Source organism: Nomascus leucogenys, chromosome 17, assembly GCF_006542625.1.
Source record: "Nomascus leucogenys isolate Asia chromosome 17, Asia_NLE_v1, whole genome shotgun sequence".
Taxonomy (NCBI): Eukaryota; Metazoa; Chordata; class Mammalia; order Primates; family Hylobatidae; genus Nomascus; species Nomascus leucogenys.
Window position 1 is genome coordinate 46,512,776 of NC_044397.1, and position 121,896 is coordinate 46,634,671.

At 45.9% G+C, this 121,896-nt stretch overlaps 2 protein-coding genes and 1 pseudogene across 7 annotated transcripts; 1 reads left to right on the forward strand and 2 right to left on the reverse strand.

Annotated features, from left to right (window-relative positions):
- The first annotated feature begins 33,296 nt into the window (after positions 1 to 33,296).
- On the forward strand, positions 33,297 to 110,574 carry RABGEF1 (RAB guanine nucleotide exchange factor 1). 6 transcript variants are annotated; one of them, XM_012496396.2, is made up of 9 exons: positions 33,297 to 33,371; positions 66,846 to 67,034; positions 70,217 to 70,383; positions 78,609 to 78,778; positions 95,027 to 95,108; positions 96,877 to 97,009; positions 98,828 to 98,919; positions 104,243 to 104,499; positions 108,009 to 110,574. In XM_012496396.2, exons 2-9 carry the CDS (start codon positions 66,856 to 66,858, stop codon positions 108,405 to 108,407), a joined length of 1,479 nt encoding a protein of 492 aa, XP_012351850.2. In that variant the 5' UTR covers positions 33,297 to 33,371; positions 66,846 to 66,855; the 3' UTR covers positions 108,408 to 110,574. The 6 variants fall into 6 exon arrangements, with proteins under 6 accessions (XP_012351850.2, XP_012351852.2, XP_030651497.1 ...); XM_012496398.2 differs by having other exon boundaries at positions 78,612 to 78,778; XM_030795637.1 differs by having other exon boundaries at positions 66,849 to 67,034.
- LOC105737713 (40S ribosomal protein S4, X isoform-like) lies at positions 62,450 to 63,331 on the reverse strand. Its single transcript, XM_012496408.2, is given in 2 exon segments — positions 62,450 to 63,199; positions 63,201 to 63,331. Coding segments are annotated over 2 exon segments (735 nt in total). The 5' UTR covers positions 63,260 to 63,331; the 3' UTR covers positions 62,450 to 62,523.
- Positions 85,285 to 85,395, reverse strand: LOC115831080 (annotated as a pseudogene).
- Positions 110,575 to 121,896: the final 11,322 nt, after the last annotated feature.

Below are 121,896 nucleotides of genomic sequence, written 5' to 3' on the forward strand. Positions count from 1 at the left end.
GGTCAGGCTGGTCTTGATCTCGTGACCTTGTGATCCACCCACCTCGGCCTCCCAAAGTGCTGGGATTACAGGCGTGAGCCACCACGCCTGGCCTGAATCAATATTTATTCTTCTTGGAGCTCTTTGAGTTTCTTGGATCTTTGGGTTCATGGTTTTCATCAAATTTATAGTTTGAAAAAAAATCAGCAATTATTTCTTCTGCCTGGTACTCCAATTATATGTGTGTTGGTAGATTAATATTGTCCTACAGGTCACCAAGGCTCTGTTAAAATTTTTTTGGCTTGCTTTTTTCCCTCAGTGCTTTAGTTTAGATAGATTCAGGTTCATTGATCTTGTCTTTGTAGTGCCAAATCTGCTGTTAAGCTCGTCCCATATGTTTTTTATCTTAGACATTATGTTTTCAGCTCTAGAAGTTCCACTGGTTCTCTTTTAAATCTTCTATTTCTCTCCTCATTATATTTGTTTTCCCTTTAAAATCTTGAACATATTTCTATAGCCGATTTAAAGTCTTGGAAACTAATTTGATCATCTTTGTCACTTCTGGGTCTGTTTCGATTATTATTTTTTTAATTACAGGTCATATTTTCCCGCTTCCTTACATGTCTGTACATCCTTTTACAGCTTTATCGAGATACACTTTACCGTACAATTCACTAATTTAACATGTACACTTTAATGACTTTTAGTATATTCAGAGAATTGTACATCCATCATCATAATCAATTTTACAATATTTTCCTTATCCCTAAAAGAAGATTCACTCCACTTAGCCCCTGTCCCCCTGTCCCTCCATTCTGCCCCACCCTCAGCCCTAGGCAACCACCAATCTACTTTTTGTCTTTATAGATTTGTCTATTCATGTAAATGGAATAATACAATCTGTGATTCTTTATGACTTAGCATCATCTGTTCAGAGTCCATCCATGTTGTGGCATGTATCAGTTCTTGTTTCTTTTTATTACCAATAACATTGCATAGTATGGCTATAGTGAGTTTTGATTAGATCGTGAATATTGTGATGTTACGCTGTTTTTGTTCCATCCATGGCAATTTTATGAGGCAGATATGACTCCCCTGACTTTATGGATGAGGAAAGTGCAACTCGGATAGAAGGCCACACTGTGGGTGGAACTCCTAGGAAGCTGGTATGACAGAGAGGACATGGCCTTACCCTAAGGGGAGAAACATAGGCATGCTTTGCAAAAGGTCTGAGGGAAGACACAGGGAGCTCCCTCGAAAAGTAGGTCTGATGAGGGAGGTACAACCATGCTTTGGAAAGTCTAATCTGAGGGGGACGTGGACCCTTCCAGGTGAAGCCCCAATCAGAGGGTGAAGCTATGACCCTTTCTTGGGCACTGTGACCTGAGGAGAGATGTGGTCCCACTTAGAAAAGCCCCCATTCATCAGGCCTCCCTTGATCAGTGGAGGTCAGCAGGCATGGGCCTGGGTCCTAAGGCACCTTCAGCTCTCGGGAGGACGTGCCGGCACAGGGCACAAGGCCACATCTGTCTGCAGGAAGCTGTGACTCAGCGCCAGAAGGGATGCCAGGCACAGAGCCAGAATCCCAAAGCATCCAGCCTGGGCTTTGCCCACAGCTGGGACCCAGAGCCATCAAGTGACTACAATAGTGCCTAGTCAGTGGGTGCTTTTTCATATCTGCTGGGTGGTAGTGCCTCCAGCTCTGCAGTCCTCTCTTCCTGTAGCTGGGGCCTCTTGTTCTCTCACCTGTGGGTTCAGCTTCACTCCAGGCTCAAAGACCAGGAGGCCGCCCAGAGATTAGGAGGGATTTAAGCATTTTGTTCAAGAGGGACAAGGTCTTGCTCTGTTGTGCAGGCTGGAGCGCGGTGGTGCCATCATAGTTCACTGCAGCCTCCAACTCCTGGGTTCAAGCGGTCCTCCCACCTCAGCTTCCGAGTAGCTGAGACTACAGGTGTGCACCACCACTCCTGGCTAATTTTAAAATTTATTTATTTATTTATTTATTTATTTATTTATTTATTTATTTGAGACGGAGTCTGGCTCTGTCACCCAGGCTGGAGTGCAGTGGCGCAATCTTGGCTCCCTGCAAGCTCCGCCTCCCAGGTTCACGCCATTCTCCTGCCTCAGCCTCCTGAGTAGCTGGGACTACAGGCACCCGCCACTACGCTGGGCTAATTTTTTGTATTTTTAGTAGAGATGGGGTTTAACCGTGTTAGCCAGGATGGTCTTGATCTCCTGACCTCATGATCCGCCCACCTCAGCCTCTGAAAGTGCTGGGATTACAGGTGTGAGTCACCGTGCCTGGCCTTAAATTTATTAAAGAGATGGGGTCTTGCTATGTTGCCCAGGCTGGTCTGAAACTCCTATTGGGCTCAAGTAATCCCCCCACCTCAGCCTCCCAAAGTGCTGGGATTACAGGCATGAGCCACTGCACCCAGCCCAAAAAGCAGAGGTTTTGTTTTCAGGATAATGAAATGGTCTAAAATGGACTGGGAGGTCAGGTGCGGTGGCTCACGCTTGTAATCCCAACCCTTTGGGAGGCCGAGGTGGGCCGATCACTTGAGGTCAGGAGTGCAAGACCAGCCTGGCCAATATGGTGAAACCCTGTCTTTACTAAAAATACAAAAATTAGCTGGGTGTGGTGGCATGTGCCTATAGTCTCAGCTACCTGGGAGACTGAGGCAGGATAATCGCCAGAACCCAGGAAGCGGAGATTGCAGTGAGCTGAGATTGCGCCATTGCACTCCAGCCTGGGTGTCGCAGCAAGACTCCATCTCAAAAAATAATAAAATATAATATGGACTGTGGAAATGATTACACAACTCTGTGAATATACTAAAAACCACTGAATGGTACACTTTAAATGGGTGAATTGTATGGTGTGTGAATTTTATTACAATAAAGCTATTCTTTTAATAAAAGCAATACATGCAAAATTGTGTAAGGATATGGGGTTGGCTGTAGGATCGGGATCTTTGCTGACTAATGGAAGGTGGAGTGGACCTCAAAAATCCAGTTACTCAACTACCTGATTTGCCAGTGGAGCTGGCCCTGGTTCTTGCCCGTGGGACAGGGTGAGTCAGGGGATTGAATGGGGGGGTCTCTGGACTCTGGGCCTGGGGCTTCCTCCAATATCTTCCACGGCCTCCCTGGCCACCCCATCCCATGGCGTTGCCTTCCCTTTGAAAGTTTGTCCCATGGGTGACAAATTGGATTCATGACCTTTCAGCATTCCACCCCTACCCTGCCCTGCCTAGTCAGTTGGTCTGGACCCCCAGGGATCTTCCTCCTGCCAAGCCAGTGACCCTGGGTGGACCCAGCTTGGGTGGAGAGATGAGATGTTTGGTTCTCTGAGCAGGAAGGGTCAGGAAATTGAGTCTGACACCTGGCAAGGCCCACAGCCTGGGCAGCGAGTCGGGAAGGCCGGCCCATGCTTCTAGCCAGGCTTCTCCAGGCCATCCCCTTGCAGGGGTCCTGGCGGTGGCCAGAAGTGGGCACACCTGGGGAACCGTGAGTGGCAGGCTGCCCGTGGATAATGGAAAAGTCCAAGCATCGATCATGGAGGGCCTGACAGGTCTGTGTTCATGTTAACAATAGGAGAGGCATTTGCGAGCCAGAGGTGGTGGGATTCCCAGCGGCTGCCTTGGAACACACGCGTGGCTACCTCTGGAGCCTTTTGCCACCATGCTGCCAACAAGACCCCCAAACACCCTTGCCTCAGGCGTCTCCACCAACCTCATCCTCCCCTCTCCTGACAGCTCTCCACAGGCCAAACCACTAGACCCAATGTCCCTCTTCCACCTTTCCAGTGTAATTCTTTGCAGACCCTCTGCCCAGCCCTGCCTCCCCTCTTCACCCCCAGCGGCTCAGGGCTCCTTTTTGTCTACTCAGGAAGGCCCTTGCAATCCTTCCTGGCTGTGGCCAGGGCCTTGCTTTGTTTCTGAATTGGGAGGGCCTGTCCCCAAGGACTGGCTTGGAAACTCCTATCCCATCTGCTGCCTGGGTTCTGCCTCGTTCTTCACTCACATTAGCTAAGCTTTGGGGTGCCACTGGGTCCCCTTCCTGTCTATTGTCTTGTGGAGAGCCAGATGCTCTTCAGGGACCCTGACTGGTTGGGGGAGGCTGCTGGGACTGAAATGAAGGTATCCACCCTGTGGCTGGGTGAGCTTCGAGGTTCATGGAGGGACCTGCATCAAGAACTATTCTCAGGACTTTGCCTCTGCTTGTTCCTGTTCCCACCATTACCATGACCTTCGATTTCATGACCCACAATGGCATCCCCATTTCACCATTGCCATCACCAGTGTCTTCACCATTTTTACCATTTCTTCCACCATCACCTCCATCCTCATCTCCATCCCTCCATCCTTATCTCCACCTCCACCTCTATCCCCAACTTCATTTTCACCTCCATTCTCATCATCCTCACCTTGACTTTCAGCTCTGTCCTCACCTCCATCTTCATCTCCATCCTCACATCCACCCTCACCTCCATCTTCACCTCCATACTCACCTCCACCCTCACCGCCATCCTCACTTCCACCCTCATCTTCACCTCCATCCTCACCTCCACCTTCACTTCCATCCTCAAGACCACCTTCACCTACACCTACACCTCTATCCTCACCCCTGTTGCCCAGGCTGGAGTGCAGTGTTGCAATCATAGCTCACTGCAGCATCAACCTCCTGGGCTTAAGGGGTAGATGCTATGCAGATTACCGGAGCTCATTCACATATAGCACTTGGTTTCTTTTTCTTTTTGGTAGCAGGGTCTCACTGTGTCACCCAGGCTGGAGTGCAGTGGTACAGTCTCGGCTCACTGCAACGTCCGCCTCCCAGTTCAAGCAATTCTCCTGCCTCAGCCTCCCGAGTAGCTGGGATTACAGGCGTCCGCCACCACAGCTGGCTGATTTTTGTATCTTTGGTAGAGATGGGATTTCACCATGTTGGCCAGGCTGGCCTCGAACTCCTGACCTCAAGTGATCTTCCTGCTTAGCCTCCCAAAGTGCTGGGGTTACAGGTGTGAGCCACTGTGCCAGGCCCAGTACTTGGTTTCAATTCTCACTTGTGAGCAGGCAGGCAGGGGTGGTGTAGCCCCACTTTTCAGAGGGAGGCACAGAACTGGCAGGGGTGGGGTGGAGTCGGGGAGAATTGCCTGAGGTCATCCAGTCTGAAATTACAGTGCAGGGATTCGGGGCCAGGCTGCGGGCCTCTTGGTTCCTTTTTTAACCTCCTGCTGCTTTGGAACTGTGTGCCAGATTTCAAGGGGGCACACAGGGACACAGGCCCAGCCCCTGCCCTGGAGCCCATGGCTGGGCCAGGTAAGGGGGAGGTTAGGCTCATGGCAGCAGAGCGGGGCTGGGAGGGAGGGAGCAACTCCAGGCCTGGCAACAGGACTTGGCAGAATATCCTTGAAGAGTTCAAGGGCAAGAATGCTGGGAAGGGCTGGGCTGAGGTGGGTGTCGGGGAACCAGGAGGCCTTGGAAAACCAGAGAAGAGGAAGAAGGGGGTCGCAGGAGAGGCTATCTGATCAGGCAAGTGTTGGAGACCTGAGAAGGCACCATGTAGGGTGGAGGCTCTAAGAGCATGAACGCCTGGCTGGCAAATAAGTATCTTGGAGGCTGTGCATGATGGCTCACACCTGTAATCTCAGCAGTTTGGGAGGCCAGTGCAGGTGGATCACTTAAGCACTAGGAGTTGACACCAGCCTGGGCAACATGGTGAAACCCTGTCTCTCCAAAAAAAAAAAAAAAAAAATTTAGCTGAGTATGGTGGCACATGCCTGTAGTTCCTACTACTCAGGAGGCTGAGGTGAGCTATGATTGTGCCACTGCCCTCCAGCCTGGGCGACAAGAGAGCAAGACCTCGTCTAACATCAGGATTCTTGGCATCAGGTCTGCCAGGAGAGCACCCTCCTGTGCCACAGTCATGCCTACCTCACCTTCATCTAGAGCTGCCCCAGACACTTTATGTCATAGCAGAGAAACTGAGGCTCAGGTTTGGCAACTGCCCAAGGTGCACAGTGAAAGCAGAGCTGGGAGGAGTCAAGGTTCATCCAACGCCCCTGAGATGTGTACAGAAGCCCCCTGTCCCCATCCACTCCCCTCAGGGCCCATGGGGGAAGGCTGGACGATGATCTGGGGAGGAGATGGAAAACAAGATGAGCAGCTGCTCAGCCAGTCAGCCACCTGTGGGCCAGGGCTGCCTGCCACCCCCAGCCCAGCCTGCTTCTGCCAGGGCCTGGTGCCTGCTGTACCAAGGGTGGCCAGAACACCCGGCTCACCAGGCCACTGCCCTCTCTCCCCATGGTCCAGGCACAACTCCCACACCAGTGGGCCTGGGTGCCTGGAGCACCGTCCATAAGCGAGACCTGGGTCCATGCCAGCCGCAGCTGGCCACGGGGCTGAGCAGGCAGCTGGCGTCTGGACACGGAGCCTCACTGAGCAGGGGGTGCGAGGCCTCTGGGGCTGCCTCTGGGGCCAGGGTTGGGCTCAGGCCTGGCATCTGGGCTTGGCTCCCCTGCTGCCCACCGCCCACCAAGAGGTGAGAAGTAGATGAGATCTAAGGTAGGAGAGGGGAGCTGGGGGCTGCCAGTAAGTGGGTGTTTTAGGGGAGACTCCAGGTGAGAGGAGGCAAGTGGAGGCCCATATACCCAAGTATCTCCCACTAGGTGTCCCCAGTCACTCACCCTCTGCAAGCCTCCCCTGATCCTCTGGGTGTCTCATCTCAGCAGGTGAAACCAACAGTCTCCCCAGAGTCCAGGCAGCCCTCTATAACCACCCCCTTGACTTTCAGTTCCACTCCATCATGAAATTTGGTTCACAATTTTCCTGACAAGCTGCGGTCTTGTGCTCTCTCTCTCTCGCTTTGTCTCTTGCTGTCTCTCTCGCTGTCACTCTCGCTCTTGCTCTTGCTCTCACTCTGTAGCCACGTGACAGTGTTTAATCACAGACCTCTCCATCCCTTACTGGGATCATTGCACCAGTCTCTGCCAGAATTCCCTGCCCCCAGGCTCGCCCTGCTTCTCTAAACTTCTCGGCAGTCAGGGTGAGCTTGCAAAAGTGGCAAGTCCAACCGTATGACTGTGTCCCCTTAGCCTGACGCCCTTCCCCAGCTCCCTGTATACTGCAGAGAAAGTTCCAGCTCCTTAGCCGTGTAGTCAAGGTTCCTGGAGTCCTGGCCCCTAAGGCATTGGTGCTCTCTGGTTCCCTCTCCCCGTGCACCTCACCTGCTTTCCAGGTGAGGTGATTCCTGGAAGGTCTTGGCCGTTTGGCAGTGCCCCTGCAGCCCAGGCCTGAATAGCCTTCTCCCAAGATTTGGCCAAAACATCCCCATCTCCATGAAGTGTCCACACTGCCTCCCCACTTTCTCCCAGCCTGGGGGAGTTGACCACCCCCTCGAGGCTGCCCCACTTAGGCTGCCGTGCACCCATGTGACACCGGTGTGACATTGACTGTTACACTGGGGGCACCGATTTGGGTCTTAGCCTGTCTTCTCCACCAATATAAAACCTCCTGGCCGGGCGCGGTGGCTCACGCTTGTAATCCCAGCACTTTGGGAGGCCAAGGCGGGAGGATCACGAGGTCAGGAGATCGAGACCACGGTGAAACGCCGTCTCTAATAAAAATACACAAAATTAGCCGGGCGTGGTGGCGGGCACCTGTAGTCCCAGCTACTTGGAGAGGCTGAGGCAGGAGAATGGCGTGAACCCGGAAGGCGGAGCTTGCAGTGAGCGGAGATTGCGCCACTGCACTCCAGCCTGGGCGACAGAGCGAGACTCCGTCTCAAAAAAAAAAAAAAAAAACCTCCTAGGCCAGGCTCACTGGTTCACACCTGTAATCCTAGCACTTTGGGAGGCTGAAGTGGGCAGATCAGGAGGTCAGGAGTTCAAGACCAGCCTGGCCAACATGGTGAAACCCCATCTCTACTAAAAATACAAAAATTAGCTGGGCATTGTGGCGTGTTCCTGTAATCCCAGCTACTCGGGAGGCTGAGGCAGGAGAATTGCTTGAACCCGGGAGGTGGAGGTTGCAGTGAGCCAAGATCATGCCACTGCACTCTAGACAGGGCTACAGAGCGAGGCTCCATCTCAAACAAAATGAAACAAAACAAACCCTCCTAGGCCAGGTGCGCCTATAATCCCAGCACTTTGGGAGGCCGAGATGGGCAGATCATTTGAGGTCAGGAGTTCAAGACCAGCCTAGCCAACATGGTGAAACCCCGTCTCTACCAAAAATATAAAAAAATTAGCCAGGTGTGGTGGCACACCCTTGTAATCCCAGCTCCTCAGGAGGCTGAGGCAGGAGAATCACTTGAACCTTGGAGGTGGAGGTTGCAGTGAGCTGAGATTGTGCCATTGCACTCCAGCCTGGGCGACACAGCGAGACTCCGTCTCAAAAACAAAAAAACAAAAAAAACCTCCTAGAGGCAGTCATCAGCCTGGTTTCCTTTTTACTGTGGCCCCATTGTCCAACACTGGTCTAACGGGGCCCTGGGGACACATTCATTTCTCCACTCCATACTTTTGAGGTTTTTTTTTTTTTTTTTGAGGCGGAGTCTCTCATTCTTGTCACCCAGGCTGGAGTGCAATGGCGCGATCTCGGCTCACTGCAAGCTCCACCTCCCCGGTTCCCGCCGTTCTGCCTCAGCCTCCCGAGTAACTGGGACTACAGGCGCCCGCCACTGTGCCCAGCGAATTTTTTGTATTTTTAGTAGAAACGGGGTTTCACCGTGTTAGCCAGGATGGTCTCGATCTCCTGACCTCGTGATCCGCCCATCTCGGCCTCCCAAAGTGCTGGGATTATAGGCATGGGCCACCGCGCCCGGCCTAGGTATTTTTTGAAGATTAGACCCGTTGTCAGGCAGGACAGCCATGCCCCGAACCACAGAGTCCGGGGGCAGCTGATGGGACCTGGGAGGCAAGGAGAGGCACGGGTTATCGGTGTCTGATGGAGGCAACCCGGCTCCTGCCCCCAGGGAAGCCTGCTCTGGGGCAGCCTAGAGCATAGGATGGTGTGGGCTTGAATTTAAGCTCTACCACCTCCTAGCTGTGTATTCTGGGTAAGATGCTCACCCTCTTTGAGCCTCTGTTTCCTCGTCTATGAAGCTGGACACCATTCCCTGCCAGGGTAGTGTAAGCAACGATTTGGGCTGAGAAGGCACATAGTGGGTCACTCTCCATCGCATTCTTCTTCTAGAGCTTCTGGTTCAACGTGGAACACTTGGGGCCCATCCTCAAAAAAGCAGGGATTGGGGAACTTTCAGGCTGTAGAAGCCCCCCTGATGTGCCCCTGTGGGAATGCAAGGGCAGTAGGTGGTGCTGGCGGTCCCTGCCCTGAGAGAGGTGGCTGCCTGAGTTGGAGGAACAGGGGTTGCCCTCCTGCCCACAAGCTACCGTAGGCCCTTGCCCTCTGCCCTCGGTGGCAGCCCTGCAGGACCCAGAACCGGGCGCACCTAGCCCTGGCCCTGAAGCCACTGGCAGGGCCAACCCTGTCCTTGGTCCTGGCCCTGTACCTGGCATCCCTCTGGCGCTGCCCAGGCACCAGCTTCCCTCAGGTGGATGCAGGCTCGTGCCTGTGCCAGCCAGCACTCCAGGAGCTGAAGGTGCCTGGAGCCAGACCCACGCCTGCTGACCCTCCCAGGGAGGCCTGATGAGTGAGGCCTGAGGAGTGGGACCACATCTCTCCCCAGGCTGAGGGTCCCTGTCCCCAACTGCCATCTTTGACTAGGGCTTTTTAGGGAAGGGCCTTGTGTCCCACACCACCACCTCCCTGCTAGACTAGACTTTCCAGGTCAGAGCTGTGCGTCCTCACTCAGACCCCTTCCCAGAGCATGAGGGTGTCTTTCCCATTCTGACTTTTTTTTTTTTTTTTTTTTTTTGAGACGGAGTTTTGCACGTGTCGCCCAGGCTGGAGTGCAATGGTGCGATCTCAGCTCACTGCAACCTCTGCCTCCTGGGTTCAAGTGATTCTCATACCTCAGCCTCCCGAGTAGCTGGGATTACAGGCATGTGCCACCATGCCCAGCTAATTTTTGTATTTTTAATAGAGATGGGGTTTCACCATGTTGGCCAGGATGGTCTCAATCTCTTACCTCGTGATCCACCCTCCTTGGCCTCCCAAAGAGCTGGGATTACAGGTGTGAGCCACTGCACCCGGCCACTTTTTTTTTTTTTTTTAAAGACAGGATCTGGCTCTGTCTCCCAGTCTGGAGTGCAGTGGCGCAATCATAGCTCATTGCATCCAACTCCTGGGCTCAAGCAATTGTCCTGCCTCAGCCGCCTAAATAGCTGGCACTACAGGTACCCACCACCACCATGCCTGGCTAATTTTTAAAATATTTTTTGTAGAGACAGGGTCTTGCTTTGTTGCCCAGGCTGGTCTCAAATGCCTGGCCTGAAGCGATCCTCCCGCCTCAGTCTCCCAAAGTGCCGGGATTACAGGTGCACACCACCACACCTGAACAATTTTTTTCTCTTTTTTGTTTTTTTTTTTTTTTTTGTAGAGAGAGAGTGTTGCTATGTTGCCCAGACTTGACAGACTAACTTTTTGGGGCCAGTCCACGTCTCCTGCTCAGACTAGGGAAGGGAGTGCAAGAACATTCTGGAAAGAACTAGCATGAGAAGCTCCCAGTGGTGGGGGAAACATGGCGAATTCAAGGCCCCACCGGGTGCTCTATGGGTGGGAAGTCCAGGGGTGGAGGAGAGAAAATGACGGAGGAGGAGCTAGAGGCCAGGTGGGCCTATGATGACGGGAGACTGAGCCTTGGTCCTTAAGATTATAGAAGAGGAGGAAGGAGCAAGAAAGTAAAATTCCATACTTTTTTTTGTTTGTTTTTGAGACAGAGTCTTGCTTTGTCACCCGGGTTGGAATGCAGTGGCGCAATCTTGGCTCACTACAACCTCTGCCTCCCAGGTTCAAGCGATTCTCCTGCCTCAGCCTCCCGAGTAGCTGGGACTACAGGAGCATACCACTATGCCTGGCTAACTTTTGTATTTTTAGTAAAGACGGGTTTTCACTATGTCGGCCAGGCTGGTCTTGAACTCCTGACCTCAGGTGACCTGCCACCTCGGCCTCCCAAAGTGTTGGGATTATAGGCGTGAGCCACTGCACCTGGCCCAAATTCCATACTTTTGAGGCATTCCTTAAAGATTAAACACATTCTTAGGCAGGACAGCCATGTCCGAAACCACAGGGTCTGGGGGCAGCTGAGTGGACCTGGGAGGCAAAGAGAGGCGTGGGTTATTGGCGTCTGATGGGGGCAACCCAGTGTTTCCCACAGATTCTCCTGGCTGCAGTGGCTTGTGGGCAGGCCGGGGTCCTGTGAGGAGGCGACTGCTTTAAGGCCTGGACTGTGCGGGGTGCTGGACTGCTGGGGGAACAGGTGGGGAGGAAGAATTTCTCGGGTGCGGTAGAGGGCATGAGAATGTGGGAGTCAAGTTCAGCTCCCTGGCTTCTGGCCCAGGCAACCGAAGGGGTTCTTGGGAGGACATGTTGGTGGGAGAGATGATGGGGGCTATTCAGGGCCTGTATCTGCAAGGCAAGAAGTCCAGCGTGCTGGTGCGAGAGCAAGCGTGCACCAGGGGTAGAGGCCGAGAAGTCGGGGCAGTGCAGATAGCATTGCGTGTGTGAGGCCGCCTGGGGAGGGGGAACATTCTGAGACTTAGTCAGGGTGACCCAGAGCTGACATAAAGAGGAGAGCAGCTACTCCGGAGGCTGAGGTGGGAGAATCGCTTGAACCTGAGAGGCGGTGGTGGCAGTGTGCAGAGATCGCACCACAGCACTCCAGCCTGGGCGACAAGAGTGAGACTCTGTCTCAAAAACAAAAAAAAAAGTATGGAATTTTATTTTCTTGCTGCCCCCCAACCCTGTGGTTTGGGACATGGCTGTCCCATCTAAGAATGTGTCCCCAGGCCCAGAGGCATGCTCAGAAGGGTCTGCGGGCTCCCCCAGGCCCACCTGTCCTGGTCTGAGGCCCCACCTCTCTGCTTTCCAGGACTTCGACTCCACACAGAGCCCTCACACACCCCCGGAATTTTCCAGGTGGAAATTCTCCTCAAAGGCCCTCTCTGATTCTACATGTTCAAGGCATCTTGTCTCTGGGCCCACCACCTCCAACCCCCAGCAGGCCTGTGGGCTCCAAGATTGAGCCCCCCACCAGAACTCTGGGCCCTCCTCCCAGAGGGGGCAGTGGCCAGGGAAGGAGACAGGCTTCCCGGTGACCCCTGCCCACCTCTTCCTGCTCCCCACCAGTTCCAGACACATTTTCGATGTATCTTTCTGTGTTGTTTATTGTGCGGAGGCCTGGCCTCCCAGCCAACTCTGAGCTGGACAGGCCAGCTGTGGCCTGAGACGTCCATCCCAGCCAAGCCTGGTGGAGCCCCCGGTCTGCCATCCCTTTGGCCACCCCGAGCCAAGTGGGCCCTGAGCTCTATCCCGGCCACACGCTCTTTATGAAGCCCCACGGCTCGTGTCTTCTATTGTTTGCCTGTGTTTACAGCCTCATGATTTTTTTTCTGGGTGACGCCCCAGGCTGGAGGCGGCCTCCATGCGATCCTGCTGCGGCCTCTCTCCCTGCCCCGGGCTTTTCATCCATCATTTCATGGAGCCTTGCTGTGGCGGGGGTGGGAGGCCAGACACCTACAGAGGAGCGAGCGAGGGCTCAGTGGGTGAGCTGGCTGAGGAAACTGCACTCTTTCTGCTGCACGCTAAGGGAGTGAGTGCATGTGTGTATGCATGTGTGCATATGTGTATATGTGTGCATACCTGTATATGCATGTGTGCATGTGTATACATGTACGTCTGTATATGTCTATATGCATGTGTGTGTATGTGTGTGCATGTGTGTATATGTCTATATACATGTGCATGTGTGTGTGTACCTGTGCATATTAGGGTTTACAGGAGGCTCGTTCCACCCCAGAACCTGCCGATGAGACATTCCCAGGACAACTAAGGACACAGGTGGGAAGTGTTCTGCAGTTCTGTGCAGGAAGGGACTGAATTCTCAGGGTACCCCCAGCCCTCCTGAGAACTGCAGCCCATGCGGGACTTCCAGGCCAGCTCTCCCCTGCACAGGTGTATGCCCTGAGCCAAGTCCTCATCTCGCTGGGTCTCATTCCCCTGGGGTGAAAGGGAAGCTGCATTGAACCGGGCCTTACAACACAGCTTTGGATATGGAATGGCGGTGCCAGGCCCTGGCTGCAGTTCTAGGACCCGTCTGTCCCTCTTTCCTTCAGCTGTGGTTGCTGATCTTCAGGGTCTTCCCAGGAAAAACAACAACAACAACAAACGCACCTGTACAGTTACATGCAAAATCCAGTAATTTCCCTGAAGTCCCTCTGTGAATCTTCTAGTTAAAAACCTGCTTTATGGGACAGGTGCAGTGACTCACGCCTGTAGTCCCAGCACTTTGGGAGGTTGAGGCGGACAGATCACCTGAGCTCAGGAGTTCGAGACCAGCCTGGCCAACATAGTGAAACCCTGTCTCTACTAAAAATACAAAATTTAGCCGGCCGTAGTGGCACATGCCGGTAATCCCAGCTACTGGGGAGGCTGAGGCAGGAGAATCACTTGAACCCGGGAGGTGGAGGCTAGTGAGCCGAGATTGCACCGCTGCACTCCAGCGTAGGTGACAGAGCAAGACCCTGTGTCAAGAAAACAAAAATAAAACCCTGCTTTATGGAGCTGGACAGAAAAGTCCTCAGGAGGCCCAGAACTTTCTGTAGCAAATGCAGAGGGGGTGGTACTCACCCTGATGTTCCCAGAAACGATCAAGAGAGGCAGGGCTGCCCCTCAGGATCATCTCCAGGAAACAAAGTCAAAGGCAGTTCTCAGACAGCCTGAGGCCACGGAGGGGCTGGGTAGTCCTAGCCAGGGAGGGTGATACGAGGTCACACGTTGGCCCTGGATGGTTTGATGGAAAAGGAGGGTAGTCCTTCCCAGCTCTAGAAATTCGAGATTGGAATGGTCATGTTGCTGCTGAGTGGTCCTGGGCTGAGGCGCCCACACTCGTCCCCTGGTTGAGGTATAGACAAGAGACCACAGTTGGAGGGGATTCTAACTCTAGGGCCGAGGGGAGGGAGCACAGAGACTCTGTGCAGGAGGACGCCTCCACCCCCGCAGTGCGTGTGCAAGATGGCAGGGCTCTGCAGCGCTTCCTCATTCTTTATGGTGTGCTGACAGCCAGGCAGAGCTGCAGAACACTTTCTAAGCCCATCTCTGTCCCTTGGGACTGGAGTTCTAAAGGCTGGCCATGGCGGTCAGATGACTACTTCCCGGGCCTCCGGGCCAGAAGGTTTGCAAACTCCTGGAAGACATCGATTCACAGGGCCACTTGCCCAGGACTCCTCCCTGTGCAGGCGGGGGCTGAATTCCCGGGGTACCCCCAGCCCTGCTGAGAGCTGCAGCCTCTGTGCGCCTGTGGCCCCCCAGGGCGTCTCCCTTAGCCTGTCTTCCCCACTAATATAAAACCTCCTGGCCGGGCGCGGTGGCTCACGCTTGTAATCCCAGCACTTTGGGAGGCCAAAGTGTACCTGTGCATATTAGGGTTTACAGGAGGCTCGTTCCACCCCAGAACCTGCCGATGAGACATTCCCAGACATTCCCAGGACAACTAAGGACACAGGTGGGGAGTGTTCTGCAGTTCTGTGCAGGAAGGGGCTGAATTCTCAGGGTACCCCCAGCCCTCCTGAGAACTGCAGCCCATGCGGGACTTCCAGGCCAGCTCTCCCCTGCACAGATTCCAGGCCCTGGAATCTGCACACTGGAGAACAGCCTGGAGCCCTCTGGGGCTGGCTGAAGAAATGATAGGTGGGACAGTAATGGCTGAAAAGGGAGAATTGTTGCCCTAAGGACATGCCGCCCAGGATGTGGACATGGGGCACCCATTTCTGGGGCTTTCTGACCCTTTGTAACCCATTTCCACAGACCTGAACCGGTAGGGCGCTCCCCCGAGAGACCTTCAGAGCTTGTGGTGATCAGGCTGGATAATCCTCTCTCTCTGTTCCCCTCATCTGGCTGCTCCAGACCCTGAGAAACTTCCACCTGTCCCATACCAGCTGAGGGTGTCTGAGGAGCTGACATCAACCCCATGGATCTCCTGGACTGTGCTGTAAGGTAGAGACAGGCAGGGAGGCTTACCAATGGGTCAGGAGACCCTGACCCCACAAATCAACTGATCCTCAAGAGACAGGCTGGAGGGAGGGATGGTTCTAGAGAACCCTGCTCCTTGTTCCTCCCTGTAGCAAAATCTGGCGCCAGGAAGAGTTTGAGTGTGCAGGCGTGTGTGTGCAGGTGTGCGTGTGCAGGTGTGCCTGTGCAGGTGTGTATCTATAGACGTGTGTGCAGGCGTGTGTGTGCAGGTGTGCGTGTGCAAGTGTCTGTGTGCAGGCATGTGTGTGCAGGTGTGCATTTGCAGGCATGCATGTGCAGGTGTGTGTGTGCAGGCATGTGTATGCAGGCGTGTGTGTGCAGATTGTGCAGGTGTGCATTTGCAGTCGTGTGTGCAGGCATGCATGTGCAAGTGTGTGTGTGCAAGTGTGCATGTGCAGGCATGTGTGTGCACGCATGCATGTTCATATGTGTGTGCCTATCCAGGTGAGCATGTGCATAAACATGACTGTTAACTGGGTGCCCTTTCGTCTTGAAGCCCCGTGGATCTCAGTCCAGAGTCCACAGACTGCGTTAGAGCCTTGCCTGTCACTCAGAGGCAGGCCTTTCCTCAAGCTGCTGTGCCACGGGGTCAGGGGAGGTCCAGGCTGTGTGGCTACATCTGGGAGTCCCAAGTTCAGAGCCAAGGATAGGCATCCAGCCCGTGCTCCCCAGTACACACCCATGTCCAACATCGCTCTCAGATTGCCTGCCTTTCAGAGGAAGGAGGACCGGAGTTTGCAGGTCTTGGGAGAGTCCATAAAACACTGATACATACATTTGTGTTCTTCCAAATCTGTAACAAAGCACACGAAAGAGAGAGCCCGCATTTCATGCATCTTAAATTACAGCCATGGAGCCCGTGCAACTCATTCCCATTTATCATCCTTCCTGTGCGTGAAAACGTCTGCATCTCAACCAAACCCCCCACCCCATCCCGCCCCACAACCTGGCTTCAACCAGACGCTCGTAAATCTGTTTCTCTTGTTCCACACAAGCTGCCTGGGAAAAGGCCCCACTTGCTGCGTCTGCTCCTCCATCCAAATGCTCAATGTCTTCGAGATTTTTTGATTTCGGGTTGTTGACTTGGCCTCCTGGGTCCCCCGTGGTAGGCGGCTGTTTGAGAGAACGACTGGAGGCTTTGGGTGACCTCAGGTTCACCCCTTGCCTGGACAGCAGTGGGAAGATGGTGCAAAAGACCTGCAGCTGCTGAGAGGCCCCAGGGCCTCATGTGGCAGCTCTTTAGGGGGTCACAAACCCTGACCTGGGGCTGCCCCTCTGTGTCCCAACTCAGGCCCTGCACCCCACCCATCCTGAGCTTCTGGGCTCATTTTTCCCCAGCTTCCTGAATCTATATTACCAAAACCTCAGCTTCTGCTTCTTTTCCCAGCCTTAGCTCCTCCTCTCACTAAGAGCTCCCAAGGGAAACAGCCATGTGGTTGATGCAGGGCAAGGTGTGCCAAGGTGTCATGCCCAGGGTCGTTCACTCCACTGCCTGGCCCCAACCTCATCTGTGTCATGCCGCATGCTGCCACCAAGTGGCGTGGCTGGTTATTAGCTGGTATGGCCTGGAAGGGTGGTACAGGTGGTTAAATAACGTTGATTGACATTCAGAATGAAGGAACACCTGCTTTTGCCTGGAGGGAGCCCACAGTCAAGAGGCAAAAGCAGGCACGCAATACTAGAGCATTCTAAGTCCAGGGTTCAGGGGCATCGTGGCGCATGCCTGTAATCTCAGCTCTTTGGGCGGCCGAGGCAGGTGGATTGCCTGAGCTCAGGAGTTTGAGACCAGCCTGGGCAACATGGTGAGACCCCATCTCTACTCAAAATACAAAAAATTAGCTGGGCATCGTAGTGCTTGTCTATAGTCCCAGCTACTTGGGAGGCTGAGGCAGGAGAATCTCTTAAACCTAGGAGGCAGAGGTTGCAGTGAGCCGGGATCGTGCCACTGCACTCAAGCCTGGGCGACAGAGCAAGACTTTGCCTCCAAATTAAATAAATGAATAAATAAATAAATCCAGTGTTCAGTAGTGTTCTGCAGGATTTGGGGGCTTGGAGGAGTCATCGGCCCTATCCAAGGCTCCTGGGGTGGGATGAGGGGACACCTTCTAAGTTAACCCCTGAAGGACCTATAACACAACCCAAAAGGCTGTATGGTGGCCGTGGTGGCTCGCCTGTAGTAATCCCAGGACTTTGGGAGGCCGAGGCGGGCGGATCACTTGAGTCAGGAATTAGAGACCAGCCTGGCCAACATGATGAAACCTTGTCTCTACTAAAAATACAAAAAATAGCCGGGTGTGGTGTTGACTGCCTATAATCCCAGCTACACAGGAGGCTGAGACAGGAGGATCGCTTGAGCCCGGGAGGTGGATGTTGCAGTGAGCCGAGATATTGCACTGCTGTACTCCAGCCTGGATGACAGAGCGAGACGCTGTCTCCAAAAAAAAAAAAAAAAAAAAAAAAAGTTGTAGTGACAGAGGAGATGGATGATGAATGATGAGTGGTACTTCCAGACAGAACCAGCAGCATAAGCAAAGCCCACAGGCAAGAGAGAGACATTTGATATGTCTGGCAAATGGGTTTTGGTGTCCACAGAACAGGGAGATGAAAGCTGGAGACATGGACTTTGGCCAGTTGTCATCTACAAAGCTGGACTAGAGGGCCTCAGGTTTGCCTGGGGACAAAAGTGTAAGCAGGGGAGTAACATGATAAGATTCAAGTTGTAGGCTAGGCGTGGTGGCTCAGCCTGTAATCCCAGTACTTTGGGAGGCCAAAACGGGTGGATCACTTGAGGTCAGGAGTTTGAGACTAGCCTGTCCAACATGGTGAAACCCCATCTCTACTAAAAATACAAAAATTAGCCAGGCATGGTGGCTCATGCCTGTATCCCAGCTACTTGGGAGGCTGAGGCATGAGAATTGCTTGAACCCAGGATGTGGAGGTTTCAGTGAGCCGAGATCACACCACTGCACTCCAGCCTGGGCAACAGAGAGAGACTCTGTCTCAGGAAAAAAAAAAAAAAATTCGAGTCATAGCAAAACCATTCTTCAATGAGAAAAGCCGACTGGGGAAGAAGCTTTCCCCTACCACACACCATACACCAAAATTAATTCTAAATAGGTCACATAACTATTTGTAAAAGCTAAAATGATAAAAAAAATTTCTAGAGGAAAACTGAGGGGAAAAAGAATTTTAGTTACCTTGGGCTTGGTAAATTATTTGGAAATACAATACAAAAGCACAAAGAATACGAGAAAACAAATCAATAAATTGAACTTCACCCAAACGAAAAACTTTAGCTCTTCAAAGACACTATTAAGAAAATGATAAAGGCCAGGTGCTGTGACTCACACCTGGAATCCCAGCACTTTGGGAAGCCAAGGTGAGAGGTTCACTTGAGGCCAGGAGTTTCAGACCAGCCTGGGTAACTTAGTGAGACCCTGTCTCTAGAGAAAAAAAATTTTTAAATTAGCCAGGCACAGTGGCATGCGTCTGTAGTCCCAACTACTTGGGAGGCTGAGGCAGGAGGATACCTCGAGACCAGGAGTTCGAGGCTGTGGTGAGCTGTGATTGCATCACTGCACTCCATGCTAGGTGACAGAGTGAGACCCTGTTGAAAGAAAGAGAGAGAAAGAAAGAGAAAGAAAAAAAGGAAGGAAGGAAGAAAAGGAAGGAAGATTGAGGGAGGGAGTGAAGGAAGAAAAGGAAGGAAGATTGAGGGAGGGAGGAAGTAAGATTGAGGGAGGGAGGAAGGAAGGGAGTAACAAAGGAAGGAGGGAGGGAGGGAGTGAAGGAAGGAAGAAAAGGAAGAGGGAGGGAGGAAGGAAGGGAAGTACAAAGGAAGGAGGGAGGCAGGAGGGGAGGGAGCAAGGAAGGGAGGGAGGAAGGAAGGAAGGAAGGAAGGAAGGACGGAAGGAAGAAAAAAATGATAAAGATATGCACCACGGACTGAAATTTTTTTTTCAGTTGTATTTAGACAACTCAATGCTAGGAACACAAACAACCCAATTTAAAAATGGGCAAAACCTGGAACTCTGGCTCATGACTGGTGGGTGTGGGAAAAAACACAGCCACTTTTGAAAACATTTTGGCAGTTTCTTAAAATGCTAATACTACACCTACCATAAGACCCAGCCACTCCACCCGTACGTATTTCCCAAGCGACATGAAGACGTCTATGCACACATCATACTTGAATATTCATAGCAGCGTTATTTGCAAAAGCCAAAAACTAAAAACAACCCAAATATCCATCAATGGGTAAAAGGATAAACAAATCCAGCTATGAGCGTGTAATGAAATGCGACAGCAATAAAAAAAAGAATGAAACTATTGATACATGCCGCAACATGGATGCGTCTCAAAATCATCATGAATGAAAAACGCCAGGCAGTAAAAAAGTGTGTAAGATTCTGGAAATTGCAAGCTAGTCTATAGTGCCAGCAAAGCACATCAGGGGTCCTTTGGGGATAGGTGTGAAGGATTTGGGAGTTAGCAGCATCTCTTCTCGTGGTTCTCAACTTTGGCTGGAGATTATAATGAGAGCTGGAAAGGTTTTAAAAATAATGATGCCTGGGTCCTACCCCTAGACCAATAGAATGGCAAGGATTCTGCCTGGTGCTGGAATTTTTCCAAACCTCCCCAGGAGATTCCAGCCTGTAGCCCAATTGATACTGACCATAGCTGGCAATTGAAGAAAGGGAACAAGGTGAACTGCAGCCCAGAGAAGGGTGTGGGGAGTGAGAAGAGAGGAGAACCCAGGACTGAGCCTTGAAGAGCTCCAACTTTAAGGGCTGGAAAAGGGAGAGTAGCAAGACATGGGAGTAGCTGGGGAAGGAGTAGCCGAAAAAGAGGGGAGGAAAATCAGAATGCAGGTCACAGAGGAAAAGAGAAAATGGATTCATGAAGGGAGAAGTTAAAACTAGTGTGAATGTATGGTCAAGAGATCGAGACCAGCCTGGCCAACACGGTAAAACCCCGTCTTCACTAAAAATACAACAATTAGCTGGGCGTGCTGGCGGGTGCCTGTAATCCCAGCCACTCGGGAGGCTGAAGCAAGAGAATCACTTGAACTTGGGAGGTGGAGGTTGCAGTGAGCCAAGATCACGCCACTGCACTCCAGCCTGGCGACAGAGCAAAACTCCATCTCACACACAAAAAAATAAAACTAGTGTAAATGGCCGGGCATGGTGGCTTATGCCTGTAATCCTAGCACTTTGGGAGGCCATGGTGAGTGGATCACCTAAGGGCAGTAGTTCAAAACCAGCCTGGGCAACATGGTGAAACCCCATCTCTACTAAAACTACAAAAATTAGCCAGGTGTGGTGGCGCACACCTGTAGTCCCAGCTACTCGGGAGGCTGAGGTGGGAGAACCGCTTGAACCTGGGAGGTGGAGGTTGCAGTGAGCCAAGATTGTGCTATTGCACTCGAGCCTGGGCGACAGAGTGAGACTTCGTCTCAAAAAGAAAAAAAAAAAAAGCTAACATGAAATGCTGCAGCAATTTTGAGTAAAATAAGGAGTGAAAAGAGTTCATAAGATTGATCCACAGAAACATCATCGGTGAACTTGAATTGAGGAGTTTTGGTGGAATAGCAGTGACAGAAACCAGGTTGGAGGGCATGAAGGAGGAAAGTAGTAAGTGAAAAGTATAAACAGTGAACACAGGCAACTCTTAAAATTACTTTGGGCCGGGCGCAGTGACTCACGCCTGTAATCCCAGCACTTTGGGAGGCCAAGGTGGGCAGATTACTTGAGATCAGGAGTTCAAGACCAGCCTGGGCAATGTAGCAGGACCTCATCTCTACAAAAGTTTTTTTTTTTTTTTTAATTAGTCAGGGGTAGTGGAGTGCACCTGTAGTCCCAGCTACTCAGGAGGCTGAGGTAGGAGTATTAGCCTCAAACTCCTTTGATTGTGCCACTGCACTCCAGCCTGGGCAACAGAGTGAGATTCAAACAATCTCCTGCCTCAGCCTCCCTAGTAGCTGGAATTACAGGCACACACCACCATGCCCAGCTAATTTTGTATTTTTCGTAGAGACGGGGTTTTGCCATGTTGGGGAGGCTGGTCTCAAACTTCTGACCTCAGGTGATCCACCTGCCTCGGCCTCCTAAAGTGCTGGGATTACAGGCGTGAGCCACTGCACCTGGTCCCATTTTACTTATTTATTTTTAAAGACAGGGTCTTGCTCTGTCACCCAGGCTGGAGTACAGTGGTGCAAGCATAACTCACTGCAGCCTTGAACTCCTGGACTTAAGCAATCCTCCTGCCTCAGCCTACTGAGTAGCTGGGACCATACACCACCATGCCCAGCTAATTTTTTAATTTTTTTTGTAGAACTGGGGTCTGGCTATGTTGCCCAGGCTGATCTCGAACTCCTGGCCTCTAGCCATCCTCCCTCAGCCTCCCAAAGCATTGGGACTATAGCCATGATCCACCATGCCCAGCCCCACTATCCCATTTTAGACATGAGACTGAGAGAATGGCTGGGAGTCCCTCCAGCTGGCATCTTGCAACTTGAATTGCTGAGGTTTCAGGTGCAGGGGTGTCCCCAGATGGTTGTGGAGATGGAGACCAGGTTGGAGAAGACCCTCTGGGGAGGGGGGAATTGGCATAGGAAGTGAGGGCTGCTGTGGGCAGGGGTGAAAGCCCAGCAGGACCAGTGTGGGAGAATGTCACTTAGGAAGCTACCAGAAAGATATGCCAGCCTCGTACCACGCCTCGTTACTGCAGAGCCCCTGGCAAGAGAGGGACATTTATGGACCCTGGAGGCTTGTGTGGGATGGGCCTTAATCCCCACTGTCTTCCCTGGAAGATCACTCCTTTAAAGGCAGAGCAGTGGGCGCGGGTGCCATGGCTTGAAGCAGGCCTGTCTGAATCCTTAGCAGCGATCTCCAAGGGCACCATAACCTTGCAAGAGAAAGAATGCCAGGCCTGCATCAGATGCAGAAACCAGGGCCCAGAGAAGGTGAGTAGTCTGCTTAGAGCCACACAGCTGTGAGTAGCAGATCCAAGTGCAACCTGTCTGTCCCAGGAGCTTGCGGGCTAGCTAGACCTTTGCTGCCTAGAAGACCCTCTTGTGAGTCCCCTCCCTGGGCTCAGCAACCCAGGAGGGCATGACTTCTGGCTGGGTCCTAGGGCTGGAGCCTCGGTGTCCTCTTGTTTTCTTTCCTTGTGCAGCTTGGTTTTCCAGTCTGTGAAATGGGGTGGGTGCGTCCAACTCCAAGGCTGTCTCTGTCCTGGGTCCTGGAGCCTGGAGGAGGAATGAGGTCATGTTTGTCTAGGAGCTACAGCATCTTGGATGGAGAAACCTCAGCAAAGACAGAGGCCCATTGTCCCCCTTCCCCGGCCTTCTGCCAGCTCCCTCCCCAGTCACCAGAGGAGGCCAGCCCTGTCCATGGCCCCTAGAGGCTGCCACATGCCAATATGGGGTAACTCAGTGCCCCCTCCCTTCTGATGGGTTGACGATGCCTGGAATCCCACCATCAGAGCTTTGTAATGTTGCTATGGGATGGGTGGGGTGGGGAGGCAGCAAAAGACAAGAAGGAGGTGGGGGCCTCTGGCTTGTGGATTTCATAATCAGACCTTTATAGTGGGCTTGGGTGGGAGATCAGGCAATACTAAATAATAAAAACAACAAATTTCACAGTTGGTTTTCAGTAGCTTTGGCATGAAACCTTTATAAGCATTATCTCAATGAATGCTCACCACACCCCTAAGGGAACGTTGTTGAATACCCCATTCCACAGACCCAGAACACTCACATAACTAGTAGATATGGATGGCAGAGGCAGGGTTCAAACTGGAATCTATGTGGTTCTAAAGAGATCTGCAGGGCTAGGTATGGTGGCTCACACCTGTAACCCCAGCACTTTGGGAGACTGGGGCTGGAGGATCGCTGGAGGCCAGGAGTTGGAGACCAGCCTAGGCAACATAGCAAGACCCGTCTCTATAAAAATTTAAAACTTAGCTGGGCATGGTGGCATGTGCCTGTAATCCCAGCACTTTGGGAGGCTGAGGTGGGAGGACTGCTTGAGGCCAGTTCAAGTAGCCTGGGCAACATAGCAAGACCCCGTGTCTATAAAAATTTAATAGCCAGGCGTGGTTGTGTATGCCTGTGATCCCAGCTACTTAGGAGGCTGAGGTTGGAGGATGGCTTAAGCCCAGAAGTTCAAGGATGCAGGGAGCTGCGATCCCACCACTGCACTCCAGCCCGGGTGACAGAGACCCTGTCTCTAAAAAACTAATAAAGAGTTCTGCAGAGCGGATCCAGGGGGTGGGGGCTGAACTGAGGGGACAGGGAAAGGGGCAGGCCCAAGGCCCGGAGCTCACAGCACTCAAGGGATCCCAACAGAGACATGCACACCTTCCCACTGAGCCTGTGGACAAGGCTGAGGGTCCTTCATTGCTTCAGAATGAAGTGATTGGGGCTAGGCAAAGTGGCTCTCACCTGTAATCCCAGCACTTTGGGAGGCCGAGCCAGGCAGATCACCTGAGGTTGGGAGTTCGAGACCAGCCTGACCAACATGGAGAAACCCTGTCTCTAATAAAAATACAAAATTAGCCAGGTGTGGTGGTGGCGCATACCTGTAATTCCAGCTACTCAGGAGGCTGAGGCAGGAGAATCGCTTAAACCCGGGAGGCAGAAGTTGCGGTGAGCCAAGATCACATCACTGCACTCCAGCCTGAGCAACAAGAGCGAAACTGTCTCAAAAAAACAAAACAAAACAAAACCCCAAACAACAACAACAACAACAAACAATGAAGAGGTTGGGGCAAGTTATTCTTCTGCCGCTGGGAAGGTGGTGCTGGCCCCAAGAAGTGGGGCTAGAGGATGCTCAAATAATTTCAGTGCCTTGAAACACCTCATGGGGCCACACATGAGCAGGACCACAGGGGAACAGGGGCGACTTCTGTAACTCTGAGGCCCACGGAGCTCTGTCAGTCATTAGTCAGGCAGGACAAATAACAGCTCGAACATAATGCATCTAAAAGTCAACTCTTGGTTCCTTCCCCAGCCTGCCCCTCCTGTAACTTCCCCATCTCGGGAAATGGCACCATCATCATCTGCCTGGTGGCTCCAGCCAGAAAACTGGGAGGCATCTTTGGATCGTCCCATCCTCACCACCCACACCCCGGCCACGGCCAAGACTCATCAATTCTACCTCCAAAATAAATCCCAACCCCACTTCCCTCTGTTCTCACTGCCACCCCTGTGTCGAGCCACCACCAGCTCGGCCCTGGAGGCCAGCACAGCCTCCTCCCTGCCTCCCTGCCTCCTCTCTACCCACTCCAGCCAGAATAACCTGCAGAAAATGTAAATCAGGCCCCATCTCATTCTCCTGCTTAAACTGCCCCTTTCCCCAAGGGCTTCCTATTGCATTTGCACCAAAATCGACACCCTCCAAATGGCTCTGAGGTTCACCATGACCTGGTGCTGCCTCACCTCCCCCAATTTCACTGTCCCCCAATTCTTTTCCCCTGGAATTTGTGTGTTTGCATATGCTGTTCCCTCTGCCTAGATGCTCTTCCCTGCAATTCTTTCCCCACTGGTCCCTTCTCATACTTTAGGTCTCAGGTGGGAGCTTACTTACTTTTTTTTTTTTGAGACGGAGTCTTGCTCTGTCACTCAGGCTGGAGTGCAGTGGCACGACCTTGGCTCACTACAACCTCTGCCTCCCGGGTTCAAGCGATTCTCCTGCCTCAGCCTCCTGAGTAGCTGGGATTACAGTCGCCCGCCACTACATCAGGCTAATTTTTGTAGTTTTAGTAGAGACGGGGTTTCACCATGTTGGTCAGGCTGGTCTCGAACTCCTGACCTCAAGTGATCTGCCCGCCTCGGCCTCCTAAAGTGCTGGGATTATGGGCATGAGCCACCACACCTAGCCAGAGCTTACTTTCTTCAGCAACCCAAAGTAGGTTTCCCCCAGTCTTCTCCCTAACAGCCCCTTGTGTGTCTTCTTCATGGGAATTTACCTTAATTTATAATGTCATGTTCACCTTTTGTCTGCCATCAAATTTTAAGACCCATGAGGGCAGGAGCCTTATGCGTCTCACCACTGCTGTGCCCCCGGGAGGCACTCATATCTGCTGAATGAGTTTGCACCTGAAATAACAGCGTGAAAGCGTAATGATGTAATATAATAATAACAGCATTACACCCTGTCTCTAAATGAAAAACATTTTTTCAAGCAGCTAGCACCTATGTAGTGCTTCTCCTACTGGATCTAACTCAACCACCCTATGAGGCAGGGAGTATTGGTGCTTCCCAGTTTTCAGATGTGGAAACTGAGCCTCAGAAGTTGGGTTGGCTGGCCGGCTGTGGTGGCTCACACCTGTAATCCCAGCACTTTGGGAGGCCAAGGTGGGGGAGGGGGGATCACGTGAGGTCAGGAGTTCGAGACCAGCCTGGCCAACATGGTGAACCTTCATCTCTACTAAAAGTACAAAAATTAGCCTGGCGTAGTGGCACGCACCTGTAATTCCAGCTACTCAGGAGGCTGAGACAGGAGAATCTCTTGAACCCGGGAGGCAGAGATTGCGGTGAGTCGAGATCATGCCACTGCACTCCAGCGTGGGCCACAGAGTGAGACTCTGTCTCAAAAAAAAAAAAAAAAAAGCCTGGAGCGCATCTTCCCTTGCTGGGAAACATCATGTCCCTCCTTGTGGCTGGGACAGAGAGTGAGAAGTGGCAGGGCTGTCACTGGACAAACAGTGATGGTCCTTCCAGAGCCCACAAAGGAGCTGAGGCTCCATCCTGCAGGACAGGGGACTGTGAGGTCATCAGGCAGCAGAGTGACAGGGCTTCCTCTGTAAACTAGGGGGATGGAGTGAGGGTGACAAGGAGGCTGAGGGCAGCATGGATGCCTTTATTGTCTGGGCAGATGCTGTCAGTGATCCCCGGCCGCCCTTGGGCTGGACGGTCCAGGTGACCTGGGCCAGTTGTTTGCTCTTGGGTGCTCCCCTGGAGTGACCAAGCCCCCTGGAGAGAGGCCTGGGCCACTGATGGAGTGAGGGCTGCCTCCCCCACCCAGGCCTGGGAATGTCCAGGCTGACAGAGGGCCCGCTGGAGGCTGGTGAGAGGCCCACTTACCGTGACGAATAGGGGCCCCATCAGGCCACGCCAATTAGGCAAGATGGCGTGTCAGGGCGGGGCTATAAATATCTTGGCCAACGACCAGCCCAGGAATGTAAATGGGGTTGTTCAACAAGTAGGGAAACATGTTTGGTTCAGACAGGATGGGTTTTTTGTGTTTTAAAAAAATGTTCTGCCCTCTACGAAGACTTCGAGGTGGGCGGCAATGAGACCGGTGCCTGAGGGCTGGCTCCTTGTCCAGTCCTGGCTGGGGCAAGGGCCCGTGAAATCAGAGTCTTGCAGGGGAAGTCCCTGGAAGGGCCAGTGCATTTGAAGCCCAGAAAAGACCTGAACCTGGCTTGAAGCTTTGTCCCGGGTCACAGGGGACCCTGGGTGAAGGAGCAGGTTAGCGATCTGGTTTGGGGACACGCAGCCCAGTCGGGTATCAGAGGCACCAGCATCAGGTAGAATCATCTCCCAACACTGGCTGCTCTTCAGAGGTCTCTGCCCTGTTGTGGGTGTGCAGCTGGACAGGACGTCATGTGCAGGTGACAGGACGTCATGTGCAGGTTACAGGACAGGCAGAGAGAAGCAAGGGCCAACGGAGAAGGGCAGGCACTTGGCGTGGCTGCAGTGTGTGCCTCTACAGAGGGCATGGGAAACCTTGCAATTGATGCACCTTACAATCAATGACTTTCTTTTTTTTAATAGCTCTGTCGCCTAGACTGGAGTGCAGTGATGCAACCCCAGCTCACTGCAACCTCTGACCCCCAGGTTCAAGTGATTCTCCTGCCTCAGTCCCCCAAGTAGCTAGGACTACAGGCTTGTCCCACCATGCGTGGCTTATTTTTGTATTTTTTTTTAGTAGAGATGGGGTTTTGCTATGTTGGCCAGGCTGGTCTTGAATGCCTGACCTCAAGTGATCCGCCCATGTTGGCCTCCCAAAGTGCTGAGATTACAGGCGTGAACCACCATGCCTGGCTAATTTTCGTATTTTTTTTTTTTTTTTTAGTAGAGATGAGCCATGTTGGCCAGGCTGGTCTCGAACTCCTGACCTCAAGTGATCCATCCACCTTGGCCTCCCAAACTGCTGGGATTACAGGTGTGAGCCACTGTGCCTGGCCCCAAAGGAGCACTTTTGTGGGAGACCAATGGGTGCATGATATTGGTGTCATGTCTCAGTCTTCAAAAATGGCGGACACTGCTGGTCGCTGTGGCTTTCTCCTGTTCGGTTGGTCACTCCTGCACATGTCCGCAGTAGTGGTGCTCCTGCGGACCCCCTCGCCACCCCACAACACTGCTCACCACATGGCCAAACAGGTTCGTCTTTTTCCGTATGATTTCTTCTTTTGCTAGAACATTTATAAAACTCCTTAGGAAGTTTCAGGAATGTTAAGGAAGTTAAGGAAAATTTATGAATGCTTTTCCAGAGGCTAAAAAGAATTTATTTCCTACTAGCTAGTCTAGAATTTTATTACTTATTTATGTAAGTTTTAACTTTATAATCTGTCTGGAGGTCATTTTAGTGTTAGATATAAAGTGTTAGCTAATTTCCTTCCCCCTCAAATGCCTGCCCCGTTTCCCATTGTTGTGTAGTGCTTGTGTTATCGTGGATTGCATTTTTAGGTAGGATTGGTTCTTATACATAATCGCTCCTTTGTAGCCTATTCCAACCGTGTGTATCCCTGATCTCACTCCAGCATCACGCTATTAAATGATCTTCCCTTAGACTATGTTTTATGGAAGACTTTATAGCATAGTAGTTTAGATTATGGGCTTTGAAGTCAAACTGGCAGAGATCCACATAAGACCTTTGCCACTTAATAAATGTGTGACCTTGGGCAAGTTACCTCACAGTTCATCTGTAAAATGGACTTCTGGGAGATTGAAATGGTTTGGTTCTGTGCCCCCACCCAAATCTCATGTCAAATTGTAATCCCTAAAGTTGGAGGTGGGGCCTGGTGAGAGGTGACTGGATCATTGTTGGGGGGGACTTCTCCTTTGGTGCTGTTCTCGTGATGGTGAGTTATTGTGAGATATGGTGGTTTAAAATGTGTAGCACCTCCCTCTCTCTCTCTTCCCTTTGCTATGGTCATGTGAAGACGTGCCTGCTTTCCCTTCACCCTTCTGCCATGATTGTAAGTTTCCTGAGGCCTCTCCAGCCATGCTTCCTGTACAGCCTGCAGAAGCGTGAGCCAATTAAACCTCTTTTCTTTATAAATCACCCAGTCTCAGGCATTTCTTTATAGCAGTGCAAGAACAAATGAATACAGAGGCCTGTAGTATCTCCCTCACACATTCAGAAGAAATTGAGAACTAGATATAGACATCAGATGGCTGATAATAAGGCTGATAAAACATCAGCCTTATTATTGAGTAGAGGTGGTTGCTGTCCACTGTCACAACTTGTATTTAGCATTGCATTGGAGTTCCTAGCCAATGCAGTAAGACAGGGAAAGGAAATGAAAAGGATGATGATTGAAAAAAACAAGACAAAAAACAAAGCCTCAGTGGGCATCCTGACATTCACTGCTGCCTTAGATAGACTCAAGTCTCCTAGTCATAGGCAGTACCAGACCCCCTAGGTCTTCACCCATGCACACACTTTCTTAGATAAACCCTATGCCCAGAAAATTACTATGGAGCACAGCAGAAAATACCGAGAGAGGAGAAACAAGCATGGAAAACAAGGACAGGAATGTTCCTTTAGCAAAAGTCCTTTCACATATGAGGTAGAGGTGGTGATGGATGGTCTCAGTGCAGTGAACAACCTATACCACTATATGGGGCCATTTAACTTGCCCTATAGACAGAAGAAGAAGGGGAGTGGTAAGAGCATTTTGGGCAAAGAACACAATGTGAGCAAGAGCACTAAGATAGTAGATTCAGGAAGTGAAAGGACACTGAAGGCTTGAGCTCTAGAGCAGTGATAATGGAGTTGAGGTGGAGAGACCTGATGTAAGAGCTATCAGGGTTAGAATGGGTAGGACTTGGCAGGTGATGAGGGTGAGGCAGGTGGATCACTTGAGGCCAGGAGTTCGAGACCAGCTCACTACAACATGGTGAAACCCCATCTCTACTAAAAATACAAAAATTAGCCGGGTGTGGTGGCTCGCGCCTGTAATCCCAGCTACTCAGGAAGCTGAGGTAGGAGAATCGCTTGAACCCAGGAGGCAGAAGTTGCAGTGAGCTGAGTTTGCACCACTGCACTCCAGCCTGGGTGACAGAGCGAGATTCCGTCTCAAAAAACAAAACAAAACAAAATTTTATTTTTATTTATCTAATTATATACATATACACAGACACCTACGTATACAGACACACACATACACACACACAAATATATATGTACTCTGATGTACTGGGGCTTCCACTGCTCTTAATGTTACTATCATCATTTTATATATATATATATATATATATATAGAGAGAGAGAGAGAGAGAGAGAGAGAGAGAGAGAGAGAGAGAGAGAGAGATGGGATCTTGCTGTGTTGCCCAGACTGGTCTCAAGCTCCTGGCTTTAGGCAATCCTCCCACCTTGGCCTCCCAAAATGCTGGTATTACAGTATTTATTTTATTTTTAGGTTTTTTTTGTTTCTTGGGGGGCTGTTTTTTTGGAGATAGGGTCTTGCTCTATTGCCCAGGGTGCAATGCAGTGGCTGTTCTTCACCAGTGCCATCATAGCTCACTATATCCTTAATCTCCTGGCTCAAGCAGTCTTCTCCCCTCAGCCTCCTGAATAGATGAGACTACAGGCGTGCGCCACCACACCTAGCTATCCTACGCAATATGAGACCAGGAAGTTGTCAATTGTGTGCAGAGGAATAAGTGTAATCCCACGTGGCGGGGAAGTAGTCTAAAACAATATAGAGAGTACCTTTAGGTCCGGATTTTGGGGCTCAGCCTTGCCATGGGAAGGAGACATGGTGTGTAGCCGTGGTTACTAGACTTCTTTCAGTAGTTTAAAGCAATAAAAAAAGATGAAAGACTGATATAGTGTTGTTCTCCTTTAATTTTGCCAAGGAAAGTCTTTAACTGTTGTTCCTGTCACTTAACACTAAAATGTGGAAAAACACAATGTCAGCAACAGCAAAATGGCCAGGCGTGGTGGCACTTGCCTGTAGTCACAGCTACTTGTGAGGCTGAGGTGGGAGGATTGGTTGAGCCTAGGAGTTGGAGTCTGCAGTGAGCCATGATCCTACCACCGTGCTCCAGCCTGCTACTGCTAAACAGGTTAGCGGTGTCAGGAGGGTCTTCCCTCTTGCTGCTCGGTGCCTAGAACATTCTTGCCCAGATATTTGTATAGCAGCACAGCTGGCTCCCTCATCTTTTGTTCAGGTCACCTCATGAGGCCACTCCTGTCTATTTTAAAGCTGTGAGCTTCTTCGTTGTGGTTTTTTTTTTTTTTTTTTTTTTTTTTTTTGAGACAGGGTCTTGCTCTGTCACCCAGGCTGGAGTGCAGTGGCACGATCACTGCTCACTGCAGCCTCAACCTGCCAGGCTCATGTGATCCTACCACCTCGGCCTCCAGAGTAGCTGGGACTACAGGTACAGGCCACCACGCCTGGCTAATTTTTGTGTTTTTAGTAGAGGTGGCGTTTCACCATGTTGGCCAGGCTGGTCTCAAACTCCTGACCTCAGGTGATCAGCCTGCCTCGGCCTCCCAAAGTGTTGGGATTACAGGCGTGAGCCATCATGCCCGGCCAGTCCTCTCTATCTTAACCTTCACAAAGAAACTTTGAAATGATATTCAGTTTTTGTTACTGCTTTCCTCAGGCCTTTTCTGTCTTTAACACCAACCTCTTCTGCTCAGCCCATTGAACACTCATTCTGGGCCCATGGGCCTAGGCTCACGCCTGTAATCCCAGCACTTTGGGAGGCCAGGGTGGGCAGATTGCTTGAGTCCAGGAGTTCGATAGCAGCCAGGGCGACATGGCAAAACCTTGTCTCTACAAAAAACCCCCCAAAACTAGCTGGGTGTGGTGGCACACACCTATCATCCCAGCTACTAGGGAGGCAGAGGCGGAAGGACCACTTGAGCCAGGGAGTTGGAGGCTGGAGTGCGCTGAGACTGCACCACTGTGCTCCAGCCTGGGCAACAGTGTGAGACTCTATCTCAAAAAACAAACAAACAAACAAAAAAACACTCATTCTGTTTCACAAAATGGTTTATAGAATGGTGTGTTGCCTGATTCTGTAATCACAGAAATCAGTTAAGAGCTTTAAAGTAAATGTTATTCTGTCTTTTGGTAATAGCAATTACCACCATCTAATGTACTACTGTAAATAATTATTGTTTATTCCCTCCTCCACCTCCTGAGCACAGGTACTTTGTGTTTTTTTGTTTGTTTTGTTTTTGAGGCGGAGTTTCACTCTTGTTGCCCAAGCTGGAGTGCAATGGCACAATCTTGGCTCACTGCAACTTCCACTTCCCGGGTTCAAGTGATTCTCCTGCCTCAGCCTCCCAAGTTGCTGGGATTGCAGGCATGTGCCACTGTGCCTGGCTAATTTTGTATTTTTAGTAGAGACGGGGTTTCTCCATGTTGGTGAGGCTGGTCTTGAACTCCCGACCTCAGGTGATCTGCCCGCCTCGGCTTCCCAAAGTGCTAGGATTACAGGCGTGAGCCACTGCACCCGGCCTTACTTTTGTTTTATCCTCTGTTGTACCCTCAACGTAGCACACATTAGGCACTTAGGAAGAATCTGAGAAACGAATTAGTTAATCCTTACTTTACCAATAATGAATAAAGACTGAGAAATTCGGGCCTGGCACGGTGGCTCACACCTATAATCCTAGCACTTTGGGAGGCCAAGGTGGGCGGATCACTTGAGGTCAGGATTCAAAACCAGCCTGGCCAACATGGTGAAACCCTGTCTCGACTAAAAATACAAAAAAAAAATGAGCTGGAGGTGGTGGCAGGCGCCTGTAATTCCAGCTATTCAGGAGGCTGAGGTGGGAGAATCGCTTGAACCTAGGAGGCGGAGGTTGCAGTGAGCCGAGATCGCACGACTTAACTCCAGTGTGGGCGACAGAGTGAGACTCTCAAAAAAAAAAAAAAAAAAAGACTGAAAAGTTAGGCAACCTGTCCAAGAACACTACAGTGACAATTAGCAAAGCTGGGTTTTCAACCCAGGTCTATCTCACAGCCACAGCACAGTATTTTCTTTTTTTTCTTGCTGTGACTGCACGTTACGCCATAGATGGCATCCAGGACGCAGAGCAATTAGTATTTACTGTTTTTAACATTCCTTACATGGGAATCACGTAAAGAGGTAAACAGGATTCAATTTGTGATTCAACCATTAATACTTTGTGACACTGGCTAATTTATTTCACTTCTGAATGTCGGTTATGTTTTTTTTTGAGACAGGATCTCGATCTGCTGTCACCCGGCCTGGAGTTCAGTGGAGGGATCTCTGCACCCTCAACTTCCTGGGCTATCAAGCGATCCTCCCACCTCAGCCTCCTCGGTAGTTGGGACCACAGGTGCCCGCCATCATGCCCTGATAATATGTAAAATTTCTTTTGTAGAGACGGTGATCTTGCTCTGTGGCCCAGGCTGGTCTCGAACTCCTGGACTCAAGCGATCCTCCTGCCTGGGCCTCCTAAAGATTCAGCTGCTTTTGGATCAACCGATCGCCTTAAGACCTTTTCACTCGAACACCTGTCACATCCTAGGATCCGCGAAGGGTTGAAAGTCAGAGTTTTTGAAGCGTCCCTCGGCGCTGTGGCTCCGCTCCACCTCCCATTCACGCTACCACCGCGGCCGCAGCCCCAGGAGTCGCCGCCGGGCCAGCGTCGCCCTCCAGCTGCTGCGCGTCGGAAGCCGGAAGCAGGGACTGAGCCACAGACTAGGAAACGCCGGTTTCTCCGGGGCTCCCCAGCGCCCCAGCTTTAGCCTGGAGGCCGCCCTCTTCCACTTGCTCTTGGGCATCAGGGCGGTACCCCACTCCGCTCGACCCTTTGGATCCGCTTGCACTTCCTCCCGTCCAGAGTCAAAGGCCCCGGAAGTGACGTTTACGCGCCGTGCGTAACGTGCGTTCGCTGGCGGTGTCGGGGGCGGGGCGCGCAGGAGGGTGGGTGTGAGGCGGGAGCTGCGGCGGAGCCCAGACCTACCCGAGCGAAGCGGACGAGCGGCGGTTTGGACGCCGGCGGAGACGCGGGCGAGGTACGGAGCGGACGGACTGGGGCTAAGAGCTGCTCGGCTCTCAGCTACAGGAGCGGGGCGGCGGGGCGTCTCGGGCTGGGGGTGGCAGGGCGGTCGGTCCGTGCCGTCCGTGCGGCCGGGACAGTTGCGCGTCGGTGCCTCCCGCTGTCCTTCGTCCCACATTCCGTCTCCGTCAGCGCCGCCTTCCCCGTTCCAGGCCGCCCTCGGCTCCCTTAATACTCAGAGTGCGCGGCCTCTCCGTCCCAGACGCTAGTTGCCGGGATCTCCAGCGCCGGCCGAGCCCCGACGGCCTGACGCGGAGCATTTCCTGGCCGCCTCCCTCTCCGGCGGCTCCCCTCGGCCCGGCTCCCACCTTCCGTCCAGGCCGCTGGCTCCGAAGCAGCGTCTGTGGTCGCACGGGGCCCCTCCCACGACCTCCCCGGAACGCGCCTGGATGGGACGCTTGGACCCAGACCACAGCCCCCGGCCGCGGCAGGGGCGCCGGGACTTGATCCTGCGTCACCCTGGGGGGCAGAAGTGTCCCGGAGTTGGGAGGGGATTTGAAGCCTGTGGTCCTGACTTCCACCCCGTGGCTGAGGGCGAGGCTGCGGGGCTGGGGTTAGGAGCAGAAGTCTCTACTTCCGAACCGTCTGGGAGAAGAGCCGAGGGATGCCCATCACGGCAGTTTAGGGAGAGAGAGGGAGGGACTCTGCCGCTTTGGAGGCTAGGTCATAGGCAGCTGGCGGTGTCTCCGCGCGGGTGACCAATCCTTGCGGTTGGGAAATGTGTCGTGGGCGCCCGTGGACTCGTTTTGCCTTTGAAATTAAATAGGAAATTTTCCCTGGATGAGTTTACAGGAGCACCTTGGGAGTTGGTTTTTGGCTTGGAGAGCTGGTTTCCCCCCTCTAAACCTAGAACTGCTTTGTTTTTCTTTATTTTTTTTTCGAGATGGGATCTCACAGTGTTGCCCAGGTAGGTGTGAAACTCCTGGCCTTAAGCAATCCTCCTGCCTCGGCCTCCCAGAGTGTTGGGATTATAGGCGTGAGCCATCGCGCGGCTTTAACTGCTGTTAAAGAGTCTGTTCCGGCCGGGCGCGGTGGCTCACACCTGTAATCCCAGCATTTGGAAGGCCGAGGCGGGCGGATCATGAGGTCAGGAGACTGAGACCATCCTGCCTAACACGGTGAAACCCCGTCTGTACTACAAATACAAAAAAGAAAAAAAAAAAAATTTGCCGGGCGTGGTGGCGGGCACCTGTAGTCCCAGCTACTCTGGAGGCTGAGGCAGGAGAATGGCATGAACCCGGGAGGCGGAGGTTGCAGTGAGCCGAAATCATGCCACTGCACTACAGCCTGGGTGACAGAGCTAGACTCCATCTCAAAAAAAAAAAAAAGAGTCTGTTCCTTAAAATTGTTGTACCAAGAAACTTGCCAGGGATGCAAGAAAATGTGATTATATTGTTAATATTTAATGATAAATAACATTTTGCTTTTAAGAGTTACTGATTCATATCCGCAGGATTAAGAAATGTTCAGGATTTGAATTTTTAATGACCTTCCAAGTAGTCAAGTTTCTGCTCTCTAGAAGTTAGCCAGTTGAGGAGAAGGGACAGTCAAGATACTTTCAATACAGTGTGGTAAGGAGTGTGAGCTAAGATGGAGCACCGAGGAAGGAACCGGGCATTTAGGCCATGCTCTTGGGTGTGGAGCCTGGAAGGGATCAGGGAATACTTTCTGCATGTGTCTTGAAGAATGAGTAACATTCAGACTAACAGGGTGGAGTGAGGGAGAGGGGGGAACCAAAGGAGAGGAGGCCAGTAACTACAAGGAAGTGCCTATTTATTAATTTATTTATTTAGAGAGAGGGTCTCACTTTGTCACCCAGGCTGGAGTACAGTGACACGATCACGAGTCACTGAAGTCTCAACTGGCTGGGCTCAAGTGATCCTCCCACCTCAGCCTCCCTAGTAGCTAAGACTGCAGATGCGTGCCACCACATCCAGCTGATTTTTAAATATTTTGTAAAGATGTTGTCTTGCTGTGTTGCCCAGGCTGGTCTCAAACTCCTGGACTCAAGCAGTCCTCCTGCCTCAAGCGCCCCAAGTGCTGAAATTACAGGCATCAGCTACCAAGCCTGCAGGGGTGGTTATTAAAGTGAAAAAGTGCAGGACAGAGATGTAGGAGCTTGGGCTTCATCTGATGGTGACAGAACCAGGGAAAGTTTTTTAGCTGGGTCCTTGTGTGGTTAAAATGGGTCTCTCTGGCTGGGTGTGGTGGCTCATGCCTGTAATCCCAGCACTTTGGGAGGCCGAGGCGGGCGGATCACTAGGTCAGGAGTTCGAGATCAGCCTGAGCAAGATGGTAAAACCCGTCTCTACTAAAAACACTAAAATTAGCTGGGTGTGATGGCACCTGCCTGTAATGCTAGCTACTCAGAAGGCTGAGGTAGGAGAATTGCTTGAACCTAGTAGGCGGAGATTGTGGTGAGCCAAGATTGTAGCAGTGCACTCCAGCCTGGGCGACAGAGCGAGACTTCATCTCAAAAAAAAAAAAAAATTAAAAAAAAAAAAAAAAAAAAGAAAGGCTCTCTCTTTCTCCCTTTCTCCCAGGCTGGAATGCAGTGGCAGGAACACAGCTTACTGCAGCCTCCACCACCCATGCTTAAGCGATCCTCTTGTCTCAGCCTCCCAAGTAGCTGGGACCACAGGCCTGCCACCTTCTAATTTAACTTGCCTGGCTTAATTTTTTTCTCTTTTTTTGATACGGAATCTGGCTCTCGCCCAGGCTGGAGTGCAGTGGCGCGATCTCGGCGCACTGCAAGCTCCGCCTCCCGGGTTCACGCCATTCTCCTGCCTCAGCCTCCTGAATAGCTGGGACTACAGGTGCCCACCACCATGCCCAGCTAATTTTTTCTATTTTTAGTAGAGACGTGGTTTCGCCATGTCAGCCAGGATGATCTCAATCTCCTGACCTCGTGATCCGCCCTCCTCGGCAATCCAAAGTGCCGGGATTACAGGTGTGAGCCACCGCACCTGGCCTAAATTTTTTTGTAGAGCTGGAATCCTTATATGTTTCCCAGGGTGCTCTCCAACCCCTGGCCTCAAGTGATTCTCTAGCCTTGGCCTCCCAAAGTGTTGGGATTACAAACATGAGCCACTGCACCCGGCCCTAAAATGGAATTTTATGTAGCTCTTACACACAGGCTGCTATGTAGCTGATAAGGATAAATTTTTTCAGTGTAGTGCTTGATTATTTGCTTTTTTCTTTTCTTTTTTTTTTTAAAGACAGAGTCTTGCTCTGTGACTGGGCTGGAGTGCAGTGGCGTGATCTTGGCCACTGCAACCTCCGCCTCCTGGGTTCAAGCGATTTGCGTGCCTCAGCCTTCTGAGTAGCTGGGACTGACTATAGGCGCACACCACCACGCCCAGCTAATTACTGCTGTCTTGTATTTTAATTTTCTCTGCTTATTAGATGTTTGAAATGATGCCAGGCATGGTAGCTCACGCCTGTAATCCTAGCACTTTGGCAGGCCAAGGTGGGAGGATTGCTTGAGGCCAGGAGTTGGAGACCAGCTTGGGCAACATAGCAAGACTGCATCTCTACAAAAAAAAAAAAATGCTTGAAGTAAATGTATACTCATTTCCTAGTTGTTTCTTTCTGTAAGGATGTCTGACCCGGCTAATTTGTAAACAGGAATTCTGCATTCATTTCTCTCTTTGCATTCTCAACCCCAATTGAGCACACAAGTGTTTAATGAGTACTTGACTGATTTGATAAGAATAATTCATTGATTTCTTTGATTTTTTGTTGCTGATTTTCAGTGAAAAAAATGTTATCAGCCGGGCACAGTGGCTCATGCCTGTAATTCCAGCACTTTGGGAGGCCAAGGCGGGCGGATCATGAGGTCAGGAGATCCAGACCATCCTGGCTAACACGGTAAAACCCTGTCTCTAATAAAAATACAAAAAATTAGCCGGGCATGGTGGTGGGCACCTGTAGTCTCAGCTACTTGGGAAGCTGAGGCAGGAGAATGGCGTGAACCCGGGAGGCGGAGCTTGCCGTGAGCCGAGATTGCGCCACTGCACTCCAGCCTGAGTGAGACTCTGTCTCAAAAAAAAAAAAAAAAAATTATCAGTACTTACTCATTGTGATGTCTACATATAGAACTAAGATTCTGTTTACTTATGTGAGTCTTTGGCTAGTGACATAGAATTTCACTTTTGACTGTGTGAGTTTAATTTCTGGCACGTGGGGTTTTGTTGGCTGCAGAGGAAACATCTCTAGCAGAGATGACCTATCCCTCAAATGTAGGAAATACCTGTATAAACCTAACACCTGTGACTCAGAATAGAAATGGTACCAAGTGAGTGGCTTCTTAGCCCATCAGTAAAGTTATCACATCATAGGCTGGGCGTGGTGGCTCACACCTGTAATGCCAGCACTTTGGGAGGCTGAGGTGGGCAGATCACTTAAGGCCAGGAGTTTGAGACCAGCCTGGATCAAGATGGCAAAACTCCGTCTCTACTAAAATACAAAAAACTTAGCCAGGCATGGTGGTGTGCGCCTGTGATCTCAGCTACTCGGGAGTCTGAGGCACAAGAATCTCTTGATCCCAGGAGGCAGAAGTTGCAGTGAGCCGAGATCGTGCCACTGCACTCCAGCCTGGGCAACAGAGTGAGACTCTGTATCAAAAAAAAAAAAAAATTAAAAAAAGGTGATCACACTAAAACCAAGAGTTTCAGGCTGGTGCAGTGGCTCATGGCTCATGGCTATAATACCAGTGCTTTGGGAGGCCAAAGTGGGAGGATCGCTTGAGCCTAGGAGTTCCAGGCTGCAGTGAGCTGTGATCAAGCCACTGCACTACAGCCTGAATGACAGAGTGATACCCTGTCTCTATAAAAAGAAGTTTCATAGTACAGGCCAAACATCTTGAAAGTCTTATTAAGTACACACTTCTATCATAGAGCACTGTAGAAGCATCATGTGTGTTATTTCACATGGCTGAAGTGAGTTTAAATGATCTGGACTATTGTTACAATATGTAAACATGTGAAACAACAGTTATCCCACTTAATATTATTCAACTTATGTTTATCTCTTTGATGTTTGGATAAAGCTCCTAAAATGCTTTAGGAAAACATTATACTTTTATGGTGCTCTTTTCGTTTCCTGTGAAATTTCCGTTTTCAATGAAGTTACTGTCAGTGGGATAGGAAGTGTAATTTTTTTTTTAACATTTTTTTTTTCTTTTTGAGACAGAGTCTGGCTCTGTTACCCAGGATGGAGTGCAGCGGCGCGATCTCGGCTCACTGCAACCTCTGCCTCCTGGGTTCAAGGATTCTTCTGCCTCAGCCTCCCGAGTAGCTGGGATTACAGGCACGCACCACCACACCCAGCTAATTTTTTTTTGTATTTTTAGTAGAGACGGGGTTTCACCATATTGGCCTGGCTGGTCTCAAACTCCTGACCTCGTGATCCACCCGCCTCGGCCTCCCAAAGTGCTGGGATTACAGGCGTGAGCCACGTGCCCAGCAGGAAGTGTAATTTTTATTTATAATATAACTTTTTTTTTCTTTTTTTGAGAACGGAGTCTAGCTCCGTCACCCAGGCTGGAGTGCGGTGGCACGATCTCTACTCACTGCAACTTCTGCCTCCCCGGTTCAAGCAATTCTTGTGCCTCAGCCACCTGAGTAGCTGGGAATATGGGCTCCTGCCACCAGGTCTGGCTAATTTTTTTTTTTTGCCAGGGTGAGACTGAGTTTCAGCCTTGTTGCCCAGGCTGGAGTGTAATGGTGTGATCTCGGCTTACTACAACCTCTGTCTCCTGGGTTCAAATGATTCTCCTGCCTCAGCTTCCCAAGTAGCTGGTGTTAACAGGCACGCGCCACCATGCCGAGCTAATTTTTTTATTTTTAGTAGAGACGGGGTTTCATCATGTTGGCCAGGCTGGTCTTGAATTTCTGACCTCAGGTGATCCACCTGCCTTGGCCTCCCAAAGTACTGGGATTACAGGTGTGAGCTACCATGCCCGGCCCTAGTGGAACATTTTAATTTGTTTCTGGTAGCATAGCTCTCTTGGCAATGGTCACTAAGAGGGCCAAAAACCATTATTATGATCAATTAATTAAATGTGGTTAAAAGTCAGAAGTTAGAATAAGTATGTGTTCATGAATGCGTAAAATATTACACACTGAGAGAGTATTAAGCTTTTTTATTTTCCCCCAGTAACAGTGAGGAGATTGCTGGAATCTCTGAAGCAGGAATGTAACAAGAGTTTTGAGGGCTCTAAATTCTCTGCTGTTTCACCCTAAGGAATGGTTTGGCAGCATCCTCTATGCTAGGCACAGAACAACTCAGGAGGAATTGTACAAAGACCTTATGAACCACATTTGAAGCTAGTCTGTTCAGTTCCCATTCAAAATAAATACACAACTGTAATTGAATTTATGGTGATTTGGTCTGTATGCTAAAATTAAAAATCACTTTTGGGGGATTTTCACATAGGGGTATATTTATAATTTTCTGTGTGCTTTGCAGTTAAAAATACATAATGAAAAGTGTTTTATTTTTGTAGTTCCTCTGTTCTACAGAGGAAATTTAAATTCTTAAAATTAGAATTTTCTAATTTTAAGCACTTTCATTTTTCCTTTAGAAGGTACTTTGGAGCACATAAAAGAAAATGCGTTTAGAAATTGAACATAGAAAATGTTTATTAATCGAAGAAAATATTTGCATATTGTGCTATAATTTTTTTCAGTGGAACATATCATTTACTTATTCCACATCTTGTTCCAGAAAGGGTTTGTAATGACTTACGAAGATACATGTGACATACTGTTGGTAACATAACAGAGATAAGTGGGTGAGGAATTCAGGACTGAGGGGAAATTAAGATGGAAACAGGAATGAGCTGTGTACACAGAGCACTTGGACTGAAGTCTTAAGTGTAGAGGGCCACAAATTTGGCTTTGCTTTTGAGTAGCCAATTCAGAGAGAAATATAATCAGTTACATGGGTCAGTGACCATAAGACAAAAGAGATCATTTCTGCTTTGGATTCCCAAAGACTTTCCAGCATGCGTTTCAAAGGGCTGAGTGTTGAGTTTTACTTTGTGTGTTAGTAAAACTCATATTGGCTTTTTGTGTAAGACGGTGACATAACATCAAAACATTCCGTAAAAGCATTTTCTCTTGCCTGCAAAATAATGTGATCCGAGTACTTAGACCTCTAGACTGATTTAAGGATCTGTTTTAGATTATCTAGATGAGTAGGTGGATTGCACATTCTTCAGCTACCTTCCATACTTTCTCAATGGATCTTTTGTAATGAATTTATCAGCAGTGGGGTTTGAGTTTGTGCTTCCTGACAAGTTCCTTGAGTGCATCTGTTTTCTGTTGTTGGTGAATCACGGAGCCATATGTTTTAATAGGCATGGTTTATCATGGGGGTATCACGATGGAACAGTCTGACAAGGGCACATATTTGTTTGTTTGTTTTTTGAAGAAAATCACTTTATTCTAATTAACTCAACAAAGAATAAAATCGTAACAGCTAGTTTAAGGGTGCCGCACAAACATCTACCCAGCCATCTTAATGAAATTCTGCACAGTAAGAACACCCTTTTCCATTGCAGTCCTGAAGCAGGGACGCTGTGAGAGAGGACAGGTTTACCTGACGATTACACTTTATACCTTCACTATCAGTTGTATTTTTATGCTAAATAACTTGGTTATGAGAGCTGATTTTCCATTTCTCCAATTCGAACTTTCTGATTAGACCAATCTGTTTGCAAGTCTGCACTGTTTCAGCACCTTATGGAAACCTTCACAGAGTTTTCTGTCATCCTGGTTCTGGGCACTCTCTAAAAACTGTTTTATGTCATAAGAGCAAGGCCGCTGCTGCTGTGCCGGCTGGGTTCCCTGAGGCTCTTGGTAGGTGATATCAGGCCTTGAGGCTCACCATGACTTCGTCCACTGAAGCCCTGGTGGTGGCATGACCCAGTGTATGTCCGACAGGGGCACATATGTGAATGAAAGCCACCTCACCTCCATACAGAGATGGGCTGAGGGAATACCAAATAGACTGAAGATTCATTTCTGAAGATGGGAGCAGATCCATATCCACTCGTCTTAGATGAAATGTCCAGTAAGTTGTGTTGTCTGTATTTTGCTCCAGCTGAACAGTTGCACTTTCAAGTAATAATAGTTCAAATTTATCAAATGCTAGCAGGAGCCAGGCATTGTGCTAATGGAGAGAGACCATCCTTATTCACTCCTACTCAGTAAACAGTGGGTGAAACTGCCCTTGCCTAAATATAGTTATGTAATGCTGTGTTTCCTTAATTGTATATCCATAAAACTTTTGACATTGTTTTCTAAATGTGTTCCTCAAAAAGGAGTTGGGCTGGTGACCAAAGTTTTGAATAGAATATTGTAAGAAAGCAAATACAAAGTGTAAAAACAAAAAACAGAGCCTGGCGAGGTGGTGTTCACCTGTAGTCCCAGCTACTTGGGAGGCTGAGGCAGGAGGATTGCTAGAGGTCAGGTATTAGAGGCTGCCATGCGCTATGATTGTGTCTATAAATAGCCACTACACTCTAGCCTGGGCAACAAAGCAAGACTCCATCTCTAAAAACAAACAGGCCGGGCGCGGTGGCTCATGCCTGTATTCCCAGCACTTTGGGAGGCCAAGATGGGCAGATCACGAGGTCAGGAGATCGAGACCATCCTGGCTAACACGGTGAAACCCCGTCTCTACTAAAAATACAAAAAAAAATTTGCTGGGTGTGATGGCAGGTGCCTGTAGTCCCAGCTACTCGGGAGGCTGAAGCAGGAGAATCGCTGGAACCTGGGAGGTGGAGCTTGCAGTGAGCTGAGATCGCGCCACTGCACTCCAGCCTGGGTGACAGAGAGAGACTCCGTCTCAAAAACAAACAAAACTGTAGACTAATGAAATAGAATGTCCAAAATTTATCATAACTGGTGTGTCACAAGATAATATGCTTGGGTCCTTTTTAGCAAGTTGGATTATATTTTTATTTGTGTAAATTTATTGGCCATTGCAGTTGGGGTTGTATTGAGAATATAGATTTTGTCTAATGAGAGTGTAGATTTTATTTGTAGTGAGTGCATGTGGATTTTATTTGTCTAGGGTTTTAAAAGTTGTATAGTCATGAATGGACACTTTTTAATACCATTTGTGAGAAATTCAATGGCAAAGTGTTTTCATACCCATATGCTAACTGCTGATGCTTTTATAAAACATTGTTAAGGTGTTACTTGCTCCAGGAAATACAATGTTTTATGACAGAGACAGTACTGAAATTCAGTATTTAAGTTCTTTAAATATCAGCTATATTGAGTAGACACTGCTTTCTCCCAAGAGCCTATTTTTGGTTTGTGACATATTAGGGAACAACTTGCAGACACAGTTTTTTCATTACCTGTAAGAGCACTTATAGGATGTAAGCTATTTCCTTAAAGAGGAATTTTTGCCTTTTTAATACTTCTGTCTGGTAACTCAATGCATTAAAAGATACATATTTTTCTGGTGCTATAAATATATTGGTACATTTAAATATAATATACACACATAATGGTGCTTGAGAAATAAGTTGAGATTATTTTAAGGTTAAGTTAAGATTCTTAGATTCTGACAGAAAAACTGATCAGCCAGTTGGACTACAGGTCCAACCAGTTCCAGCCCCAAACATGAGCAATAGTGATTATGATAGTGATTCTGCCATTTACGTCAGTGAAATGCAAAGATTTCAGTTTCATTTTTCAGCGAATGCTTTACGTGTATTTGGAGAAGAATCTGAGTGCTAGAAAATACTCTTCTCCTGTGTTCGTTCTGCTGTTAAATACACGGTTTGAATTCTTAATTTTAGAAATACTTTTCAGATCTAGAATTTCAGTTTGACACTTAACAAATTCCAATTAGCAGTTGAAATTCTTTTTTTTTTTTTGAGACGGAGTCTCGCTCTGTCACCCAGGCTGGAGTGCAGTGGCGCGATCTTGGCTCACTGCAAGCTCCGCCTCCCGGGTTCACGCCATTCTTCTGCCTCAGCCTCTCCGAGTAGCTGGGACTACAGGCGCCCGCTGCCACGCCCGGCTATTTTTTTTTTTTTTTTTTTTTTTAAGTAGAGACGGGGTTTCACCGTGGTCTCGATCTCCTGACCTCGTGATCCATCCTCCTCGGCCTCCCAAAGTGCTGGGATTACAGGCGTGAGCCACCGTGCCTGGCCTAGCAGTTGAAATTCTTAATCTTTTTATATGTTTTCCCTCTTTTTTTCTTTTTCTTTTTTTTCAGACGGAGTCTCTCACATTGTCGCCTAGGTGGGAGTGCAGTGGTGTGATCTTGGCTCACTGCAACCTTCACCTGCCAGGTTCAAGCAATTCTCCTGCCTCAGCCTCCTGAGTAGCTGGAATTACAGACGTGTGCCACCGCACCTGGCTAATTTTTGTATTTTTAGTAGAGATGGGGTTTCACCATGTTGGCCAGGCTGGTCTCGATCTCCTGACCTCAGGTGATCCGCCCAGCTCGGCCTTCCAAAGTGTTGGGATTACAGGCGTGAGCCACCGTGTCTGGCCTTCCCTCTTTTTTTCTGTTTTTAAAAACATACCATTAAATAAGTCTTTCTGGTAAAATCAAGTATAAATCATCTGAGCATCTGTTTCTATTATCCGCTTTTCCTGTTGGTTTTTAGTTATCTGAATGTGAGACATTGTGAATACAGTAAGGATCTGGATGATTATATTTTTCTGAGAAGAAATCACTCTTCCTTTTGCAAGGCAGGTAGAGTGGGGTTGATCACCTAATACTGCTAGAGACTGAGCTGAGGGTTGAGGTTGTGTTGCAGGTTGGATAAGGCCGCATTTTGCTTTGATTTGCCCTTACTCCTAGCAGGTACCCACCTAAGACTTTCAGCTGATAGTCTGGGAGTTTATAGGAGTCCCTCCCCAACAGAGGTTTTATACTGTCATATTTGTCTCTTGAGAACAATGAGATTGCTGAAACTTTCACTCTTGATTTTCAGAGGCTTTCAGTTTTGTTTTGAAGCCTTCCCTGTGTGGCTATAGAATTTGGATTGTGTCTTCAGGGGAAAACCAGCCTCCTTCCCAGATCTTTGACTCCTATTTCACTGGGCCCTTGAGTCCCAAAAGTCATAATCTTAGGCTGGGTGCATTGGCTCACAACCTGTAATCCCAGCACTTTGGGAGGCCAAGGTGGGAGGCTCACTTGTGCCCAGGAGTTCAAGACCAGTCTGAGCAACAAAGACCCCATCTGTATAAAAAAAAAAAAAAAAAAAAAAGAAAGAAACTAGCCAGGTGTGGTGGCTTGAACTCAGCTACTCAGGAGGCTGAGGCTCAAGATTGCTTGAGCCTAGGTGTTCAAGCCTACAGTGAGCCATCATTGTGCCACTGCATTCCAGCCTGAGTGACAGTGAGACTCTGTCCCAATTAAAAAAAAAAAGTCTTGGCTGGGCGAGGTGGCTCATGCCTGTAATCCTAGTGCTTTGCAAGTCCGACGTGGACGGATCTCAACAAGGTCAGGAGTTCGAGCCCAGCCTGGCCAACATGGTGAAACCCTGTCTCTACTAAAAATACAAAAATTAGCCAGGTGTGGTGGCGGACACCTGTAATCCCAGCTACTGGGAGGCTGAGGCAGGAGAATCACTTGAAACCAGAAGGTGGAGGTTGCAGTGAGCCGAGATCACGCCACTGCACTCCAGCCTGGGGAACAAGAGTGAAACTCCGTCTAAAAAAAAAAAAAAAAAGTCTTGATTTTTGTCTCTTCCAAAAACTGTCTCATGGTTCCTCATGTTCAGAAAAGAGAGTCTCCCATTGGGAATGAAGTCATGAGAATAAATGGACATTTTCGTAATTGTGGTGTTTTCTTTATAGCGGTGGTTCTCAAAGGTAGTTCCTAGCAGTATCACCTGGAAACTTGTTAAATTCAAATTCTCAGGCCCTATCCCAGGCCAGCTGAATCAGAAACTCTGGGGTGGGACCCAGTACTCTGTGTTTTAACTAGTCTTCCAAGTGATACTGATGTGCATTCAAGTCTCAGAAACACTGCTTGTCAGGTTAGTTGTTTGCTGTTTAATTTTTTACTCCCACCTTCACTGGGCCCTGGAGAGTGTGGAAGGGACAAAAGTGAGAGAACACTGTCTCTGCAGGTACTTTGCCAGTCTTCTGACGAATCGTTTGAGAAACTTAGAAAACACCTATTGAGCACCTGCTCAGTTCCTGGCACTGTGCTAAGTGGCTAAGAGCATGGGGTGGATATGTAAGCAAGTAATTGTAATAGGACATGAGTATTATAATGGCTGTATTTATAAAAAGCTACAGGAACTGGAGAGAGAATTATGCTGTCAGTGGGGAAGATGGAGTCAGATGTCCCTTGATCCTTGAACAGGGTAGGATTTGAAGGTGAACAGACAGAAGGGTATTCTAAGTGGGTTCATAAATAGGATGACCATGTAACTTATTATCCACAGGAGGTCACTTTTGAGAATCAAAGGGGGTGCTTTTAGGCCAGGACTGTTGCTTGCTAACTGGGGTGTATGATTGTCCTATTTGTAAAGAACAAGTGTTGCTGTGAACCCAGAGTTCAATGTAAATTTGTAGAAAACTCATTTCTTCTAATTATTTGTAGAGTTTACAACAATTCTTGTTGGATGGTATATTTTTTTCCCTAGGGCTGCTGTAAAATATTACAGGCATACTTTGGAGATATTATGGGTTTGGTTCCACACCACTGTAATAAAGTGATTCACACAAATTTTTGTGTTACCCAGTGGATATAAAAGTTGTATTTTGGGGCCAGGCTCCCTCTGCATCTCTGTGTTTCAGTTGGGGTAGGGTAATTTTCCTTTCAGTTTGAAGAGCTCTCCTTGGTATTTCTTCCGTGGATGTCTTCGCATAACAATGTTTTTTTCTCATCTGAAAATGTCTATTTTGCCATCTTTTTTTTTAGATAGAGTCTCACAGTGTCACCTGGGCGGGTGTGCAGTGGCAGGATCTTGGCTCGCTGCAACCTCTGCCTCCCAGGTTCAAGCAATTCTCTTACCTCAGTCTCCCGTGTAGCTGGGACTACAGGCATGCGCCACCACGCCCAGCTAATTTTTGTATTTTTAGTAGAGATGGTGTTTTACTGTGTTGGCCAGGCTGGTCTTGAACTCCTGACCTTGTGATCCACATGCCTCTGCCTCCCAAAGTGTTGGGATTACAGGCGTGAGCCAACGTACTAGGCCATTTTTTTTTTTTTTTGAGACAGAGTCTTGCTCTGTTGCCCAGGCTGGAGTGCTGTGGCGCAATCTCGGCTTACTGCAACGGCTGCCTCCTGGGTTCAAGCGATTCTCCTGCCTCAGCTTCTGCATAGCTGGGACTACAGGTGCCCGCCAACACTCCGTCTAATTTTTTGTATTTTTAGTAGAGACGGGGTTTCTCTATGTTAGCCAGGACAGTCTCGATCTCCTGACCTCATGATCTGCCCACATCGGCCTCCCAAAGTGCTGGGATTACAGGTGTGAGCCACTGTGCCAGGCCTTTGCCATCAGTTTTTAAAGGAAATAGTCACTGAGCACTAGATGCTAGGTGGGCAGGTTTTCTCTTTCAGCTTTTTTTTTTTTTTTTTAAGCCATCATACTTTAGTGTCTTTCAGCACTGTCAGGTTATCTTCTGGCTTCTATTATTTCTGTTGAGAATTTAGCCCAGGCATGGGGGCTTATACCTGTAATCCCAGCACTTTGGAAGGCCACAGTGGGCAGATCACATGAGCCCAGGAGTTGGAGACCAGCCTAGCCAACAGGGTGAGGCCCTGTAGCAACGTGTGGTAGCCGTTTTTCAGTACATTGGCCAGTCCAGCTCAGTTGGATGTCATTTACATATGTGTCTTATATTTTAGATACAAAAGACTTCTTAAAAGCTTAGAGCATAACACAAATATTTATTTGATTGCGCCATCTAACAAATCTGAATAAATACATTTCAGGTCTAGGCATTGCGTTTTGTATTTCTCTAAACTAGTGTGTGCGTGTGTGTGTATGTGTATATCACTTTACCCAGCCACAGCAAGTGATTATGGATGAAATGGCTGCAGCAAAGCTAAAACTATGATATGCCTTTAAGAAAAAAATTCTGAGCTGAGTGCATTGGCTCATGCCTGTAATCCCAGCACTTTGGGTGGCCAAGATGGGAGGATTGCTTGAGGCCAGGAGTTCGAGACCAGCCTGGGAAATATAGCTAGATCCTGTCTCTGTTGGCTGGGCGTGGTGGCTCACACCTGTAATCCCAGCACTTTGGGAGGCCAAGGCAGGCGGATCATGAGGTCAGGATATTGAGACCATCCTGGCTAATGTGGTAAAACCCGGTCTCTACTAAAAATGCAAAAAATTAGCTGGGCGTGGTGGCGGGTGCCTGTAGTCCCAGCTCCTCTGGAGGCTGAGGCAGGAGAATGGTGTGAACCTGGGAGGCGGAGCTTGCAGTGAGCTGAGATTGCATCACTGCACTCCAGCCTGGGCAACAGAGTGAGACTCTGTCTCAAAAAAAAAAAAAAAAAAAAAAAATTTAGCCAGGGATGGCGGTGCACACCTGTAGTCCCAGCTACTTGGGAAGCTAAAGTGAAGAGGATCACTTGAGCTTGGGCAGTCATGGCTACAGTGAGCTGTGATCATGCCACTGCACTCTAGCCTGGGTTATAGAGCCAGATCCTATGTCAAATAAAGAAAAGAAAAAGTGTAAAGAAAAGAAATGCCTTTAACAGAGACCAACTAATATGTTGTAAGTTGCTGTTACTTTAGGTGGAGTTAGGAGAAACAATTTTTGGTCAGTAGCTTAGTGAATAAATTGACCATTTGTGCTGCTTCCTTGGGCAAGGGCGTAGAGAATGGTACAAAGTAGGCTACGGTAGCCAGATTATCTTGTATGTAATTTTAAGCTGTTAGTCCGGAGAATGACATGCTCAGATTAGAGTTACAATTTTGCTTAACCAAGGTGGGCGTGATCTAGTACAATAGAAGACTGTTGTCCAGAACTCATTCCTTAAGAATGCTCCCCTGCTTGCTCTGCTCATTCCAGCAGCAATCAACTCTACATTATATTCTAGGGAGTTGATTATCATTTGGAATTATTTGTCCAAGCTAACATTTGGACAAATAATGTTTTGTTATATTTAACATTAAAACTCTGACATTGACATTCACATTCATTTTGGAAGCATTATATTTAATCATATGAAAGTTGGTGAACCTTGGATTACAGACTGCAAATGCCAATAAATCTTTTATTAGAATGATGGTGTCTTCATACCAAGAAGGTGAGGACTGAAAGATATATGAGTATGTATAAATCAAAAGAAAATAGTAATGACAGAAAAATGAGCAAAATCAGTTAATCAAAGAAAATATACTAGTGCTAATAAATATCTCTAAAGATGGCTAACCTTAGGGAAATGCACGTTAAATGATTTTTTTTGTTTGCCTGTCACATTGACAAAAAATTAAAGTTTGATAATGCTATGCTTATGAGGTTATGGGAGACCAGATTCTCTCATACACTGTAGGTGGGAACGTAAATAGTATAGTCTTTTTGTCAGACCAGTTTGGTATATGTCAGAATTTTAAATGAACATACCCTTTGGCATTCCATTTCTGTTTCTAGCAAACTGCTCACATTTTGCGGTCTGCTCAAGGTCATGGTCTGCTCATAACCTTGTCCTGCTTGGCTATCAAAGATTTTTAAATTTTGTTAGTACTATTTCTGAATTTAATAAAATACTTCATGTCCTGTTTACTTCAGATTTTTTTTTCTAGTCCCTTATTTGCTTTTATGTTTTGGCTACAGATAGCCTCTTAAAAACTAGCTAGATGTTTCAGTTTATGTATTTTAAGTTTTGTTTCCTTTTTGACTTTCCCTGCAGTTTGTAACCTTAGATAACCCTCACCTCTTTAGAACTTTCATGAATACTTCATTTTAGTTCTTTCCATTTTCTGTTTGTCTCTAAAAACTTTAACTTTTTAAAGATACCTGTAATTAATGTAGGGGGTATCAGATTGCTGACCACTTATTGCAACAATATTTATTGAAAATTTCTCCTTCCCCCCCTTCTTCTAACATTAAATTACCTTATATATTACATTAGATTAATTTCTGAGTCAGCGTATCCTGTAGTGGTTGGACAGGTCTGTTCTTGAGTTCACAGTCTTCTAACTAGTTTGCAAATAAAAATTCAGAAAATTAATTTAGAAAATCAAAAAATAATTGAGTCTGTTTATTTTTGCTGACAATCATTTTGTTGAGTTCCAAAAAGTCTTGTGAGATTTTTATGGCCATTTGTAGTAAACTTACACATTTTGGAATGTTTGACACGGTTATAACATTTATTTTCGCACATTAGGTTAAGTATATTTCCATATTTTTATGTGGATTATACTTTCTCATTAAAATGTTTTTCAGGCCGGGCGCGGTGGCTCACGCCTATAATCCCAGCACTTTGGGAGGCCAAGGTGGGCGGATCACGAGGTCAGGAGATCGAGACCATCCTGGCTAACAACGGTGAAACCCCGTCTCTACTAAAAATACAAAAAGTTAGCCGGGCATGGTGGCGGGTGCCTGTAGTCCCAGCTACTCGGGAGGCTGAGGCAGGAGACTGGTGTGAACCCCAGGGGGCGGAGCCTGCAGTGAGCCGAGATCGCGCCACTGCACTCCAGCCTGGGCGACAGCAAGACTCCATCTCAAAAAAAAAAAAGTTTTTCTACAGGTGTTTACATATTGATGCTATTATGACTGATATCTTTTTTATACTTTCTAACTTGTTATTGTCTGTCTGTTACAAGAGTTCCACAGATTTCATGTACCTATTTAGCTTATTTCACATAAATGTGAATTCTTTTTGAAAGTTGGCCATTTTAAAGTTAATTTCTCAGCATTAATAGTGTTTTATTTTCTTCCTTTAGGCCTTCCGGATATATAGTCATCTCTCTCATATTACACAGTAAGCTCCACAGTGACTGAAATGATTTATTTTTACTTACATTTGTATCCCAAGTGCCTTTCGTACAGTAATCAATCAGTATATAAATATTTGAATGAGTGCAGAGGGAACACTATGGGAATATGTACCATATGCAGTAACTGTCTCTGCATGATGACTAAAACTTTTTTTTTTTTTTGAGACGGAGTCTCGCTCTGCCGCCCAGGCTGGCGTGCAGTGGCATGATCTCGGCTCACCGCAAGCTCCGCCTGCCAGGTTCACGCCATTCTCCTGCCTCAGCCTCCCAAGTAGCTGGGACTACAGGCACCCGCCACCATGCCCGGCTAACTTTTTGTATTTTTAGTAGAGACGGGGTTTCACCGTGTTAGTCAGGATGGTCTCGATCTCCTGACCTCGTGATTCGCCCGCCTCGACCTCCCAAAGTGCTGGGATTACAGGCATGAGCCACTGCGCCTGGCTGACTAAAACATTTTTTTTTGCTTGTCTGTATATATCAGGTTTTGTAAATAAAGAGTATTCTTTACTTTTCTAAGTGGAAAAAAAAATTTAAGGGAAAAAAAATCATCCATAACCCATAAGTTTTGTTTCTTTTCTTTTCTTTCTTTTTTTTTTTTGAGAAGGAGTCTTGCTCTGTTGCCCAGGCTGGAGTGCAGTGGCGCGATCTGGGCTCATTGCAAGCTCCGTCTCCCAGGTTCACGCCATTCTCCTGCCTCAGCCTCCCGAGTAGCTGGGACTATAGGCGCCCGCCACCACGCCCGGCTAATTTTTAGTATTTTTAGTAGAGACGGGGTTTCACCATGTTAGCCAGGATGGTCTCAATCTCCTGACCTCGTGATCCGCCCACCTCGGCCTCCCAAAGTGCTGAGATTACAGGCGTAAGCCACCGCTCCCGGCCCATAAGTTTTATTTCTTAACTGAGGTCAAAGGATACCTTATACCTTATCGTTTTGCTAGAATTGATTGAATGTTTCCTGTAAGTCCCAGATGAGTTGCCTGGAGAGAGGAATGACCTCTGAGGGCATGACATTGAACCCAGGAATAGGAAGCAGACCCTCAAGAAGGATCGAGGGAAACTACTCAACATCTGCAAAGTGTTTTCGTTTTGCTTTTCTGAGACGAAACTGGTTTGCATCCAGAGCCTTAAGAAAGAACACTAATAGTTCTGTGAGCTTTGTAAGTAAGCTTTGTACCTCTCTGTCCTTTTTAGGGTACCTGGACCTAGAATAAATCCCAGCCCTGGGGCACAATTTACAGAATCGTAACTGTCCCAGCAGCAGAGATCATTTTTACTCTGTTTTCCCTGACATAAGTGGGACCAATTGAATTGTGCATTCTTTTTTTTTTTTTTTTTTGAGACAGAGTCTCGCCCTGTCCCCCAGGCTGGAGTGCAGTGGCATGATCTCGGCTCACTGCAAGCTCCGCCTCCCGGGTTCATGCCATTCTCCTGCCTCAGCCTCCCAAGTAGCTGGGACTACAGGCGCCTGCCACCGTGCCCAGCTAATTTTTTGTATTTTTAGTAGAGACGGAGTTTCACTGTGGTCTCGATCTCCTGACCTCGTGATCCACCCGCCTCGGCCACCCAAAGTGCTGGGATTACAGGCGTGAACCACCGCGCCCAGCAAATTGTGCATTCTTTATGTCCAGGTTGCTCAATCAAGCTCCTATTTATTGGAGTGCAGTGCTCCAACAGGAGCTGCGTGTGGCCCCTCAGAGCTCCCTCCTGGAAGCAGTGCTGTCGGTGGTTACCTGTCTATGGACAGGTCTGTCTGCCCAGGAGAGAAGGAGTTGAGTCTCACACAGTCGATCCCCCATGTTTCTTCCTGTGTTTACAGGATATGCTGTCTGTAGCTCTGATGTCCAATCTGAGTGTGCCGACTCTCCTACCTTCTACCATTATAGCTGTCACCACGCTATGTAGACTTTCAAATGATGTCACTCTCTTTTGGTGGTACCCTTGCTCTCTTTTTATACTTAGAAGCAACAGAATGATCTGAGTGGTGTGTTTAACTGATGCACGTTAGTCCCATGATAGGTGTTTATTTTTATTAAAAAACGTTCATGTGTGATTTTTAACTAAACTTTAAAATTTGGAACAATTAATGACTTCAAATCCATAGGAAGCTGTAAAGATAGTACAGACACAGGTCCTGTGTACTCTTCTAGTTTGCTTAATGGTTACATCTTACACAACTATAATGTAATGTCAAAACCAGGAAATTGATATTTGTGCAATGTATGTGTATAGTGTCATGCACATTTCATCTCATACGTAGATTCCTGTAGCCACCACCATAGTCAAGATACAGAACTATTCCATTACCCCAAAGACTTCCCTTATGCCCTTGTAATCACATCCTGTGTCATCAGTCCCCAGGGCTGCCCACAGGTTTCGTAATTCGCTCGAGGCTCTCACAGGACATATTTATTCCTTGCTGTGGTTTGTTACAGTGAGAGGATACAAAGCAGGATTAATAAAGGGTAGTTGTGCATTGAGCAGATTCTACAGGACACCAGCATTGTTAAGATTCGAAGAGTCTTCTCCCAGCAGAGTTGCCCACGATGTGCTTACTTCCCCAGCCGTAAACTCTAGCAACATGTGTGAAGTGTTTTTTATTGTGAAAGCTCATGTACACCTCAGAATCCAGGGCTTTTATTGGAGGTTGGTCACATAGTATATTAGTTCGTTCATTCTCACATAACTATAAAGAAATACCTGAGATTGAGTAATTTATAAAGAAAGGAGGTTTGGCTGGGCGCAATGGCTCATGCTTGTAATCCCATCACTTTGGGAGGCCGAGGCGGGCGGATCACGAGGTCAGGAGATCGAGACCACGGTGAAACCCCGTCTCTACTAAAAATACAAAAAAATTAGCCGGGCGTGGTGGCGGGCGCCTGTAGTCCCAGCTACTCGGAGAGGCTGAGGCAGGAGAATGGCGTGAACCCGGGAGGCGGAGCTTGCAGTGAGCCGAGATCGTGCCACTGCACTCCAGCCTGGGCGACAGAGCGAGACTCCGTCTCAAAAAAAAAAAAAAAAAAAAAGAAAGGAGGTTTAATTGGCTCACAGTTCGACAGGCTGTACAGGAAGCATTGCAGCCTCTGCTTCTAGGGAGGCCTCAGGAAGCTTCCAGTGACAGTGGAAAGCAAAAGGGGAGCAGGAGCAAGAGAGAAGGTGCAAGCGCAGAGCCGCAGGGGATGGTGCGAAACCATTCATGAGTAACTGCCCCATGATCAGATCACCTTTCACAGGCCCCACGTCCAACACTGGGGATTACAATTCAACATGACATTTGGGTGGGGACACAGTTCCAAACCATATCACATAGGCATATAGTCCCTTTGCAACTGATCACCGTTACAGCAACTCCAGAAGGAAAGCAAGTGTTTACTACAGTTTGCACAAAATATCTAGACAAGCTGGTATGGTTCAGTACTGTAACCATACAAAACACCCGTATCATCTAGGGCATAGGGCTAGTACAAGACCTCAGTTTCTAGGAGCTGACCAAGGGCCAGTCTAACCCAGCTGACCAATCAGGCCCGTCTGAGAATGTGCATCATTTGAGCAACTCAGGCCTGCTGGGTTAACTGCTTACACCATTTTCCTTCCCCTCCTCTCCCTTGCCTTCACCACTCTTAACCTGGGAAAAGCACTAATTTGTCCTCCATATTTAAAGTTTTGTCATTTGGAAAGGTAGTATAAATCCTAGAGTATGTGACCTTTTAGGATGCACTTTTTAGAAAACTCAACGTGTTGCTCGTGTTAAATAGTTTGTTCTTTTTAGTGTTAGGTATTCTCTTGTGTGGTCATGCCCCAGTTTGTTTAACCATCCCATAGATGTTTATTTTCCCTTGTAAAGTTGGTTAGCATGTATAATTTTTTTATTTTTATTTTTTTATTTTTTTGAGACGGAGTCTCGCTCCGTTGCCTAGGCTGGAGTGCAATGGCACGGCCTCAGCTCACCACAACCTCTGCCTCCCGGGTTCAAGTGATTTTCCTGCCTCAGCCTCCTGAGTAACTGGGACTACGGGTGCATGCTACCATGCCTGGCTAATTTTTGTATTTTTAATAGACACGGAGTTTCAGTGTGTTGGCCAGCCTGGTCTCAAACTCCTGACCATGTGATCTGCCCATCTCAGCCTCCCAAAGTGCTGGGATTATAGGCGTGATCCACCACGCCCAGCCAGCATTTATAATTTTAACATAATGGCTAATCACTCATGAGGGGAAGAGATTTTTGAACATTTTTTTTTTTTTTTTGAGACGGAGTCTGGCTCTGTCACCCAGGCTGGAGTGCAGTGGCACAATCTTGGCTCACTGCAAGCTCCACCTCCCGGGTTCACGCCATTCTCCTGCCTCAGCCTCCCCAGTAGCTGGGACTACAGGCGCCCACCACTACGCCTGGCTAATTTTTTGTATTTTTAGTAGAGACGGGGTTTCACCATGTTAGCCAGGATGGTCTCGATCTCCTGACCTCGTGATCCGCCCGCCTTGGCCTCCCAAAGTGCTGGGATTACAGGCGTGAGCCACCGCGCCTGGCCTGAACATTTTTAAATAATAGAGACAGACTGAGTCTTGCTGTGTTGCCCAGGCTGGTCTTGAATGCTTGACTTCAAGCCATCCTCCCACCTTCACCTCCCAAAGTGCTGGGATTATAGGCGTGAACCATTGCACCTGGCCCTGGGGAAGGGATTTTTGTATTTATTAAGCGATTAGTATGTATCATTGCTTTATAGCCATGTTATTCTATGGTCTCTACAATAACCTTATTCATTCCGTTTTTGTTCTTTCAACAAAGAATTGAGAACCTGTGATATGCCCAGTTGTGCAGGAGAAAAAACCCTTCAAACTGTGTTTTTCCTCTGCTCACGCCACAGCACTCATCAACACAGAAGACTTCCGTGACGGTATGTGTGGGGATTCTTCCCCTGCACACCACACTGACTGGGTGTCTTCTAGTTCACTTCCTGCACTATCTACCAGGAGGTAGTGTCAGATCGCACAGGGTGAGAACTCAGTCCCCATGACTGCCCCTCCTAACCCCCATCAGTTGCAACTCTGGGCCTCCAGAAGTTCTAACTGACCAGCTTCAAGTTGGGGTTCCCATGGCTCCCTTTTTAGATTCGATTAATTTGCTGAGGTGGTTTACAGAACTCAGGGAGATGCTTCTGTTTACCGGTTTATTGTAACGGATATTGCAAAGGTGAAGGAGATGCTGGGGGCGAGGAATGGGGGAAGGTGCAGAACTTCCATGCCTTCCCTGGGTGCACAACCTCCAGGAACCTCCACTGTGTTCAGCTGTCTGAAAGCTTCCTGGGCCCAGTTCTCTTGGGTTTTTATGGAGGCTTCCTGACATCAACATTCGTCCCTCAGAGTATAGAGCTGGACCCTCTCTGCGGAGGGTTTAAGACCAATCCAGAATAGACCTTGGGGCAGGTAAAAGGAGGGTAGGAGAAAGTCAGAGAGGCTGCCCATGAGGCCTAACACACCCAGCCTTATAACAAAAGCCTGGGGCTGCGCGTGGTGTCTCATGCCTGTAATCCCAGCACTTTGGGAGTCTGAGGTAGGAGATCACTTGACGTCAGGAGTTCGAGAGCAGCCTGGCCAACATGGTGAAACCCCATGTCTACCTAAAATACAAAAATTAGCTGGGCATGGTGGCAGGCACCTGTAGTACCAGTTACTCGGGAAGCAGAGGCAGGAGAATCGCTTGAACCTGGGAAGCAGCGGAGGTTGCAGTGAGCTGAGACCTCACCACTGCACTTCAGCTTGGGCAACAGAGCAAGACCCTGTCTCAAAAAAAAAAAAAAAAAAACAGAAACAAACAAACAAAACCTAGGATGAGGGCTCTGGTAGTTACCAGCCAGGGACTGTGGACGAAAACCAATATATATTATAACACCACACTGGTACTATTTGAGTCACTAGAAATGTAACAGTGGAGAAGGAAAATAATGTCTCTGTCCTCAGCAAATTGCATTGTGGCAGTGAGAGAGACAGACCAACAGGTAAATAAGTAAATAAAAAATATTTATTAGAAATAGGACATGGAGGCTGGGTGCAGTGGCTCATGCCTATAATCCCAGCACTTTGGGAGGCCAAGGTGGGTGGATCACTTGAGGCCAGGAATTCGAGATCAGCCTGGTCAATATGGCGAAACCCTGTCTCTACAAAAAATGCAAAACTTAGCCAGGCGTGGTGCCATATGCCTATAGTCCTAGCTACTCAAGAGGCTGAGGCGAGAGGATTGGTTGAGCCTGGGGAGGTTGAGTGTTGTAAGCCATGATCGCACCACTGCACTCTAGTCTAGGTGACAGGGTGAGACCCTGTCTCAAGAAAAGAAAAGAAAAAAAAAGAAATAGGACATGAAGGCTGGGCATGGTGGCTCACATCTGTAAGAAGTTCAAGACCAGCCTGGGCTACGTGGTAAGACCCCGCTTCTACCCCCCCCACCCCCCCCCCCCCAAAGAATAATAAGAAATAGGACATGGAGAAATGGCATTGGGTCCAAGATGGAGGTGAGGGTTGGGTAGGTTGGGGTAGGTAGTATTTCACAGAGGCTAGTGAAGGCCTCTCACAGTCTGATGTGAAAGCTTAGACCTAAACGATGAGAAACAAACCACCACCTGGACAGCAAGGGCCACAGCATTACTCATGTTGGAATAGCATGTGCAAAGACTCTCCCAACAAAGGGGTAAGTGGAAAGGATAGCAGTTTAAAACACTCATTTATTTTTTACTTTTATTTTTTTAAGAGACAAGGTCTCTGTTGCCCATGCTGGAGTTCAGTGGTGCAGTCATAGCTCACTGCAGCCTCAAATTCCCAGCCTCAATCAGTTGTCCTACTTCAGCCTTCCTAAGTGCTGGGAATACAGGCTTGAGCCATCGCCCCTAGTCCACAGCACTCATTTATTATCTGCAAGTTCTGTAGATTTGAGGTTCAAGCAGGCTCTACTGGGTATTCTGCTGAGGACCTCAGGAGGTCAGAATTAAGCATCAGCCAGCCTGGGTTTTTATTTGGAGGTGATAGGGAGAGTCTCCTTCCAGACACACTCATGTTGGCAGAATTCATTTTCATGTGGTGAACGTCTGAGGTCGTTTCTTTGCTGGCTGTCAGCCAGAAGTCATTCTCAGCTTCTAGAAGCCACTCAAATTTCTTGGCTTTTAGTCTCCTCCAGCTTCAAAACCATCAATAGTGCTTTGACTCTCTCTAACTTCACATTCTGTCTCTTCTGTTTTTTAAAAAGACAGCTTTATTGAGGTATAATTCACATACCATAGAATTCTCCCTTTTGAAGTGCGCACTTAAGTGACAGCCATTACCGCAGCCAACTTTAGAACATTTTCATTATCTCAAAAAGAAACCCATGCCCTTTCTCTATCCCTCTCAGTGCTAAATGACCACCAGTCTATTTTCTGTCTCTAGATTTCCCTGGTATGGATGTTCAGATGAATGGAATCATATAATGTGTGATTGTTTATAACTGGCATCTCTCACTTAGCATGTTTTCAGGGTTCACCATGTTGTAGCATATATCAGTACTTCATTCCTTTTTATGACCAAGTAATATTCCATTTTATGGATATACCACATTTTGTTTATTAATTCATCAGTTGATGTACATCTGGGTTGTTTCTGCTCTTGGACTATTATGGATAATGCTGATATAAACATTCATGTACAAGTTTCTCTGTGGACACATGTTTTTATTTCCCTTAGTCTAGGAGTCAAATTGCTGGTTTCTATGGTAATATTGTTTAATCATTTGAGAAACTGCCAGGCTTCTCCACAATGGCTGTACCATTTTACATTCCTACAAACAGTGTATGAGGGTTCCAGTTTCCCCACATTCTTGGCAACACTTGTTATTTCTGACTTTTTGGTTCTAATCATCCTACTGGATGTGAAGTGGCATCTCATTGTGGTTTTGTTTCGCACTTCCTTGATGACTGATAATGTGGAACATCTTTTCACATACTCATGACTGTTTGCATATCTTTCTGGAGAAATGTCCATTCAGATCTTTTAACCTGCTGAAAAAATTGTTAATTTTTATTATTGAGTTATAAGAATTCTTTATATATTCTGGATACAAGTTCCTTATTACATAAATGACTTGCAAATGTTTTCTCTCATTCTGTGGGTTCTGTTTTCATTCGAGAAGGTCATCTGAAGCACAAACATTAAAATTTTATTGGAGTACAATTTATCTGTCTTTTGTTGCTCCTGCTTTTGGTGCCATATCTAAACATCCTTTGTCAAATCCAATATGAAAATTTTACCTCTACATTTTCTTCTGAGAGCTTTAGTTTTAGCTTTTACATTTAGGTGTTTGATTGATTCTGAGTTAATTTTTGTATGTGGTATGAAGTAAGCATCTAACATCTAACATCGTTCTTTTGCATGTGGCTATCCAATTTTCCCAGCACTATTTGGTGAAAAGACTCTTTTTTCTCCATTGAATGGTCTTGGTATTTTTGTGGAAAATCATTTGACAGAAGACGTGTGGGTTTATTTCTGGAATCTCAATTCTATTCCGTTGATTTCTATGACTTTCCTTGTGCCAATACCACGCTGTAGTAATTACCATGGCTTTGTGGTAAGTTTTGAAATCAGGAAATGTCAGTTTTCTTACATTCTTTTTCAAGATTGTTTTGGCCATTCTGGGTCCTTGTTCTCTTCTGCATTTTAGGGTTCATGTGCTTTCATTGGGCCCATGTAGATATCTAGGATAGTCTCCTTATTTTAATGATTAGTCAACTTAATTATATCTGCAAAGTCTTTTTTGCAGTGTAAGGTAACATAATCACAGGTGTAGCACCAGAGAGTGAAGGTCATGGGCGCACAGGTCCTATGAGGCTTAGTTTGGTGAAAAGGTGGAGAATGATAGGAGCAGAGAGGTTGGAGAGGGAGATAGGAAAGGGAGTTTCAGAAATGTTACATAGTTTGCCTAAAGTTACATTTCCAGTACGTGACAGAGCTGGGGTTGGAGTGCAGATAGGACTGATCTCTGTGATTTCATGGTCCACACCAAATCAGTCTTCTTAGAGCTATTGTTATTGTTTCTGTCTAATAAATACTGAGCTTTTAATGTATGCCAAGTAATCCACAGAGTACTCCTTTATGTTTTTCTAGCTCTTAAAGAGCATCTGTACAAGTCTTTTGGCATAGATAATAGGCTCTACTGGAACCAGCTTAAGAAAAAAAGAAAAAAGCAGTTAGGGGACCAGGGTGTATGACTCAGAATCTGAGGGTGGGCGTGCAGCTAAACCTTAGCCAGGGATTGGAACTGGGAGATTGAAATCACTCAGGACATATAGGACCTTCTACTTTTCTCTGCTTCTTGGGGTATGTCTATTTCACTCTGTAGACTGTCCTGATACTCAGACCACTTGATAGAAGATCATGTCACACAGCTCCATCATTCAAGAGAACAGCCCTGACTCAGTCCCATTTCCAAAACTCCAAGCAAAAGACTCTAACACAGTTGGAGGCAATCAGCTGTGATCCTGAATTGGGGGACCATTCACCTTATACAAATATAACTGCTGCCAGCTTATCTTTGTGGATTGAGAGGACAGTTTCCTGATAACACGGGAGGTTATGTGCTAGGCAGACTTCCCAAACTATGTTCATTTTAGTAACATTGACTAGTACTATCATACTTATAGTACAAAATTTAAAAAACTTAATTGTTCTATGCGAAAAAATAGGTATTTCCTTTTGCCCATTTCTCTTGGAAGGTAAGAAAAGGGACATCAGGATGATAATGGCAAGATTAGCTCAGACTTTCAAAATAATTTGAAACCCAGGACTTGGCATACTAAGTATAGGCTTACTTGAGCTCAGGAGTTCAAGACCACCTGGGTAACGTGGCGAAACACCGCCTCTACAAAAAAATAACAATTAGCCAGGCATGGTGGCTGAGTGGTGGGAGTATTGCCTTGAGCTCGAGAAGTCAAGGCTGCAGTGAGCTGTGATCACGCCACTGCACTCTAGCCTGAATGACAGACCCTGTCTTCCAAAAAAAAAAGGAAGCTTAGTGCTTAGTGATGTCTCTGCCACTTACTACTTTTTTGATGGAATAAGTCATGATTTCTTAATGTTAGTATCTTTATCTCTTACCATAGGACATAGTAGATGGTGTTTAAAAACATTCTAGGACTCTATTCTTTTTTTCTACTTCTTATTTTCTTCCTTTCGACCTCAGCCTTATCTACTATTTATAAATGGCTGGTGTCTTAGATCTAAATCCTGACCTTGGAGGGCTTTAACCTTGTAGAGGAAGTAAACAGTAAACTTGAGAGTTCTTTCTAATTAGATTTCCCTCTCCCTGTCAAGTCTCATTAGATCTGACCTCTAAGGTAGATTACCATCCGTCGTCTTTCCATTCCCACTGTATTACTTCTTATTTATTTATTTATTTATTTATTTATTTATTTATTTATTTTTGAGACAGGGTTTCACTCTGTTGCCCAGGCTGGAGTGCAGTGGTGCAATCTCGGCTTACTGCAGCCTCTGCCTCTGCCTCCCAGGTCCAAGTGATTCTTGTGCCTCAGCCTCCTCAGTACCTGGGGTTACAGGCAAGTGCCACCTCGCCTGGCTACCCACTGTGTTACCTCAAGTCCTCTAGTTGTAGTTGTCTCTTGGTCAGTATCTGTGTCTCCTGTTCTGTACTTCTCCCTAATCCAACCTAGAAATTGCCTCTCAAGTTTCTTTTTTCTTTTTTTTTTTTTGAGACAGCGTCTCCTTCTGTTGCCCAGGCTGGGGTGCAATGGCGTGATCTTGGCTCACTGCAACCTCTATCTCCCAGGTTCATGCGGTTCTTGTGTCTCAGCTTCCCGAGTAGCTGGGATTACAGATGTCTGCCACCATGCCCAGCTAATTTTTGTATGTTTAATAGAGACGGGGTTTTGCTGTGTTGGCTAGGCTGGTCTCGAACTCCTGCCCTCAGGTGATCCGCCCGCCTCGGCCTCCCAAAGTGCTGGGATTATAGGCGTGAGCCACTGTGCCCGGTCGAGGTTTTTTTTTTTTTTTAAATCATAGAGTAAAATTGATTTGGGAGGAGTATAATGTTCTGCGAATTTTTAAATTTTATTAGATTTATGTAAACACTTCCATAATCAGAATACAGAACAGTTTCATCACCCCAAAAAAACTTCCTTGTGCTAATCCTTTATAGTCACATCCTTTCCTACCCCTAGTTCCTAAATGAAATCATACAGTATGTAAACTTTTAAGATGACTGCTATGATCTGAATCTTTGTGTGTCCCCCAAATTCATATGTTGAAATTCTGAACCACAAGGTGATGCTACTAGGAGGTGGAGCCTTTGGGAGGTGATTAGTTCATGAAAGTGGAGCCCTCATGACTGGGGCTTATAAGTGCCCTTATAAGAGACCGCAGAGAGCCTAGTCTGTCTCCCCTCCCACCATGTGAGGACACGGGGAGAAGGTACCTTCATTGAACCACCAGACACCAACATCTGTTGACTTCTTGATCTTGAACTTGCCAGCTTCCTGAACTGTGAGAAATAAATTTCTGTTTTTTATAACCTACCCAGTTTATGGTATTTTGTTACTGCAGCCAGAAGGAACTAAGATGCTGGCTTCTATCAGCATAAAGCCTTTGAGATTCATCAAAGTTGTTGGGTGTACTGATACCTGTTGTTCTTATTGTTTTCCTGAGTAGCATTCTGTTGTATGGATGTACCATAGTTTGTTTATTCATTCACCCATTGAAGGATATTTTAGTTGTCATTTTTTGTCATCACAAATAATGCTACTATAACTGTTTGTGTATGGAATTTTGTAAATAGCAGTTTTTATTTCTCTAGAGGAAATATCCAGGAGAGGGATTGCAAACAAATGTTTCAAACCTTTGATGTGAAGGGAGACGTTGTATTTACTATACTGGACAGTTAACAAATTGTCTTCTGCTGTGGAAGGAGCTGTCATCTTTCTCTTGTAAGGATGTTCAATATACAAACATCCTTGACTGGACAGTATGTAGCAAAGGCCTCTCATGGAAATGTGGGACACCAGTGTATATCTCTTCCTTGTTAAAGTGTCTGTTGAGGTTTTTTGCTCATTTTTATTTTTTTGTTTTTTTGCTATTAATCCTGCCACAGTATTTTAAATTACGTACAAAGATCTGACATGTCACCCAGGGACCCATTTCACCCACTGCTCTGTTTGGCCACCAGTCTTTTGTCTCTCTCTTCAGCAATGGTGAGGCGGATACCCTTTCCTCGGGGAAGAGAAATCCATGGTTTGTTGCCCTTGCCAATAACAAAAATGTTGGAAAGTCGAGTGGCAAAGCTGTTGCCATTGGCATCTTTCATGTGAACCACGTCAAAAGATCCAGGGTGCCTCTCTCTGTTGGTGATCACACCAATTCTTCCCAGGTTAGCACCTCCAGTCACCATACACAGGTTACCAGTGTCGAACTTGATGAAATCAGTAATCTTGCCAGTCTCCAAATCAATCTGAATGGTATCATTCACCTTGATGAGGGAATCGGGGTAGCGGATGGTGCGGGCATCATGAGTCACCAGATGAAGGATTCCTTTTGTGCCCACAAAGATCTTTCTCACTTTGCACAACTTGTACTTGGCCTCCTCAGGTGTAATATGATGTACAGCAAAGCGACCCTTGGTGTCATAGATCAGACGGAAATTCTCTCCTGTCTTGTCAATGCTGATGACATCCGTGAATCCAGCAGGGTAGGTTATATCAGTTCGGACCTTGCCATCAATCTTAATGAACCGCTGCATGCAAATCTTCTTTACTTCATCTCCTGTCAGGGCATACTTAAGTCTGTTCCTTAGGAAAATGATGAGGGGGAGACACTCTCAACTTGTGGGGACCAGTGGATGGATGAGGAGTAAACACACCGGTCAATTTATCCAGCATCCAATGCTTTGGAGCTGCTACCCGCTTCAGATGCTTCTTGGGACCACGAGCTATGGCTGCATTAGGCAAGGAAAGAGCTGCTCATTTTTAAATTGGGTGGTTTGTTTTCTGACAACTGAGTTTTGAGAGTTCTTTATACATTCTGGGTATGTAAGTTCTTTGCCAAATATGTGATTTGCTGCAAGTAGTTTCTCCCATTCTGTAGCTTGTCTTTTTGTTTTCTAAACAGTTATTCCCAGAGCAAAATGTTTTGTTTTGTTGCCAAGTTTGGGATGCACGTTCTGTGGGCCGTGGCTTTAATGTCAGTTCATCGTTCAGAGTTTTGTAGTGCTGTTTCCATCTGTTTCATGTATGTGCTGATCTGAGACCTGCATAGTGGTCTCTCTGTTAGTCCCAATTAGAAACCTTTGGTACTGAATAGCGTCAGATCCATGCATATGCAGCCTAAGAGTAAGCCTAGAAATTGCCTTCTTGAGTTCTCCTCAGCAATTTTTCTCACTTTTTATTCCCCAGGAGCTCATATTTTCTTTCTTTTGTCCAGAAAACTGTGGATTTAGTTACCGCACTCTGCCATGTCCTTCCACCATTGCCGGCATATTTGAGGCCAAGGATAGAGATTGGGAAAAATCGGTAGTTCTCCTGCCTCAGAGTTTGGCTCCTGCACTCTCTCATTTCAGCCACAGCTGCAGACAAAGCACACGTTTGCTGGGCACTGTGGCTCAAGAGAAGGGGGAGATGGTAAGTGGGGGGATCCCCATATTCTCTCTGGCTGCTAGGAGTCCCCTTTCACATGCCTGGAGCCCAAACTAGAGGAGCTTTCTCTGTGCTGTGGGGCCCATTTCCAGTTTGGCTGGTGGTATTGGATGGGAGAAAGTGGTAATCTCTTTGACGGCTGGGTGATACTTCCAATTCTGGTCTTCCCCACTTCTCCATTTTGCTTTTCAGAATCCTCAAAAATAGTGCACAGTGCATACTGTCCAGGTTTGATAGCTGGATGAAATCTGTGAGGCCTCTCTCCCCAGCAACTGCAGTCGCTGTGCTCAGTTTTTCTTTCTTGTTTTTGCTTATGCCTGACTTCCTTCTAGCTGTCACCCATGTGTCTGCACACCTTAATGTTCAGCCAAAGATTGTTGTTTGTTCAGACAAAGATTGAGATTGCGCTCAGACATCTCAATCTTTAGTTAGGCTTCCACTCTGATCAGCAGAGCCTGTGCATACACAGAGGAGACACAGGAGAACCTTGTAAAAATAAGAGTGAGGTTAGAGAGGAGGGCTTGAAATTTGAGTTCATTCCTTGGCCTGGACATAGATGCATCGCAGAAAGTGGAAGTTTTGTCCATCTTTGCAGTTGCTTTTGCAGGAGAGGATTGATTTTCCTTCTCACTTGGTCATGCTAGAAGACAGAGCTCTACATCTCAAGTTTTATGTCTTAAGATAGAGATCTTATCATGCCTTCTTTTCAGGAGCTTTCAGTGGTGACTTTCAATCCAGACTCTGTAGCTTAGAGTTTTAAAAAGCCATCATGATTTGACTTCCCACCTTAGTTGTTTAGTTTACCTTCTGTCTATACTACATCATTCATATTTTACATTTGCCTTCTTGCTTCTGAGCTTTTTGTGAAAGGCATCCTTCCTGTCCAGAATGTCCTCCCTCTTTCTGTCATCCTTCCAAGACCCTTTCAACACAAGGCTCTTTAAGGTCTATTGCCAGCATCCCCAAGTGGTCTCTCTATACTCCCTAAGTCAGAATTCCTATGTCTGTTACTCCCTAACAGTTTCCTAACACTTTCTCTTTTTCCGCGTTTTTCAGTCTGCCTGTACTTTTGGTTATGAGCTTCATGAGGGCAAGGACGTGTTCTATCAGTTGCATCACCAGTGCCATCTAGCTCAATTCTCTGCACACAGTTGGCACTTAGTAAATGTTTGAGTTACATTAATAAGATCCCCAAGATATAGGGCTTAATTTTATCTGCACATGTGAGTCTTCTTGAATGAATGGTGTGGAGTGCCGCTTTTTTTCTGTGCTTGTTTGGCAGTTTGTTTATGTGGAGAAGAATGAAGACCATGTGGTTTCAGTTTGAACAGAAATTGTTGCATAGCGATTTACCATACAGCTGTGAGACTATGAACAAATGAGTTTAAATATTATACAGTAGACAAGAAAACTGACTTTAGAACTTAAGGTATTATTTCAGTATTTTTCTCTTCTCTTCTCTCTAGACAAGGCCTCGCTCTGTCACCCAGGTTGGAGCGCAGTGGTGTGATCATACCTCACTGCAGCCTCCAACTCCTGGGCTCGGGCGATCCTCCCATCTCAGCCTCCCAAGTAGCTGGGACTACAGGCATACACCATCACTCCCAGCTAGTTTTTGTATTTTTTGTAGAGATGGGGTCTTGCTGTGTTGCCCAGGCTGGTCCTGAGCTCCTAGCCTCAAGTGATCCTCCCACCTTGGCCTCTCAAAGTGCTGGGATTACAAGCATGAGCCACTATGCCCAGCCTGGGTTTGTTTTTTTTACAGTAGCCATCCTAATGAGTGTGAAGTGATATCTCATTGTGATTTTGATTTGCATTTCCCTGATGATTAGTGATGTTGAGCATTTTTTCATGTTTGTTGGCTGTTGGTATGTCTTTGGAGAATTGTTTATTGAAGTCCTTTTCCCATTTGTTAATCGGATTATTTGGGGTTTTTTTGTTGTTGTTGTTATTGAGTTGTAGGAGTTCCTTTATTTTACATATGAACCCCTTATTAGATATATGGTTTGCAGATAAGTTCTCCCATTCTGTATGTTGTTCCTTTTTACTCTGTCAGTTGGTTCCTGTGTTGTGCAGACATTTAATTTTCCTTTATTTCCTTTGAGACGGAGTCTTGCTCTGTCACCCAGCCCGGAGTGCATTGGCGTGATCATGGCTCACTGCAAACTCCGCCTCCCAGGTTCACGCGATTCTCCTGCCTCAGCCTCCCGAATAGCTGGGACTACAGGTGCCTACCACCACGCCCGGCTAATTTTTTTGTATTTTTGGTAGAGACAGGGTTTCATCATGTTAGCCAGGATACTCTCCATCTCCTGATTTTGTTATCCGCCCTCCTCAGCCTCCCAAAGGGCTGGAATTACAGGCATGAGCCACCACGCCCGGTGTGTGCAGACATTTTAAAGTTTGATATAATGTATTTGTCTGATTTTGCTTTTGTCGCCTGTGCTTTTGGTGTCATATCCTAGAAGTCATTGCAAAATCCAGTGTCGGGAAGCTTTTCCCCTAAGTTTTTTTCTAGGAGTTTTCTAGTTTCCAGCCTTTACATGTAGGTCTTTAATCTAATGTTAGTCCTTTCTTAAATTTTTTTTTTTTTTTGTATTTTGGGCAGGGAATAAGTCTTTCTTTAATATGGCTGTGTCAGGAATTTACTATATTTAACATTCTTTTTTCTTCCTTCCTCCCCTCTCTCCCTCCCTCCTTCATTCCCTCCTTCCCTCTCTTAACAGCTTGAAGATAATGGAATCACTCACTTTTTGTTCATAATTGGTAAGATTTTAGTTAGTAGAATGATAATTCATTTTCAACAGCACTTTCTTGTTTGTTCATTGGTTAGCAGGAAGAAGATGAGCCTTAAGTCTGAACGCCGAGGAATTCATGTGGATCAATCGGATCTCCTGTGCAAGAAAGGATGTGGTTACTACGGCAACCCTGCCTGGCAGGGTTTCTGCTCCAAGTGCTGGAGGGAAGAGTACCACAAAGCCAGGCAGAAGCAGATTCAGGAGGACTGGGAGCTGGCGGAGCGGTAAAAGGACTTAACTAGGGGTGGCTGAACAGTGACGTGATTGGATACATAGTTCTGTCACCATCTAAATACATTTTTTCACTTCTGCTTTGAGCTATCAGCAAGTCAGTTTAATATTAAGGAAAAGGATGTCTTCCTCTCTTGTCAACTTTTAATGAACAGCTTTCAGTAGTTTCTTCATTTTGTGATTGTCTTCTGATTATTTTCTTTGGGTTGTGTTAGTTTTAGTTCTCAAATGTAGACAATAAGCTCCTTGGAGTGGAAGAATGGAGATAGGCATATTTCCTGGTGAAGATTATATGAGCTAATAAAGTTGACGTACCCAGTGCAGGGCTTGGAAATGGCACTAATCAAGCATTATTTCCCTCATTCTTTTAATATATATTTAGCATGGCATCTAGCTCAGTGATAAAACACAGTAGTAGAAATCTGTTGACTTGTATACATAGTCATTGCATTGTAGAAATTTAACTTTTATTTAAAAATTAGGTTAGTCAAAGGCAGTTGGTATTATCCGGAAATATAATGATGTTAAAAATTAAACGATGGGCTGGGCGCAGTGGCTCACGCCTATAATCCTAGCACTTTGGGAGGGTGAGGCAGGAGGATCATCTGAGGTCAGGAGTTCAAGACCAGCCTGACCAACATGGTGAAACCGTGTCTCTACTAAAAATATTAAAAAAGTTAGCCGGGCGTGGTGGTACGCACTTGTTATCCTAGCTACTCGAGAGGCTGAGGCAGGAGAATTGGTTGAACCCAGGTATCGGAGGTTGCAGTGAGCTGAGATCGTACCACTGCACTCCAGCCTGGGAGACAGAGTGAGACTCTGTCTCAAAAAAAATAAATAAATAAAATAAATAAATAATAAATAAATAAATAAATAAATAAATGATGGGATGGCTAGTGAGCATAGTAACTAATAAAATGCCATGCATAATGTTAATTCTTTGCCAGAGCATTCTAGAAATTCTAAAACTGCTTCAACAGAAGAAAGTCAAATGGAATTCTGCCAACTCCTCTAGCTAGTTTTTTTTTTTTTTTTTTTTTTTTTCCCATCCAGTCAGCCAATATTTGTTGAGTGACTCCTTTGCTGGCATCTGTGGTGAACTCAGAGAATTAGAAATTACACATTGCTTTCAGTGACTGTGGTCAATCAAAGAGAAAATTTTAACCCAGAACATGAATGATCTCCTCAGGGTTTCCACTGCATGCCTGATGCTGTCAGTAGCAGATCCTGTTTCAAAAACAGACTAGAGGACACTAGGCACAAACTCCTTCAGCTTCCTCCCCTCGCGACATAAAAATGTACTAATACCTTTATATTAACTTTTTGTCTGTCCTAGAGAAAGAGGGGTCCTGATTCCATCCTCAGACTTAGTACCTCCACCTGTGATTTTTGTTTCTATTTCTTACTGCTTTTAATTGTGACCCTGCTAAATCTCTTGGAAAGCTTGTAAAAGCAGTGATTACTGGACCTTACCCTCAGAGTCTCTGATTTTAGTGGCTTGGGAGTAAGACTAGAGAATTTGCATTTCTGACAAGTTGCCTGGTGATGCTGCTGCTGCTGTCTGGGGAATCATACTTGGAAAATCATTGTCTTTTAGATAGTGCTTGTGCTTTTTGTTTATTTGTTTGTTTGTTTTTGAGACAGGGTCTTGCTCTGTCACCCTGGCTGGAGTGCAGTGGTGCAATTTCAACTCACTGCAACCTCTGCTTCCTGGGCTCAAGTGATCCTCCTGCTTCAGCCTCCCAAGTAGCTAGGACTACAGAAGTATGCCACCACGCCCAGCTAATTTTTGTATTTTATGTAGAGACAGGGTTTCACCATGTTGCCCAGGCTGGTCTCAAATTCCTGAGCTCAAGTGATCCGGCCGCCTTGGCCTCCCAGTGTGCTGGGATTACAGGCGTGAGCCACCGCACCAGGCCTGTGTTTGGGAATTAATACAGGTGGTTCACATGCAGCTAATCCAAAGCCAAATTTATTGCTTTTATTTATTATTCTCCCCATTCTGAACATTTTCCTCCTAACCCTTCTCCTGAGTCAATTAATGGCATCACTATTTACCAAGTTAGCTGAAAAACCTTGATTTCATTCTTGATTTCTCTTTCATCTCCCATGCTACCTACAACTTGACCAAGTTCTATTTCTCCCAACTCAGAAAAGTCTTTTGAATTTTACCTTTTCTACTCCTGTTTTCCAGGTGCTTATTTTCTTTTACTTAAACCTTTATAATATACTCTTACTTCTTGTCCCTGTCTCTAGTTTCTCTACCCTTCAAGTTGTTCACACAGCTACCTGCATGATCTTTCTAAAGATATGACAACGATAACTTCTTGGATTTACAGTCTTTCTTGCTTCCCCTACCACATGATGAAATCCAGAACAGTGGGCTTAGCAGTCAAGATTCCCTACCCTCTGGTGCCTTCCTGTGTATCCAGTATCACGGTTCATCACACGCCCGGTACTGTGGCTACATTCAGCTTGTTGTGAAGCAAACCACAGGCTTGCACATTTGTAGTTCTTTCTTTCTAGAATGCCCTTTCACTTAGAATTCTATTCAGCCTTATTAGTCAGGCGTGGTGGTGTGCGCCTGTAGTCCCAATAACTTGGGAGGCTGAGACATGAGAATCGCTTGAACTCGGGAGGCAGAGGTTGTAGTGAGCTGATACCGTGCTATTACACTCCAGCCTGGGCGATGGAGTGACACTCTGTCTCAAAAACAACCAAAAAAAAGGATCCTGTTTATCCTTTAAGACCCCACCCAAACATCACCGTTGTAAAGCCTCGTCAGACTCCGCCAGCAGATTGAGTTGTTCTTTCCTGTGTTCTCACAGCACTCAATTTTTACTCTGATGTAGCAGCTGTTCCATTATGTAGCAGTTGTTTACTTACCTTTTCATCTGTTCCAGCCTTGAGCTTGTTGAGGAAAAGGACTAGACTTGATTTCTTTCATGTAACCCTAGAGCAGTTGCTGAATGAGCATGAGAGGATCCCATTTGAAATCTGTAGTGCATGAAGAGCTGTCCATCCTGTAGCTATGTGAGACCTCAGACTGATTTGGCATATTTAGTCTCTAGTTCTAAAATCTTTAGATCCTCCTGAATTAATGGAGTAATAACCTTCAGATACAGAGAAACCTTGGAGAATATCTAGATCATTCTAATCCTCTCTTGAATTGCAGACTCCAGCGGGAGGAAGAAGAGGCCTTTGCCAGCAGTCAGAGCAGCCAGGGGGCCCAATCCCTCACATTCTCCAAGTTTGAAGAAAAGAAAACCAACGAGAAGACCCGCAAGGTTACCACAGTGAAGAAATTCTTCAGTGCGTCTTCCAGGGTCGGATCAAAGAAGGGTAATGTTCTGATACTCTTTTTTTTCTTCTCTGCCTGAGTGAGACACAGAGGAGATCCCCAATGCTCATAGTCTCAGCTTTGTAATTTCTGTCAACTTTTTGAGAACATCAGCTCAGATTTGAGACTGAAATTGGGTTTGAGGGTCAGACAATATATGAAACCAATACTCTCTTTGGTTGAAAGACATTGTGTTTTAGAGAAGTTTGTTTATAGGAGGAATAAAGAGAATTGAAATAGGTAGTTACATTTATGAAATTCATCCCTATCCAAATGACTATCGCTTTGGATGTTTTGGTTTTTGTGCCTTCATTTGTGGATCCTGGTTTGTTCTGTGGTATAATACCCTCACTGTTCATAGCTTGTCAAAAACGGTGATTTCTAGGCTTGAAAGTCATCTGAGAGAGAGATTTTGTGCCCGAGAGCTTATTTGAGAGACAACTTGTGTCTTGAGGGAGTGTATTGAGAACATATAGGAAAAGGCCTACGTTGGGCTCTTGGGGGGATGAAAGTGAGCCATAGTAGCTATTTTCCAGTGCATGGATTTGTATGTAGGTGATCATATTCACCCTGCTTTTTAAAATGCCATATAACCAGCAAGAGGATTGTCACTTAAGTCACAGTTGTTCTACCATTGAGCAGACTAGCCAGTTGAAGTGGCCCAACATGAAGCAAGAAAGAATCTTTGTTGTTAGGCCTCAGTCTCTGCAAATTTATGTTGGTACTCAGAGTTATGCAGTCAAAGCGAAATAATGAGGGAGACTGGGAACCAACACTGATGCTGTCAGAAGACCTGTTCTCTGGGAGCCCCCTCACTTGCTCCCCGGTTCCTACCCTGGGGTAATTGTAATGAGGTCTCCCCTGAAGGCCGGGGAATGAATAATAAGACAGTGTTACTTCTTAAGATACTTGCTGGTCTTCTAGGTTTTGTGACTTTTGCTGTTTCCTTTTGTTTTATTAAAAGGAAATATTGCTCATAACCAAAAACGCACTTCTGTTTAAGACATGGATACCAGACCTGGTGCGGTAGCTCAAGCCTGTGATCTCAGCACTTTGGGAGGCCAAGACAGATGAATCACCTGAGCTCAGGAGTTTGAGACCAGTCTGGGCAACATGGTGAAACCCTGTCTCTACAAAAAATAGAAAAATCATCCAGGCACAGTGGCATGTGCCTGTAGTTCCAGCTGAGGCCAGGAGGCTGAGGCAGGAGAATCATTTGAATCCAGGAGGAGGAGGTTGCAGTGAGCCGAAATCGTGCCATTGCACTCCAGCCTGGGTGACAGAGCAAGACCCTGTCTAAAAAAAGGAAAGAAAAGAAAAAAGATTGATTACATGATTAATTTGAAGTTGTTTCTTGGTTGGCTGCCAGTTGTAGCAATTTTGTCTCTACTAAAAAGGGGGAAAATTGTACCTGCCAGAGATTAATTAAGAATGTATTGGGCTCATGATTTATTTATTAGGAGGTGGAATAGCCAGGTAGTTAGTAAGGTGACTTTAGAGTCATTCCTGGTTTGAGCCCTAGCTTTGTATTTACCAGCTTTGTGACCTTGGACAGACTAACCTCTCCAAATCCTGCCAACACTGAGGGACAGTAATACCTACCAGAGGCATGTGATGAGGATTCAATGAGTTAATGCATGTAAAGAGCTTAGCACAGTGCCTGACACACACAGTAGATCTCCAGTAAGTGTTAGCTGTTTTAAAATGCAAGTTATTCTTCTGATAGAATAATCTTGCAGGGAGCACAAGGGCATTTACTATTAAGAATACTCATTCCTATTTAGCTTAAGGTCTATTTCTTGATGATATGTAGTGAAATGATAAGTATTTATGATAACAGATGAAATAGTAAAACAAGTATAAAATTATCAGCTCCAATAGCCTCATTTTGCAGATGACAATATGAAAGTCCATAAAGGTTAACTAATTTACCCAAGGTTGCACAATGAGTTTGTGCATAAGAACTCATGTCTCCTAAATCCTGGGTCAATATTTTTCCATTATATTCCTTTATCCAATGTGTATACTTCAGAAGCCCAGGTTATTTAATATATATCATAAATAATATATATATATGAAATTAAGTTTCTGTTACTTAAGTACATAATTGTCATTTATATTTGCTAACTCTCCTTGGTGGTTTTAAAAACCTGTGTCCCAAAAGCCTCGTACAGTGTGCATTATACTATGGAAAGAAAATTTACAATTTAGTGCAGAGTCTGTACTTTAAAAAGAAACAATTCTTGAGCTGGGTGCAATGGCTTCTACCTACCAATAATCCCAGCTACTTGGAAGACTAAGGTAGGAGGATTACATGAGCCCAGGAGTTAGTGGCTGCAGTGAGCTGATTGTGCCACTGCACTCCAGCCTAGGTAGCAGAGTGAGACACCAACATTAAAAAAATTAATTAATTAATTAAAAAAGAATCCATGTGAATTTTGTTTTAAAAATATGTATGCAGAATGATTTTTACCTTTGTTCTTGTCTCCTCCCATCCCCCATCTTTTTGAATGATAGATTTGTACTTTAGATTGTTTGTTCTTTAGTTGCTTTTTGTCTGTAGAAAGCTTTGGGGATAAAGACCTTAAAGTATTTTAAAAATTCATGTTAGAAAAGAAGATTCCATTGTATCTTTGTTTCACAGACCACTTAATATAACTTAGCCAGGTAAATCTTGCATTTCACACTGATTACTTTTGTTTGGCCATTGTGTTTGGATAAGGTTAGCCTAAGTGCAGTTTTAATGTATTGGGTGTAGACCAGAAACAGACTTTTTGGATTCTGTATTCTTGATCTTCTTTAGTCCATGATGCCCTTGCTGTTGGTATTTTACTTGCTTCTGTTAGTAGCATAAAGGAAAGTTTTTATGCCATACATAGCAGCTTGGTAGCAGACAAAATACAAATAACCTTCTAAGGAATTTGAATAATATTTTCACATTGTTTTAGAGTTGGATACGCCTTCAGAGAAAGTAAATGGAATGTCTTGACTGTAAAGACTCAGTTAAAGTGTTTTAGTCTCCACAGTCAGGGTGAGTGATCTGTATAGAGGAAGTCATAGTGGTTGGCCAAGCTGAGATACTTGCTTATACATTCCAAAGTGCCCTTTTCTTTCAGAACTCCTATAATCTTGTCATCCCAAGTAGAATCTTGTGTACCTCTTTCACAAACGGATCTGAAGACGGTGATCCTCCAAAGCATATCTTTTCATTTTTAGAGTTAAAATACCAATACCACCCAGACCTTAGATTCTAAATACTATTATTCATTAAAGTGAACCAGGGCTTCTTGGAGAAATGACTGATTCTGGGGCTGGAGTAGGGAAAAAAGGGCCCCTTCAATATTTTGGGGACATTTCAGAAGATCCAGAAGCCAGCTTGGAGGGGTTTCCACTGGCCAAGTCTGGGATAATTTGAATGTCACAATAAATAAGGACAATAAGGCCGGGCATGGTGGCTCAGGCCTCTAATCCCAGCACTTTGGGAGGCCGAGGCAGGCAGATCACCTAAGGTCGGGAGTTCGAGACCAGCCTGACCAACATGGCTCAACCCCGTCTCTACTAAGAACACCAAATTAGTCAGGTGTGCAAGTGTGTGCCTGTAGTCGCTACCTGGGAGTCGGGGTCAGGAGAATCGCTTGAACCCGGGGAGTGGAGGTTGCAGTGAGCTGAGATGGTGCCACTCCAGCCTGGGCAACAAAGCGAGACTCCGTCTTAAAAAATAAATAAAATAAAATGAAGAAATCTATAAATAAGGACAATAAATGAAGTATAACTGATGGAACAAAAATCATAATCCGTGTGTTAATTTAGTAAAATAGAGAAATACGGCTGGCACAGGGGCTCACGCCTGTAATCCCAGCACTTTGGGAGGCCCAGGCAGGTGGATCACCTAAGGTCGGGAGTTCGAGACCAGACTGGCCAACATGGTGAAACCCTGTCTCTACTAAAAATACAAAAATTAGCTGGGAGTGGTGGCACGTGCCTGCAATCCCAGCTACTTGGGAGGATGAGGCAGGAGAATTGTTTGAACCCGGGAGGTAGAGATTGCAGTGAGCCAAGATCGTGCAGTTGCACTCCAGCCTGGGCAACAATGTGAGACCCCCATCTTTAAAAAAAAATAATAAATTAAAAAATTAGCTGGGCTAGTTCCTGTAGCCCCAACTACTTGGGAGGCTGAGATGGGAGGATCATTTGTGCCTAGGAGGTTGAGGCTGCAGTGTGCTGTGATCATGCAACCGTACTCCAGCCTGGGTGACAGAGCGAGACCCTGATTCAAAAAAAAAAAAAAAAAAAAAAAACCAAAAACACAAGTGACTTTAAGTTGAAGAGGAAGCGCTTGCCGTTTGAGCCCTAGCCAAAACTATGAACTGTAACGTGGGTGAGGTTGTTCTTTTCCATATTTCCTACTTCTTCACTTCTTTCATCTTACACACGGAATCCCTATTGGCTGTTCAAACATAACTTGCCTCCTCCCTGCGTACCAAACACCTGAGCTGTCTCTTTTTCCCCTCTCTAATCCAAATTTCTGGCCTCTTAGTAGGGATTGATTTTTAGGAAGCTTAGAGAAAAACAACCAAGTGTTGATTTTAGTAACTTGTATGATCATAACTAGCTAATAGAGTTAATCCTCATTTACATTTTAAGAGGGGATTTTTTTTTTTTTAAGCAAAAGTGTCTCTTTGGAAAAGTATGTGTGGGAGGGAGGCATGTTGTAAGCAAAGCAATAAAGGAAATGAGTAGGGTTTTCCTGTCTTTTAACTGGTGTAAGACCCCAAAGTCAGAGGAATTGGTGTTCTTCTGAAGAGTCTTCAGTCCTCTCTTTGGCTTACTGAGGTTGTTGTACTACCTCATAGTCAGTTGTTACACAGTCAACAGCTCAGGCTTTGGATTTAAGTGCACAGACCTGGGTTCAAATTCCATTCTTTACTATGTAAGTGACTGCAGCGTTATTCAAGTTACTTAACATATTCAAACCTAAGCTTCCTCATTTGTAAATATCGTAAGTGTACAACCTGATAGACTTGTGAGGATTATACAAAATAGCATTGTAAAAGTACTTAGTGCATAATAGGCATTATCTATATGTAAGTTACTACCATTATTATTTTGTCAGATGGAATATGTATTATGTTTTTATTGGGTTGAGTGTTCTATCAGAGTCAGATTGGTCAAGTTGGTTGATAGCACTGTTCAAGTCTTTACTGACTTTTTAAAAATCACCTCTCTGTCAATTACTAAGGAATATTGAAATCTCCAAATACTGTGATTTGTTTCTTCTTTCAATTCTGTCAGATTTTGTTTTATGTGTTTTGAAGCAGTGTTATTAGTATATACATATTTAGGATTGTTGTGACTTCTTGAAGAATTAACCCCTTTTTTATGATGAGATGCCCCTTTTTGTTCTTGGTAATATGGTCCATGTTCTTAAGTTTACTTTGTGTAACATTGTTATAACCACTTAAGCTCTTTTTCATTGTTTCAGAGTATCCTTTTCCTTTCATTAGTATTTAACATATTTGTATCTTTATATTTAAAGTTAATTTCTTACAGACAGCATGAAGTGGGGTCTTGTTTTTTAATCTAATCTGATAATCTCTGACATTTAATCAGACTGTTTATAGCACGTATATTTAATGTGATTTTTGATAAGGGGAGGTTTACCCCTGCCATCTTGCTCTTTGTATTTATCCCAACTTGTCTTAGTTCCTTTTCTCTTCTTTTCTTGCCTTCTTTATGACCACACCTTTATCTCCACTATCAGCTTGTTAGCTATACCTCTTCTGTTTTGTTTTTGTTACTGGTTGTTCTGGGGTTTACAGAATACATCTTTAACTTACCTACCTTCAAGTAGTATTATACCACTTTATAGAAAAAGGAAAAATAATTTAAAACAATAGTATTATACCACTTTACATAAAATAATCTTAGACGGGAATTTTTTAATGTAATTTATTATTATTTATTTATTTTTATTATACTTTAAGTACTGGGTTATACGTGCAGAATGCAGTTTTGTTACATAGGTATATATGTGCCCTGGTGGTTTGCTGCACCCATCAACTCATCACCTACGTTAGGTATTTCTTCTAATTAGGTTATCCCTCCCCTTGTCCCCCAACACCCAACAGGCCCCGGTGTGTGATGTTCCCCTCCCTAAACAGGATTCTTACGTTTCTTCCTCCCGTCCTTTGTGCTGTGGTTCTACACGCTACTTGGTGGTTCTTCTCTCATCTTGGGTAGATTCCTCATATGCATGTGCAGTAGTCAGCCACACTCAAGGGAACCCCGTGCAGATACCTGGAGCTTTTTCTGTGTAGCCCTGTCCCTTCCGTAGCGTTTGCATGGTATTTTGCCATGCAAATTCTGGTCACATTGGCCTCCCTGAACTCCAAATGCTATCTGCTCAATTCAGCAAGTCAGCTGGGCTCTGTTTGAGTGGTCTCTCTCTGTGCCAAGACTTTAAAACTCTTCCAGCAGTGAGCTGGGACACTCTAGGACAGACTGTGTTTGTTTCCCTTCTTTCAGGAGTTAATCTGCTGTTTGTCTGTCATCCAATGTCTGAAAACCTTTTGTTCATATATTTGTCTGACCTTCCAATTGTTAAGATAGTAGGGTAAGCCTGATGCCATCAGAGTATTCCATCATGACTAGAAGCAGAATTATCAGAGAAGGATTCACTTTCAAACACTAAGAATTTTTTTCTAATCATACCGATGTCAACACAATCTTTGGTTTTCCATTGAGATAAAAAAATTTTAGAAAAGATGTTGCATTTTTTGTTTTGAATTAGATTGTACCTGATTTATTTATGTACTTAAAAAATAGTGTATCCAAATGGCTCTAACATAACAGGTATGGTCAGAAGTTTCCTTTCTAGTTTGTCTCTTGCCCATCTAGTTCCTAAGCACCACTGCTTTGTTTCTCCCACATTCAGACAACTTTTGTTACTAGTTTCTTGTATATCCTTTTGTGCTTTTATTCTGAGTTATAAACACATATATTCTTATCCCACTACCCCCTATTTTACGTAAAACATAGCACAGTGTACATACCTTTTTTTTTTTTGAAGAGACAAGGTCTCATTCTGTCGCCCAGGCTGGAGTGCAGTGGCAGTGTTAAACTACTGGGCTCAAGCAATCCTCCTGCTTTAGCCCCCCCCAAATAGCTGGCACTATAGGTATGCACTACCATGCCTGGCTAATGTTCTTACTTTTTATAGAGAGAGCAGCTACTCGGAGACTTGAGTAGCTCAGTAGGAGAATCGCTTGAACCTGGGAGGTGGAGGTTGCAGTGGGCTGAGATCACTGGAGTGCCACTGCACTCCAGCCTGGGCGACAGAGAAAGACTTTGTCTCAAAAAAATAAATAAAACATACTTTTTAAAAAATTATTTTTCTTTTTGGAAATCATTGGGATATGGGGAACTTAAATTCCTTATAAACATTAGAGAGCATAGTTCAAAATCAGGAGGCTTAGAATGTGGTCAAAGACCAAGTGGTAGTTCATACTTTCTGAAAGCACTTCCTGTTACAACATCCTTATCTCTCTTGTGTAAATGTCCCATTTTCCTTTCATTGTGTTTATTTGAAGAGGGGAAAGAATTGTCTGCCCAGCCGGTGGGATAGTGTAGTGCATGTTTCCCTTGTCTCTTCATTGTATGCTTTGTCGTGTTCATCATGCTGTTAATACTTTGGATGCGTTCTTTCACTTTGATCAGTATGACCCACCAACGAAATGGTGGGTAAATAATTGTGAGTCTCCACATAAACACATTAACCTTTGCCTTTTTGTCAAGTAAAATGGGATTTGGAAAGGTTGTCTAACATTTATAAGTCATCTAACATTTCAGTGCTTCTTCTGATTGTTATTCTATTTGTTGACTAGTTTTATAAACTCCAGCAGTCTTTGAGAAGCCTAGTGGTGCCAGTGTTCATGATTGAATATACAGATCAAAGCATGATAGATTTTGGCAAAGAAAATACTAATAGGACAACTTTTATTTCAGTAGGAATATCTTTTAGATAATGTAGTTTTGTCTACTCATACTTCCTACTTGTAAAACAGATTTAGTTTACTTTAAGGAAAGTTGTCCAACCATTCAAACATAAAATGATTTAAATTCAAGTTTAACTTTGATGAAACATAATTTAAATAACCTTAGGTAAGATAAAGTAATTCCATGCATGGATCTTTTATGTCATTAAACTTACTATGTTTAATTTTCCCAGCAGAAATTCAGGAAGCAAAAGCTCCCAGTCCTTCCATAAATCGGCAAACCAGCATTGAAACGGATAGAGTGTCTAAGGAGTTCATAGAATTTCTCAAGACCTTCCACAAGACAGGCCAAGAAATCTATAAACAGACCAAGCTGTTTTTGGAAGGAATGCATTACAAAAGGGTAGGTTGAGAATAACCACGTAGAAACATAGAGTTTTGGTTTGAGGAAAGGTCTTAGAGAAAATATAGTGCAACCTTGTCATTTTATGCCTGAGAAAATCCAGACCAAGAGATGTTAAATTACTTACCTAAGAAAAGCCTTTGAATCAAGCTAAAACCCAACTCTCAGGCTAGTACTTTTCCACTGCAACTCAGTGGTGTTTGGATCATCTTTGTGTGGAAATTCTGACCTTGAAGCCACTTGAATTACGTGCTTTATTAACAGGCCTTTTTGACTTGTGACCTTGTAAATAGTATAAGCAGCCATAGTAGACCTTTAACTCTGTGCAACCATTGTTAGGCCAGTGGCAGTAATTTTAAGGGTGGTGGTTGTTGTTGAATTCTGTTTTGTTTTTTGTATTTTGATTTAGAATTTTTCTCATTCAGTTAGAGAAAGGACAGATAGAATTTAAACATTGAAAGGGACTTTAGCAACTCTCAAGTTTTAGTCCCTTTATTTTATAGATGAGGAAGTTGACAGCCAAAGAGGATAAGTGACCTGTCCAGGTTACACAGCTAGATTTTGCCAATGTCAGCTAAAACTTGTGATTTCCACACCTGTTTCTTTTCCCCATAATTTCAGTGGCAGTAATTCATAAGAGTACCTGTAAAGGAATTCATTTTGTAAATAGGGATTAATTCTGTTGTAACATTCTATAACCATTAAACTCAGAATTAGCTCCAAAAGTTCCTTCTATGAAGTAAGGAAATCTTAGAAAGAAAAAGGAAATTAGAAAAGCAGCAGGGTGTTTAACTGTTTAGCTATATTCTAGCTGGGGTCAGCAATCACTAGGCTAATAGGCAGTGGACTTGTGTCAAAATAATTTTTAGATATTGAATTCAGTTTGTAAAGGAGAAAAGCTTGCTTTCTCGCCCTTCAGAAATGTAATTAGACTGTGTAAGTAAGTAGCTGTCTTTCTCTAGGTATTTTTTCTCTGTAGAGTAAAACATTTAGAGTTAAGACAAGTGAGCTGTTATTGATTTTTTTTTGTTTTAAAGTTAGGAAACATGATAGATATCCTTAATATGGAACAATTCAGAGTTCATGTGACACCATCTTTCATTTTTATCAGAACTAAAAACTGAGGTTTTGTATTTATTTTTTTCTTGAGCCCACATGAAATGTTCACGGGATAGCTATATTAAATTAGTGTATGTATACTGTAGTACGTATAGCATGTATGCTGTATAATATGTTTTAGAAAATTGCTCAACTCAGATTTGATATTTTTCTTTTTCTCAGAAGTGTGATGTGTTCTTATTCTGTAATAATTTAGTAGACTTCTAAATGAGTATACTAAAGTAAAGAGGTAATTAACTGGTACAAATATCACCACGCCTATTTGTAAGGCATCACTAGTTTATATCAGAGACCTGCATATGGCCTCAGATTCCTGATGTTTTAAGAGCCACTAAGCCACCTATTTTCCATTTCTACACTATGTGTTTCATGGTTAGGTGGCCAAGTACTATGGATGTATCTCAGGTATCTTTAGTGTGAAGTCTGCACATACGGTATATGAAAGAGATGTTTTTTAAACCGAATGTCCCTAGAGAAGCCCGTTTGGCCTTCGGCTGCAAGTTAATGTCCTTTCAAATAAATAAATAAACACTCTTTACACCTGAACTAACCTAACTAGCTTCAGATCACTAATCATATAAATTTCTTGGGCAGTTCCTCTGAAGTTATGAAGAATGTGGTAGTATAAAATAGCCTTTGTGGCCAGGTGCGGTGGCTCACACCTGTAATCCCAACACTGGGAGGCCGAGGCAGGCGGATCACAAGGTCAGGAGATCGAGACCATCCTGGCTAACACAGTGAAACCTTGTCTCTACTAAAAATACAAAAAATTAGCTGGGCGTGGTGACAGGTGCCTGTAGTCCCAGCTACTTGGGAGGCTGAGGCAGGAGAATGGCGTGAATCCGGGAGGCGGAGCTTGCAGTGAGCCGAGATTGCGCCACTGCACTCCAGCCTAGATGACAGAGCGAGACTCCATCCGGAAAGAAAAAAAAAAGTCTTTGTACTCAGTTTATCAAAACTGCTCAAAACCTTTAAATTAATGTTACTGCCACCAACTAAACTTTCTAGATGGTATTCTAAGGGCCTATGCAATATGAAAATTCATTCTTACCTGTTTAAAAACTGCCCAGTCAGCCTTGCCATAAATGGATAATTGTTCCTACTGCATCCCACAGTATTATTCTTTCTAAAATTTCTGAGATCCAGAAGAGTGACCTGCTCTTGCCCGCATCTTTCCCACATCATTTCTGTTTTCTCGAAGCCCTGTATATGCCGGTGGTGAGCAGCCTTTTCAGTATATGGGTCAAGTCTAGAAAATTAAATCTTTTCTGAACTGCATTAAAAATTTTAAGCCATTTTATCTTTATCAAGAAACACATTGTCTACACTTATATGTTTTTTGTTTTTAGAATTTAAATTTCAGCACCTACGTAATTTTCATACCCACTGCAGTATTGCAGTATAATGCTTTACTATGCAACACATTTCTCTTTCTTTCCTTTCCTTTTCTTTCTTTTTTTGAAGCAGTGTGTTGCTCTATCTCCTAGACTGGAACACAATAGCGCAGTCACTGCTCACTGCAGACTTGACCACCCAGACTCAAGTGATCCTCCTGCCTTAGTCTCCTGAGCAGCTGGGACTAGTGGCACACACCACCATGTCTGGCTGAGTTTTTTATTTTTTGTAGAGATAGGGTTTTCCTATGTTGCCCAGGCTGGTCTTGAATTCCTGACCTCAGGTGATCCTCCCAGCTTGGCCTCCCAAAGAGCTGGGATTACAGGTGTGAGCCACTGCGCCCAGTCCTATTCAGCAAATATTGTTGTTTGCTAATACTTTTCTGAAGCTTGTTTATTTTGCTCTTTTTTCTTTCTTGCTAGTCTTACTAGCTACTTAATGTTAAAACGTGTATACTCTTATAGTACCTCTATACATTCTTTAAAACAAGATATTTCCATTGCAAATGAGACAGGCAGCTATGCCATTAACACAAAATCCTTTTATGTTGAAAATACAGTTGTCATCAGCTACTTTTCTGTTCTTACAAATCATCATAGCAAGAATTTAAATTGCTGAGCCAAATTAATAAAGCTTAATTTTTAAAACCTAATCTGTACAACATAACTTGAATTATTATTATTTCTTTTTGAGATAGGAGTCTTGCTCTGTTGGCCAGGCTGGAGTGCAGTGGTGTGATCTCCCCTCACTGCAACCTTTACCTTCCAGGTTCCAGTGATAGTCCTCCCTCAGCCTCCCGAGTAGCTGGGATTACATGCATGTACCACCATGCCCAGATAATTTTTACTTTTTTTTTTTTTTTTTTTTTTTTTGTAGAGGCAGGATTTCACTGTGTTGGCCAAGCTAGTCTTGAACTCCTAAACTCAAGTGGTCTGCCCACCTTGGCCTCCCAAAATCCTGGGGTTACAGAAGTGAGCCACCATGCCTGGCCTGATTTTTTTTTTTTTTTTTAAGATAGAGTCTTGCTCTGTTGCCCAGGCTGTAGTGCAGTGGCGTGATTTCGGCCCACCGCGACCTCTGCCTCCCAGGTTCAAGCAATTTTTATGCCCCAGCCTCTCCTGAATAGCTGGGGTTACAGGTGTGCGCCACCACTCTGAGCTAATTTTTGGTATGTTTAGTAGAGATGGGGTGTTACTCTGTTGGCCAGGCTGGTCATGAACTCCTAGCCTCACATGATCCACCCACCTTGGCCTCCCAATGTGCTGGGATTACAGGATTGAGCCACAATGCCTGGCCTAACTTGAATTTAAGAATCTCACCTTAACCAAGCTTCACAAGATCTGAGAGTGATTATGGATTCAGGAGTATCTATAGTGACTTATGAAGAGGTATACATTCTCTTTGTCATCTGGACAGAGCTTCATGTGGTGAGGGCAGTTTTAAAGCACTATATAGACCCAATCAAGTGTTAACCTTTCCCATAATAACTAGAAAACCATATTACCTAACTGAATGAGATCTGTGGCTTTGTAAATAACTTTTTTCTGTAAATTATTTATATGAAAATGCTCACTTTAAGACACATGTTTAGACTGCAATTAAATAAAAGTAAATAAAACTTCTGGAAAAACTCTTTTGCTGCTCAAACTATTTAAATCCTGCCCTTGCTAAGTGTTAAGAAATCCCTCAGATACATTTTTTCCCTATTCTGAAAGTATAGCTTGTCCTGCTTTTAAAGGGGGCAGGCTCTACTTCCTCAAAGTACCTACCCTTTAATTTGTTGGATATTGCATTAATGCTTTTTAATAAACTTGGGGCCAGGCGCGGTTGCTCACACCTGTAATCCCAGCACTTTGGGAGGCTGAGGTGGGTAGATCATGAGGTCAGGATTTCGAGACCAGCCTGGCCAATATGGTGAAACTCTGTCTCTACTAAAAATACAAAAATTAGCTGGGCATGGTGGCGCTCGCCTGTAGTCCCAGCTACTTGGGAGGCTGAGGCAGAAGAATCACTTGAACCCGAAAGGTGGGGTTGCAGTGAGCTGAGATCATGCCACTGCACTCCAGCCTGGGCAACAGAGCAAGACTCCATCTCAAAAAAAAAAACATAAAACAAAAAAAACAGCCCTCATTTTTTGGGTTTCTCAATTCAGTTATTTTTATTTTTTTAATTTGTATTAATCCCTTTAATACTCCATTCATGGCAATCAATTCAGTTTCTAAAAGACTTCTTAATAGTCATTCTAATAAGCTCTTCTTTCTAAGGAAGCAGTTAAGCACAACATAACACCTTTTGCTTGTTTCATTGTTATTTTTCTAGCCAGTCCTTCTATAAAAATCTGATACTGAGCTGGGCACGGTGGCTCATGTCTGTAATCCTAGCACTTTGGGAGGCCAAGGCGGGTGGATCGCCTGGCCAACATAGTGAAACCCCGTCTCTACTAAAAATACAAAAAATTAGCTGAGTGTGGTGGCGGGTGCCTGTAATCCCAGCTACTAGGGAGGCTGAGGCAGGAGAATCACTTGAACCTGGGAGGCCAAGATTGCAGTTAGCCAAGGTCATGCCATTGTACTCCAGCCTGGGCAACAGGAGCAAAAAAACTGTGTCTCAAAAAAAAAAAATAAAAATCTGATACTGATTATATTACATGGACTTAAAGCTTTGTACCTGAATGAGGACAAAAGAATATACAGTTTAAGACATGGCTATATCTTCATTCCCATGTTCTTTCCCAGAATAAGTAGAAAGATAAGTGTCCTCCTGTACCTTAAAATGACTCTACTGTTGTAAACTATATATTTAATCAAGGAGTAGTTTGCCCTGCCAGGTAATTACGGTCAGAAGAACAGAAGTATGTACCCAAAACAAAGAACCTTTAACTAGCAAATAGGCTTTAATTATTGTGAGAACTTCAGCAGGGGTAGCAACCCAGGACCTAATTTTAAAACTAGAAGCACTGAGGATGAAAAGTGAGGCAGTGGAAATAGCTCTGAGCTCTCAGCATCTATAAGTCATAAGGAAAAAAGTAGATAAAAGATGTATTTGAGGCTGGGCGCGGTGGCTCACGCCTGTAATCCCAGCACTTTGGGAGGCCGAGATGGGCGGATCACAAGGTCAGAAGATCGAGACCATCCTGGCTAACACGGTGAAACCCCGTCTCTACTAAAAAATACAAAAAATTAGCCAGGTGCAGTGGCAGGCACCTGTAGTCCCAGCTGCTTGGGAGGCTGAGGCAGGAGAATGGTGTGAACCGGGGAGGCGGAGCTTGCAGTGAGCCTAGATTGTGCCACTGCACTCTAGCCTGGGTATCAGAGCGAGACTCCATCTCAAAAAAAAAAAAAAAAAAAAAGATGTATTTGATAATTACGTTGAATGAATAAAAATAATTAAAAATGTTTCATAGAAGCACATAGTGATAGGCGAGGGGAAACTTAAATCATCATGCTGGGGCACCCGTGGTGGCTCCATGCGTGAGGCTGGTGCCATGCAGTCTCCCGGTGTTGGCATTGTCTCCCAGCCTTCTCAGTTCTGCACACAGCTACAAAACAAAAGAACAGTTGCCAGCACTTGGAAGAGGACTTGGATCCAAACCAAATGGAGGACAGATACTCCCTCTACGGACAAGATACTCATGGAAGAAGTCAAGTTAGAAGAGCAGCAGAAGGAGGCTGTGGAAGAAGATGAGCAAGCATTGGCAGATACTGAGGACTTGCAGCAGAGCAGCCAAAAATTGGTGGAGGAGGCAAATATGTATAGCATTCAGGGCTTCTGCAAGGACTTGTCAGAGGTTGCAGATGTTTTGGAGAAGGCAACACAGTGTGTTCCAGAAGAAGGACTTAAAGACAGTAACCTCGCCTGAAGAACCTCTATGAAACTCTCACAATGAGTGAAGTCCAGATTCAGGAAGTGTTCAGCAAGCACTGCCAAGCTGAACCCTGTCAGAGCCAAGTTCCACCCTTATGCACGTGAGGTCTTTTTTTCGTCTTTCTTCACATCCGACAGGCAATGTGCCAGTGCTGTAACAAGGTTTGAGGGAGGCATATCTCACACATGAAAACCCAATGTGAAAACCCAGCCATCACACTTATGAACCACAGGAAGATCTAGTGTGAAGTCTTGTTCCACATGCTGGTTTAGGGGAAAGAGCTGAGCCCAGTGGTTCTAGTTACAAAAGAGGTTCAAGCATGGGCACCCCCTTATCCCTGCCCTTGTTGATGTGGTGAAGGAAGCTTAGCTGCCTCTTACAAGATTTTTTTTTCTTTAAATCTCTTGCCATAATTCATGAAAAGCTGGTTCATGTTTTTTCATCTATGAATACTTTTGACTTTCCCTAAGGCTGTTGGAAAGCAGAAGTAACCAGTAGGTAAACAAAAAAGTAAGCTGATCTCACAGTTACATTAATGAACTCCTATTCAGGAGTGTGTTCTCTGATTTTTAGTACCACATGTTTAATAATTCTACTTACTTAGTAAAAAAGGCCAATAAGACACTACAGGTCCTCTAGAGTTCATGAGTCACGCTGTATCTGCTCAGACTTTAGTGACATCAAAGTATTTTAAATGAACGAAACGTCTTTGGAAATTCTGGTTTTTGGCAATCTGGACACTTCTGTCTGTACTGTGTGTCTCTTGTGCAACTTGTAGCATCGGAGTTACTGGATTTCTTAGTCCACTACGCATTTCATTCAATAAAGGGAAAGCAAGTGTTGAAACATTTCTTACGCTAAAAATAATTTTAGGATGACCTTTATGAAGAACATGTGCGTTCCATAGACACTGTCTACCTGCTAAAAATGATGGATTTCTGGCTTTTTTGTTTGTTTGTTTTTGGAGATGCAAAATGAGCATATGTACCTTAACGGTTCACACCACCTTTATTTTGCCAGTAATTGAATTTGACACAATCAGTTAGTTTTGCCCTGTTTTCTTCATCTAAATGTGGAAATGTTTAAGTCTGTATTCTACCAGTTACTAATGACCTCAAGATGTACTCCCTGGTGAGATGGACTTTCTCAGAATATGAGGACTGCATGCTTGGCACACTTTAAGTGTGTGTTTCATTTTTAAAGAGGATTAAAGCCTTCATATGGTTCTTTTCCTTTAAAAAATTATTGAAGGCAGCACAAATTGGTAATACAAAGAAATATGGACATCAAAGCTAAAACTTAAGTAGATTAAGCAGTTAACAGCAGTACAGACAAAACTTGATGAACTCAGAAAATAGATTGTGTCGATTCACATTGAAATGATGGAAGTTCTGGGTGAAATACACAGAAAACATAGGCAAGGAATATAGTCAAAGGTTTTCAAAACTGGAAGTGGAAACAAAGATCTCAGCCAGACTGTTAAGAAAGTGTATAGAGTGCCTCTCAGCATAATATTCAAAGATAGACACCCACTTGTCAATGTCTTAATCACAGAGTAAAAATTTATTTTAGAAAAATAAAATGACAACTTTACTCAGATGTTATAGAAAAGATGCCGGGCGCGGTGGCTCACACCTGTAATCCCAGCACTTTAGGAGGCCGAGGAGGATGGATCACAAGGTCAGGAGGTCAAGACCAGCCTGGCCAAGATGGTGAAACCCTGTCTGTACTAGAAATAAAAAAATTAGCTGGGCATGGTGGCATGTGCCTGTAGTCCCAGCTGCTCGGGAGGCTGAGGCAGGAGAATTGCTTGAACCCGGGAGGCGTAGGTTGCAGTGAACTGAGATCCCGTCACTGCAGTGCAGCCTGGCGACAGAGCGAGACTCCATCACAAAAAAAAAAAAAAAAGATTATAGAAAAGATGATCCCGTACAATGATTAGAGAGTACTTGAGGAAAAGGATTTACTCACTGCTCTACTATCTTTTTTTCTTCGAAAACGATGACAAAACTTTTGGAGTTTTGTAGAGCCTAAAAGAACTTACCAACACAAACCTGCTCTCACTTTGCCCCTTTGGCAAACACTGTGAGGGGTCTGAGAGTTACCTTATTTGCAGGCTAACAAATTAACCTGCCATGGTTTCACAGATACTGGCCAAAGACACGAGTCTCCTGGGTCAGAGACAAAGGCCGGTTTCTTACAGCAGTAGCAGTAGCCAGAGCATTTGCATTTGTGCTTATCCCCGAGTATCTGTTCCTATGGGATAATGCAGACAAGACCAGGGAAAGCCTGTGCATGCAGTGAGTTGTATTAGAGGAGAGGAACCTTGGACTTAGGGATCCTTATTAGACAGTAAGCAGTCTACCCTTTTCTCTTGAAGGAGGCACTATCTCTGTCTGCTAAAGCTGTTTTCTATACAGAAATCCTTGAAAAGATGTTGCAAAACAAAGGCAGTCATTGCCTTTGCTCACAGGTAGAAAGAGATTGTGGAGAATTGTCTTCAGCGTCTTACAAAGGGAGGAATGGTAATAAATGGCCACATTTATTCATTCAACCCATACTGAGCACTAACCATGTGCCTGGCCCTGTTCTAGGCATGAGGATATGGTGGTGAACAGTGCCCTCGTGGAGCTAACATTTTAGTTGGGGAAATGGACAATAAGGAGATCTGTTACATAGTGGTAAGTCCTACAAGAATGGAAAGCAGGATGAGAGACAGAGTGGCAGGGGAGTTCTTTTACATTATGAAAGCAATACTGTACTGGAGCATAAACTGCAGTAGGAATAGAAAAGGAGTTTTCTGCATTGTGTTGTAAAATTACAGGGGTTGTGCGGGGCTGGGGGGAGGAGAACATGATCCCTTGACACCAATAAGACAGGCCTCTCGGGTCTCTAAAAGGAGCTCAGAGAGTTTCTAGTTGGAAGCGAGCACTACAGGTTGAGTATCCCTTATCCAGAAGCCTTGGGATCCGAAGTGTTTCAGATTTTGGGGTTTTCCCATATTTTGGAATATTTACACATATATAAGATAATTTGGGACTGGGACCTAATTTCAAACACCAAATTCATTTGTTGTATATATACCTTACATACATAGCCTGAAGGTAATTTTATACCACATTTTAAGCAGTTTTGGGCATGTAACAGTTTTGGCTGCTTTTTGACTCCAGCCCATCATCACATGAGGCCAGGTGTGGAATTTCCCACTTGTGGTGTCATGTCGACACTGACAAATTTGGTATTTTTGAGCATTTCAGATTTTTTATTTTGGGGTTAGGAATGCTCAAACCTGTAATAATAATCACAAGAATGAATATAGTTTCTTCTAAGTTAAGCGCTAAAATTTGGTGCAAATGAAAGGTGTAAAACCATGTGTAAACTGCCTAAAAACATTGAATGGATAAGCTTTTGCAGAGAATACTTAAACTAGAAGGATAGATTTGGGCACTGCAGTGTGTACCTGCTGTCCCCCCTACCCAGGAGGAGGCTGAGGCAGGAGGATTGCTTGACCCTAGGAATGTGAGGCTGCAGTGAGCTACAATTACATCTGTCAATAGCTACTACACTCCATCCTGGGCAATGTAGTGAAATGCCATTTCTGAAAAAATAATAATAAATAAAACAACAAGTTAAATTATAGCAGCATAAAGGAAAATTCAGTTATCAGTTAAAATGTTAACCATAATAAAGTTAGACTTGAGAGTTTAATAGTTAAAAAAAATACTCATCTTGGCCAGTCACGGTGGCTCATGCTTATAGTCTCAGCACTTTGGGAGGCCGAGGCAGGCGGATCACCTGAGGTCAGGAGTTTGAGACCAGCCTGGCCAACGTGGTGAAACCCTGTCTCTACCAAAAATACAAAAATAAGCTGGGCATGGTGGCGGGTGCCTGTAATCCCAGCTACTTGGGAGGCCAAGGCATGAGAATTGCTTGAACCCAGGAGGTAGAGATTGCAGTGAACCAAGATCGCACCGTTGTGTGATGGGTGACAAGATGGGTGATCACACCTGGGTGACAAGAGTGAAACTCCATCTCAAGAAAAAAAAAAAATCTCATCTCACCCTCCATAATGGTAGTCGTTTTGTTATCTAGACCCATTCTGCTTATTGAAAGGATTTGAGATTTACAAAATTAATTTAAAATAAGAGTGAGAGAACAGAGTCATAATTTGATGGTACTTGGAGCTTATAAACATGTTGTTACAGACATGTTCTTCACATAGCTACTACTGTGATTACCTACATAGAAGTCCAGGCATAGGCTGGGTGCAGTGGCTCATGCCTATAATCCCCGCACTTTGGGAGGCTAAGGCAGGCAGATCACTTGAGGCCAGGAGTTTGAGACCAGCCTGTTCAACATGACAAAACCCTGTCTCTACAAAAATTAGCTGGTGCTATGGCACTCGCTTGTAATCCCAGTTACAAGGGAGGCTGAGGCCCATGAACCTGGGAAGCAGAGGTTGCAGTGAGCTGAGATGGCACCTCTGCACACCAGCCTGGGCAACACAGCAAGACTCTTGTCTAAAAAGATTAAAAAAAAAAAAACAAAAAAAGCAAAAAGTCCAGGCTTAAAACTAAAACTAGTTCTCTGAAAAAATATCTCCAGCAGACTTTAAGTGTAGTCCATGGATGTATTTGTCTGGTGATCTAATTTAGTACAGAGATATAACTTGGAGAATGTATAATGTAAATATATTTCATCAATTCATAGATGAGGGCTAGATGGAAGTCTCCTTGGAGAACTGGAAATGGAGGTTTGGGGTGGTGGTAATGAAAACCCACGCATTTGATCTGTGGAGCATGCTCAGATCGAGGCTCATCCTGCTTTCACAGTCAACTGGGGGTTGGTAGGGTGGGTAGCTTCAGGATTTTTCTCATAGAGTAGTTCTGGATCTACTTGGGTTCACACCGCAGAACAGGAAGATGATAACCTTTCTGGTGAGCATTGCTAGGAAGATCTGGTCACCACCATCTCTCCACAGGCGTTAGTATAAAATAAGCACACTTACTGCTGCTGCCACCGTACCTATCTAGAGAAGGAGACAGCTCCAGTAAGAAAAAGTGAGACTGACGGTATGCCCCACGGTACTTTGTCCTTCTTGTTTGTAATTATAGAATATTATAATGACTGCAGTCAGTCTTCCCATTTAAATAGAAAGCCATCTGAGCATTTTCTTGATCTTTTTATAGAATTGGTACAGTGGCTTGAGTTCTACTAATCATGTAATGAGTAATGAGTGCTTTTAGAATGAATACAAATGTAATTTTTAGGAAATTCAGGAAAAAATCTTATCAAGAAAATCTAAGGGAAAACAGAACAGTAATAGAAGTACAGATACAGCAACATGGCAAGATAAGTCCACAGAATTTACTTACAGTGTACATACTAGTGATAAAAAAATTAAACAGTCTAGCATTTTTAAAAAAATAGTAATTTTAGGCCAGGTGCTGTCGCTTACGCCAGTAATCCCAGCACTTTGGGAGGCTAGGGCGGGCGAATCACGAGGTCAGGAGTTCAAGACCAGCCTGTCCAACATGGTGAAACCCCATCTCTACTATGAAAAATACAAAAAATTAGCTGGGCGTAGTGACGGGCAGCTGTAATCCCAGCCACTCGGGAGGCTGAGGCAGGAGAATTGCTTGAACCTGGGAGGTGGAGGTTGCAGGGAGCCGAGATGGTGCCACTGCACTCCAGCCTGGGTGACAGAGTGAGACTGTTGAAAAAGAAAAAAAAGTAATGTTTAAAGACAACAGCAATAAAGAATGTTAAATATTGAGAATTTAATGTGGCAAATTAGAAGTTCATTCAAAGAATTAAAAGTTGGATGGTGGCCAGGTGTGGTGGCTTATGCCTGTGATCTCAGCACTTTGGGAAGCCAAGGCGGGTGGATCACTTGAGGTCAGGAGTTCGAGACCAGCCAAGACAACATGGTGAAACCCCGTGTCTACTAAAAATACAAAAATTAGCCAGGTGTGGTGGCGCACACATGTATTCCCAGCTACTCAGGAGGCTGAGGCAGGAGAATCGCTTGAACCTGGTAGGCAGAGGTTTCAGTGGGCCAAGATTGCGCAACTGCACTCAAGCCTGGGCGACAGATTGGGACTCCATCTCAAAACAAACAAACAAACAAACTTTGCAGGTCAGTATAAACACTTAAAATATCATTTAAATTACAGTGTTTCATTATTCTAGAAAAACAAGAAAACACATATACCATATGTTTTTTTGTGAGGTGGTAAAAAGCAAGAATTTGTGAAGCAGGGAGGCTTCTAAATCCAGCAGACTTTTAAATATATCCTGAAATTTAAGTCTTCACACCTAGATGAGATTTGGGTAAAAAATGAAAATATAGCACAGTGAAATAAACCAGATATTTCAGAAATAGATTTCATTTCTCAGGAGCAAGTTATATGACAACTGGGAGGGTGAGAGGGAATAAGGCCGTGCTTTACTAACTGCTGATGATGACAGGTAGGCTTGTATAAAGTTTATTTTAGTTATGTGTTTCATACCACGCACCTTACATTTCAGCCAAATCAAAGAGCTAAACATGAAAATATTGAGAAGAAAGTAGATTAGGATATGAGCTTGGTATGGTGGCTCATGCCTTTAATACCAGCACTTTGGGAGGCCGAGGCAGCCGGGTCACTTGAGGCCAGGAGTTCAAGACCAGCCTGGCCATCATGGTGAAACTATCTCTACTGAAAATACAAAAATTAACCGGGCGTGGTGGCCGGTGCCAGTAATTCTAGCTACTCGGGAGGCTGAGGCAGGAGAATCGCTTGAACCGGGAGGCAGAGATTACAGTGAGCTGAGATCCCGCCATTGCACTCCAGCCTGGGTGACAGAGCGAGACTCTGTCTCAGAAAAAAAAAAAAAAAAGGAAACAAAAAGGTGAAGAAAAGAGAAACAACCAAGTAGCTCTTTGCATAAAGACTGCAGCAAAATGGCCAGCAGTGTGACTTAAGCTCTTTATCCAGCAGTTTTGGCAAATGGATTATTTCAGCATCTGTACTTTGGGCAGTGGGACAGGGCAGGGCCACACACGTCACTTCCAGAAAGGAAAGTAGACCGTCTAGCTGGGGCCAGACCAGGTGGGACGTCATCCCAGGAACCTGGAACCTCCTCCCCACGGCCTCAAAAAAAAAAATTAGCTGGGTGTGGTGGTGCAGGCCTGTAATCCCAGCTACTTGGGAGGCTGAGGCAGGAGAATCGCTTGAACCCAGGAGGCAGAGGTTGCAGTGAGATCACACCATTGCACTCCAGCCTGGGCAAGAGAGTAAGACTCTTATCTCGGGGCGGGGGGGGGGAATAGAACGTGGATGGGGATATGTATTTCAGCTGTAGAGAGGAGCTAAAATTGAACTATCAAAAAATTGTTTTGTCCAGGCGCGGTGGCTCACACCTGTAATCCCAGCACTTTGGGAGGTCAAGGCAGAAGGATCACTTGAACCCAGGAGTTTAAGACCAGCCTGGGCAACACAGTGAGACCTTGTCTCTATATATTTAAAAAAATTAAATAAAAAGAGGAATGAAATCTAAAACTTAAAAAAAAAAAAAAAGGAATTTGTTTGTCTTGAGTCGTAGTCTCACTCTGTCACCTGGGCTGGAGTGCAGTGGTGTGATCTCGGCTCACTGCAGCCTCTGCTTCCAGGGTTCAAGTGATTCTCCTGCCTCAGCCTCCCGAGTAGCTGGGATTACAGGTGTGCACTAGCATGCCCAGGTAATTTTTGTATTATTAGTAGAAACGGGGTTTTGCCATTTTGGCCGGCTGGTCTTGAACTCCTGACCTCAGGTGATCCACCTGCCTCGGCCTCCCAAAGTGCTGGAATTTACAGGCATGAGCCACTGCGCCTGGCCAAAGGAATTGTTTTTAATGACCAGATAAAAGGCTTAATAGTATTAACTTTTTAAAAATCTGTGTGATAAAAAAACAGTGGGAAGTCATGAATATAAATAAGGGCTGAATATAGTGAAATATCTGAACTTTACTAAAGGTAGTACCTAGGCTTTTATAGATGAGGGATCAATTTTAATTCAACCAAATTGCACGTATATGGGTAACTAGTTGACAGTAACAAGGGCTGCAGTCAAGGTGATTACAAAGTGCCATGAGTGCTTGGCCATTTTTACTGAGGGAACGAGGTGACTGCTCCTGACCCTGAGAGTCATGCCATCCTTTTAGAGTTAAGCCAGACTGTCAGACTGCTGCGGGCTTCCACAGGATGTATTGGCCCTTGGCCTGTGATGTCATTGGCCTGTTTAGATGAGGTCTGTGACAGTGAGTCCTGGGGGTTTGTTCTCGGCCTTATTCATGCTCTTCTACTGTGACATCCTTGTGAGAACCCTTGGGAGAAATTTTTGATTTTGGTGTCAGAATTTCACCTGAAGGATTGGTTTGCTTTCATCTTTTGAACCCTGAATTATGTAACTGTTTTCATCTTAGTGATGGTTGCTAAAAAGTTTAGTTAGAGACAGATGTATGGGCTGACTCTTGACTAATTTAGACATCTTCCAGGAAAACATTTCTGTCTTGTTATCTGTGGCTCTGCTTTAGGTCTCTGTCCATGTTTAATTTTTTTTTTTTTACTTGTTATTGTTAAAAAATTTTTTAAATTTCTTTCTTTCTCTTTCTTTCCTTTCTCTCCTTTCTCTCCCCTTTCTTTCTTTCCTCTTCTCTTCTCTTTTCTTTTCTTTCTTGAGATGGGTTCTCACTATGTTTCCCAGGCTGGCCTCAAACTCCTAGGCTCAATCGATCCTCTAGCCTCAACCTCTCAGAGCAATGAGATTACAGTTATTTGTTATTCTTTTTATTTTCTAGTCTCTTGTGCTAAACTGCATTTATCTTTTAAGTAGACTTTATTCTTTGGCAGAAAGTGAGAAACAAATACATATATTACATCTATAAAATCAGTAAAACCAAATACAAATTATCAAGCCCAACGTTGTAAGGGCCATGGGGAAATAAGCGCATACACGCGGTTAATGACAGTGTGCACTGAGTTTCTGAGGAGTGTGGCTAGCAATAGACACTTAGCGCTATAATGTTGTTTATTCATATTAAGCGGTTAATGCCACTTTTGGAAATGTATCACAGAGAAGTAACCCAAAAGAAGATAGTCCTTACAAAATTATTTATAGCTGCAGTGCACAACAGTGAAAGAGGAGAAGCAACTCAAATGCATAGTGGTAGAGGAGAGTCGAATAAGTCAGTTAATATAATGCAATGTTATAAAGCCACCAAAAATGATAGTGGATTAGATAAATAGAAATGTCCATAAAATATGTAAATTATCAAAACATGCATTAAATCTATTTAAGAATATGTAGATATAGCAAAAAGAATGAGATGGTCATGGTGAGACTGCTAGGTGGGAAGGGGTCCCCGGAAAAACTCCAGCCGGCCTGTGCCCTGGGGTGGAGCTTTGGGAAGTTTGCACCATTTGTAGCAGGGAGGAGCCTGGCCCCTCTTCTTTCTGTGTGGAGCCCAGGATTCTAGCTGCTGGCAGGAAGCACTCTAGCAGGGACTCTGGCCTTGTGAGAGTCTCTGATTCCCCTTTTTCTTCCTTTTCACCTAATAAAACCCTGTCTTACTCACCATTCAAACCGTCTGCGAGCCTAAATTTTTGTGGCTGTTAGACGGACAAGGATCCCGTCTTTGGCTGAACTAAGGAAAAGTCCGGTAACAGTGGATATTGGAAATAATATTAATGGATAGGTTTTACTCTCCTGCAGGATTAATATAACCTGTGAGTACTTTTAGGCTTACTACCAGTACAAGGAGTGGCTTTTGGAAAGTTCTTAGAATGTAGAGCTGTGCTTCTGCGCTTTGTTCAGCTACAAGCAGCCTCTTTGTCTCTCTGTTTCAGGATCTAAGCATTGAAGAACAGTCAGAGTGTGCTCAGGATTTCTACCACAATGTGGCCGAAAGGATGCAAACTCGTGGGAAAGGTAACACTGTTAGCCATTGAGAGATTGCGGGTATTGCACAGGGATGACTGCTCAGTCTCTTAGCAATTTCTTTCTGTCTCTGATAGTCTGGCTGGTTTGTAGACTTCATCCTGTAACCTCACGGACATTCTGGGAACTGGTCTTATACTTAGCAGTGCCTTTGAACTGTACCATGTGTATCTTTCCAGGAGCAATTGGATAATTTATTGAGTAACATTTAATAACTCCATTAGGGGCAGGGGTGGAGCAGACGAAAACATCTTAGGCCCTGGCTCAGTAGCTCATGCCTGTAATCCCAGCACTTTGGGAGGCTAAAGCAGGTGGATCACATTAGGCCAGGAGTTCGAGACCAGCCTGGCCAACATTGTGAAACCCCGCCTCTATTAAAAATACAAAAAGTAGCCGGGTGTTGTGATGCACCTCTAATCCCAGCTACTCGGGAGGCCGAGGCACAAGAATTGCTTGAACCCGTAGGCGGAGGTTGCAGTGAGCTGAGATTGTGCCACTGTACTCCAGCCTGGGCGACAGATCGAGACTCTGTCTCCAAAAAAGAAAGAGAGAGAAAGAAAAAAACTTCTTGGAAGGCTTTGCTAAATGAATTTCCCATCTTGGAATCACCATTTTGGTGAGTTACTGTATTAATAGTTTAAAAAAAAAAAGCTTCAAGTTTTTAGGGATTCTTTATGGATTCAACCTCTACTGATATTAGACTTTAGGATGTACTTAGCACATGTGTGTATCAGAGAAATCTCCATTTGTATACCTCAGAGAGCTCTAAGGTGTAATGGTAAACCTGAGAAAAATGAAAGGATAAGTTTCATCAGCATTCGTCAGTCTTGGGAGTTGCAAATGCCTTTGTAATATAGGACAGGGAGTGACCTTACTGAAGTCTCCCCATTTGGCAGAGTGTACACTGTTAGGTCCTGCCAGACAACTTCAGTTAGAACTGAGGATGCTGTGGAAGGCAGCCCAACAGTTGGAAGATTTTGTGTGTGTGTGTGTTTGTTTTTGTCGAGACAGAATATCACTCTGTCTCCAAAGCTGGAGTACAGTGGTGTGACCTCAGCTCACTGCAACTCTGCCTCCCAGGTTCAAGTGATTCTCCTGTCTCAGCCCCCGAGTGGCTGGGATTACAGGTGCGTGCCACCACACCCAGCTAATTTTTGTATTTTTAGTAGGAGATTTCACCATGTTGGCCAGGCTGGTCTTGAACTCCTGATCTCAGGTGATCCACCTGCCTCAGCCTCCCAAAGTGCTGAGATTACAGGAGTAGAGCCACCGCGCCTGGCTGGTAAGTTTTTTTTTTAAGCATATTTTTAAATATAACATTCTTATACTTTTGTTCTGAGTGTGTTTAATTTATTTCTAGTAAATTAGTTTTTTGCTGTGTAGAAAGTGCTATGAAAATATACCCTTGGCCGGGCATTCTGGCTCACACCTATAAACCTAGTACTTTAGGAGGCTGAGGCAGGTAGATTGCTTGAGCCCAGGAGTTCGAGACCAGCCTGAGCAACATGGTAAAACCCCATCTCCACAAAAAAAACCTACAAAAATTATTCAGGCCTGGTGGCGTGTGCCTGTGGTCCCAGCTACTTGGGAGGCTGAGGTAGGAGAATGGCTCGAGCCCAGGAAGTGGAGGTTTCAGTGAGCCAAGGTCATGCTGCTGCACTCCAACCTGGGCAACAGAGCCAGACTCTGTTTGAAAAAAAAAAAAAAGAAAGAAAAAATATATATATATCTTGATCTTTTCTCTGTCTGGTTATTTCAGTGCCTCCAGAAAGAGTCGAGAAGATAATGGATCAGATTGAAAAGTACATCATGACTCGTCTCTATAAACACGTGTTCTGTCCAGAAACTACTGATGATGAGAAGAAAGATCTTGCCATTCAAAAGAGAATCAGGTAGTTGCTTATTTTGTTTTGCTTTATAGTTAGTACCTTCTAATGGAAGAACACACTGGGGGAGAATAAGGCAACTGTGTTTCAAACCTTAAGGGAAAGCAATAGCTCATGTTCCTGCTTCCTTAGAGTGGAAGCAGCTCTGTTGTGTCAGAAAGATGAGGAATGTGGTGACCTCACCTATCCATCTCCCTCAGGGCAGCTTTTGGTAAGAGTTGTGTTTGGTGTTTGAGATTGTTTTCAATCCCTGAAATCTCGAAGGAATAGGGGGACTGTGTTCTTGGTCCATTACCATTTCCTCAAGCAGGAAGCTGTGAATATCCGTATCAAGGCAGGGGATGTCGGCTGGGCCCGGTGGCTCATACCTATAATCTGAGCACTTTGGGAGGCTGAGGTGGGTGGATCACTTGAGGCCAGGAGTTCAAGACCAGCCTGGGCAACATGGTAAAACCCTGTCTCTACTAAAAATACAAAAATTAGCCAGGCATGGTGGCGCATGCCTGTGATCCCAGCTACTTGGGAGGCTAAGGCATGAGAATGGCTTGAATCCAGGAGGCGGAGGTTGCAGTGAGCCGAGATCGTGCCACCACACTCCAGCCTGGGCAACAGAGCAAGACTCCTTCTCAAAAAAATAACAAGTCAGTAGATGTCCTCTTTCCTCATTCCTTTCAGGGGTGCGCATTTTTCACCATTCCCCAGTCACATCTTTCACTAGCATTGGATTGATGACATTTCCCACAGCACCCAGTCTTCCAGGCTCACTGGGGTAAGCCCCAGCCCTCTGTACTCCAGTTGCTGTGAACATTGAGGAAAAGACCATCCAAGTGTGAGAACACGGCCAAGGCTGAGCTGATGAGGTGTTTTAAGGGGAGAGGGGACTCGGAGTCCCAGGTTCCAGACAAGGGGCTGGTACTTGCTAGATCTGTATTGGAAGTTTCACAGCTGAAGTGAGGAGTTGATACTGGGCAGGTTGAAGATGTGGAGCCCAACGTCAGGAGCCAGAAGTAACCAGAGGGGCCCTGGACCAAGATGCAAAACGGAAGCAGTAACCAAGCAAGAGGGGAGGCCTGCAGCAGGGTACTTGCAGTGCAGTTAGGGTGGACCAGGAAACACAGTGATTCCGGCATGGTGGTCCTGCCCGTGGCCTCCTATACAAGCTCCAGTGTGCCTCAGAAGTTGAGGGTTGAGGCCGGGTGTGGTGGTTCACACCTGTAATCCCAGCACTTTGGGAGGCCAAGGCAGGCAGATCACCGAGGTCAGGAGTTTGAGACCAGCCTGGCCAACAGGGTGAAACCCTGTGTCTCGTAAAAGTACAGAAATTAGCTGGGCATGGAGGTGGGCGCCTGTAGTCCCAGCTGCTTGGGAGGCCGAGGCAGGAGAATTGCTTGAACCCAGGATGCAGAGGCTGCAGTGAGCCAAGATTGGCACTCCAGCCTGGGCAAGAGTGAGACTCCATCTCAAAAAAGAAGTTGAGGACTGAGTGTAAAAGGACATTAACGCAATAGGCAGTGAGGACAGGGAGCAGCCAATTCTCAAATGGTCACTTTCAGATACCGAGTGCATTTCAGTCTTGGTAGTACTGCGTAATGTCATTTCAGTCAGCAAGATGGCCTTCCATTCTTGTGATAAATGCAGAAGTCTTATTTTAGGATCCTAGCTGCTTCGTCACGTCATTAGAGCTCCTAGTACTTGCAGGGGTGATGTGTGTGGGCCTGGGATTGAGTGGTCAGTGATGCCTCAGGCTTTCCCTAAACTGAAGGAGGTGACAAGATGAATGGCCACAGTTCATCCTTGGAGCTCTTGTTTACTGTCTCTCTTTAGAGCCCTGCGCTGGGTTACGCCTCAGATGCTGTGTGTCCCTGTTAATGAAGACATCCCAGAAGTGTCTGATATGGTGGTGAAGGCGATCACAGGTCAGTGAAACCAAGAGCCTTTTTATTGGGATGTTTTCCCCTTAAGGTGTTAATATTAATCATACATTTGTAAAATGCAGATTGTCGAAGGTACATTGGAATGTAGTAAAAGTGATTGTAAGATTGTTAGTTTTATGAATTTGATGGCATTCAGAAGAGCGGTTAACTCTTTTACCCCTTTATTTTCAGGGATTATGGTCTCGTTTCTTGGGCATTAAACTAAACTAAGGTCAAATGCAGATAGAATAAATTTTTTTTTCTTTTTTTGTACTTCTTTTTTTATGTAGTTTTTATTCAGCTGACTGTTCCCATGATAGAATAAATTTCTTAAGATTCAGTTGCATTTATATATTCTAAATAATTTCGGATAGAGGAAGGGAACTGGTAAGGCAAGGTAGTCCCCACACTGGAGTAACATAGTAAAATGATGCCTCTGACTGGTTGTTAGAGAAGCACTGTGAGTTATTTTTCTGTTTCATCAGGAAATAAATGAAGTGCCCCAAATTGATGTGGCACTGCCGTTCTAGACAGGTCCAGCCTCCTAATAAGGTTTGTTTCTCATTCATGGGAATGACCCAGCAAGAGTGCAACACAAACATTTAAATTAAAAAAAAAAATCTTAACGAAGGCATGTTCAACTTTGGCCAGTGTCTCCTTTATTAGAAAGAGGCCTTGGAAAGGCTTGTTCACGTAGACATTGTTAATGAAATTCTACTGGAAAGGAAGTAGGTCAACTGATAGTAGTAGTGTTGGAAGCTGGCCATCGAGTAGGCTCCTTTTGTTACAGGAACCAGAGACTCACTGAAGCTACAGAAGAAATGGAGGGTTGCTTAAGGTATTATCAGGGTTATAAAGGAGGCGATGTCTTTCAGGACCCTAGCCCCAAGGGTCCTCCAGGGAGTGGGCTATCTTACTGCCTCTACAACGGCAAGAGGGTCTGCTCCAGGCATTCTCTGCTGATGTGATTCTTCCACTTTCTTGGGTTCTGCTTCTCTTTGTGTGTCTTCACATGTCAACTCCCGTTTTTAAGTAAATTACTGGTTTCTGTAATTTCCTGTGCAAGTTCTGAAGGTAGAATCCAAGTGGCCCAGGTCAATACTATTGTTTTTTTTTCTTGCAAGCTTTTCTGCTAGGCTATGGCATAGGTCATGACTACTCCACCCCCTGTACCTTTTGCTTGGGGAACCTCATAAGAGGTTGAAGGTGGAGGCCTTCTAAAAGCCTGAATATGGACCTGGGACTTGTGTTTTTCCTGACTCTTACTAGAAAGTTCAAGATCAGCTGGTTTACAGTTAGAGTGTTCCATGGGAGTTTTGTCCAAGCCAACATAGCCTTTACGGCCTGTTGCTGATAGGGAAGTCCCCGGCCTTCCTGGCGTCTTTCACCCAGGTAGGGCATGGTTCATTGGGGCGACAGCTGGTAGCGAGTGTTTGTGTGACCCATCAGTGGTGAAAGTAGAGGTGGGTGGCCCAAGGGATCAGGGAAGCATAGCTGTGTTCCACGAATAGTGGGACTCAATAGGAGAGGCTGCCCGTTAAGTTACACAGTGTGGGTCACGTTCTTCTAGGGCAGGAGGCTCATGTTCTGGGCTGACAAGTAACAAATATGAGGTCTGTTGAAGAGAACTGCATAAAATTTTGAGAGTCATCAAGTCCTCTGCCCTGAGGTCGAACACTCTTCAGGACTTCTGAAAGGAAGAGTGTGTCATCCCAGAAAGGGGACCAGAGAGTCCATCATCAGCTCCTCTTAGCTCCAAGAGTTTAGGACAAGGAGAGGGTCAGGGCCTGTGGCTGATGGTGGAAGTTTCCCCTTCTTTCTGTTTTGTTTAATTTTTAATTTTTATGTGTACATAATAGGTGTATATATTTATGAGTTCCATGAGCTATTTTGATCCAGGCAGATAATGAGTGGTAATTACCTTAGGGGAAATGGGGTTCATCCTCTGAAGCATTTAGCTTTTATGTTACAGACAATCCTGTTATATTCTCTTAATTACTTTTTAATGTACAATTAAATTACTTTTGACTATAGTTCCCCTGTCGTACTAGCAAATACTAGGTCTTATTCATTCTTTCTAACTTTTCAGGTACCCCTTGGCCATCCCCACTATCCCCCATGCCCCGCACTACCCTTCCCAGCCTCTAGTAACCATCCTTCTGGTAAAACATCCTTCAATTGTTTTCATTTTTTGACTCTCACCAATGAGTGAGAACATGTGATGGTTGTCTTTCTGTGCCTGGCTTATTTCACTTAACATAATATCCTCCTGTTTCATCCATGTTGTTGCAAATGACTGGATCCTATTCTTTGATATGGCTGAATAGTACTCCACTGTGTATGTGTGCCACGTTTTCTTTATCCATTCATCTGTTGACAGACACTCTTTCCCATTTGGCTCTGCCTGCATGACTTCTGTGTGGCTATGGGGGCAGTGGTTCTTAGCCAGGCACCAGTGATCCCCCAAAGACATTGGACAACATCTGGAGACTTATTTATTTATTTATTTAGTTAGTTATTTTTGAGACAGGATCTCTCTGTCACCCAGGCTGGAGTGCAGTGGCACGATCATGGCTCACTGCAGCCTTGACCTCACAGGCTCAAGCGATCCTTCTGCCTCAGCCTCCTGGTAGCTGAGACCACAGGCATGTGCCACCACACCCAGCTAATTTTTGTTCACATTCTGTAGAGACAGAGTTTCATCATGTTGCCTTGGCTGTTCTTGAACTCCTAGACTCACCTCCGTGTTACGGGTGTGAGCCACTGAGCCAGGCCTGGAGACATTTTAAAATGTCACAGCTGTGGGAGTACTATTAACACCTAGTGGGTAGAGGCCAAGGATTCTACTAAACATTCTGTGATGAACAGGATGATTCCCTACAACAAAGAATTATTCAACCCCAAATGTCAGGAGTGTCCATGTTGAGAAGCCATGACCTGGAGGTATAGCCTTTGTTTTCACAACTCCATTAAAGATAAGCCTGGACACCTGGATCCAGCAGAGATGGAGCGCACACTCAGCACTGTGTTTCCTATTCATGAGAAGGCAGAGCCCTGGGAGAAGACATAGAGCAATTATGCAGGGCTCTGAAGAGTAAATCACAGCAGGCAGGCTGGGGAGGGAAATTATTAGACAGTAGTGAGTTTCCTGTGTGTTGCTTTCTTCTTGCATATCTCCTAGTTGAGACTTTGAAGCAGTGCAAATCATGGAATCACACACCAGGATGGGAATCCAGAGTTCCACGAAGACTTCCTTCAGGCCAGAGGATGCTAGGAAGGGGTCTCTGCAGGATGAAGCATGTGGAAGAGATCCCTGGGGGTGTTTGTCTTTCTTTATTCTCCTTTTCCTTCCCTTCTCTCCCTTTTTCCACCCCAGCCCTGCCTTACGGCAACAGCAGCCACACACACATCCAGATAAAACATAATTCACTTTTTACTCGCTTTCAAAATGTCAACAGTAAAGATGAACAGGATGCAAGATGAAAGAACATTGAAAAATAAAGATTAACAAGAAAGTAGTTTAAATAAAAGAGAGAAAAAAAATCACCAATAAAAGGTAGAAGGCTAAAGATAAATGAAGGTAGTAAAAATGGCTTTAAAAAATCTTACCCAATCTTACCCAATTCTTACTTAGAATAAGATCCATATAAGTAGAAAAAGAAACAATGTAAAAAAAATAGATCAATGTAACAATAATTATAACCCAGAATTAAAGGATTAAAGGAAGCAAACAAAACAGCAAAAATTATGTAATTCAGACAGTAGCCTTATAAGTAAAGGGAATAAAAGCACTCAAAAGTTAAAATAATGCCTGTGCACTGCCTAGCACATCTGTCCCCCACATGTTGTCTTTCATGGCAGATGGGCCTAGAAGGGTTCCCCAGGAAGCTGACCTCAGGGATGATCTAAGAGCTCAAAGAACCCTTTGGTATACCCCACCGCCTGGCCTGAGTCTGAAACGTTTATTCCTGCTAGTGGCAAGAATTTGGTGTAAAATTAAGCTGCCTTGGCTTTTTTGTGATGTCCCAAGTTGCTGGCCGCTGTGCAATCCCTGAGGCATGCTGCCTCTCCAGCAGTGCTGTCACCACATGCTTCAGCACCTTTTGCTGTCCCCCAGGCTTGTTGGAAAAGGGTGGGCATTCATGAGAGCCCACTGCTTGGACTTAGTGGTAGTCGTGGGTAGTGAAATTTTTCCCTAGGAGAAGTAAAATGTTATTTTGAGATTAAATTTATTCCCTTGCTTGATCCCCTCTGCCAATCAGCATGTGTGAATGTTGTGATTTCTGTAGTTAGTGGAGATCTAAGTGCTGGAGAGTTTGGCCACTGTAGTGTGTTGGCCAACCGAAGTGTGTTGGATTCCAGTAGCTGGATTTTTTTTTTTTTTTTTTTTTTTTTAAACAAGATTTTGCTCTGTTGCCCAGGCTGGAGTGCTGTGGTGTGATCGTAGCTCACTGCAGCCTCAACCTCTTGGCCTCAAGCCATCCTTCTGCCTCAGCCTTTCGAGTAGTTGGGGCTATAGGCACACACCACCACACCCGGCTAATTTTTGTATTCTCACATCCAATACAAAGATGCTTTGCGTAGTAGCCACATTTCTAAAAAGCAGTATGCAAATTGGGACTGTCGAAAACATTCTAAAATGTAACAGAGGCACAGAAGCAGTAAAAAGACTCTTCATCAGACAACTTCTTCCTTCTCCATGGAGCTCAGAGGCAGCTTACATTGTGATTAGAAGTGTGGGCCTGGCCAGGCACAGTGGCTCACGCCTGTAATCCCAGCACTTTGGGAGGCCAAGGTGGGTGGATCACCTGAGGTTAAGAGTTCGAGACCAGCCTGGCCAACATGACGAAACCCCGTCTCTACTAAAAATACAAAAAGTAGCTGGGCGTGGTGGCGGGCATCTGTAATCTCAGCTACTTTAAAGGCTGAGGCAGGAGAATCGCTTGAAGCCAGGAGGCGGAGGTTGCAGTGAGCAGAGATAACACCACTGCACTCCAGCCTGGGTAACAAAGAGTGAAACTCAGTCTCAAAAAAAAAAAAAAAAAAGTGTGGGCTTTACAGTCAGGTAGACATGGTAAGAGTATCCATTGCATAATCTGAGGATTAGAGAAATGTGCTTGTAGGGCACACTGTAGTAGCTGGCTCTTGGTTCTGTTTTCTGTGAGTATGAGATGATATTTACTAAGTCATTTATACACTAAGTTAACTGCTGGAAAAGGGGTTAGTGAGGATTCCTTCATAACTTTAGAGATGAAACATGATTTTCCTATTGCTTCTTTTTTGTGATTCTTTTCTCTTGGGAAATATTGTCTTTTCTGCTTTGTAGATATCATTGAAATGGATTCCAAGCGTGTGCCTCGAGACAAGTTGGCCTGCATCACCAAGTGCAGCAAGCACATCTTCAATGCCATCAAGATCACCAAGAACGAGCCGGCGTCAGCGGATGACTTCCTCCCCACCCTCATCTACATTGTTTTGAAGGGCAACCCCCCACGCCTTCAGTCTAATATCCAGTATATCACGCGCTTCTGCAATCCAAGCCGACTGATGACTGGAGAGGATGGCTACTATTTCACCAATCTGGTGAGTAAGTGAGTTCTTGGCGTTGTGGAGAAGGGACTAGGAAGGTGTTGGTTTTGGGGATGTGACAGGTCACTCAGGCCCATGACAGGTGAATGCTTCTGTGTGAGAAGGCAGCATGGCTGAGGAAGCTCACTTTGCATCAGGGAGCACAAGGACCAGGCCGTACAGACACTCCGCCTCTCAGCACTTGATCAGAGATTGTGTTCATCCTACGGAAACAGATGACATGTGTTGGGCATCACTCCCCACGGTCCTGGGTAGAAGAGTCCTTCACTTGGCTGGGCTTTTTCAACCATGAATAAGGCAAATTATATATAAGTTAATAAGGCTGAATATTTGTCCCCTCATTCATTCATTCACCCATTCATTCATTCATTCATTCATTCTACTACAGGGTCTCACTCTGTCACCCAGGCTGGAGTGCAGTGGTACAATCGTAGCTCACTGCAGCCTTGACCTTCTGGGCTCAAGCAATCCTCTCACCTCAGCCTGCTGTGAAGCTGGTACCACAGGCATGTACCATCACACCGGGCCAATTTTTTTTTTTTTGAGAGATGGGGTCTCGCTATGTTGCCCAGGCTCGTCTCATACTCCTGGACCCAAGCAGTCCTCCCACCTCGACCTCCCTAAGAGTTGGAACTGCAGGCATGAGCCACCACTCCTGACCTGAATTCTTCCTTTTTCTTCCTACTAAACTCTGCTTATTTGCTTTAGAGGGAATGTACTGTGAAGCTAATGAATTTGGAGCCTTGGGGCAGCTTATGGACTTGGTTTTCTGTGTTGAGAGCCTGGGAACTAAGAGGTGGGGAGGGGAAGCCAGGATGCATTGGGAGTATTTCTGATAAATTGCCAAAAAAGTCTCAAAACAGGTACGTGAATCTCTGAGACTCTAAAAATATGTCATGATTTATTTCTAGGTTCTATGTATGTATTCACATTTATACCTACTTTTGTATTTGTCACTTTTTTTCATTTTCCTGTAAGTAGGTTCCCAAAATTGTATAAGCTTCAGGTTCCTCCAAACTTGGACCTGCCCCCATCACTCATCACCCTCCACCATTGTGTTCAGCTACGTGTTACTGTGGTCACCAGCATCTCGGGAGTGTGATGTGCAGGTGGAGGGACTTGGGAATGCTCTTGATCAGAATGATGCTTTTATCTTTATTCACACTGTTTTCCGTCCTCCCAGGCACATGGTGGTTTAATCTGTAGTGCTGAAAAAAGTTTAAGTGGCCCATACAGAATGAGATTAGAAGTACTCATATATCTTTTTTTTTTTTTTTTTTTTTTTTGAGATGGAGTCTCCCTCTGTCACCCAGGCTGGAATGCAGTGGTGTGATCTCAGCTCACTGCAACCTCCGTCTCCTGGGTTCAAGTGATTCTCATACCTCAGCCTCCCAAGTAGCTGGGATTACAGATGTGTGTTACCACGCCCAGCTAATGTTTGTATTTTTAGTAAAGATGGGGTTTCACCTTGTTGGCCAGGCTGGTCTCAAACTCCTGGCCCCAAGCAATCCACCCACCTCAGTTTCCCACAGTGTTGGGATTACAGGCATGAGCCACTGCACCTGGCCTCATATTTCTTAATATAAATGAAACATACACTTGCCTACGAGGGAAGATCCTTTTGGATTCAGCTCTTTATCCAAAGTGGGTCAGACAACCTGGAAGTTCCTGAGAAGTGTGAAGGTGGAGACATGGCAGGTATTGAGAGAAGTGGAGGAGGACCAGGACGTGTTCGAGCGTAGCCACGGTCACTGACAGTAGAGGTGGCTGGCTCGCACACACTCAGCAGCTTCTAGTGCCCTTGGCCTGCAGCCTTAAGTACATTTGTGCCTTCTCTCTTCGTCCTCTTCTTGCCTGACGCAGAGTCTGTCTCCTACACCCACTGCTGCAATGAAACTGCTCTGGCAAAAGTAGAAAGTTTCTAGCTGCCAAACCCCATGGGCACTCATAGTCTCCATCTTCCTTCGCTTCTCATAGCACTCTCCATGAGTCCTTTGTTCTGCAACTTCTGTTGTTCCTTGGCTTCCACAATTCCACTACTTCCTTGTCTCTTTATGTAAAGTCTGTGTCTTCTACTTCCACCTTGAATTGTGTCATTCCATGGGACTCCATCTCTCTTCCTGCACCATCTTCTCTGTCACAGAGCTGTCACTCACTGTGCAGTGACGACCCGCAACTCTGTGTCACCTGTCTTGACCTCACACTTGTATTGCACCTCAAATATAATTTGTTCAGAGCTACTGCCCCTTCAGATGTTTCTTTGCCAGTATTCTCTATTCCTTTTAGTGGCAATGCCATGTCTCCATTCACCTAAGTGAGGAGTTAGAATCACCTCCTCTTTTCAGGTCACGGAGGGGCCACAGCAACTCCACACACACCATGAGCCAGATGGCGTTCCATTGTCCTCAGATGAATCAGATTTTTCTTTTTCTTTATTCCTTTTTTCTAGAGATGAGGTTTCTACCTCGACTGTTTCCCAGGCTGGTCTGAACTCCTGGTCTCAAGCAATCCTCCCACCTCGGCCTCCCAAAGTGCTAGGATTACAAGCATGAGCCAACATGCCCGGCTCAGATGTCTGTTGAATTGGGCATTTGTAGTGGCATTTCTGTACTAATAATTGCTACCATGTATTCATTGCTCATTGCAGGCCTCTCAGAAGCACGTGACATGTGTTATGTTGTTCAATTCTCACAATAAATCTAGGTGGTATTTCCCCCCATTTACAGGTACAGAAACCTCAGAGAGCTTAAGTAACTTTCCCAAGGTCACTCACTTCGTTGTTGTTAAGTGAAAGGGGTGACAGTGAACTCAGGTTCTGTCACTTCAGAGTTGTTCCTTTTTTTTTTTTTTTACCCCTGAGACAGAGTCTTGCTCTGTCACCCAGGCTGGAGTGCAGTGGCGTGATCTTGGCTCACTGCAACCTCCGCCTCCCGGGTTCAAGCAATTCTGCCTCAGCCTCCCAGGTAGCTGGGATTACAGGCGCCCACAACTGCGCCCACCTAATTTTTGTGTTTTTAGTAGAGATGAGGTTTCACCATGTTGGCCAGGCTGGTCTCAAACTCCTGACCTCATGATCCACATGTCCCAGCCTCCCCAAGTGCTGGGATTACAGGCTTGAGCCACCGGGCCTGGTCTGGAGCTGTTCTTTTAACCACTTGATGTTAAAATATTCATTTGAGTATCAGAGGTCTGTGTGCCACACCTACTTGGGGACTGTATCCTCAGTGGGGATAGCAGGTCTGGGAAGACTCAGACAGAATGGCTTCATGGTGCACCTGGGGAGGCTGCACCCATACATTGGCCCCGGAGCTCCTGGGAGCGTATAGGAAGCACGACTGGGGGTAGGAGTAGGTAATTTTTGAGACTGAAATACACGGAAGTTCATGAGTTTGTTTTGTTTACTTTAGCTTCTATTTTAAATTCTCTGTGATCAAAAGATTTTTACAAATCGATTCAAGTATGTGTAGCTTTCCTAATATGACTGTATTAACGTCCTCTTGTAGTGCTGTGCTGTGGCTTTCATTGAGAAGCTGGACGCCCAGTCTTTGAATTTAAGTCAGGAGGATTTTGATCGCTACATGTCTGGCCAGACCTCTCCCAGGAAGCAAGAAGCTGAGAGTTGGTCTCCTGATGCTTGCTTAGGTGTCAAGCAAATGTATAAGAACTTGGATCTCCTGTCTCAGTTGAATGAACGACAGGAAAGGATCATGAGTGAAGCCAAGAAACTGGAAAAAGATCTCATAGATTGGACAGATGGAATTGCAAGAGAAGTTCAAGACATTGTTGAGAAATACCCGCTGGAAATTAAGCCTCCGAATCAACCGTTAGCAGCTATTGACTCTGAAAACATTGAAAATGATAAACTTCCTCCACCACTGCAACCTCAAGTTTATGCAGGATGATCACAATTTACGTGGAGTATTTATTTGAGCCTAAATTGTAGGTAGCCCTTACTACACTCAACTGATTGGGATCTAGAATGTAACTAAATTGCTTATAAATGTCAGAACATTTTTAAAGGTACAGTATATGGGGATTGTTTTGTTTTTCCTAGTAGGGGAAACTTAGTTAATAATAAAGTACTATTTATTTGAGTTACTGATACAGATTCATTTAAGGCTTGTGTGCAAATTTTGTCTCAATCTTTTTTCCCCTCCATGATTTTCCTATGTGCTTCCTCTGGCATTCACTGTGGTTTTGGTAAATAATTGCCTTTTAAAGGATAAAACGAATGCTACAAAGTGTATGTTCAAGAAAATTAAATGGTACCACTCTTCCACAGTTTGGAATAATTTTATAATTGTAAAGAGAAATTATATTGATAAGTAAATATGTAAAATTGTAAATATGTTAAAAAAAAAAAAGAATGGTGTCTGCTGTGCATGGCATTTTATATGTTAATTTTTTAGTTTAAAATGAAGTACATTGAATGTTTGCCTTTAGCACCATTTTATTTGGTTTGTCCCACTAAAATGACTCGAGAAGTGTTTAGACAAACTCCCCTTAAGATGTGCACTCCATCTTTAAGAACGTGTTAGCCTTAACTTTGAGGTTCTATATAGTCAGAGACTATGACACCACTAAGGTTCAGAATAAATTTTAGGCCACATAAAATTGCTGTTTAATGTAGTTGATGGAAGACTTTAAACCATGCTTCTAGCTTATTTTTCCCTCATTCATTCAGCAAATCTCTATTGGGTTCTTCAGTGAGAAGGAGCAGGCACTGGGCCTGGAATGGAAGGCGGGAATGAACGGGCCTCTAATGGTGAGAGGTGACGGGGTCCCTCAGCTGTGACATACAGGGGGCGCCTTGCAGCCTCCATAATATACATTTGACTTTACAACAGTCCAGACATGTTTTCTGAACCTCTTTCAGGACATTTCAACCTCAGGACTATTCACATTAATGGCCTGAGAGGTGTTTGTTGTGGGGCCACCCTGTGCATGGTAGAATGTTCAGCAGCATTCCTGCCATCCATACCCATTAGGCGCCAGTAGCACCCCCCAGAGTTGTGAAAAATTCTCTCCAGACATAGTCAGATGTCTCCTGGGGCCATATCACCCCTCCATTGGGAACGACTAATCTCTTTTACAGACCAGAAGTTACCCTCCTGGTGGTTAATATGGTGTAACCAAAGAATCTTGCACTCAATGCACAGTGTGATGTTAACTAAATGAGTAAAATATTTAGGAGGCTCAACAGCTACCTGCATTGTAGAACCTTTTCTTATCTCAGTGGAACCTTCCATAACCTAAATATACCATTGATGATTCTTCTTCCATTCAGTGACTTCCACAGATTATGGAGCTATACTTGTGAAATCGTGCATGAGGCCCCAGGGCACCGTTCTAGAACAATGTCACTTCACACAGGCAGCTGAGAAAGGTTCTCTTGCTTTTCCAGTATCTTCTTAAGGATGGAGCCCAAAACTGCAGAGCAGTTATTTTGGAATAAAACCAGGGTGGGTATAAAACTTCTTATTCTTAAATTTACATATAAGATCTATCAAGCTTGACACGTCTGTGTCATCACACACTGAAGACAGGAAGCCGTTCACTGAGTCAGCTGGTTCCCAAGCTCGCACAGAAGGTGATGAGTTACTACCAAATGCCAGTGAGAATCTTCTTATAGAATAACCTGGGCCCAAGTGATTTTAGTAGAAAACTTGCCCTTCTTTGGTTTAATTTTCTATGTGCTTTTAGGTGTGAATCCAGATACGCGGTCTTAATTCCCTTGGAAATACACAGTTCTTTTAGTTACTGTACACTCTGTTCAATAAAATGCATATCAACTTCCCACAAAAGCTGACTTTTTTGGGTCTCTTACATATAAAGTAGGTCATTGATTTTTTTGGAGGTATCTCATATTGGTCGAATTCTTCTGGTATGGACTCTTGCCTTATATAAGGCTTCTATTTCTCTTAAGTCAGCATCAATACAATGGCCAGAATTTCTGTTTTTGCAATAAGAAAGTGTTGGTATTTTATGTAGGGTAAATGTGACTGGAATACACCTTTGGAACGGAATTCTTTATCAATAAAGTTTCACAATCCATCCCTCTTCCAAAAATTGATTTGGTTCTTTCTTAGGAAAATATACATTATTATTAATATTCTCATGCTACAGAGGTTTTCTGGTTAAGCTATACCTAAAAATGAAACATTAGAGACATTTGTCAGTTAAAATTAGAAGACAAGAATATTTGCTGTCACCACAATCAACGTTGTTCTTGCAGTTCTACCAAGGTACTCAGTCTTCAAACAGACATAAAAGTAGAGAAAAAAGGAGTTAACGTAATCAATATATTGTCTGTTGGTGAGGACATGAACTCTGGAGCTGGAAGGCTTGGATTTGGTTTTGAATTTTATTCTGCTACTTATTAGCCTTAAACAAATCTCTTGTTTCAGATCCCTCAGCTGTGAAATGGGGTTAATAATATTACTGCTTCATGGGGTTGTTGTCTGAACTTAGAACAAATGATAGCTATTATTTGTAGATGGTTATTTTATGTAGAAAACCCAAGAGAAGGCTGGGTGTTGTGGCTCACACCTGTAATCGCTTTTGGAGGCAAGGCAGGAGGACTGCTTGAGGCCAGGAGTTTGAGAGCAACGTCAGCAACATAGTGAGACCCACATCTCTACCAAAAATAAAACATTAGCTGGGCATGGTGGTGTGTACCTGTAGTCCCAGCTACTGGGGAGGCTAAGGTGGGAAGATCACCCAAGCCCAGGAATTTGAGGTGGCAGTGAGCTGTGATCTCACCATTGCCCGCTAGCCGGAGTGAGACCCTGTCTTGAAAGAAATGTAAAAAAAGAAAACCCGAGAGAATTTATATTGAAACTATAGAATTTCATCTCTATATTAGTGAGAGATGAAAATTCTAAAATAGCCATAAAAGCTAACTGTACAAAATGACTTTCCTATATAGCATTACTAACCACTTAGCAAACATTATGGAAAAAAAATCAATTTACAATAGAAACAAATATAAATCACCTACAGAGAACAAGAGCTTTCAGGATCGATATGAAAAACAGAAAATTGGGTGAGAAGCACAAAGGTGTGACTGCACAGGGCCCTGTGCTTGGGCTTTAGGGCTCTGTAGTTGCCATCATGAAATTCTTTTTTGTTTTTATTTTTTTTGCGGGGGGAATAGGGTCTGGCTCCGTAATCCAGGCTATGGAGTGCAGTGGTGCGAACATGACTTACTGCAGCCTGGACCTCCTGGGCTCAAGCTAGCCTCCCGTCTCAGCCACCCGAGTAGCTGGGACTACATGTGTGCGCCACTATACCCAGCTAATTTTTAAATTTTTCATGGAGACAGAATCTCACTATGTTGTCCTGGCTGGTCTTTTTTTTTTTTGAGATGGAGTCTCGCTCTGTCACCCAGGCTAGAGTGCAGTGGTGTGATCTTGGCTCGCTGCAACCTCCGCCTCCTGGGTTCAAGTGATTTTCCTGCCTCAGCCTCCCAAGTATCTGGGACTACAAGTGTGTGCCACCACACCCAGCTAATTTTTTGTATTTTTAGTAGAGATGGGGTTTCACCGTGTTAGCCAGGATGGTCTTGATCTCCTGACCTCGTGATCCGCCTGCCTCGGCCTGCTGAAGTGCTGGGATTACAGGCGTGAGCGACTGCGCCTGGCGGTCCAGGCTGGTCTTTTTTTTTTTTTTTTTTGAGACGGAGTCTCGCTCTGTCGCCCAGGATAGAGTGCAGTGGCGCGATCTCGGCTCACTGCAAGCTCCGCCTCCCAGGTTCACACCATTCTCCTGCCTCAGCCTCTCAGAGTAGCTGGGACTACAGGCGCCCGCCACCATGCCCGGCTAATTTTTTTGTATTTTTAGTAGAGACGGGGTTTCACCATGGTCTCGATCTCCTGACCTCGTGATCCGCCCGCCTCGGCCTCCCAAAGTGCTGGGATTACAAGCGTGAGCCACCACGCCCGGCCTCAGGCTGGTCTTAAACACTCGGGCTCAAGCAATCCTCCCACCTTGGCTTCCTAATGTGCTGGGATTACAGGCATGAGCCGCCGTGCCCCACCCCGCCAAAAAAGAAATTTATACTTAGTTTTTGCCCGCAGGTTCCTCTGTGTGTTAAAAAGGTTGAATGGGGAACCTGAAACGCCTCCCCCTGCTCTTGGAAGTGTAGGGCACTTCCCTTTCTCCACAGTGTCAGTAGAGGTTGGGTGGAGACTGAACTTCCAGCCCTGCCAGGTAAGCATGAATTGTTTGTTCCTGTCCTCTCCACCCTCTCTATGGTATTGGTGGGGGCTGAGAGGGGAGCTTGGATTTCTGCCTCCACCCATGGTAATGAGTTCACAACTCACTTTCTCCACCAGTGTGACGTTGGCTAAAGAATATTTAAATTAGATTGAGAGCCTCCTAACATAACACCCCAAACCTTCAAGACACAATAAAAAAAATCACTCACCATCTGGGGGCAGTGGCTCCTGCCTGTAATCCCAGCACCTTGGGAGGCCAAGGTAGGCCGATCACCTGAGGTCAGGAGTTCGTGACCAACATAGCTGAACCTCATCTCTACTAAAAATACAAAAATTAGCTGGGCGTGGTGTTGGATGCCTGTGATCCCAGCTACTCAGGAGGCTAAGGCAGGAGAATCACTTGAACCCGGGAGGTCGAGGTTGCAGTGAGTCGAGATCGTGCCACTGCACTCCAGTCTGGGAGACAGACTGAGACTCTGCCAAAGAAAAAGAAAAAAAGGCCGGGCACAATACCTCACACCTATACTTTGGGAGGCTGAGGCGGGTGGATCACCTGAGGTCAGGAGTTCCAGACTAGCCTGGCCAACATGACGAAACCCCGTCTTTACTAAAAGTACAAAAATTAGCCAGGTGTGGTGGTGGGAGCCTGTAGTCCTAGCTACTCAGGAGGCTGAGGCAGGACAATAGCTTGAACCCGGGAGGCAAAGGTTGCAGTGAACCGAGATCACACCACTGCACTCCAGCCTGGGCGACAAGAGCGAGATTGTGTCTCCAAAAAAAAAAAAAATCACTTATCATATCTGAACCAAATGACACGTGTTGGAATTATCTGACAAAGATTTTTAAAAAGGCATCATAAAAATTCACCAATAACTAAAGACAAACATGCTTGAAACAAATGAAAAACCCCAGCAAAACCAATGAAGACATGAAGCAAATGGAAATTTTTGAATTTAAAATGACAATAACTGAAAGTTTTTAAATTTCATATTGGAGGGCTGGGCGTGGTGGCTCACACCTGTAATCTCAGCACTTTGGGAGGCTGAGGTGAGTGGATCACCTGAGGTTGGGAGTTTGAGACCGGCCTGGCCAACATGGTGAAACCCCGTCTCTACTAAAAACACAAAAATTAGCCAGGCATGGTGGTGCATGCCTGTAATCCCAGCTACTCAGAAGGCTGAGGCACGAGAATTACTACTTGAACTGGGAAGTGGAGGTTGCAGTGAGCCAAGATCATGCCACTGCACTCCAGCCTAGGCAATAAAGCGACACTCCATCTGAAAAAAAAAAAAAAATTCATATTAGAATTGCAGTGATCGAAGAATGGATCTATTAACTGGGATATAGGTCAATAGAAATTCCCAATGTGAACAACAGAGCAAAAATTGAACTTTTAAAATGTAGGCTCAGGGACCTGTGGGATGGTTAAAAAAAAAAATAGATCTATCATTGTCACTGGAGTCCCAGAAGGAGGAGAAAAATGCATATGGCTAAAAAATATTAAATAGCAACTGAAAATCTCCCCGAAATTTTCATGCCTGTAATCCCAGCAATTTGGGAGGCCGAGGCAGGAGGATCACCTGAGGTCAGGAGTTGGAGACCAGCCTGGTCAACATGGTGAAACCCCATCTCTACTAAAAAAATAAAAAATTAGCCAGTTGTGGTGGCATGCACCTGTAACTCAGCTACTCAGGAGGCTGAGGCAGGAGAATCACTTGAACCCGGGAGGTGGAGGTTGCAGTGGGCTGAGATTGCGCCATTGCATTCCAGCCTGGGCAACAAGAATAAAACTCCATCTCAAAACAAACAAAAAAGACAAGTGCTAGCATGTGCCAAAGGGATCCCAGACCACCATCTCTCTCTCTTTTTTTTGAGACAGGGTCTTACTCTGTTGCCCAGGCTGGAGTGCGGTGGCACGATCTTGGCTCACTGCAACCTCCGCCTCCCAGGTTTAAGCAATTCTCCCGCCTCAGCCTCCTGAATAGCCGGGATCACAGGTGCATGCCACCTCACCCGACTAATTCTTGTATTTTGTAGGTAGACATGGGGTTTCGCCATGTTGACCAGGCTGGTCTTAAGCTCCTGGCCTCAAGTGATCCACCTGCCTCGGCCTTCCAAAGTGCTGGGATTACAGGCATGAGACACTGCACTCGGCCTCTGATTTCTTTCCTTAAAAATAGACATAGAGATGGGTTCTATGTTGCCCAGGCTGGTCTCGAACTCCTGGCCTCAAGCCATCCTCCCTCCTTGACCTCCCCAAATGCTGGGATTACAGGCGTGAGGTGCCGCACCTGGCTCCTATTCTGATTTCAAAGCACTAAGACCACAACTGATTGCTGAATAAGGAGTGGGCATGTCAGCTACCTTCCTGGAGGGGGGCAGGCAGGCTCCTGCGCCCTGTACCCTCCCACCACCAATTTCCTCCACCATCCACCTGTAGGCACCCCCTCTCCCCTGGAGTCTCTAACACAGAGCTGGCAGGGTACAGTTGGGCCTGGGTTGCCAACCTGGCTTGCCTGGTCCCTTAGGCCCTGAAGTTGGGGGCCAGCTCCTCCCCACTTCCAGCCTGGCCCTCCAAACCCAAACCAGGTCAAGGTCCTGGTGCTGGGACAACAGACCTCCCCCTGAGCTCAACCTTACCTTGAAAGCCCTGTCTCTTCAGGCTCTCGCCCACCAGAGGGCCCCCGAAATCCCTCTCTGGGGGCAGGGCAGGGGGAGAGAAGCCAAGTGAGGAGGCAGTTCCTGGGACCCAAGATGGCATCATTAGGGGAAACCCAATGCGGGGGTGTGGGGAGAATGCCAGGGCCAGGATAGGAGCAGGACAGAGGCAGCAGGAGGAGGTGCTGGTGGCAGAGGCCTGGGGCCCTCCCTTGCCTGCCCACACCATGGCCCACGACCCCATGCTGGGTACCTTGACTGTCGACGATGGGCTCTTTGACTCCCTCAGTGAGCAGCCTGGGCCTGGAAAACACAGGCGGGGGTATCACAGAGGTCCCTCCAAGCATCTCTGGGACTGCCCAGCCCTCCTCTCTGGGCCTCGGTCTGCACATCCCTGCAATGGACCGTCCTGGCTCTGCACAGTTAGGCCTGGAGTCCCTGCCGCCCCACGTGTGGAATCTGGGGGGCTGCACTGGGCTTGAAGGATCCAGCCAGGAGTGAGACCCGCCCAGTCCTGAACAGGTCCGTCTGATATCTCACTCCTGCTCCAGGGACATTGCATGATTGTCACTGCCTGGGATTGGAGCAGGCGACCTCAGGGGGCCTCCCGTGGAGCTGGTTTAAAGTGTAGAAACAAGGTCTGGTGCAGTAGCTCACGCCTGTAATCCCAGCACTTTGGGAGGCCAAGTAGGGCAGATTACCTGAGGTCAGGAGTCTGAGACCAGCCTGGCCAATATGGTGAAACTCGTCTCTACCAAAAATAAAAAAATTTGCTGGGTGTTGTGGCAGGCGCCCATAATCCCAGCTACTCAGGAGGCTGAGGGAGGGGAATCGCTTGAACCCAGGAGGCAGAGGTTGCAGTGAGCTAAGATAGCGCCACTGCACTCCAACCTGGGTGACAGAGCAAGACTCCATCTCTAAATAAATAAATAAAGTGTAGAAACAGTCCAGGCCCACTACATAGCAAGAACTCCAAGCTTCTGGAAAGGTCTGAGATCTATGGCTCACATCTGAGAGCTGTTGTGTCACTGCAGTCGGGAGTGCCAGTGACCAAGCCCAGCTTTGTATTATACTAATGTCTTTAGCTCCACTGACTCCAGAAAGCCCTGCCCAGACATGAGTCGACCTTCTTTATCATACCACACTGCTTCTAAAGGCCCCGTCTTCAGCACAACTTGTCCTGTTAGAGCAAGCCTGTTGCGGGGCTGGGGTTTGTGGTGGGTAGAGGACACTGGGAAAATCATGCTGGCCAGAGCGGGGCTGTCGGGGGATGGCAGGGTAGGCCATGGAGCGGAGAGGTAATCAGCTCTCTGGAGAGGTAATGGGCCTGGAGAGGTAATGAGCTCTCTGTCACAGGGGCAATCAAGCAGCAGCACCGAGGAGTCTCTGCCCAGGAGTTAGCCCAAAGGCCAAACTCTCAGGGAGGGTACCCCCTGGGTCCCCAGTAGATGAGGATTTGGTGCCCGCTCTGGTGGTGGGCATCTCTTAAGCTTCTGAACAGTGCCAGGCACAGAGCTGGGGTCACGGGGCCAGGGCTGGGAGGGGGAAGCACAGCCCTGACTTGAACCACAGTCTCAGGAGCTAGAAAAGGCTTCAGACTGCATTTAGGCCCCTCCTCTTTATGGGAGAACTCAGGTTCTGAAAGGGGAAGTGACTTCCCAGCAATAACCTTAGAGAGGCAGAAGCTGGGCAGAGCCCCTGAGTCCCAGGCCAGAGTAGCGACAGTGCTTCCCTTTAAATAGCACAGCCGGCTGCCAAGGCCACAGGGAGTAACAGGAGGAGCTGGCCTCAAAACCACCAGATGGCCTCTCCTGTCGGCCACTGCGCTAACCTGCTTCCCTTTCCAAATGACAGGTGGAGAAAGCCATTGTGACTTTAAAAAATGCTCAAGGCTGGGTGCGGTGGCTCAACCTGTAATCCCAGCACTTTGGGAGGCTGAGGCAGGAGGATCACTTTGAGCCCAGGAGTTTGAGACCAGCTCGGGCAACATAGCGAGACCCCTTCTCTACAAAAAATGTAAAAATTAGCCAGGTGTGGTGGCGTGCCCCGGCAGTCCCAGCTGCTCAGGAGGGTGAGGCAGGATTGCTTGAGCCCAGGAGTTTAAGGCTGCAGTGAGTTATGATTGTGCCACTAAACTCCAGCCTGGGCTACAGAAAGACCTGTTTCTTGAAACAAATGCTCATGGCCAGGCATGGTGGCTCATGCTTGTAATCCCAGCTACTCAGGAGGCTGAGGCAGGAGAGTTGCTTAAACCTGGAAGGTAGAGGCTGCAGTGAGCTGAGATGGAACCACTGTACTCCAGCCTGGGTGACAGAGTGAGACTCTGTCTCAAAAAAAATCCGCAAAAGGCCGGGCATGGTGGCTCACGCCTCTAATCTCAACACTTTGGGAGGCCAAGGTGGACGGATCACTCGAGGCCGGCCTGGCCAACATGGTGAAACCCCGTCTCTACTAAAAATACAAAATTTAGCCAGGCGTAGTGACATGCGCCTGTTATCCCAGCTACTCAGGAGGCTGAGACAGGGGGATCGCTTGAACCCGGGAGGCAGATGTTGCAGTTAGTCGAGATGGCACCACTGCACTCCGGCCTGGGCAACAAAGACTGTCTCAAAAAATAGAAAAAATAAAATAAAAAAATAACAAACCCACAAAAAACAAAAAAACAATGCTCATGAGCACAAGGTGTCTCTGCACAAAACCATAAAAAATGTCGTTCATGAGGACTTGCTGTTGAATTGGCACCTAACCTCAAGCTGCCCGGGTGCCCCTGGTTTATGGTTTGAGGGAGTGGGCATTGAAAGCAAAAACAAAAACAAGCCAGAATGAGACCCTGTCTCTAAGAATTTTTTAAAAATAAAATTCAAGGCCGGGTGCGGTGGCTCACACTTGTAATCCCAGCACTTTGGGAGGCCGAGGCAGGAGGATCACGAGGTCAGGAGATTGAGACCACGGTGAAACGCCGTCTCTACTAAAAAATACAAAAAATTAGCCGGGCATGGTGGCGGGCGCCTGTAGTCCCAGCTACTTAGAGAGGCTGAAGCAGGAGAATGGCGTGAACCTGGGAGGCGGAGCTTGCAGTGAGCCGAGATTGCGCCACTGCATTCCAGCCTGGGCGACAGAGCGAGACTCCGTCTCAAAAAAAAATAAAATAAAATAAAAAATAAAATTCAAACTCTTTAAGCTGGCCCCAAACCCATGTGATCTGGCCCCTGCTACCTTTTTCGTTTTTATTTTCTTTCTTTCTTTTTTTGAGACAGAGTTTTGCTCTTGTTGCCCAGGCTGGAGTGCAGTGGCACTATCTCAGCTCTCTGCAACCTCTGCCTCCCAGTTCAAGCAATTCTCCTGCCTCAGTCTCCCGAGGAGCTGGGATTACAGATTACAGGCCCCCGACCCCGACCACCACACCTGGCTAATTTTTGTATTTTTTTTTTCTGTTTCTTTTTTTTTAAATTATACTTTAAGTTCTAGGGTACATGTGCACAACGTGCAGGTTTATTACATAGGTATACATGTGCCATGTTGGTGTGCTGCATCCATTAACTCGTCATTGACATTAGGTATATCTCCCAATGCTGTCCCTCCTCACTCCCCCCACCCCACGACAGTATTTTTAGAGACGGGTTTGCACCATGTTGGCCAGGCTGGTCTTGGACTTCCGACCTCAGGTGATCCACCCTCCTCGACCTCCCAAAGTGCTGAGATTACAGGCATGAGCCACCGCTCCTGACCTATTTTTCTTTTTTTTTTTAATAGAGATAGGGTCTCACTATATTGCCTAGGCTGGTCTCAAACTCCTGAGCTCAAGCAATCTTCCCACCTCAGTCTCCTAAAGTGCTAGGACTATAGGCGTGGGCCACCGCGCCTGGACCCCTGCTACGTCTTCGGCCTCAACCTCACCATGCTTCCCTCACTCACCCTGCACCAGCTACAAGGGCACCTTGCGAGCCTTCAAACACCCAAGCACGTTCTTGCCTCTGGGACTTTGCATGACTTTTTCTCTGTCCCCACAGTCTTTTTTCTCCCTTTGTCACCCAGGCTGGAGTGCAATGGCACGATCTCGGCTCACTGCAACCTCCACCTCCTGGGTTCAAGCAATTCTCCTGCCTCAGCCTCCTGAGTAGCTGGGATTACAGGCATGTGCCACCACACCTGTCTAATTTTTGTATTTTTAGTAGAGACACGGTTTCACCATGTTGGTCAGGCTGGTCTCAAACTCCTGACCTTGTGATCTGTCTGCCTCAGCCTCCCAAAGTGCTGGGATTACAGGCATGAGCCACCGCACCTGGCCTGCTCCCACACTCTTTATGCACCTGGATGGCCCTCTCCCTTCACTGGGTCGCTGCTCCAATGTCACCTCCTTTTCCAGGTTCCTCCTGTTCCTCTCTCCCCCTTACTCTGAGTTATATCCTGTCACAGCAGTTATCTCTACCTGACATGATACTGTGATTTTGTCTGGGTTACATCGGCACCTCCAGGGCAACTTGGTAGCATTTACCACTGGGCTGCAAGCCCAGGACCTGGCAGGCACCCAGGATGGTTTTTTAGTTTGTCTCTTTGTGTTTTATTTATTTATATATATATTTTTATTTATTTTGAGAAGGAGTCTTGCTCTGTCACCCAGGCTGGAGTGCAGTAATGCGATCTCAGCTCACTGTGACCTCCACCTCCCAGGTTCAAGTGATTCTTGAGCCTCAGCCTCCCGAGGAGCTGGGACTACAGGTGAGCACCACCACACCCAGCTAATTTTTGGTATTTTTAGTAGAGATGGGGTTTCACCACGTTGGCCAGGCTGGTTTCAAACTCTCGACCTCAAGTGATGCATCTGCCTTGGCCTCCCAAAGTGCTGGGATTACAGGCGTGAGCCACCATGCCCGGCCTCTCTTTGTATTTTTAAAGGGATGAGGTCTTGCTCTGTCACCCAGGCTGGAGTGCAGTGATGCCATCATAGTTCACTGCAGCCTGGACCTTCTGTGCTTAAGCGATTCTTCTGCCTTCTGCCTCAGCCTCCCAAGTATCTGGGACTACTGGCACATACCACTGCACCTGGCTAATTTTTTAATTTTAAAAATCAAATAGAGACGGGGTCGCTATGTTGACCAGGCTGGTCTCGAACTCCTGGCCTCAAGCGACCCTCCCGTTTTGTCCTCCCAAAGTGCTGGAATTACAGGTGTGAGAACTTTTTAAATTTTTTGTAGAGATGGGGTCTCAATACAGTGCCCAGGCTGGTCTCAAAGTCCTGGGCTCAAGCGATCCTCCTTTCTGGGCCTCCCAAGGTGTTGGGATCATAGGTGTGAGCCATCACGCCTGGCCAGAATGTATTTACATTTTTTTTTTTTTTCAGACGGGGCCTTACTCTGTCACCCAGACTGGAGGGCAGTGGTGCGATCATGGCTCACTGCAGCCCCGACCTCCTGGCTCAAGCAATCCTCCCACCTCAGCCTCCCAAGTAGCTGGGACTTCAGGTGCACACCACCAAGCCTGGCTATTTTTTTTTTTTTTTTTGAGACGGAGTTTTGCTCTTGTTGCCCAGGCTGGAGTGCATTGGCATGATCTCGGCTCACTGCAACTTCTGCCTCCTGGGTTCAAGCAATTCTCCTGCCTCAGCTTCCCGAGTAGCTGGGATTACAGGCACCCACCAACACATCCGGCTAATTTTGTATTTTTTAGTAGAAAGGGGGGGTTTCTCCATATTGGTCAGGCTGGTCTCGAACTCCCGACCTCAGGTGACCCGCCCACCTCGGCCTTTCAAAGTGCTGGGATTACAGGTATGAGCCACCACGCCTGGCCTTAATTTTTGTATTTTTAGTAGTCCTGATCTCAAGTATCTGCCCACCTCAGCCTCCCAACGTGCTGGGATTACAGGCATGAGCCACTATGCCCAGCTCAATCTTCCTTTTATTTATTTTTTATTTTTTTTATTTTTTTGGAGACGGAGTCTTGCTCTGTCACCCAGGCTGGAGTGCAGTGGCGCGATCTCGGCTCACTGCAAGCTCTGCCTCCCGGGTTCACGCCATTCTCCTGCCTCAGCCTCTCTGAGTAGCTGGGACTACAGGCGCCTGCCACCACGCCCGGCTAATTTTTTTGTATTTTTAGTAGAGACGGGGTTTCACCATGGTCTCGATCTCCTGACCTCGTGATCTGCCCGCCTCGGCCTCCCAAAGTGCTGGGATTACAGGCATCAGCCACTGTGCCCAGCTCAATCTTCCTTTTAATATGCCCAGACACACCAGGTATGTGGCTGCATTTCATCCTGGCCTGCTGAAGCCTTTGATTCTACTGCACAAATCATGACTCTTGCTCTCCAGCCCTTTTGCGTAGCGTTTTGTTATCTGCTCTTTGTGTGTCGTGGAGCAGCAGCCTCCCTCCTGGCATAGAGCGGGCCCTGCAGAAGAGCTCCCTGTCCCAGCAGATCTCCTCGCCACTTTATGCAAAAATGGTGCTGTGAGTCTCCCAGTTTGAGAACCATCTACTCCCCTGGAGGAACAAACCCTTAAGAGTCTCTTCTTTCTTGCTG

Coding starts and splice junctions, on each gene's coding strand:
- RABGEF1 (XM_030795640.1), top strand. CDS start 66,921: ATGTGGTTACTACGGCAACCCTGCCTGGCAGGGTTTCTGCTCCAAGTG. Junction 70,384..78,611: donor CAGGGTCGGATCAAAGAAGG/GTAATGTTCTGA, acceptor TTTTCCCAGCAG/AAATTCAGGAAGCAAAAGCT. Junction 95,109..96,876: donor GATGCAAACTCGTGGGAAAG/GTAACACTGTTA, acceptor TGGTTATTTCAG/TGCCTCCAGAAAGAGTCGAG.